We start from the raw sequence: 144,179 nt of genomic DNA, 5'->3' as shown, positions 1-144,179 counted from the left end.
CTGGGGTGTACACTGTATATACTTTGGTACACAGGAAAAGATCAAAATAGGAACATACTTACCATAAACGTAGACTGGCATTTACTATGGCTGAACCAAAAAAAAAAAGAAAAAAGTGCAAGACTACATTTCTGACAAGTTTTCTGTTGGAAAATGTGCAGTAAAAGTGTGCAAATATCAAAATTCTGAAGAAATCAACCCTATTTTGCTGGCTGAAACTTCTCTTAAAAAAGTTAAACAGAAAAATGTTTGTACTGTATGAAGTTTCCCAATCAACATTTAAGCTGAAAATCTACAGTGTTTAATAAGTGACTTTTCATTTCAAGTATTAAGTATGTATACAATATACCTTATATACATAATGCAATATAACAGTTGAAAAATTTACATTACTACAGGATGATTTTAAAATGTCTTAACCATTCCAACACTTCCCTCGAACACCTCCCTTTTCTCTCCAGGTCCTGGAATTTCTCCTGAAGAATTTTGAAGTTTTGGGTTGTTGGCCATACAAAGAAATAAAAAGTGAAAATCCTTCATAATACTTAATTCCTGGCACTGCTTAGTACTAGTGATGACTGCCGTATTGACAGAGCTTTGATGGTGATAATAGATTGGATGTAGCACTTTAAAGAAACTGGGAGAAACTGATTTGAGACACCACAATCTAGAAAATATGTTTTAGGGAACAAGCTAGCACAAGACTAGATGAACTAAAATGGCTTCCCTATCTTTTACTTTTCTGATTCTATGACCATGTACTATGTGCTGTTAACCCATTAAAATTTGTTCACCATCGATTTCGAGCCTTACAGTCAGTAACAGCAAAATGAGGTGTATTACTCATGCTCAGACCACTGCCTGGACTAGTGGGTGTGCTGTGATCTGACGCTGTCAGAAGATGATAAACCACCATTCTGAGCCTCATCTTCCCGTGTGCCAGGTAGGGCAATATTTTCCATGAAGAAAGAGGATGGAGACAACTGAAGATTTCAGTTAAATCAAATGCTGAATCACCTCAAGGCAAATGATAAGCCACACAACCGCTTCTAATTTGGCCAAATGCCAGGTGCTGCACTTGGGCCACAACAACCCCCAGCAGCACTACAGGCTTGGGGAGGAGTGGCTGGAGAGCTGCCAGTCAGAGAGGGACCTGGGGGTGTTGATTGACAGCCGGCTGAACAGGAGCCAGCAGTGTGCCCAGGTGGCCAAGAAGGCCAATGGCATCCTGGCTTGTATCAGCAATAGCGTGGCCAGCAGGGACAGGGAAGTGATCTTGCCCCTGTACTCGGCCCTGGTGAGGCCGCACCTCTATTCCTGTGTTCAGTTTTGGGCTCCTCACTACAAAAAGGGACATTGAATGACTCGAGCATGTCCAAAGAAGGGCAACGCAGCTGGTGAAGGGTCTGGAGCACAGGTCGTACGAGGAGCAGCTGAGGGAACTGGGGTTGTTTAGTCTGGAGAAGAGGAGGCTGAGGGGAGACCTCATCGCCCTCTACAACTCCTTGAAAGGAGGTTGCAGAGAGCTGGGGATGAGTCTCTTTGACCAAGTAACAAGCAATAGGACAAGAGGGAATGGCCTCAAGTTGCGCCAGGGAAGGTTTAGACTAGATATTAGGAAGCATTTCTTTACAGAATGGGTTGTTAGGCGTTGGAATGTGCTGCCCAGGGAGGTGGTGGAGTCCCCATCCCTGGAGGTGTTTAAGAGTAGGGTCAACATAGCGCTGAGGGATCTGGTGTAGTTGGGAACTGTCAGTGTTAGGTTAATGGTTGGACCAGATGATCTTCAAGGTCTTTTCCAACCTAGGTGATTCTGTGATTCTGTGATTCTGTAATTTCTGTGGCATTGTCACCTTTGTAGTGGGAAGAAAGGAGTACGGGTAGGAAGGTAGTGAATACAAGTATGCTGTCTAGAGTTTGGTCTCTTAAACTGGACTTTTGGCATCCTGAACAACTGGCACGCTCTAAGTGGGATATTTATTGCAGGACCTGCAATTTCAGTCTGAAAGATAGAAATCGAATAGAAAATGTATTATATGGAAAGGCTGCATCAGGAAGTTACCTGTGTACTTGTAACCAACACATACACACGTGTACTTGTAACCAACATACCCATGGATGAACGTGGCATTTTAAGAATGCAGAAGAGTTGCCCAGTTGGACAAATCTTTCAGTTTCCATTACAGGAAGGTTTAAACAGCAAGAGGAATGCTCAAATTTTGACTTGCAATATTTTCTTTGTAGGTTCTTGTTAGCATTTCATAAACAGACTGTGTGAGATGTAGCAACATTCAGGAAAGCCTGTTGTTCCTCAGTAACGGTTCAGTCATGCCTCCACTAGCAGAAGTCTGTCACTGTACTTTTGTGTACTTCTGCCTTTCCTTTTTGGTATAGGGGTCCAGGAATGCTGGGCACTCTTTAGGAAGGAAGTGTTAATGGCTCAGGAACAGGCAGTCCGCAGGTGCTGTAAGAGAAGCTGGCGACAGAGAAGACCCCCCTGGCTGAACAGGGAGCTTTGGTTGGAACTCAGGGAGAAAAGGAGAGTTTTGGTAGAAGGGGCTAGCCACTCACAGTGATTACAAAGAGGCTGTGAGGCTATGCAGGGCAGAAATCAGGAGGTCTAAAGCCCAGCTGGAAATTAATCTGGCTTCAGCAATGAAGGATAACAAGAAATCTTTCTATAAGTATGTCAACAGCAAAAGAAAGACCAGGGAGAGTATCCATCCCCTACTGGATGCGGGAGGAAACATGGTAATAAGTGATGAGGAGAAGGCTGAGGTCCTTAATGCCTTCTTTGCCTCAGTCTTTAATAACAAGACTAGTTGTATTGAGGGAATCCAGCCTCCTCAGCCAGAAGACAGAGACTGGGAGAACGACCCCCCCACATTCCAGGAGGAGGTAGTCAGTGACCTACTGCATCACACAGACACACACAAGTCTATGGGACCGGATGGGATACACCCAAGGGTGCTGAAGGAGCTGGCTGGGGTGCTCGCCAACCCGCTTTCCATCATTTACCAGCAGTCCTGGCTGACCGGGGAGGTCCCGACAGATTGGAAATTGGCCAATGTGACGCCCATCTATAAGAAGGGTCGGAAGGATGATCCAGGAAATTACAGGCCTGTCAGCTTGACGTTGGTGCCTGGGAAGCTGATGGAGCAGCTCATCCTGAGTACCATCACACAACACATGCGGGACAACCAGATGATCAGGCCCAGTCAGCATGGGTTTATGAAAGGCAGGTCCTGCTTGACAAACCTGATCTCCTTCTACGACAGAGTGACCTGCTTATTGGATGAGGGAAAGGCTGTGGATGTAGTTTACCTTGACTTTAGTAAGGCCTTTGACACTGTTTCCCACAGCATTCTCCTGGCAAAACTGGCTGCTCGAGGCTTGGATGATCACACGCTTTGCTGGGTAAAAAACTGGCTGGATGGCCAGGCCCAAAGAGTTGTGGTGAACGGAGTTAAATCCAGTTGGTGGGTGGTCACGAGTGGTGTCCCCCGGGGCTCGGTTTTGGGGCCACTCCTGTTTAACATCTTTATTGATGATCTAGACCAGGGGATCAAGTGCAGCCTCAGTAAGTTTGCAGATGACACCAAGTTGGGTGGGAGTGTTGATCTGCTCGAGGGTAGGGAGGCTCTGCAGAGAGATCTGGACAGGCTGGAGAGATGGGCTGAGGCCAGCTGTAGGAGTTTCAATAAGGCCAAATGCCCGGTGCTGCACTTGGGCCACAACAACCCCCAGCAGCGCTACAGGCTTGGGGAGCAGTGGCTGGAGAGCTGCCAGTCAGAGAGGGACCTGGGGGTGTTGATTGACAGCCGGCTGAACAGGAGCCAGCAGTGTGCCCAGGTGGCCAAGAAGGCCAATGGCATCCTGGCTTGTATCAGCAATAGCATGGCCAGCAGGGACAGGGAAGGGATCTTACCCCTGTACTCAGCCCTGGTGAGGCCGCACTTCTATTCCTGTGTTCAGTTTTGGGCCCCTCACTACAAAAACGACATTGAATGACTCGAGTGTGTCCAGAGAAGGGCAACGCAGCTGCTGAAGGGTCTGGAGCTGGAATGGGCTGCCCAGGGAGGTGGTGGAGTCCCCATCCTTGGAGGTGTTTAAGAGTTGGGTTGACATAGCGCTGAGGGATATGGTGTAGTTGGAAACTGCCAATGTTACGTTAACAGTTGGACTAGATGATCTTCAAGGTCCTGTCCAACCTAGATGATTCTGTGATTCTGTGATTCTGTGAATAGCTGATCATCATCCACCCCAGGAGCCATGCTGTTCTATGTAGAGCTGCTTTGAAAATTTTTGAGGATGCTAAAAATCTGTCACCTTTGCAAATTTGCTCGTTTGCTGTGGCATTTGACAGGAATGATGTGGCAGAAGTGGAAACAAGTGGAAAAAGACTTAAACATATAGAGAAGTTGCCAAGGACATGCCAAGGAGCTAATGGCATGAAATTAGGCAAAAGCTACACATTAAGAAAGGTTTTCTAATTTGGGAGCCATTAGGCTTGTGTTTTGCCAAGGAACTGGTGGAAGTCTTTATGCAACTTTTATAAAAGGACTTGAAAGTAGTGCTGAATATATGGCAGGGAATAAGACTAGAAGGATAGATGAGATAATAGATCTTTTCTATCTTTAATTTTTATGATATGTATTCCATCAGCCAGCACATGGTATAATGAGAGGAAAATGGGTGCCAGCCGAATTGGTGCAGTTTTACAGATGGGATTGTTTTCAGCAGTTGGTTCATGTCTGCCAAGTACCACTTGCATAAAGTCCTTAACCCATCAAACACGGGCACATTTTGACATGCAGAGCCTCATTGATACTAGGGAAAAAACAGTCTACCTTTTCAAGAACTCGTTGTCCTCGTTCCTGAAGGGCGGTGCTGCACTTTGTAAGAAAAATGGTTGTACATGTACAACCCTGTAGTGTTGACTCCTTGCACTCAAAAATCACAGGACCTCTAAACCGTTGTGCAATGGTAACATACTTCGGCTTCTTTGAATGTTTGTTCTAGCTTAAACTTTTAGTGTTCACAGTATTATTTTTTTTCTCTTCTTCAGGAACAACAAAGGCTAAACTCTTAGAAATAGCAAAGAACCCCATAATAAATGCACACACCGGGAACTAAATAGCCATTGTAAAATGGGACAATTATGGGTGTACAATTCACCTACCTGCATGCACAAAAATGATACTTGGAGGCCAAACTAGGCCCTGGTGTAGACTTGTACGTGATTTGGAAATGCAGAATAAGAGCTGAAGTTTTGAGCATGGCAACCAGCTCAGTCCTTGTATTTTAACCTGTGCTGATGTCAAGAAATAGTGTTATTTTGGATCACCAAAGATGATCTGGGGATGGGGAGGAAAGAAGTCACAAGATAGAATGAGAATCTGTGGGGGTGTGCAGAGTTGTCATTTGTACATCTGGCACCTACACTTAGAAGAATAGAAGCCATTGTCACCCCACAATAATCTGCATGATCCCTTATGGGATTGGGAGTCTAACCACAGCTCCCTAACGCCTGTTAGAAAGACTCCTTGGGGTCAGCTAGGGATGTGGTCCTGTAGTAATAGGCACTGTGTGACATGACTTGGGTCATGTCTGCCTGAGTGGCTAAATCCTAGGCCCAGCATCAACAGCTTGCTTCTCAGTCTATTAACATGAGATGCCAGACGGGCAGTGTTGTATCTTTGAGACAAAAGAAGACATGGATAAGTGCATTATAATAATTTATTGTCTCCTGTACGATGGCTCTCACTCATGTCCAGAAATTCTGATCTGTTAATATTCAGGAAATGTGTGTGTTTGAGCAGTGTTTACTTTCTTGGCTGGTCCAAGGTTCCTCTGTTTCAAAATAATCTTGCAATGACAGGGTGTCTAAATGGACAAAGCCATCTGGGTCACTAAGGTGGAGATGACTCCTGTCCTACCCTTCCATTAAGCTGCCAGCTTTTCAGGTTTTGAAATAAATCTGTTTACTGACTCTTCTGTAAACTCCAATATGCATAGATTATCTCTTCTATTCACCTCAGAGCAGATACATGTGTCAAAATTTTCCAGTTTCTATGCATACTGTTTCCCGGCTGAACTGCTGTGGATGTTAGCATACCTTCCAGGCATTTAAAATTATAATCTTGTCATTAAATTCATCTGGAGAAAGAGGATAATAGGCAATAGTCACATGAGGAAACTTTACTACACAGGGGACAAAATATCTCCTTAAATCACTAGGTAAGATCTGTGTTAATGTTATTTCTTTTTTTGCAAGGATGTGGATTTTTTTCCTTCCCCTTCTACCCTTCTTCTGTGGAAGGCAGTCCTTTTTGCATGTTACAGTGCTGGACATACTTCGTCCATAAGCAGAGTGGTCCAAGAGCTGAGGACACCAAGGCACTGGACAGTCATTTCCTGGGACGTGGCTCTGGAGTCGGGACACCTTAGCTTCTTGCTGTGTGTTGTCTCAGCCAAGTGCAAGGCATCAGCAGGAGAAAGGAAAATTCTTTTCCTGAAACCTTCTTCTCACAACTCTCAGGACTTAGAAACTTTCCACGGAAGAAGTAGAAGCCCTGGGAATGCTGTCTTTGGTTGAGCCCTCAGACTCTTGGTTAGCAGGTATAAATTTGGGGCTCTCAAACCTTTTAGACTGCTGATTCATCTACAGCTACCAGTATTTTTAAAAACCTGGCTCTTTTTTTACTCCTATAAGGCTGTCAGGAATACAGACTGACACCCACAGCTGTGAAGGTCCATAGGGTTTCTGCCTTCATTCTGTGCAGAATTCCTCTAAACAAAATGTTCTAGTTGTTTTGAAGCAACATTATAGAAGAGTGGATGTTTTTCTGCCACAGTAAAAAAAAAAACATTCTACTAACCTGCTGCTGGGGTTCCTCACACTGTTAGTGGAAGTTGAGTAGAAAGCATTTTTAAAATTGTAAGTGTAGTGGTTTGTATTCGGTTGTAGCTCCTGACTGATAGTGGTGCTAGGTCTGGCCCATCACCAGGGTATGACTGGGGGGAGCAGGGTGGTGCTACATGTGGGGCTTAGGTTTAGCTTAGTAACTGCAGAAGAGGATGACACAGCTACACAATGAGCAAGGGCAAGTGGAGCCACATGATGTCGCTTGACCTTTGAGGGATAAACACCAGAAAGTACTAATGGAGCTGTTGCAGGCTCAGAGAGCTATCAAGGCCATTTACTCTGTGAACTTTGCACAAAAGCAGTGGGGAGAAACTCAGGACTCCCATGGTGTAATGCTGGGCCAGTAGTGGTTAAATTGTGGACATCGTTTTCCAGCTCATGCTCTAGTTTCTTAGGATGGTGAAGTCACTGAAACAAGAGGGAACAGAAGATGATTAAAAAAATCCAAACATTCACTGAGCTGCAATATGTGATTCACCGGTGCCCTGTATGACAATATTCTCCACTAAATCCATTAGGGTGCACTGACTAGATTGGTACAAACACTTAACAGCAAGTACTGTGAGTCTGTCTGCAAACAGAGATGAGTAATCAGTATAGAAGATACAACACATTTATAATACTTTGGAAGAGTAATATCTCCATCCAATGCATACATACACAAACATACTATATCATGTTAACCTAGTTAATAGTTAGTCAAAACTTGTTTATGCCTTATCATATTCCTCCTGGAGCAGCCATCAAATTATCCTGCATTATAAATATTAACCTCTTATTTCTCTAATAATCATATCTCTTGAAATAACAATAACAAAGTTCCAGTCTTGTGATGAATGTTAATTTGCAATTTAAGTTGTTGAAGAACCAGTTCACTGTCCAAAGAGCTTCTTTTTTCATAGTTGGCTTTATTGCTTTTGCTGTACTAAAACTTCTGCAAGTTGCTATTTGGATATACTGAAATGAGATTTCATGACAAATTAGCAGTTCAAACAGAATAATGCCATTTTGGCATTTTTCTGGAAAAATCAAGCAATATTTTTATTTGGAGAAAATGCCATTTAATCTGGGAGGTTTTCAGCAGGAAATCTGGACCAGCTGTAAAAATGGCATTATTTTTTTCCTTCCTTTACAGTAAGGAATGGGCATCAGGGAGCATTTATTTCCTTCCAGTGATATACATAGCTATGAGAGTAAAGAAAAGAAGGCACTACCATAGCGGTAGGAGGGTTTGTGTGAAAAGGAGGTTTTGTACTAACTTTACTGTGCACTGAACACAAAAACTACTCTCACTTCAGCTGGCAATTAGGTACAGCCTTCATCCTCCTCCGGTTAAAATTTGGGTCATGATTTTGCCTGTATTAGTAAACATTTCCACTCATAATGGTGTAACAGGGGTGCCTTGAGATGTTCTAGTCTCAGGAAGCAGAGATCTGTCTCAGGTAGCTGGAACCAAATTAATTCAGCTTTTAACTTGGATTAGCTTCTGTGTTCAGTCATGAAGTGAGGCAGACATCAGCAGACTGATTGACTGACCTGTGCTTCAGCAGGAGCAGACCATGATGTGGGCTTAGAGCATTAGAGGAGTTTTAAGTAATTTGGCATGTTCATTACAGCTTACCTTTAGTATCGGGATGTGAAAAGTTTATTAATGCTGTGAAATAATTTTCTGTTTCTGCCCACTTCTAGTGTTTCCCTCCTTAAAATTCTTAATGAAGACACTTTAAAAAGAGAGAAAATATCTGTAGAGGAATGAATCTCATTGATGAGATGTTTGGGATTTTTTAGTTTTTTGCATTTATGCAGGGGAGTTTCACTGGGTACAGTGCTAATTTCTTTGTGGTTTTTGCTGAAGCACTCATTTCCAGCAACAAAGACATCGATGACAAGACAATAGAGCGACATGGGCAGAGAAGGCAAAGGAGGAGAGGAGAGATGCTGAGGGAGATAACCACCCTTCCAATTCCCCTTGTTTCTTTCCCCTTCAGTAGCTGTGAATTTGCAGGAAATAAGTAAACAAATGAGAAACCCCACAACAGCCTGTCCCAACCTCCTCTGCTTGTCTTACTCCTGGGCTGTACCAAATATCTGGTGCTTAAACATGAACCGAGGGGGATGTTCAGGGTTTTTCTCCAGGACTGTACCCACCTGTCACCCATGTGTTTCCCAGGGGTTAAGGGACAGGTCTTTTTGCTTGGCCGTCCCTGTGCCAGCCCTGGGTGGAAAGGTGCAGGAGAACATGGTGTTTTTTGATGGTGGTAAATAGGGCGTAACCTTTGCCACTTGCATCTGCCTCCAGCTCCAAAGTTTGACCAGTAGAAACCTGTATGGGGTTCGCAGGGTTCAAATAAACAAGTTTCAGCTCATGTACTGTATGTTAGTCAGCTGTCTGGAGGGAAGTTATTTACAGCTACTTCTGCCTACCTCTTGGCCTCTCTAGCCTTCTGCCCCCCCCATCCCCAAATTCTTGGTTGATTTCCAAGGTATGACTAATGCATTTCTATAAATGCTTTGGGCTTCACACCCCAATTCTTTGATGGTTTGTTTCATCATATTCCTGTTTACTAAAGTTTCAGTCAACAAGAGTTGTTTGCTGCCTGGGGGGGGAATGCAGGAGTACAATGGCTTAAATTATTCCTAATCACATTCCAACTCCTACCTGATGGGAAAGATGAGATATTTATTATTGTTAATTTAATCCTTGTGAGACATCAGATGCTTTGGTGATGGGCATCAAGATAAGAGCTCAACTACATAAACAGTGTATGAGATTAAAGAATGGTGGTATTCTGCCAGTGAATGCAAATCAGTTGTCAGAACAGTCACAAACACTTTCTGCTGTTTCATTTAGACTTGTCTAGGCCAGCATTTATCAAGAGATCTACCACTATTACAGGTTCATTACAATGAGACTCAAGCTTTACAGTGTAGGAGAAATGATGTTATTTCATCAGTCCTAGCCCTGGTTTAAATACCATTGAATTCAGTCTGGTAAACTGGGTGGCAGGCAGTGCAGGAAAGCTACCCCAAAGAGACACAGAAGAGAAGCTGTAAACACTGGAAAATGGCCAGCTGTGTGTTTCCCCTTGCATCCAACAGAAAAGGGAGGTTGGGATCTGGCAGGAGTTAGCTGGTAGGAGGCATCCTGGGAAGTGCAAAGGAGCATGTGAGCTCTCTCTAATCCTTGGAGAGGTTCCTATGTATATGGGGTGATGGGTATGACTACGAGTGTGATCTAAACTGGAGTTCAAGATCAGGGGCTGAAAAGGTCACTGGGACACTTTATATTCTTCCTCCTCTACTCTCGTACTTGGCTGAAGTAAGAATCTTTCTCCATCTAGGATGTGCATGAATATTTATATTCTTTCTGTGCTCTGTCACCTGAAAAGACACTGAGACCTTGCTGAGTTGTTCACAGAGACACGTGATTACATGGCAATATGGGCAAACCAAAAATTTGTGGAAAAATTAATTAATTTTAACACGAATAATGTGTTTAAAGTCATCTATCTAGCTGAAAAAGGAGGTGGGCATAGTCTACTAACATCACTTTTGCGTTGCCTCTCTTTAATCTCATGTTACAGGGACATGCAATACTCCAGGGAGTATCCGATGAACATGGGAGAGAAAGTGACTGAGTCTGGAACCTCATCTGGGAGTAAAAGATGTCATTTCCCATAGAGGAAAACAGAATAAGACCCTCACAGCCTCATGTATACAGGCTGATGATGACAACATGGGCGGTTATCAAGGAGGGTCCTAAGCCTTTGCTGGATTTCCAGGCACATAAATTGATTTTGTGCAAGAGCTGTTTGCACATGGTTTGCTAAGTCTAATCTGTTTTTAAAGACTACAACAGTCTATGTAATTAACAAAAAGCACACTTCTCCTCTTGCTGAGATCCAAAAATACCAGAAAGCAATTGCACCAAGAGTGTTTACCATTCCACCTCCTTTATTGCAGGTGCTGTTTTATCAGTTGTCCTTCCCAGATATGAGCAGGTAAATTCCTTCCAATTTTTACATTGCAATTGACAAGGTCCAATTGGCTAAACTTTTCAGTTGTTGCTTTGCAGACATCATAGAGCTGATAAGTAAAGTACACTGGTAATAGCAAGTGAAGCTTCAGTTAGTTTCTCAAAAAAACTTATTCAAAGCCAAACAGTGCTCACAAAAAAGGAACTATAGTGAAGTCTCTGCCACATCTAACCTAGCTTGGACCTCAGATGCTGATAGCAGTGTTACATCACTTTTTAAAAAAAGTAAACTAACTACTTTTCTTGATATTAATTAAGTGACATTTTATATTTGAAAGCCACCCCCCAGATATTTTCAATCCTGTCCACTGCTTTCAATACTCTTCTGTTTCAGATTAATTTGGAACTAGTTGTTTTTGTAGCATTTCCATTGCCAGGGAAAGACTTTTGCTGCTTGTTTGTGTGTTTCAACTGGCATTTAAAAATCTCATATTTTTTTAAGATTTCCTCCATTAAATTGCACATGTTTAACAGCAAAGGAAGTATATACTCTGCCATGTAATGTGCTAAAGTAAACCTAGTACTTGCTGCTGCTGAAGGCCTGTATGGTACTCAGATAAAGAACAAATTGTTCAGGGAAGTTTTGCAAGCAGTATTAAAAAAAAAAAAAAAAAAAAAGACAAAGAAAAAAAGGCTTAATCACTCACAGTGGCTTTTTAGGTTTGTGGCAAGGATAAGATGTACCTACACTGGACTCAATGTGCTCATCAGTTATAGAGTCTGTATCCTTATCCAGCGTATTCTTCCTCTGATAAGCACACATTTGCACATGGAAAGGTGAAGTTTTTCTCCTGCAAACAGCTCCCAAATCCCATCAAATATGAGTATGGACAAGTTGGAGTCATCCATGAGTAACTTTTTGCTGAACTCTTGAGTAAATCTATAGCCATATGTGTATGAGGAGTGAGTGACCCCCAGGTAGACAGGGAGTTCCCCATGGGACTCCCACACAATCCTTTCAGTATTTTCCAACTAAAGTTAAGAGCTGTGAGCTGCTCAGAAAAAAAAGGGTTATAAATGACATGATAGGAGGCACTAGGTGGGCACTGTAGTCTGCTCCAGAGTTCAGCTTGACCTCCTGCTGAGCATGTGGGGCCATTTCAGTCCAGCAGGCAGTAGCTGGGGAACTGGCAGGAGCAGGGGACACAAGCAGTAAAAGGATTCCTGTTCTTCTTAGGAGTAGGTTTCTAGGAAATTGCTCAGCTGGTGAGAAGCACTTGCTGGATTTCTTAAGAAGCTTGATTTGGTTTTAGAGAGTGGTGGTGTGGTGGAAGAGATCACCCGGATTTCAATCAAAGGTTTCTCAAACTACAGTCCAGTGACCTTTCCTTGAGCTCTACCACCTGTACTTGCAAGGTCATTGCCAGTAAGAATTTAAATGAAAAGAGGTGAGTGCAGATTTTTTATTGTTTGAGGATTCCCTTTTTCAAAATGTCTTGTCTCTCCTGGTTAAACTACTTAAGGTATGAGAAGCCAGAGGGAATTCATGGCTGGTTGCAAACCCCCAAAAGGAAAAGCAAATTGCACAGATATGCCAGCTAAGTAGACATGAGAATTAACCAAACAGACAAATTCAAAGACTGGGAGAGTCAGCAGCTTTCACATTTCCTGGTGTAGGGTCAAAAAGTTCAGATGCCTGAGCAGATTTACTCAGACACATAAAAAGGTTGACAGAGAAACAGTTGACTTTTCAATGAATTTCTTCTAAAGAGCATTCCTGTAGAAGAATAACATGGAGTGAAGGCATGGGGTTTTGGGATGTTACTGTTTGTTATTAGCAGAGGCTGTTCATACCAAGGATGATCCAAGTCATAAAATACAGAAAACTTTTTTGTCCCAAGGAAGCTGAGGGTCCACAACACCCTTCTAACCCCAAGCCAAAATTCTTCAGTAGTCACCTCTCACTGACATGCACCTACCCTGTTTCCACTAAAGAAAGTCACTGTTTTTTGGATCTTATTTGTGAATAAATCTGTATAAAATAAAAAATTAAAGATTAGAGCATGTCCCTATAGAACTGTTGATATTTCTTAGCACTCTTTCTGTTTGGATACTCTACAGTTAAAAGTGAAGTTTTAAAGGGTAAGGTCTTGATTTCAAGTGCAGGTGGTTATGATACTAAGATTTTTATTTGACTGTGACTGAACTTGTTACAAATGTAATTTGTCCTTTATAAGTGCACCCTGAAATGTTCTAGAGGATTGTCTGGTAAGACTCAGGTGACCACATGATTGTATAGATTTCAGGAAATAACTTGGCATGATATTGCATAGGGAATAAATTAAGATTTTTTTCCTACAGAAGTGACAATGACATGCTAGGTACTTTCCAAACACACCAGAAGAGTCTTTAGTACAAGGGGTCATTATCTAAGAGGAAGACAAAGTGACAGAGAGGAGGGAAGTAGAATAGTAAAAGCTAATTGAAACAGACAAGATTCTCCACAAGGAAAAAGAAAAAGAACAAAAGACCCCAAAGACCCCAGTAGTGTGTTTGTGGCGGGATTTGAAGACAGAATTAAAAGTGGAAATAATTATGGCTTCTGGATAAGTTCATGCATGGGCTGGGGGAGGGTGTCAACAAAGGCATAGAAGTGACTATGTGAGAAACTGACAGTCACAGAGACATGGGTGATTGCTCATTGGAGTGGTGTACCATGAAAGACAATGAATGTAGAGAGACACATTTACAGAACCTTGAAAATGAAAAAAAAAAAACACCTCAATCCCACAATTTCAGGAAGGGGAGTGAAACTGGACAAAGAAGAGCAAGGCAGATTGGAAAGATAAATAGCAAATAAAATCTAGCATGCAGAGTCTGCATGTTCGTTTCTTCTGTGACACATTTCTGTTTTGCAGTCCTGTCCCACGAGTAACAGCAAGAGTGAGAACACTAACACAAATAGTGCACACCCAAAATTGCCCCAAAATTCTTGCTTATTCTCAGAGGCAAATCACCTTCAGATAGGGTACCCAGACATGAGAAGAGGTAGATGGTATAGTGGGAGGACCCAGAGAGGCCCTGGAATAAAAAATGAGCCAGAAGTTAGAAATAAGCAGGACACTGGCCACATTGCCATTTCTATTCTAGATAAATCATCTTTATCTTCCTCACCTTTACAGGTGATTCTGTGAAGACTTTGCCCATTGAGGAAAGATGATCCACTCAAACAACTAGGGACAAGGACCATAATTTGTTCCAAAGGGTGAGGCTGTTAAATGTACTCTTAAGATGTCTCCAGTCTACTTTTTCCTCCTTTCATTTCGCAATCCTGCTTATTTCTCTTTGAAGTAGGTCATAGTTGATCTAAATGAGGTGCAGCCTGGATGGAGTATGAACCACTTCAGTGTTCATCTGCTTTGGGCCCCTACCCTGTGGCCTACATAGCTGCAGGAACAGAGTTTATTTCTGTCCTATTAGTCCTGGCACTGTAGTACACGTGCATTGTCATGACTTCTGTGGGAAGTGGGTACTCTTTGGAGTAAGCAGCAGCAGCAGCAGCAGCAGCAGCAGTCCCATTTGGCCCATAACCATGTGTCTGTGGAATAGTGAAGCAAGTGTATTACTTGAAGTTCCTTTGTCTTTGTAATCTTGGCAGCCCATTTTTCCTATGGCTTTATTCCTTCCCCTTTATACCGAATGGTGCCTAAACTTGGATTGCTAAAGCAGTGAAAGTGCAGGAAAAAATAATAAACCCAAACCCCCAAAGGAAAGAAAGTGCTGTAGTTAATCATCACTTGGCTTTCTTTGTAACTCTTTAAGGAGATCTCAGAAGATTACACAGACATAGTTACCAATTTACTTCTCACTGGTCAATGAACAGAGTTACCTGAAGAAAAAAAAGTGCTTACAGTTTCTGTAACTCCACATTACCATACCCACTGCCATAGCAGCTCTAGAAGATAAGGCTAATCTTGCAGCCTGTACGTTTCTATCTCCCTATGTTATCAAGACTGCATATGGCACTTTGACAAAGAAAATAGACAGGATGCATGGAAAGTAATTCCTCTGAGGTCTAAAACTTATCAATTGTATATGGGGCTTTTTTGTGTTTGGTTTTTGTTTTTTTTTTTTTTTTTTTTTAATTAAGGTCACAATCATGGATGTGAGTTGTGAAGAGAAATGCAAAGGCATAGAAGGTAAGCATGTGAATCAATTCAAGAAGCTGTTCAGCAGATGACTACCATGGATAAAGATTTTCTGTGAGATAAAGTGTTTTGTGCAGCCAGAAGGAGGAATAAGTACTTTCATAGTAGTAATCTCTTTCTGCAGGAGAGGAGATTAAGAAATGGGGAAAAGGGAACAGAAGGTGAGGGCTGCAAGTACTTGAACATCACACAGCAAAGCTGGAAAGTTTCAAACAAATGTAACACCAATATAAAAGTCCAGGGAAACAATTTTGCAGTGATGAAGCACAATGTGGGTGTAGGAGAAGCTTGAAACAGGTTTGTGTTCAGACTCAGCTAGAATAAAGTCAACAGTATAGTAGTCTGCCTTCCTCCCATAGCTCAAGACAATAGCTCAAAACACAGAAAAGGAAGTCTGGGTAGGACTAGCAGTCATGGGAGATCAGCAGAGAGATGGAAATGCAAATCTTGTCAGCAGGTGAGAAGCACTGACAGAAAAAGAAAACTGGAAACCCTTTGGTGCCTAAGTAAGAGTGGTAGAGAAAGGGGGAGGAGGACCTGCTGAAGAATCGTTGCAGTGACTTCACTGCATCTTACCACGGTGGACTTAGTTCCAGTTATTTAAAAAGTATTGCAGAAAGGGATGCCTGGATTAACTGATTGCATCTATGAATAGCCTCATGGTTTTATTTTTTTTATCATAGAGTCTGCTAGAAGTGTTAAGATATTCTTACACATATCTGCTGAATGGAATGACTCTTTTGGAACAAATAATTATGAAGTTGTTAATAGTGGGGGGAGAGAGAGAGAGAACAAGGGGAGAAAAATAAAAAAACCCTATTTCTAACTAATTGAGCCCTAATAAGAGTGTTACACGTGTGTGAAAATTTTAGTAGTGTTTTTGTGCACCCCATTATATCACTAAGCTATATATTCTAATGATCAACTCTGTTGCTTTCTGGACAAGAAAGGATTGTCAAATCAGTCATTTATTGACTATGGATAGACATATTTTAAGCTGTGTAAAGAACAGTAGTGTACCACAATTGTTTTAAGAATAAATGAGCTTAGACTGCAGTCTCCTCAGGGCAGGGATATTGTGGCTTATGCTGTGCTTGCCTAAAGAAGACTTTGTAGAGTAGCATGTTCACTTGTGGTGCTACTGAAATGCTTAGAAATAATCATCTCTTTGTAGCTTAGTGAACCTTTGTTCATCAAAGACTTCTGGCTTTTAAATGACTGAGGTACCTTATAAATCTATCCTACTCTGAGGAGGACCTTTTCTTTTCTGTAGTGAATTCAGTGTTCAGGATTCTCAGCCTTGAGGGCTGCAACTATTTTATCTCTGACAGAATAATGGATAATGGAAAACAATAACTGCTAACCATACCTCCCTGTATTTTTACATTGTTGTATTTTGTGGTGGTGCTCTGACCAGCTTTACTTGATAGTGAGTGACTCTCTGGAGGTGCCTGCTATATAATGTCCTCTTAATTTCAAGATGCTTGTTTAAGGACTTGGATAATTTATAAAGATCTGAAAGTAATGGGTTGATTTTATCAGGGAGGATCTTTCCTCTGTCAGTGCTTTCTCTTGATGTTTGTTGTAGGTAGAGTGCTTTGACCAGCACCTCCTGGGCTCCATGATCCGCAGAAGCTCTGGGTCATCTAAAATGGGGACTGACTACTTTTGAACGTTTCTCTGCCAGATGAGATTATCATTACGAGCTTTTTGCTGCCATCTGCCAAGCAGAGGTCACAACCCAAAAGCTTGTTCCAGTAGAAGGGATTCCATGAGCTGTGAGTTATCCACTCAGACCACCTGGCTGAATAAACCAGTTCTGAAATGGAGGAGTGCTCCTGTAATCCCTTTTCCAACACGGGTTATGGCTGGCAAAGGATGATAACAACTAATCATAGAATCATAGAATCATAGAATCACAGAAACACAGAAAGGTGTGGGTTGGAAGGGACCTTAAAGATCATCTAGTTCCAACCCTGCCCTGCCATGGGCAGGGACATCTTCCAGTAGATCAGGTTGCTCAAAGCCCCATCTCACCTGGCCTTGAACACTCCCAGGGAGGGGGCATCCACAACTTCTCTGGGCAACATGTTCCAGTGCCTCACCACCCTCATAGTGAAGAATTTCTTCTTTATAGCTAATCTAAATCTAGCCTCTTTCAGTTTAAAACTGTTACCCCTTGTCCTATTGCTACACTCCCTGATAAAGAGTCCCTCCCTTTCCTGTGGCCCACTTTAAGTCCTGGAAGGCTGCTATAAGGTCTCCCCAGAGCCTTTTCTTCTCCAGGCTGAACAACCCCAATGCTCTCAGGTTGTCTTCCTAAATGAGGTGCTCCAGCCCCTGATCATCTTCATGGCCCTCCTCTGGACCTGCTCAAACAGGTCTATATCATTCTTATATTGGGGGCCCCAGAGCTGGACACAGTACTCCAGGTGGGATCTCACGAGAGCAGAGTAGAGGGATAGAATGACCTCCTTCAACCTGCTAGCTGCACTTCTCTTGATACAGCCCAGGATATAATTGGTTTTCTGGGCAGTGACGGCACATTGCTGGCTCATATGCAGTTTTCCATCCACTAATCCCTCCAAGTGCTTCTCTGCAGGGCTACTCTCAATCCACTCATTGTTCAGCCTGTATTTGTGTTTAGGATTGCCTTGACCCATGTGCAGGACTTTGCACTTGGCCTTCTTGAACTTCATGAGGTTCACATGTGCCCACCTCTCAGGCCTGTCCAGGTCTCTCTGCATGGCATCCCTTCCCTCCAGCGTGTTGACCGCACCACACATCTTGGTGTCATTGGGTGTACTCAATCCTGCTGTCCATATACCAGTACCTACCCTTGAGGAACACCAGTCATCACTGCTCTCTGTTTGGACATCAAGCTGTTGACCACAACTCTTTGAGTGTGACCGCCCAGCCAATTTCTTCTCCACCAAGTGGTCCATCCATCAAATCCATGTCACTCCAATTTAGAGACAAGGATGTCATGCAGGACAGTGTCAAAAGCTCTGCACAAGTCCGGGTAGATGACATCACTTGCCCTACCCTTATCCACCAACACTGTAACCCTGTTGTAGAATGCCACCAAATTTGTCAGGCACGATTTGCCCTTAGTGAAGCCATGTTGGCTGTCACCAATCACCTCCTTATTTTCCATGTGCCCTAGCATAGTTTTTAGGAGGATCCACTCCATGATCTTGCCAGACACAGAGGTGAGACTGACTGGTCTGTAGTTTCCCTGGTCTTCTTTTTTTTCCTTTTTAAAAATGGAATGTATATTTCCCCTTTTCCAGCCAGTGGGAACTTCACTAGACTGCCACAGCTTCTCAAATATGGTGGATAGTGGTTTAACCACTTCATCTGCCAGTTTCCTCAGGACTTGCGGATGCATCTCAACAGGTCCTATGGTCTTATGCACCTTCAGGTTCCTTAGATGGTCTTGAACCTGATCTTCTCCTACAATGGGTGGCTCTTCATTCTCCCAGTCCCCACCTTTGCCTTCTGCGACTTGGGAGATGTGACTGGAGCACTTGCTGGTGAAGACTGAGACAAAAAAGCCATTGAGTACCTCAGCCTTCTCCATATCCCAGGTAACCAGGTCCCCTGTTTCCATATGGAGAGGGCCCACATTTTCCCTAGTCTTCCTTTTATCACTGACATCCCTATAGAAGCTTTTCTTGTTGCCCTTGATGTCCCTGGACAGATTTAATTCCATCAGGGCTTTGTCCTTCCTAACATGATTCCTGACTGCTCGGACAGTTTCTCTGTATTCCTCCCAGGCTAGCTGTCCTTGCTTCAATCCTCTGTAGGCTTCCTTTTTGTGCTTGACTTTTTACCTGACTTCCTCTTTGTTGAAATGTGTTGCTCCTGAGCTTGGAGGAGGTGATCCTTGAATATTAACCAGCTTTCTTGGGCCCCTCTTCCCTCCAGGGTTTTATCCCATTGGACTCTGCCAAGCAGATCCCTGAAGAGGCCAAAGTCTGCTCTCCTGCAGTCCAGGGTAGTGAGCTTCCTGTGCGTTCTCCTCACTGACCTAGGGATCTTGAACTCCACCATTTCATGGTCACTGCAGCCAAGGCTGCCCTTGACCTTCACACTCCCCAGCAGCCGCTCCTTGTTGGTGAGAACAAGATCCAGGATAGCATCTCTCCTTGTTGGCTCCTCTATCACCTGGAGAAGGAAGTTATCATCAACTCATTCCAGGAGTCTCCGGTATTGCTGGTGCCCTGCTGTGTTGTCCCTTCAACAGATATAGGGGTGATTGAATTCCCCCATGAAGACCAGGGCTTGTGAACATGAGGCTATTCCTGTCTGTCTATAGAGGATCTCATCCGCTTTGTGTTTCTGGTTGGATGGCCTGCAGCAGACCCCCAACCAGATCATCAGCCAGAACATCAATTTACCAGCTAAGCATTTGTCTAAACACACACCCCCCCCACCCCCCACCCCCATTTAGTTTATTTGGGGTTTTCTTCTTTCCCTAAGGGATCTATGAGTCAGCTATACCAAACAAGAGCCTTCCTTATATGAACTATCCCCACATGATGTACGTTTTCTGCAGTCTTCATGACAGCTTATTCATACTTAATTGCACTTGCCATATTCAGCCAAGCTGAGAATGAAACCTGAGGTAAAATGCTTAAATAACTCATGATGGATTTGGTTGCCAACACAATGCTTGCATAAATTAAATGCAGGCTAATAATTTGTGCCCTTCAAATCTTAGAAGAATGATGGAAAGAGTGATGTAAGAACTGAAGTCCACATGGAACTAAACATATTTTTATCAAGCAGCCACTTACCAGAAGGCCACACACTCGAGGCTGGGTTTGCTGAGAGCCCGGACAGGGCAACACATAGCAGAAGCAATAGTTTCAGTATGCACCCAAACCAGCCATTCTGTTTGACCTTGAGGCCCTTTCTATTATAATCACTTTTCTTGACAGTGTTAATAAGGAGATGCATTGTCCAACAACCCCGATAAATAGGCTATGATCAGAAGGAGCTGGTATCGAAAGTATGAGTAAAGACAAGGAAGATAAAGATGATTCATCTAGAACAGGAAGGGCAATGTGGCTGGTGACTGTCATCACTGCACCTCCACTGTACAGCATATTGCTCTGGGCAAAGCATGGCCTTTTGTTACCAATATTAGCCTGTTTCATTCTGCTTAGGTGTGTTGGGTTTTTTTTTTGCTTTGCTGCATATTTTTGTTATGAGTTTGAAATATTTCTTAAAATATTCTTAAAACTTTGAGGAAGAAAAAGTCCCATAATCATAACTGTCACAGTCCAGTACCACACAAAGACCTTACTTCATGGAGGAGAAAGAAGATATAGTTGTACATCTTTCTTTGTTCCATATTAACCTTCTCTCAGAAGTTTGTGTCTGAGAAGTCAAGCACCATAAGGGAGGTTTTTCTTGGAAGGACTTCTTTATTTGATGGTATCATGAGAAAAAATAAGTGTAAGGCACAAGGACGTTTTTAACTGATGTAGATGATTTCACTGGATGCCAGACAGTAGAAAAACAATTCATTTACATTGTTACATTTTCTGGGTTACCAGCTATAAGAAGCACCCATTTTCTCTGCCATATGACATTAGATTCAGTTTCTGAACAGTAAGATAGACAGTAATTGAGGTCAAACCCTCAATTTATAGTGCCAGTTTGTGTGGCTTTTTTCCTCTTTAAGGTGCTATTCATTGCTTTATTGCTTTCCTACTGTGATCCTCACCTTTTTCCTTTAACAGTTCTCTTTTCTGCAGAGTAAATAAATAATAGATCATCTGGAGACTGTGTTTTCCCTCTCTGTCCTATGTGTACTATTTAGAAGAAGCTTAAAAATCTCAATAACTTTACACTTTTTTTTCAACTTAAAAAACAATCTAGGTTTTCAGAGAGTCGTATCCTTGAAATCCTTGAGGATATTCAGTGTTGCCTCTTGGGAAAACATGTACACATTTTCAGAAGACATGCAGAACAATTTTAAAGGTTGTTGACTGGAACTGATTATAACTGCAGTTGTATTGTTGTTTGTAATCAGATTACATTTCAAGTTTTGTACTGATTTTTTTATACCACCTGTTAGAGACCCCAAGTAAACAATAGAAAAATTAATGTAGTTCTTTAGCCCGTTGATCATGACTGCATTTGCATAGCAAAAACTGTTCATAAATAGTCCTTGGATATTAGGATGAAACTATCATTTAATGAAAGGTAGTTTTCATAGGGAAATTCAAACCGTGACTTGATGAGCATTTCTTTTAAAAGTGATGCTTTTGTTAGAGTCTCTTACCCCTTGCATTTATTCTTATCCTGGTATATTTGAAAAACCTTAACTCTGCCCTTTGTTGTCACAAGTGAAATGACTATCCAACCCAAATGTGCCTTTATGAATGGATTTTGTTCAATATTGTTACATACACTTTCAGTTGTAAAGATGGAAACTGTCTGTGGGTTGGATTAGAGAGCTCATCTGGGACAAAAGCTTGAAGAAAGACAGAAAAAAAATATTTCACAGGCAGATCAGTTCCATGAGCTGTTACAACTGAAGAGCTGAAGCAATGATGTTTCAAAAGAAATTGTTATTTTTTCAAGGTCCTTCAGCAGGTTAATTTCCCCTGTGGCTGAATTTTGCCTCGATACTAGTAAGGGGGTTCAAGTACATTGCCAACCCATTTCATACAGTGGTTGGGATAATTTCTGCTTCCCTGACAAAGTATGGTAAGAGTATCCAATGGGTATCAGATACTACCTGGAGGCTCAGCATGCTTCTGTTGAAATAGTAATTGGCAATGTTTTGACATACATGGTCATGCAGACTCCATGCCATGTTTTTGCTTGTCTGCCCAGTGAAGGTAGTAGACAACACACACTTTACAAATTTTCAGCAGACCATTCTGATGTGAGCAGGTATGAATGGGACCTCCAAACCCTGTCCCAATGTGTCCCACTGCTTCCATGCTGTCTTTGGAAGGGAGTTGTCCTTCACAGGGGTCCGAGTACTTCTGTGTCCATGAGAACAGGATAGAGAGAGCACAGAGTCCTACCCGAATGGGAAGAGGGCAATCTTTCCCCTCTTGCAGGTTTGCTTGTGATTTATGTCTTCCTGAAGCTGATTTAGGCCAATAAAAATGGTGTTACTCCTTGGTGCCACAAGCATAGGCAAATAGTGTGCCAGGTTAGCATGATGGAGACAAAGGATATTATACTGATACACTTCAATTAATGTAATTATATATATCAATATACTAATTTTATTATTTGTTTTGTGATCCTTGGATGGAAGATACTAAAGAAATATGGAGAAAATGTAGCTATTCTCAATCTATTAATAAAGACTATTGATGCCAAGTAAACCTTAACATTCTGTAATGTGTCTCCATAACTTGATTTTCCCTTTTTCAAGGAAAAATAAAGCCTAAAAAGGTGACACCCACTGTAATATATGCTCAGCAAGCTACAAAACGAGACCTTCTCTGCCAGAAATCCTGTAGCACGTTCATTTTAAGCCATCCTCTTTGCCATTTCAGTCTGCCATGTAATATACTAAAAGAATGATTAACATAGCTGAGTAGTGCTGTTGTTGTCTCTGACATTTTCCCCCTTCCATGACTTAATGCCTTGTTCTAATAAACTTCTGAAGTAGCTTTGAAACCCTGCCAAGAATTCTTCTGTTCCATGATTAATAAGTCTATTTTGGCAGGCATACAATGTCATGCAGCATTACATTTAGACTGGATTTATTCAGATTTGATTGTGAGATCATTGCATATCACAGACACCGTGTACAACTCCTTGAGAATTTTTTTTTGCTCATTTCGCTGCATGCTGAGAGAGACACACAAATCTGTATCCTCATTTTTAATAATTGAGATTGCTAAATGATTCCAGCTGTTAAAACTAGAAGTCATTCTGAGGTCCAGAGAAAGTCCTGAGGGGGTCTACCAAGGGAAGTTGCCTCAGACTGCCATCTGAGAGTCATACTGCATTGACAGATGGTGAAACCTCCAAACAAAGCCCGAACTAAGGATTTGCTGAGTGAGATCTCCTAGGTTCAAATGAAAAGCCTCTTACTCTGCTTCCTGTCTGCCCATGCTCTACCTACCATGGCAACATGGACATCAGTTAACATCTCTGCAGCTGTTCAACACAGGTTTTGAAGAATTAATTGGAGAACAGTTTCATATTAATTTTCACCTTGACTGCTGTACAGAACTTACAGGGAGGAAGATGTGGGGTTGAGGTGCTGAAGCAGTTTGTAGCTCTGCCTTGGCTCGTGGTGCCTACCTCTTACCTCAGGTTGCAAATCTGACTATGGAGTTTCTCTTAGCTAAAACAGTCATGTAGTACATAACTGTTTGCAACTCAGTATGCAAAGTTAACCTAGACAGATTTCAGCCTGGATTGCAAAGGTCTGTCTTCTGCCCCTGGCTTTACTCTAGATTTTGAGCAGGATTCACGAAGTGTGGGAACTGGCTATACTAAAACCCCCAACCTGATGTCTGGGGGCTTTTGTGGACAAACCTGAATAAACAGGTTTTTGAGAGGGTTTTGGGATTTCTGGTAGCTAATATCCAGTCAATACTTAATATTCAGAAGTTGCAACTTTATCGTATAATAGTTCACTTGCTCCTGTGGTTTTCTTTCTATGGACAGTATTTATCAAATATTTCTGTTTCTACTTTAAATGATTTTTACTTCACCTCTCAGCAGATGTGTCTGATGAGAAAAAAATGAACCAGAAATGTGAAGTCTTGTGTTTCAAAACACACAAGTGAGACCACCTTTTGTAAGATGAAAGGTTGTAAATATCCAGCAATACAAGGGGTACAAGTAGTCTGAATCACAGTCTGTCTCCTTGTTCAGGAAACTGTGAACAGATTCTTACCCTCACAACCACGTAGCAACTCTAAAGCCTGTAGAGTAGTTGAAAACCATTTCACTGACTGAGCTGATCCTGTTCTTGAAACAAAAGCTTTCTAAAGGTATTCTTTCCAGAGCTATATTCACAAGAAGGCATTTCAGATGGCTCTTGACCATGAAAAATGGGAAATGTTCTGTGCTTTCTAATCCACAAGAATACCTTTTGTTCCTAGCTATTCTTCTGTGCTGGCCTAAAAGAGTAGCTAAGTGTATAGATCTTCATCCAGCACTGTTTTGCACTAAACAGTGGTTATGATCTGCTTCTTTTTCATCCTGTGTAAATTTCATTTTTTAAATGCAGTTAGGTAAAATGCATAGTTTTAGGTCCCATTTGGTGCAATTGCTTTGGCAATGGGACTATGACAGTGAAGAGATTAAGTGCTTTGATATTAAATAAGCATTCTGTGAGGGTGAGAAAGGCTTCCTTGCTTGTATTGTGAATTTGTGGCACAGTGAGTTGGAATTGTCATGCAGTATTCCTCAGGTGAGCTGCACAATCAGATAACAAAGATACAGTTTTGGTTTGTGATATCTGAGTCAGCAGTTGGAGTGGTTTTGTGTAGAGAACAACGATAACAGTTTTGGTCTGTGATATCTGAGTCAGTGGGTGGAGCAGTTTTGTGTATTGGTAGAATATTTTATTTAAGCATATGACACAAAAAAAGACAAAGTTTTTTGACTAACAGGAGGAATACTTTCCTCGGGAAGCTGATATGAGAGAAAGGAAAGCAGAACCCTAACTCTATGTACCAGTGGCAGGTTCTTACAAATTTGAAGCTGCAAAGTAGTGTAGCTTGATAATTTCCATATTTCCTTGCTTTTATTGAAAGGGAAGGAGGAGGACAGTGTGAGGTGAAACTCTTAATATCCTTTTTTACAGGCTCAGGAATGCCAATCACTGTTCTTACCGTCAGCCCTTCCCACACATCTGATGAGGGACAACTGGAAACTGAAGGATAAGGTGGATTCAGACCTATACAGGTCTCTAGGACATATCTGTGTACCCCTCATGCCTGTGCCTGAACACCACATGCCATTTTGTTATACTTTACCATATTGTTGAGATACTGTTGTGATGGGAAGGATATAAATTGCAAGGGTCTCGGTTTCCCCCACTTTTGGTTGTTTTTCTATCTAGTGTGTAGGTGGGGATTTCTTATATGTAACACTACAGTGTAAAATCTGCGCACTGTCTTCTGCCTAAGAACTAAGGGCTTTATCTCGGTGACAGCAGAAAGTATTTTAAGAATGCTATGAGGAGGCTTGCTTCAGGCAGATTTTTAACTGATGTTTTCTGTGCCCTCACATTGGGCACATTACAAACTATCCCTCCCTTATCTTACCAGAGAGAGTGCCTAAATCAGATAGCTGAAGATCTACTGAATATAACCAGAAACATATGGGCTCTTCAGACTTTATGAAAGTCACGTATTAAATGGCATCAGGCTTCCAGATCAAAATTGCTAGTCTAAAAAAGTCATACTGAACAGGACACAAGAACCAAAGGATGCATCAGATGACCGCAGAAGTATTAGCCATGTTCAGCTTTAATACTTAAAAAGGAGGGAACAGAAAACAGGCTTTTCACAGTGTAGACTTTTCAGTCACAGCTGTATTGAGATGGAGATCTAGTTCCTGAGCCCTGTCTGCCTGTGGTGTCCTGTCCTGCAGGACCAGGCTTAGTGGAATGAGTGACATATAACTGTACACACAGAATATTCAGCTCCTGCAAAATGACATAGTTTTGCTGAGTTCAGCTGACTTGTTTTTCAGCTCATCTAAATCACCCCAAGGTTATTGACTTCGGCAGAGCCCTCTTCATGTTCATGTCATGTAGTAGAGCATCTTAGTCTTTCCCAACTACTAATCAATAACCTGTTTTGGAGGGAGCTCTGCATGCATCATTAAGCTTTCCTTCCTGCTCACACCCTGACGCAAAGTCTTTACCTTACCCTGTCCAGCAGCACTGCCTCCTTTCAATGCTCCCAGAGTGCCTGCAGCCAGCGTACATAGTATAGAGGGGCAGGGAGGGATGACAGCAGTTACCATGCTTTTTCTCAAGTTAACATGGAGCTCAGCTTTTGTTCTTTACAGCATGAGAAAATGTATTTTGCTAGCAAAGACTTACTAGGTAACAAAAGACTGCAATGGCTCATGATTTTAGTGCTGTTCATCCAACCTGCAGATCTGGTTTTCTTGTTCAAATGAAGAATCCTCACATTGCCTTGATTGAAATCAGCAGAACTACACAGGTGTAAACCTGGTGTAATGGAAAGGAGAATCAGACCCACTCTTTAAAGAGGTATATAGATGCTTTGGTGAGGTGCACTGGCATATTGCTTTTGCAGTCATTTGTAAATAGGAATGCTTTGGCTGTTAGGCAATACATTTAAAGCCAGAGCAGCAGCATGGAAAGTAGGCATTTTGAGTGCCTGTCCACCATGTTTATTTAATATGCAGACTAATTGGGAGCATCACCTGATATCAGCTCTGTGGAAAGAGCTTGTTTGAAAATAGGTCAAGAGGAGACCTGACATTTCCTTGACTACCTGATTGCTGTGTTTGCCAGTTTGGGCAGCCTTACTTAGAATATCTTCTGGCAATGAGAAATAAAAAAGTGTCAAAGGACCTGGGAGTCCTTACTTTGCTAAATTCATTTACCGGTTTCAGCTTTCTGCTCTTTTTTTTCCCAAGAAAAAATGACTCTCAGGCTTTGCAGTCACAATGTTGTAAGCACCTGATTAATTTCTTGGGTAATCCAGAACAGAGAGGGGAAGAGGCTGGTCAGAGAGGACTGTTTCTTAGTGGCTGGGGAAATACTGTGAGGTGTGGCTGCAACGGCAGCTTCGGGGGTGACTCAGCAGATGGTCCTATTGTCATTGGTTGAAAAAGTTGTTCAAAACCAGCTGGTGCTTCTATTTTTGTTCACTTCATCCAACTGCACCAGTGAAAAACCCTGTAATAATATCAATGAGTCATTTCTTACATTGCTCAATATTTGTTTTGAAATTCTGACGCAGATTTGAGCACGGGGCTACTCCTTCTATGATGACAGAATTGTTGAACTCTTGAATTAAGGAGTTACAACAGGCAACAGCCCTGGTCAAACAGGAACACTCTTCTGTGTATTTGAGAGTAGGGTTAGTCTCTGGGACTCGAGGATTTTTTGTGCATGGTGCAGTATATGCTGGAGTGATGCTCTGGCTGGAGTCTCAAAAAGAAGAGTTTTGTGGCTTCCAGGCATACAGAGCTACAGCATCTGTTCATACAAACAGGCAGGGAACTTGTTTTTGTACATATACACATACCTACTTGTGCTGTTGCAACGAGTGCTTTCTTAAAATAGTTAAGCATCAGCAAGTGATTTTGGAAGAGTTGCAAAGTTTAAAATTCCAAGGGCTCAGGGCTATCCACCTACCTTCTACATAGCAGGAAAAGGAACAGAGTTCAATGTACTGTGTGCAAAGGCCAAAATAAAAATGGGGCTACACCCACCAAAAGGTGGTTTGAAAGTCTACAGATTAGGGCCAGCCTTTTTCTCCCTGTCTTCTGAGCTTTCTCTGAGCCAACTCCTCCATCTCAAATTACTTCCCCTCTCTCTCCCCCGTGCCTGCACTACAAGCAGGTGATAGGAGATGATGGATGTGAAAGTCACAGGATGCTAGCAGCTGACTTGTCCAGCTCAGGACAACCCTCGCAGCTGCTTGGCATCTGTGATGTACTGCCCTGTGTGGACCTGAGTAGGGAGCTGGGACAGCTGCCATCACCCTCTTTTCAGTGCTCTGCAGCAAGTCCTGGCAGCCCAAGGGAAGGGGATTAGAGGAAAGGCAAGTGTCTGTGTCCATTAATAGCAGAACAGGGTTTGTTGTGTTGTCAGACTGGCTGGGCCTACTTCCTTCTGCTGAAGGGTGGCTGTTCAGGACAGCTGAGGCAATCTCTGTGATTTCCTAAGACTGCCCCTGAAGGGCATGGAGGCTTATGCGGTAACACAGTTTCTGTCCCATCGGCAAAATCAAGAAGTAGTCGCTGGTGTGGCTTCACCTGTATTTGTCTTGCGGTGAATTGGTACTTTCTAATTACCCTAATCAGCAACTATAGCTTCCTTTAGGAAGTCAAACCAATCTGGTGCATGGCTTTGCTGCTCGAAGCTACTTTTATCATGGGTGGGTGAACGTGCTTAAAGGGCATAGGGACACTGTTTAAAACTGCACCATTCTGCTTTCTGCTTTCAGGACTGGGTCTTGAAAGGTTTCATGATCTGCAAACAGAGAGTGAGTAAATTTTCTGGAATACAGACCTGGAGTGAAGAATTCAGCTGTCCCATAGGGGTTGCCTAAGGCAAGTGATCACAGACATTCCCTGAGTGCACTGAGGAATTCTAGTGTCTCCTGCTTCTTTCCCCCAGTGAAGCCGTGACTGTTACACAGAACACACTGGCCAGGTGAACACAAAAGAGTGTCAAAGACTTGCTGGACTTGGAGGAGAGACATGTGCAGATCAGAGCTCTGTGACAGAGGAATTGCTTATTGCAACTTAAGGAAAGAAGAGATGAACTGAAGAGGGAAAAAAAACATGGAAAGGGTAGGTAAAGATTTAGCCATATGGTAGAGGGTAGTTGAAAAAGGGAAAGAGCCAAGACCAACAGGAGATGCAGGGTGATGCCATGTTTCAGTAACAGCTCTTTTGTAAGGACATTAATTTCCATCCCTGTGCTGCAGCATGCATAGCATGAACACTGCTATACCATAGTCAGGAGTGTTGGGATACAGCCCTGCAGGGGTGGGAGGTTCTCAGCCCCATCCCCATATGGTAAGTCCTAGCTGAGGACACCTGTCCAACTCCTTGGAGTCAACGGGACCACAAAATGCTTAGCTAGCCCTGAGCCTCTGTACCTGTGCCTCTGAGTCTCAGCCAGGGAGACTACCTAAAGTCAATAGAGAGGGGTGGGAGCAGAAGGGGAAGAAAATGTGTGGGACTGCAGACAGAGGCCCTGGCAGCAGGAGCTTTTCCAGTGTACACGGGGCATTAGAAGTGAGCTTTGAAAATCACATTGCCAGCACACATGAACATTGCTGTGTGAAGCAGATCACTTTAGTCATTTTTTTGGTGTGTAAAAAGCTAACCTCCCTCTCGCCCCTTGTAGAAGAAAAGAACATTGTTCATTAGGCTCAGTAGATGCTGGGGTTTTTGCTTCTCTTTTTAACAATCATTGAAAGAGAAAGTCAGTAAGGATGAATAAATAAACAAAAAACCAAACAAGAGCCAGCCTCTTAATTCCCAATGGCAATGTGTGGCTTTTGCTCTGGGAATGATGCTTGCCTCTGTACAGAGATCCCAAGGGTCCAAATTGTCCCTGCTTCACTTTTCAGTAGGCATCTCTGACTGTAACTTGTGGTGACTTATCCTAGTATTTCCCCACAGGATCTCACTGTTACTGCTCAGGAAAAAATTAGAGGTAGCTCCTTTCTCCTCATACCATGCTACTATGTCAGTGGATTCAGTCCCATCAAAGGTCTGGATTCAGTTTTTCTTCTACTGAAATGATTTTGTTGATTCATTGCCCAGCACACTAAATTAGCTCACATTGAATCTTCCAGAAATAAAACATTTGAAATTCTTTCACATCTATGCTGATGGCTATTATGTAGCTCTTACCAGTTCTACATGCAAATTAAATAAGACACTTACTTAGAAAATAATAGACTTTTGGAAAGCTAATGTTTGTGAAGAAGGCAGAAAACCACCCTGCCACTGAGCTCACTACGTAGCCACTCGATGACAAACCTTCAGCTGGCCTGTGCACAGCACGGCACGTGGCAAGACTTGGCGGAGGCCAGCCACTTCTGACATATCAGGCGGTTGTGGTTTGTCCTCAGGGTTCTATCAAATCATGAACGCAATGCATCAGGCAGGGTCATTCATTTGTGTTCTCTTGCAATATGAGTGCTGGAGAGAACAAAAGTGGGGTTGGATTTGGCATGAATAGTGGTGCGGGTTCATCAGTTTGATAGGGGTCAGGGTGTGAAAGGGTGCCAAAATAATGCATGGGCTGAGGGAAAAATCCATGGAAGAGAAGTCCTTTGAGGACTGGTTAATGCACAGGAACAATGTCAGCATCAGGAAGTCTGTGAACCAAAGAGGGTTAGAGGCTGTGAGGAGAGTACTAGAGGGAAGAGTCAGAGATACCCGTCTTCCATAGCTTGTGATTATGGCCACTCTTACAGGCAGGATGGACCTTTGGTTTGGTCCACAAAAGCTGTCCTTATTTATATACACGAAAAAGTACACAACCTATTTTGAAATAACAAACCATTAAAAGAGTAGAGTGTTTCTTTGAAAAATGACCTGGGAATATTTATGAAGATGACAAGAATGACAGACGATCTTGATTTTCCTGATGATTTTTAAAAATATTGTTCTTTTGCTCACTCTTCTAAAATGTTTCTAAAATATTCATATGTAGATGAGGAATAATGACATTGCTGAGGGGGTCTATCATGAATAGGGATTGGCCTTTGTAATGGGGAAACATTTAAACTCAGAATTTTTGTATAGGCTTTTAACATGTCATAAGTGTATAGTCATACATTTTTTAGGAATCCCATGAGTTAGAAGGAAATTACAATACAAAATGTAAGTGGAATTGTTTCCAGAGCCAGTCTCTGCCTTTGCAACAAGTGTTCCCACATACATTTTAGTACCTGTGACTCATGGTGGAGGCTGATATTAATTGTTAGTGCCAGTGCCTTCATGAGAGCCCGCTGATTTAGTATGGCTCAGTGTTTGGGTGCTCAAATGAAGATGTCATCAGGAACTGCCTCTAACTGACTAAGTCCAACTAGCTTCAGTGGGTGTTAAGTGCCCAACTACCTAAACATACTTTGTGAATCTCACTGGCTACTTTGCTGCATTTTAGTGAATATCTTCCTTTGTGCTCTGTGTTCTGTCCCGGAGACAAAAAAAGGTGTTTAGAGGACTTTATTTACCTTCAGACATGCCTCTGCTATGGAAACTGTCCTTAGAAAATCCCTATAAACTTTGGTCTCCAAAAATTGATTTAGCTGAGGTCTTTGGGACAACAGTGATAGTCCAGGACAATGTTTTCTTAGCTCATGAGGCAATGAGTAACCTAGCTGCACTTGGCTTTGTCTGCAAGAGTGGCACAACTCTCACATGACAGATCAGTGTGGTTAAAAACAGGAAGGACAACTTCCATTTTTAAATCATGGGTCGCTGTATAAACAGGAGCACATGTGAGCTTTTTATAGCTAGCACTGATCAGTGCAGTTAATTAATGTAACTGACATAAAGTCACAAGCTGGTAATTATCCTGAAGCACGTTTTATCATGGTTGTGCTCTTTATATTGACTCACAATAGATCAGCACAAATAATGAGACAGCCATGATATAAAATTCATAGTTTTTGTTGCATCAAAACAAGAATCATGTGCTGGACTCTTTGCTGTCTAAATCGTAAGAAACTGCAGACAGAGCACAAATGATAACCCCTAGTTACGGTTTTGTTCTGGGGCTTTCTGACAACTAGGAGGACCTTGCTTTTTCTTGAGCATGCCCTCTATAAAAGCAGCTGAGAGTTGGTATAATGTCATCACTGGCAATATTACTTTGTGCGTCCTGCACTGGTTTAATTAACTTACTGACAATAGTGATTTAATTACTCTGAAAGGCACAGAATCCAGGTACATACCCTTGCAAACAGTGTGTGTATATGAATAAGGATTTTTTTAATGGTTAGTGTAAAGCAAACTAATAGAGAAACAATCACCAATAGTTATATTAAATCTAACTAATTCAGAGAACACCAATTAGGCTTGTGCTTATGAAGGACCATGTCTGTTCTCTCTCCTTCAGAAAGAACCTAGGGAGGTAAACTGATCATGTTAGTTCAATAACACAGATACTGAAATTTGAATGAAATATATACCCACAGTATTTAAACAGTGTCATCCACAAAAAAGGACTGTGTGGATCCATTGGCCTGGCACCTCAGATCCACAGGAGTGTAAGGCTCTGGTAGATACCAGTGCACAGTGTACCCTAATGCCATCAAGCTATAAAGGGGTAGAACCCATTTGTATTTTTGGTGTGAGAAGGGGATCGCAACAACTAACCGTATTGGAGGCTGAAATAAGCCTAACTGAGACTGAGTGGCAAAAACACCCCATTGTGACTGGCCCAGAGAGTCTGTGCATCCTTGGCACAGACTATCTCAGGAGAGGGTATTTCAGGAACTCAGAAGGGTACTACTGGTGGCCCTTTGATATAGCTGCCTTGGAAATTGAAGAGGTGTCCACCTTGCCCAGTCTCTCAAAGGATCCTTCTGTTGTGGGGTTGCTGAGGGTTGAAGAACAATGGCTGCCAATTGTACCACAATAGTGCATGGGCAGCAATATCACACTGAGACTCCCTAATTCCCATCCATATGCCGATTTGTCAACTGGAGAGCCATAATCAGTAAGACTCTCTCACCCTTTAGCAGCCCCCTGTGGCCAGTGTGAAAATCTAATGGAGAATGGAGAGTAACAATAGTAACTGTGGCCTGAATGAAGTCATGCTGCTGACTGCTGTCATACTGGACATACTAGAACTCCAGTATGAAATGGAGTCAAAGGCAGCCAAGTGGTACACAACAATTGATACTACTAGTGCATTTTTCTCAATCCCTTTGGCAGCAGAGTGTCGGCCACAGTTTGCTTTCACCTGGAGGGGTGGCCAGTACACCTGAAATCAACTGCCCCAGGGATGGGAACACAGCCCCACCATTTGCCATGGACTGATCCAGACTGCACTGGAACAGAGTGAAGCTCCTGAACACCTGCAATACATTGATGACATCATCATATGAGGCAACACAGCAGAAGAAGTTTTTGAGAAAGGAAAGAAAATAATCCAAATTCTTGTGAAGGCCAGTTTTGCCATAAACCAAATTAAGGTTAAGCGACCTGCACTGGAGATCCAGGTTTTAGGAATAAAATATCAAGATGGATGTCATCACATCCCAATGGATGTGATCAATAAAATAGCATCTATGTCTCCACCAGCTAGTAAAAAAGAAACACAATCTTTCTTAGGTGTTGTGGGGTTTTGGAGAATGCATATTCCAAATTACAGTCTGACTGTAAGCCCTCTCTATCAAATGACTTGGAAGAAGAGCGATTTTAAGTGGGGCCGTGAGCAACAACAAGCTTTCGGACAAATTAAATGGGAGAGTGTTCATGTAGTAGCTCTTGGACTAGTCTGGGCAGGACAAGATGTTAAAAATGTGGTCTACACCACAGCTGGAGAGAATGGCCCTACCTGAAGGCTCTGGCAGAAACCATCTGGTGATATCCAAGGTTGGCCCCTAGAAATTTGGAGTTGGGGATATCGGGGATCCTAGACTTGCTATATTCCAACTGAAAAAGAGATACTAGCAGCATAAGAAGGAGTTTGAGCTGCCTCAGAAGTGGTTGGTAGTGAAACACAGCTCCTGTTATCACCTCGACTGCCGGTACTGGGCTGGATATTTAAAGGGAGGTTTCCCTCTAAACATCATGCAGTTGATGTCACATGGAGTAAGTGAATGGCACTGATCACACAACGGGCTCAAATAGGAAACCCAGTTGCCCAGGAATTTTGGAACTAATCACGGACTGGCCAGAAGGCGAAGATTTTGGAATGTCACCTGAGGAGAATATAATGTGTACTGAAGAGTCCTCAGTGTATAATAAACTGCCAGAAAATGAGGCAATATGGCCTGTTCACTGATGGGTCCTGTCACTGTAGGAAAACATCAGCAGTAGAAGGTGGCTGTATGGAGTCCACTGTGCCAAGTTGCAGAAACTGCAGGAGGAGAAGGTGAATCAAGTCAGTTTGCAGAGGTGAAAGCCGTCCAGCTGGCTTTAGACATTGCTGAATGAGAAAAATGGCTGGTGCTCTATCTCTATACTGACTCATGGATGGTGGCAAATGCCCCGTGGGGGTGGTTGAAGCAATGGGAGCAGAGTAATTTGCAACACAGGGGCAAACCCATCTGGGCTGCTGCAGCTAGAGAACCTGGTTGTGAAAGTACATCACATAGACGCTCATGTACCCAACAGTAGATGTACTCACTGAAGAACATCAGAACAACTAATCAGTGGATCAGGCTTCTAAGATTGAAGTGCCTTGGGTGGATTTGGACTGACAACATAAGGGTGAATTATTTAAGGGTCAGTGGGCCCATGATACCTCAGGTGATCAGGGAAGAGATGCAACATATAGATGGGCTCATGATCGAGGGGTGGACTTGACCATGCACATTATCACACAGGTTATCCATGAACGTGAAACATGTGCTTCAGTCAAGCCAGCCAAGCGGTTGAAGCCTCTGTGTTATGGAGGATGATGGCTGAAATAAATGTGGAGATACCTGGCAGATGGACTATAACACACTCCCAAAAACCCACCAAGGCAAATGCCATTTGCTTGCAATGATGGAAGCAGCCACTGGATGGCTGGAAACATATCCTGTGCCCCATGCCACCACCCAGAACACTATCCTGGGCCTTGAAAAGCAAGTCTTATGGCAACATGGCATCCCAGAAAGAATTGAGTCAGACCATGGTACTAATTTCTGAAACAAACTCATAGTAACTTGGGCCAAAGAGCATGTCATTGAGTGGGTATATCACATCCCGCATCATGCAGCAGCCTTCAGGAAAATTAAATGATACAATGGACTGTTAAAGACTACATTGAGAGCAATGGGTAGGGGCACCTTCAAACATTGGGATACACATTTAGCAAAGGCCACCTGGTTAGTCAGAACTAGAGAATCTGTCAATTGAGCTGGCTCTGCCCAATCAGAATTCTTATGTACTGTAGAAGCAGATAAATTTCCTGTGGTACACGTAAAAAAATATGCTAGGGAACAGTCTGGGTGATTTCTCCCTCAGGCAAAGGCAAACCCAGTCATGGGATTGCTGTAGCTCAAGGACCTGTGTGCACTTGGTGGGTGATGCAGAAGGATGGGGAAGTCTGACGTGTACCTCAAGTATTTGATTTTGTTTTTAGGTGAGAATTACAAATAAATTAAATTGTATAATGATAATTGCTATTTAACCCTGCCACTGTAGGTAATCATTACTATAATTTTTATATGCTATATCAAAGTATTACAGTAAGAATCACTTAGATTAACCAAGAATGAACTTTGATAAAACCGAGCAAAGTAGTGATGAAACTAGAACACTAGTGTAACACTCCAACACTACACACCATCCTTCTGCTGCACCTGCCACACTGCACTAAAGCCCAATCCTGCTCTGATAACTGAGCGGATTTTGCACCATCCCTCCTGCCCAGAGAGATTGTTATGACAGATGGAGCCCAAAATCATGGACTGAATGAACTCAACAGACATTTTATAGGGATGGCCTTCTGGACTGTGGGAATGATTTCTCTGTGCGTAGATATTAAGAAACAGGAAAGATGGTGGTGATTAATTACGATGTACTGGAAAGTGTGGGACCTGGGCATGATGTAAATGGTATAACACACTGACATCTTAGTAGTTGCTAAGTAGCCCTTATACTAATTTAGAGATTTTTCAGTTTCCTGTGCTCTACCAGTGAGCAGGTGCACAAGAAACTGGAAGGGAGCATGGCCAGGAGAGCTGACCCGAACTAGCCAATGCGGTATTCCATACCATGGGACATCATGCTCAGTAGATAAACTAGGGGGAGTTGTCTGATTGGGGCAGATTGCTGCTTGGGCATCAGTCAGTTGGTGGTGAGCAATTGCAATGTACATCACTTGTCTTTTCTTAGGTTTTATTTCTCTCCTTGTTATATTCCTTTTCATTATTATTATTATTATTACTACTACTACTACTACTACTAATTTTATTTTATTTATTAAACTGTTCTTATCTCAACCTGTGAATTTTACTTTTTTTTCCCCATTTTCCTCCCCATCCTACTGGGAGCAGAAAGGAGTGAGCAAGCCGCTGTGTGGGGCTTAGTTGCGTGCTGGAGTTAAACCATGACATCCATGAAAATGGGATTTTATATGACTTTTTTTTCTCTTCTGCATTATATAATTTGTCAATGAACTTTTGACTTTAAAAATGAAATCCAATGAAAAAGTAACCTATTAGTACAAAAGTAACTTTTGTATTAGTTTGGCTCAGTTTAAAATTCTAGTTGTGAAAGTCATCTGATATTCTTTTTTGATTATTTGTCTGCCCATGTCCATTGTCCTGCCTGAGTAAATCCAGTAGGCCTTATACATGAAACACAGCACTACAAATTTGCAAGATTCACCTGGTGCATTTTATGATTGAGGAGGGTCTACTGTGCAACTTCTTCAGATCTTTCAATAACAAAATCTGATGATATTTCATCTTACCAAAAATGAATCCTTTTGGTTGAAAATATGTGATCCATGTAGTATTTTTTAAAATTAAATTATGAAGGTGTGGTAGTTTAGTCCCTGCTGGGGTCTGAGACCACGCGGCCGCTGCCCCTCCCCCACAAAGGGAGTGAAATACAAACCCCTGGGCTGAGATAAGGAGAGGTTTAATCAACAGTGCGACAGCAACACAACAAACAACAACAATAACAACAACAGTAATAACAATGAACAGAGCAAGATATGTACCGATACAGCATTGAGAGCAGAGAGATGGCATAACACACGCGTTAACCGACTCTCCCACGCTCCTGCGCTTGGGCGCCAGGAGGTGACGTCAGCATGGTATATGAATAACCCGGCTAGAGCTTCCCCCCACTGCTGGGGAAACTTAACCCTATCCTAGCTGAACCAGGACAGAGGGCAAGAAAAAGGAGTGAAAACAAAAGGAGCAAAGGAGAGACTACTCTCTTGTAAGAGAATAAGCTGAAAAGAAAGTAAGAGAGAAATTTATATTAAGTTCATCATTAATTCTAACCAAGTAAAACATTAAGATAAGGAAAAATAATTCCCACAAAAGATTTTATATTTGCTCACTTCTGGATTATATACATCACTTTTATAGATTCAAAACTGGTTTTCAATGTAGTGCATGCCCAAAACCAGAATAATGAAATAATGAATTGCAACAGTGCCCTGCCATCTGTAGGAAGACTCCCACAGACCTCCACAGTCTGATTTGGGCACTCTTTGGAGCATGCGGTTGGGTTGATCTCTAGTCACTGATCTTGACATGGTCTGTTCTTTGTGCAGGGTTTGCCATTGGCTTTGCTGAGAAACAAACAGCTCATGCTTATGCCGTTTGGTAAGTAGGAGTAAGATTGGCTAATTGGCTAATGGCTAATTGTTTCCTGGATGAGACTGCTCACATGCTTCAAAGTAAGCATGTGCTTTGGTGTTCACCTGACCCAGGGTCTCCACTAGTCATCTGAGCAACTTCTACTGCAGTCTGCTGGACCTGGTCAACAGTGGCTCTTTGTAGACCATGAGAAGGTGGCTACACTTTCTGAAGGTCTCATTTCCTTCTTGCAGAGTCTCAGAAGAAAAAATTACATTACGTTATGGTTTGGTTAATTCCTAAAAATCACTGTGAAATAATACTAGAAGATGCAGAAGTAGAAATAAAAGACACAAAAGTATTGCAGTATTCTCCTACTCACCCTGCACCAGTGTAGCCAGGATGCAAATTCACCAGAGAAGGAATGCTGGCTGTAGCTTGTGAATTACAACCTTGTGAATTACAACCTAGCTTGTACAGATGCAGTTTTGTATCATTAGGTCTAAAGGTAGTGATATCCCCTTGTAGCAAATGAGGAAGCAAGACCACTGAGAGGTGAGATGTTCTGCCAAGCATTTTCATATTAGATCCAAGTCTCCCAAACAGTAGCAGTCCTTTCTCCATGCAGCAGGCCAGAGTTACTCTCAAATACATTCAGGGATCTGTATACACAAATAGATAATCTAGCAGAATTTCTGTCTGGATGAGAAAAAGAAGTGGCAAATGGTAAGAAGTTAAAAAAAAAGCAGAAGTGATAACTTAGACACATCTAGAATTCTGCGAAGCTCAGAATCTGATGCACTCTCAATTAAAAATAAGCATCGTCATCTTATTAATGCGTGCCAGCCACAACTGTTCTGAAATCAAGAGTCTAAGTAGCAACATCTAAAATGTTTACGTATACCTTCTAGCACTTGAAGTTTTCAGAACATATTTGTAGACTTATTATGAGGGCTATGTTTTTGAAAGAGAGGCTATGTTCAGATGACTGAAGACTGACGATTTTTAGAAGAAATACTGAATATTGTGAAACTTCAAAATAAGTTGCCAGTGTAGCAATGTTATTGTTTGCTACTAGTTAAAAAGTAGGGATGGAAGAAAGAAGAGGAATAAAATACAAAATAATTTGTGTCTATGCCAAAACTGAATCAAACATATATGTCTTTTATTTGCATTTTATTTGTATTCCTGATTTTGCCTGATCAGGATAAAGAAAAGCTAATATAGTAAAAGTGAGTCCACAATTTCTCTGGCCTGGCTTGAAGATTTGGCGATCTTATAAATTTATCTGTTCTTGTAACATTTAAGGTTTCTTTGCTGATGCAAGGGGTTTGTTTAGTAAAAAAAGGGCACCAGTTCAGGACTTTTGTCCTTCATATTACTGTTGAGTTTGAATAGTGAACCAAAGTGACTTAAAAATTTACAGATACTATGTCAACTTATAATACGAAGGATGTACAGTCTGAAAGACAACTGTTCCCCGGAGCTGTACTTGAGAACATGATCCCTTTTTCTACATCAGTTGTACAAGTGACTTCCACCATAGAGAGGGATAGGTGTGACACATTAATTCTGTAGGAAAAATGCGTATTTTCTGATAATTGCACTTTTTCACAGTGTTACAGGTCTTTAGGTTTGTGTGTAACGTTGAACATGTAGCCCCATTTACTGTGTCATTTAACGTATAACAAGGGAAAGACATTGGGACATCATAAAACACGACTGAAATTTTGGGTAGACATTGATGTTTTCATTTAAAGCCATTACTCTGTACACTCCAGTGACAGGCCAACCTCTGTCTGCTGGGGAACAAACTCTTTCCACAAGTGAACATGTGAAAGAGGTTGCCTCTGTGGTTTTAAGGTCAGCAAGGCAGAGTCTTTTTGCCATCTCCCTTCAGTCTGCAGTTCTGTTATGCAAAAAGGACAAGTGAAACTTGTGTCTTTTTAAATTTTCAAAACAACTTTTAAAGAACTAGTCCATGATTTGTTAGAAACAGAAATGTGCTGAAATTCCACAATGAAAAGGTTCTTTGTGATTTACGAGGAGAATATCCTTAAATAATAATTGATAAGTGAGTTGGAAGGGCCTACAACTGACCATGGCTGTTGCTAAGATGGCTGTGAAAAAGGTGGTGTTTGACAGACTGACTTGAATCAGCTGCATTTTGTGGTTACTGGTTGGTGTTAGTGTTTACATTAAAGGATCTGTGAGTGTCATCTGGGTTAAATGTGCTTTTGTTTACAGTATTGAAATTGAAGACTGCTTTGTATATGGGTGATACTGCAGAGAGCAGAACATGACCCATAAATATACATGCACATCCCCAAGGCAGACTTAAATGAAAATCCTGAATCCAAACATTATAAAAATTTTAGTGAGGCTCCAGTGTGGTAATTAACTTCATGTCTTTCCTTCTTATGACATAAGTCTGATCTCATTTGCACAGTTTACTAGAGTATGTTCTTTAGGGTATGTAGGGTTTACACCCGTGAAAATGAAATTAAGTTTCCTAGATCTAATACCTTGAAAGTATGAAAGATTTCTACCCTGTTTCAAACACAGACTCATTTAAATGACTTACATTCTACTCTGTGTTAGAAGGACAATTTAAGTCTGCTTTACTTGCAGAACCTTTCCAGAAAGCTCCAGAAAAAAGCTTTGTCTCCATACCACTGCTCAGCTTCTCCATCTTAAATTCATGTATTTTGTTTACATGAAGACATTGAAAAATATTCTTCATAATTAGAACAAGATGAAAATTTAAAGGAAATTCAAGACTTCAGCAAGACCTCATTATTAAAAAAAAAAAGTAATAAAAAGGACAAGACATGAAATGTTTTGTAAAGGACCTTATGGAAGAAACATACTTGACAGACTAACTGATCCCCTCCCCCATTTTTTTAATTAGCTGCTACATGAAGCACAAAATTAAAGAAATACTGGATTTTATGAACATTTTAGTGTCACTTTCTTCACTGAAGTTGTCAGAGCTCATTGGAAGGATTCGGTGAAGCCTGGGGCTGCTTCAGTGCTACCTCTCCACCTCCAGGTAGGTGTGTGGCTAGGCACTGCAGGCTGCATCTTCAGTACATCGCTTCTGCTCATTGAGCTATTTTGGTACAGCCAGACCACTGCTGCCCCAAGGGAGAAAAAAACATGGTCAACTGTAATTTTGAACTTGTTGTTGGTAAAAGAAAACCCTTTAAAGAAGCACTACAAAAAGCTGCATCCTGTCAGAAGACAAGAAGGATCTGTGCATTCAAAGCACAGCTATTCTCTGTTGGTTATTTTTTCTAAAACACTTTCCTCTGTTAACACCTACTCTGATTTGCACGTTGACTTTGTTTAACTGACTTTTGCACCTTGCTCAGTGGAGCAGTGAAACTTTGGTGATTCAGCGTAGAGGCCGCAAGGACCCTCCAGCAGCTTGGGGACCATGAAGGCCTCCAGGAACAGACTTGTATGGACTGGTATGGAGATGTCTTGTACCTGCACCTGCTTTTGCAACATCCCTAAGAGATTCAGATTTCCCTCTGCGTGTAAAAAGCAGTGCAGAGAAACCTGTAGGCATGTACAATAGCAGGTTTTATCTCTCCTTGACAATTCCAGGCAGAGTGCTATATATTCTTGAGTGCCACCTACTGGCACTTTCCCTACGTCATATATACAGTCACACTTTTCTTACAAGCATATTCATATTAGCTCCTTCATAATAGCTTTCACTGTGAGCTTTGGTGGTGGCAATACTTTGTCCAGGACTGTAGGGTAAGTTCTTCACTATGCATCCCAAACAGGACCTTTGTATCTCCTGCTGCATCTAGGACCCAGACCCCCACACATCTGCACCCAAACTGGTCCACAGGCGAACACAATATATATCTTGGCACCCTAGTTCTTCACTTGTAATGGTTCTTCCCTCTCCTTATCCTTTCTGCTGCTTTTGAAGGTGTATTGGGACAGATTCGCTTATGCCAGTGATGTGGCTCTGTGACTGGGCCAAAGCTTCTAGCTCCTCTTGCTTGTTCCTTACATATTTTTATATGCTTGAATATGTTATGGTGAGGATGGGAGTAATAGTCATAGATTTAGAGGGATGTTACAGGTAAATAAATTTATGTGACTGGTTATTAGAGGAAAACTGGACTTTATTTAAGAAGAGAGGACAGGTGAATGGCAAGGTCAGTATATTTGAAAATACTTATTTACACCTGTTCACCTGCTTGTCTCTGTATTTATGTCTGTCTTCTCTGTATCAGTTTGTTGGTATATATTGTTCCTGTAAGGACAGGTTCACAAAACTATTTGTAGATGTTTAAGTATTACAGCCACATTTAGGATTTTTATTCATGTGCCTTCTGAATACATGGAGATAGAGTTATGTTTCTAAACCCACTTTTCCTGCCAGTTGGAAGAAGAGATAGTATAAAATATATATATGTTTTTGCTCTTTTTTCTGGTTTGCATCATCAAGTAGTGCATTTTGTGCATGTCAGCATCCATTTATTCTTAGAAACAATAGCCAAAGAATTGAGGTTTGCGTGTAACGCCAGAAGTGGACTGTCTTCAGAGCCTTTATCTCCTGTAGTTAGCTGCAGTTTGGGTGTCATTCTGAAGTTGTTTTGCTTGAGCCATACAAACACCCTGAAACAGAAGAGAACATTGTTTATGTCACTGCCAAATTGACCAAGAATCGTATTTTATCTCTGCCATCCAAATGGTTGATCAATTTAAATCTAACAAGTCATGGAAAGCAGGGACATAACTGACATGGTGCAAGATTAATGTTGTTTAATTTCGTGCTCTCTCTCTTGCTGCTTCTAAGCAAAACCTCTGTTGGGTGGTCCTCTGATTTCTTAAGTAATGAGACTGTAACTTTTCTTTGCTGGTTTTGTTGTGAATGGAGCCCTTGCATTAAGGTGCGACTGACTCACATGCATTGCCATCTGCTGATAGCAGCTGAAACTGCAGCTTCTCAGGAGAGGTCTTCACGGCCTGGAGCTTCTTACATCAAATCATAATCCAAATAGATTAACAAAACATCTATCTATCTATCTATCTATCTATCTATCTATCTATCTATCTATCTATCTATCTAATCAGCTAGAGATATATCATTCATCAACACTGCCTATGTTTCTAGCTTTTCATAGTTTTACAGGGATAGGTTTTGAAGATATACAAAAGCTCTTTCCCAACACTTTTAATTGTGATAGAGAATGACAGAAATAATAAACTAATTATCTTTCTCTACTTCTGAAGAAGTTAGGAGTATTAAGTCAATTAATATAATTTGATGGATATACATGTACGTGGAAAGCTGAAATTAATGGCTGAGTGTTGCATCACATAATAAAAACAAGTACATGCTAGTAAAACTGTCATATTCTTCCCCAGAATTTGCCCCAGTGGCCTTGGCCAGGACTGTGTGACACAGCATGTTAGGCACATTCAGTGAATACTGAAACCTACGAGGCATTAAGAAACATTAAGAGGCAAAGAAAAGAAAGCTCTTTTCATGCCTTGTGCTCAGCAACCTTGCCTCCTCTTGGGGATGGCTAGAAGGCTGGCCCAGGGTTTGAGGCACCAGGAACATCACTAATATAAAACCTTTGATTGTGGCATCTTATCACAGCAATGCTGGAGTTGTCTCTGCTCAGGAATGCAAGGCTGTGTTTTTTCCAAGGATCTTCCTTTGATAAATGATGACACAACAGTGCTGTGTTCAGGAACAAGGACAAGGGTAGTCTGAAAAAGCTCTTGCAAAATTTCCTTTGTCTTTCAGCAACTACCAAAGCTTATGTGAAGAAAAGCTCATTTGCAGGTCATAATGGTGTAATTTTCTGTAATTTTTTCAGTAGCTGATGATCTGCATTTTGCCTAGATCATAGTAATTTTAAGCAAGCTTTAGTCTCTGCTACACTTACTGATGTTTTTTCAAAGGATCTTAGACGTTGCAAATCATTCATTCGAGGGTGTTTAACTTTATAGCTTTGGTTTTAATGAGAATTTGATTTTATGGTTTCAAACATATATTTCAAGCCTCAGTTTGTGTGTCCAGGGTTGGAGCATACTAGTATTTTTCCAGTCATTGTTGGCTTGTATGTATGTGTGTATTTTTGCAGGCCTTCATGGTTTTTTTTCAAAACATTTTATGTTTTACTTGGTTTATTCTGTCTTCTCTTGATACAAGCATATTTATTGCCCTCATCAGCTGAACTGCTGGATTTGTATCTCAAAAGATCAGTAATAGTCTAGGAAACCCTTAGCCTGCAGTTAACTTGTTAAAACTTCAACCTATTTTATGCGTTTGCCTGGGATTGCCAAATTATAAAAGTTATCGCTGTTCAGCAGCTGTTCAAGAGGTCAGTAAAGAATGAATTCATAGTTTCAAAATCTTTCCTAATGAAGGGATGCCTGTGTATCAAAGACTGATATCACTGACACTGACTGGCATCCATTCTGGCACATCAACTCACAAAACTAAGGCTGAATGTGTATGGAAGTTAAAAAATAACTTTTCACTCATATTCTCATAACAACCCTGAGGCAAATGGGTTTTATGAGAAGTTTGCCATATGAATAGTTGAAAGGACTCTAAATAGTATGGTTTTGTTTTGTTTTTTTTTTCCCTTCATGAAAATAATTTTCTTTTTATTCTTCTAGTACTAGGCTTTTCCCAGTATTACAATAAAGACTTCTGGTGTGCTTAGCTTGTTTGACCTTGTTTTCTGAGGATACTTATTAGCTCCTAGGAGCAGACACTAACGGGGTATATAGGAGGATTATAGGAAGTATTATTAATAATCTTTCATTCAGTGGCTGAAGAACTTGTCACTGAATCAGTTGCTTGTTGCATTGTTCTTCCATGGACTCCCGCCTTTCATTTGTATTCTATTCACTTGATTTTACAGGCAATATGAAACAGAGAGGTATGAATAGACTGGTTCCTCTGGTTAAAGGCATCATGTCCTTGGTCATTTTGCAGAATTTGCTCTTTTACCTCAGGGTTTTGTTATTTTGCTGAAGTGTCACATTTGGGATTTTGCTTTCTAACTCCTGACTGTGATGGAACATGCTTCTGGTGCTCTTTTCTCTATGATCTCCCTTGGAAAAAAAAAAAAAAAAGAGGTATCATTGTTGGTTTTATAGAATTTGCCACTTGCCATGACAGCAGAGCAACCAAAGTAGGGTACAGATGCTAGCTAGGGAATATGCGGAGATTGTTATGATCTTAGTGCCTTCATGAGATATAGACAGGTCTGCTCCAAGAACATGCAATGGTCAAAGTCCAAAGAGAGGAGTCCCTGAAGATGATTACAGCCTTTGAACTTCCTCTGACATGTGCAGTTGTGAGGAGAGTTTTGAGCTGTGCCACCTGTGCCTGCTAAGTCCTTTGCAAACAGGCTGCCTGAAAAATGCAATGAAACCTTAGAGTGAAAAGTAGTCACTGTTGAACATTACGTCCTCTGAGTGGTAATGTCTTGTGCAAGTGTTATCTGGTGTAGTAGAGTGGGTATGGTATTTAGGAGGACCTGATCTGTGATTTACGTGGGGCATCAACAGCTGTGGAGTCATAAAGTCGCAAGAGTTTAATACATCCTTCCTCAACCAGCCTATGCAGGCTAAGACTTCTGTTCACTCCTTTTTGGCTACTCCAGCTACACTTACTCTACAAATAAGTACTTCAAGAGATGTAACAACTAGTGTGTTTTTTTAAAATCACATTTTAGAACAAATAAGCAAAAAAGGGTTGCGCTAAGAAGTAAATCTGGAGTCCCTCCATTGAGTGCAGCCACAGCAAATGCAATTATCTGAGCAGTGTGACCATTCGTCAGCACAGCAGATGCTGAGAGTAGTCAGACATAGCTGTCAGTGTGTGATATTGGATGTTACTAAAGAAAGGAACTGTATTAACAACCATTCAGTCAGCCATTCGTTTTGGCTAGGATAAAGACAAGAATGTGATTCTAAGTAGAATTACCTAATTCTAAGTAACATTATCATTAGAGGAAATAGATATACATGTGTCTTCAGATGAACTTCCCAAATGCTTGTGGCTACAAATGTTCAGAAATGGTCTAAAGAACAGAACATATGGTTGTGCAGAAACTCTGCTAAATATTTCCCTTTCTAATAAAAAATGGATTTAGTAAAATTTTAATGAATGTTTAGGAATTTAAAGCCAGTTTTGAACTTTTAATAAAACATTCTGTTTAATGATGGAAGATAGATTCAGTGATCAAGAGCAATTTGGGTAAATTCCTCTAAATCATATATATCACCCTAATTTCTTGTGATCCACATTAATTGTTTAGAAAAATTTTAAAAATGTCTTCTTTATGAGACTTCTGATATTTTACCTCCGAACTTCATGATTCTGTATACCAGGAGAGTGTAAAGTACCTAAATATAATGAAAAATATATCCCACTGTACTTTTAGCTTAACTTCCATTTTTTCAGAGAAACTTGAACTGCATTATTTCAGAAATGTCAGAAAAGCTACATATGTCTTCATAAACAGTAATTGCAGAAGTCTGTTGGAATTTTGTGTAGTTTTGACTTAGCTGTTAGAATTTCTTTTCATGAGCTGCTTAGAAACCTCTACCCAAATAAGGTTTTTTCTGCAAGTAGATTTGAGCTGATGCTGTTTTCTCTGTGAATACCAGTGCAGCATCAGAACAAGATTACTCATGTTTCTGTTACACGGCATTCCCTAATCAGCGTTCAAGAGATGTACATGTTGACCTGGGAGTTAATATTCGAAAAGGATGCGAGCCAGATTTTGAGAGTTTCTTGCATGAAATTAATGAATCTGATGTGTTATCTGACTGTGCCTTCCCACCCTCACCAGTGTCCCCCCAGTACCAGTGTCACCACCCTGCTCTGCTTGCACTGCTGTGGGATGGTGCCCCTTGGGGACGTGTTGACCCCCGTCCCACCTCGGCCACTTCCTGGTGTAGTGTCCTGCCTCTCCCAGTCATGATTGGCATAATCATCCACTCAGCTATGAAAAGATATGAGATAACGAGGATGATAGACACAGACTTACCATTTAACACAGTTCAGGCTCATCTGACTCATTTGAATGCAGCATGTTAGGGAAAGATTGACCTAAGTAGTAAAAAGGCATTTTTACTGGCATAGCTACAGTGTCATGATTTCAGCTTGTTTTGGTATCTACTTCCAGAACTGCCTGATTTTAACATGTCCTTCAACAAGGCAGAATATATCTTTTCTGTGCCTCAAAACAAAATGGCATTTTACAATCCCATCCTGAAAAGATTCACCTTTAGCAAAAAAGTATGGCAGAAAATAATTTATTGCCCTAAGTTTTGCAGTATGTTTAGAAACTGATGGAAAATGCACCTTGAAACAGGGAAAAATCAACATTCAGGGCATTTGTTTGTGGTAGAAAGGGTTCACAGCTATATGTGCAGAAGTGGCAGGAAAGAAATTACAGTGGTTATTTTTTTGTGAATATGTTGTGGCACTGTAACTTAAGTGTTGACTACAAGCAAAATTGATGCTTGTAAATTTACTGAGGCACTAAGGTTTGTACCAAACATAGTTATGTCATCATTCTTTGAGGTCATCTTTATTTCTTTTGGATAGATGTATCTTGTTGGCAGATGTCTATCAAATGGGTTACCAATTTAACAGTATGAGGAAGGGTGTGCAGACCAATACTTCCTATTTCTCCTTCATTACAGGTTTTCCCATGAATTTCAGCTGTGGTAAAGGGATAATTGTGTATTTCCATGCTCATCTTTTATGTGCCATGCTGTTGCAGATGAAAGTATTAACACCGTGATGGTTTAGAGGGAAATCTAGATTTATTAATAACTAACAGCAATTTATCATTACAAAATAATGCAGAAATGTTGAAAGAAACAAAAGTGACTTATTCACAGATTCTAAAATGACAAGATTCACACTAACTTACTTAACGGTACCTTAATTTATACATATATACATGCGCATACACAAAACGTACAAACACACACACAGAGACAAAAGTATTTGGATCCAGTAGAATGAACACAAAACGTACAAACACACACACAGAAATGAAAGTATCTGGATCCAGTAGAATGAAGTACGTACCCACGCACCAATAAGCAGAGGAAGAACGGGTGAAAGAGAAACTAGCTCAAAGAAAAATTTCCCTCTCGAGTTTAGAGCAAATACTCACAATGCCTTGGCATTCCTCAACGGGTGATAATTGAGACTCGAGCGGGTGGACTTCGCCCTGGCCTTCCGTCAGCTCTGGCAGCAGACGACACCTGAAGGGTTTGGTACCTGAGAGGCATCCCAGCTCAGGGCAGGTGCTGGTCACAGGCCCGCTGCGATCCAGGAGAGCTCAAAGGGTCTCCCTGGTGGTCGCCATTTATAGGGTCCAAGATAACTGACTTTTGTCAGATACCTTCTGGTGCCTTCCAGCAGTTGCACAAGAACTTGATGAATGTGCAGCTCTGTTATTGTTCCCATTTGACCACATCCCAGGCACAGGTGGGCCAGGCCATTAGGAGATGATGGGTGGTTTTAACATTTCCCAGCAATCGGGAGGGGCAGGAGCCAGACTTGTTAAGGGGGCGCCTGAACGTTAGCAGTCCTTATCTCCACAGATTGGTGTATAGCTCGGGGGATGTGGGTGGAATCACACCTAGCACCAAGCAGCCCAACAAGGAGGGGCAGGGAGGGGTGAGAATTGCACCACCACACATGCATGCTTCAGCACTGTGAATATATAGTAAGTGTCTCTGACAGAGAGGTACAGATTTGAAGAAAGAAACAAAAATGTGTCATGTTTGCTAACAACAGAAGCTTTTGCAGTGTTTAACAAGCTCATTTAGGAATGAGCCCAGTTCTCTGAACCTGACTGCACTGAGGCCATTTTCATCATTTATTATATATTAAAACTACTCTGTATTGTTCTGATTTTATCGCTACTAAATAGAGCTAAATTAAATTAAAGGCCTTTTCTCTGCAAGACCTGTGTGCTGTAAAGAGAACCTTGTGTAAATGAAAACCGTCCATGCTCTCTATGAAGTCATTTATATTTGTGCTAGAGAAGCAGTAGGGTGCTATGAAGTTAAATCGGTAGTTTGACCTTAATCTCTGCTTAATATTTGGTCTCCCAGGGTAAACAGAAATATAAGATGCAGCTCTGTGCTATGTTAAATCCAGTGGCAAGTTTGTCTTCAGAGGTTTGCACCCTCTATATGCCTTCAGATCCTGGCTGCCCTTTCCCACATCATGTCACAATTTGACTTCCCCTTCTGTGCTAATACAATTGTTTGTGGGACTGTGCTGTGGATGGGATCACTGCACTAAGCTGACTTCAGAAAATGATTATTTGCTTTGATTAGTGACCCAGTTTACAGTGCATCCCCATGAAGAGTTTTAGTGGTACACCAACAAGGGCAGCAAGCAGTAAACTCTTGGAGAGAGTTAACTCCTACAGCCACAAAAGGTAATCACAAACCAGACTGGGTCTGGCTTGTCTACACTAAAAAGTTACACTGTGGTAAAAGTATTTAACTAAATCTGATCACTGTCTGAGTCAGAAGACCCTGAGAAACAAATAAAAGGGAGTGTACAATTCACCTATGTCATAGCAAATGTTCACCCAGAGATCACACTCAGACTCTGTATATGACATTAATGTTTTTATTTCTCTGTATTTTTGAATACTGCCTTTGCATCTTTGATATTCATGTAATGTTGTCTCATCTCACATGATGGGTTATGAGGAGGGTGAATCTTTTGAATTTCCTGAGAGCCTGCATACAGGTGGAAGAGCCGATCTCTGCTCAGCAGAGCCGCAGGGCAGGCCAGGTCACCACAATGACTCTGAGGAACAATTGTGCTGGTGACTTTATTAACTGACCACTTTAGTGAATGAATGGAGACAATCTGGCAACAATCAACTGATAACCGTCTGGGGAATGAATAAAGGCACTTTGCCATAAGACTATTCTCCTAATAACCTATTGCAATTCAACTCCTACAAAACTTATACACATGAATATATATAAGAAAGAGAGAGCAGAAAGAGAAAAGAGAGAAGGAGGGGATAGGAAAAGGAGAAGTCACCACCCTTGGACCCCGCATTGTACCAGAGTACCCAGCTTGGTCAATAGATGGTGGCTGGACAAAGACATATGTGGGGTGTTGCCTTGATGTAGTCTTTCTCATGCATGTGCAGTAGGTTGTTCCAGAAGGTTCTCACTTTCTCTGACTTGTACCTGTGCAGTTAGGCAAGTTCTGTCTCTGGGCAACAACAGGAGGGAGGGGGAGAGAAATGCCCCACTGCCCCACCTCCACAGATCTCGTTCTGCTTCTCCCCACAGGGCATCCCACTCGAGTTGTTTGAGACATCCTCTTTACAACATTTCTTGTTTACAAACAGTTTGTGACAAATGTCATTTTTGTTGGTAAGATTAATAAATCAACCCTCAATGTATGTCCCTTTCCTTTTCATATATCCAGTCAAATATGTCAAATATGGCTAATAAATGAAAGTGAGGTATTAACTTAAATTTTGGATGGAGACTTACACAGTTCCATAAAGGGTATGGTCCTGATTTGACTACAACTGTGAAGCATCTCGTTACAAATCTTTCCCTGCATCTTTTTGCAAGTACTTGCAGAATCATTAACTTGAATACCATGCCATACTCATCATTCCTCCCAAGATGTTCTTTTTTCCATTATTAAAGAAGTACAGAAGTATACCAACTGAATTTTCAGAATATGGTTATTATTTTTTCTGACTTCTTAAACCCATATTTTGCTAGACATGGTCTAACTATGGATTTTCAGAGATTATTTGAATGTTCTCTTGCATTTCTTTTTTTGCGCTAGAAGTCTTTCTCAAGTATATAAATGCACAAGAGTGAGGATATTATATAATGACTAATAAGAGAATGCAGTAAAGGAACTAATAGTTCAGAAAACATGTTTTATAGTCAAAGGCACAGCGACTCTTATAATTGTATATGTAGACTTAATCTCTTTGGGAATATTTGAAATATAAGATGTTAATGTTCTGACAGAAATTGAAAAGGTAAGGTAGCCAGCATCACTGGATAAACTTCCAGATAATCTTCCTTCAGACATCTGAATGACAGCTCCGAAGAAAAACAAATGGCTTTTATAGTCATGTGAGTAAGAGGATCCAGAAACCACTCAGGAGTGTCTGAGAATGTAATGTATTCTGCAGATGCTTACCCCTTTTTTCAAGCTGGGTCACACTGAAAGAATTCCAGATGAGGAATACTGAGGAAGCTATGAAGGAATTATCTAGTTAAATAGAGATCAAGAATTACATTTTATGCTGTTTTTTTTTTTTATAACGTGTTTTGTATGTAACAAGTTGTTTCAAATTTTTTACTTCTAAGCCTCACCTCTCTTGTTAATTAAATTTTTGCTTTGTTTCACCATTAAGTTTGTCTGGTGTTGTAGATATAAGGTGAATCAGGGTAAAACTGGTAACGTTAGGATGTAACATTTGCATAAAGGCAGAAATAAGGAGTCTTAACAGAACTGCAAGGAGATGCAAATATACACCAGCAGATATATCAGCAACCATCTCCTTTTGTTAAGATATTTTAAATCAGTGTCAAGCTGTTAAAGCTATACAATTTAAATATGTCTAACTTAAAAGCTGTCTTTCATGAGAAAACACAACATCAGAGTGTGCCTGTATGGACTATGCACAACATTCATGCTCAGTAAGTCACTTAAGCATTTAAACATTAGTGTTAGTCACAAGTGTGAGTACATTCCAGGAGAGTTTTTCTTTTTTCAGTAATAATAATAAATAAGGTGAACAATTTCTTCCATTCTTTTGACCCTAGCATGGCAACCCTAAATAGTAAACTAAACATTCATGAAAGATTAATCACTTAGGAAATTAGTATCTTCTTATATTTCAGTCAGTGAAACTTCACCAGCGCCATCCGTTCAGTGTCAGACAGGACAATGTTGATGTGGTATGCTTTGTCTTGAACCACACAACGTTCAGATAATCTCTTATATAGGTAGCAGCTGGAGCAGCCCTGTGAAATAGTCAATGATGCCTAAACATGAAAAGCCAACCGCCATTGAAAGAAATGGTAATTAAAATTACAATTACAATTATGCATCTTAAGTACATATTCATTTTCTGCATGTAGCTCAACAGTGTGCAAGTTTTGTTTTCTTCTTGTTTTCTTCTTGTTCTTTCTAAATCTCCTTTGTCACAATTCATTGTGTTCTGTTCAGAAATGTAGTTTACTTGGCTTTTGAAAGTAGCTTTGCTATGTAGATTGACTAGTTGTAGCATGGAAGTGTGGCTTTACACTGGTTAGTAAATCAAAAGAATGAAACTGCATCCCTGTTACTTGTCTTATGTTTATATATGGTTTATAGGGAAGATTAAGAAAACAAAGGCATTTTGTGGCTACTGTAAGCTGCACAAAGGCATTGCCTCCTTTTCTTATTGCTTTCAGTATTTGTTATGAAATGTCAAACATTCTTCATATTAAGATTAACAGTACTTGTATACTGATACTGCACTGTTCTGGATGGAAGAAATGTTTTTGTAGGATGATAATGCCTAATGGCTTGTTCTGGTAAAGTGCAAGGCAACTCTTTGATATGGGAAGTGCTTTCAGTTCTCAAGGGCAGTAAATCTTTTTCCAAAATATGGATCTTTTTTGTATGGAACAGGCATGAGATTTCTTATCTTCAGCATAGAATAAAATTGCCAGGGACCTTATTCTAGACTGGTTTCTGAATGAATTCTTTAGGCCTTGCTAAATACCAGTGCTGGTGTTACTAAAGAGTGCTTTCTATATTCTTAATTTACACTTATAATGTGCAATAATAATAAAATGGGTTCTGCTTCCATAGAAAATATCAGAAGTGACTGCTTAACATTTTGGCAGAATATAACAAGTAGTTCTTTTTAAGACTCCATCCTATTTCCTTTCCTTTTGTTGGCTGAGCACCTTCATTTCCGCTCCCCCCACCCCCCCCCCCCACCCCCCCACCCCCCATTTTTTTTGGTAAGTCTCTTTACTGACCAATTTAATTTTCAAGCAGTACATGTTAATGGAGCTCATTTTAACATGAGAGAAGCACAGAGTTTAATGTAGCATAAGCACAATACTCACCAGCTTCAGCAGACTTTTTATCTGAATAAGAAACAAAATGAACATGACTATAGAACATACACATTTTTATAAGTTTTGCTAATGAACAGATTCTTAGAATATCAAGGTTCTAAGTTTACCGTAAACATATGACTTCTACTTGCAGATATCTGACTGAATTGACTTACCTTCTGATTCAGTGACTTTATTATTAATTCAAAGTACAGAGGTTAGCATTCCCACAGTGAACAAAAACCACACATCTTTTAACTGAAGAAGGTTGAGATTTTTAGCTTGCAGAATCATAATCACTCTTTGACATATTTTGCTTGAAAATTTATCCTGTACATAATTTATAATAAAATCTATCTGCCTTAATGACAGTTATGAGAATATTTGGAGATGAGATTGTGTGAGTAATTTCAAACTCTGTCTTGATTTAAGAAATAATCTGGAGCTCCACTATAAGTAACTATGAGACATTTTCAGAATATGGTTCTCAGTTCACTTTTGACTTAAAAATGTTCCAAGGGCTGGAGTTAGTCAGCACAGAGCTCAGGCACTAATCTAGCTGCAATTTCTTTACATGAGAATTCGTCATTGCTGACAGTCCTGAGAAATATTCTTGTGAAAAATGGACCACCCCAACAGTTCAGAAATGCAGTCTAGGGTCATACATTTTTGCCTTTTGATATCTTTAACCCTAGTGAAGCCCTGGTTTGGCCATTCTTCTTGTTTCATAGCATGTCTTCTGCAAAATCTGTGATAGTAGAAGACATATGGTTCATTAGGCTAAGTTCATTAATGCGAATTCATTGTTCTAGGCTTCTCATACAGGAAAAGAACACTTAGGGCACAAATCTTCAGCATGGATGTTTAAGTGATCAGATGGAAAGTGTCTATTATCCTCTAAAAATAATAAGGAGAATATGTGGTGAGCTGGTCAGCTGTAGGTATCAACCTTAAAACAGCTGTCTTCTCATGAGGTGGTTGAAAATACAGATGACTTCAGAACCAGTAAGAATGTTATATTTGTAACTTGAACATAAACTGTTTTCTCCATATTAACATGCGTTCTACCCATGTTAACAGTACTATGAATGAATGACAGTAAGCTAAGTAAATCACATTTCAGAATCTGAAAAGGTCAGACTGATATAATTTACTGCAGCCTCACACTTCCAAGAATACACTGGACACTTAATATTCTGATCCTAATTCTTGCAGTAAAGACTGCAAGAAAAATGAAAAATTGCCCACTATCAAGCCAACTGTGCGATGAAGACACAATGCAAATGTGGCTTCTTGTTGTTTTACTGCAGTAACCAGAGGGTCCTGCAAGTTTGTCAGATCCCTAGTATTGGGTAGGACTACATGGTTAGGTCTTTGTCTGGCATAGGTAGAGAAATGTGGTCTGTATCCACAGAGATGGTGTAAGACACAGTGGCCTGGAAACTTTTATCCATGCTTTCCTGAGGGGGGTGAAATACCGAGGGGTTTATCACTGAACTATCTTCCTCCTTCAGGGATGGAGTCTATCGTGTTAAGGTCTCAAATCTTGGATGTTGAAGTCTGCACCAATTCACTCTTGCTATAGACTTTCTGTGAGATCTTGATACATAATTTCTAGTGTGTTTCACAGCTGTTACTTCTAGTGATATTTATCCTCACAGAAGTGTTGTGAGACACTCCCATATTTACATGATCAGAAAGAATATTATGGAAATGTATGTAAATATCTAGAATTTAATATTATATAACACTTCCTATTCTTTTTTACTAGTAGTTCACATGTATTTTTTGTTTAATATGATCTTGCATTGCTGACATTTCTACATGTCAGGCATGCAGTTTATTAGCTATTTAGGCTGATGTATTTCTGATACTGAAAAAAGTCCACATGATCCAGTCCAGAGGAAGACACAATAATTGCTTGCGAGGCTTTATCTGTATGTGATCCATTTAATCAGCTTGACAATTAATCAATAAAGTAGAATTTTATATTATAACATACACAAAAGGTCTGATAGCATTTTTTGAATTACAGATTTCTTTGCATACCACTGATTTTTTTTTTTTTTCTGGCACCAGCACACAGAATTGCTTAGCAGCAGTCAGTTTTACATAATAGTAATGTGAGCAGTAATATTACAACAGTGGGCCATATTTTACAGGGTAGTTCCAAGATTCATTATCCCTTTCACAGTGAAAAATCAAGGAAACTATGTCAGTATAAAACAAGTTTAAAAAAAATCCAAAATGGAATCTGAGTAGTACCCTCTGATAAGTTGTGTACGAGCAACTTGGGAAAATAAGGTAAGGTTACAACAGTCCCAACAATCTGCTAAATGGCCACCTCATATAAAAAAGACTCTGATGGTTTTATAATTTTTTTTTCTGTCCTTAATTTCCTCACCAACCAACATGTCAACATTTTGAGCTCTCTCCTGAGCTGTCTGATGTTCTTTCTTCATTGCAGTCTCTGACTTGCAGCTAAGCCTGAGCCCATATTCAGGACACCCCCCTTTAGTCTTGGCTCATTTGTGCCTATAGTCTAAAACATAAAGAAGACTTCAGGTAAAATGATAGCTTGCTCAGATTACACTTTCCCTGCCCTTAGTCTAGAAAGATGAGAAAGTTTCCCTTAAACTACTGTGGAAAAAAAAAAATCAGAAAGTGATTGGATTTCCTAGAGCATAAGGAGTTATGGACTATAGCTCCAAATATACCTAATGATATATGTATCATTAAGGCAGGATGCTGTATCCTAGAAGATGTAACAGCTGAGCAATAGTTTGCTCTGGGTCACATAAAACTCAAGTTAGCTGACTCAAAGTCTAATAACCTGATATTAGCCCTATGAATATTAATACCATGAAGAAATGAGGTCCTATCAACCATTTTCTGGAACAATGAGTAATTCTAGACAGTGCTTTAGTGAGACTTAATTGATTTTAGTGGAGGATTCACTGAACTTTTCATAAGTAGGATCACATGAAGATCTGTTTAAAAAAGCAGAAGACAAGTATATTGACCTGAAAGGATTACACATAGTGATGATTTTGTTCCTGCATCAAAGACTATACATTTTTATTTTAACAGACCATGGTTTTATTTTAACAAAATGCTCTTCTTTTTTTCCATAAGATGATAATACAGTGCCTGAGGAATGCACTCTACTGTTTCTCCATGTTTTAGTTTATAGAAGAACATTTAAATTTAGTGCTAAACTGTGTTTAGATTTAGTGTCACCATGAAATGTAATTTGTGTATTGTTGAAATACTTTTCCAATAATTCAGTAAGACATGGCACCTGAAGTGCTGAGTTATGAGCTGCCTAGCCTTTTAATTTCCTCTTTGAAAAGTATTACAGAGTTAGTGACCTGATTTAGCTTTTTAATAATAATAATGTCAAGCACATTACTTATCTCTCTTATTGCTCAAATACCCAACCAACTAGCAACATTGGTCTTTTAATGATATGTGCAAAACCCCCAAACACAAAAAGACAATTATTAATTCAGCTTGTCTGAATTACAAGTCTCTAGAGATAGCTGTAATGTGAGTGCAGTGTGGGGTGTTTATGTACATGAATGCATGCATATATGCTGTTCAGGACAGACTTCAGGGGTGTTAAAGCTCCTTCATCCCCTGTCCTCAGTGATTTTGTTCCTTCTAAACAGCACCAACTGCTATCACAGCTGACACAAGTGAGTAACTTTTAGTTCTACCCTGAGGATCAGCTTTTATGCTAGTTACACAGCTCATGACATAGAGTACAAGGAAACTGGAGGATTGAAGAGTCGTCCTTGGCTTCCAGCTTCTTTTAAAAATGAATTCTAGTACACCACTTTCTGCATCATACCCCAAGACCTGGGAGAGATATCTTATTCTGTGGATACACCAGAATGAGAAGTACAAACCTCTAACATTCTTCATATCAATATGTTTCATCTCTATATGAGCGTGGGGCTGTGGAGGCAGGAATGTTCTGAAGTTCAATTTGGAGCTATAATTTTAAATTTTTGCAGAAATAACTTTTGAAGGTGCACTTGTGATTGTTGGGTATGTCTGTAGTATCCACTACTCTTCTAGTTGCATGATTCCATGTAATCACTGGTCATGTTTTCTAGGCTTGTTTTGTGACAATATAGGCTTCTGTTCAGTTTTAAGCTTTCTCTTTATTTCTTTAAAAACTTCTTCTTTATCACTCATGTGCCTGAGCATTTAGATGAGAAAAAGACATAAACACACAGGAGTCACTATCAGATACACTCATGTCTAGTAGTGTTCCCAGTACTTTCCTCAAGCATCCTGAAATCTATTGATTAGTTTAACACTTTATTTTCCTGAAATGTTGGATTCAGACTAGTGCATTTCTTACCCTTATGCTATTAGAATTAAATGCCAGCGGCTAGCTTCTGCCCTGCTTAAGCCTCTGTGTTGCATAGTCCATTGTCACTTTCACTATTATGTCAATATGATGTCAACTCAAGCATGATACACTTTCACTGCTAATGCATGTTTCAGTATACATGATAAACCTCCACTTGTTTGCTTGTTTTATGGGCTCATCAGAATCTGCAGTGAGGCCAATCTTGAACCATTAAAATGTTTCCCTGGGAATTTCTGTTTGACTGGAGGAGATCAGCAAAAGCATTAGTTGCAATAAAAGACTATGCCCTATTGTTGCATGCAAAGTATCTCTTTAGAAGTGTCTGTCTTCATCTTTGCAAGCTTTCAATAGCAACTTAATGATCTTTGTCAAATGGAGATCCTGTTACTGTCAGCAGCAGAAGGCATATGTCCAGACAGAACAAAGAAGCACTTATTTTCACATTCCACTGATGATATTGAATGATAATATTTTTGTGTAGTCCTAAAAACTTATTGTGCAGTTACTGTGGAAATCATAGAAAATATAATTACAATGAAATGTTTTGTGAAGGGAAGTTAGACTCCCTAGATATATTGTAGTTTTGAAATGCCTGTCAAATTCTGAATAATAACCCTTTGCCCATTATTGCACACAGTGAAACAAGACAAGATTCCTTCTTGTCTTGCAGTTTGCTCTTCTTTGATACTCAGTAAAGCTAAGAAGTTGTGCTTGATAGTTAGCTACAGAAGTCCCTAGATAAATCAATCTTTGTATAGATTTTTGATGAATCACTAATGGCTTAATAAAATTTATAAAAGGAACTAGGAAACTAGGGAATGGGTGGAGAAAGAATATAAAGAAAAATTCAAAAGTATTACAGATAGCAAAGAAGGAAGGTAACTGTAATTTCTTCTTGCCTGAAAAATGCAACTATAGGGATCATGACATGTCACCTGTCCTGTCTGTAAGAGGGAAAATTAGACAGCGTACATCTGGAACATATATGAAACATACAGGAATGAAATTGCAGCTGCCTATTTCTATTCATGGTAATATTTCTTAGTTTTCTCATTAATCTCCTACTACCACGTATTTCTCTATATTCTGCTGATGTGTCTCAAGTGCTGTCCCACATGTGCAAACTCAAAGATACCTCAAGAGAGCCTATTAGCTCCTGGGTTCTCAAGTATTAGTTGGACTTCTTCTCGAGAAGCATTGCTGGTGAATACCACTAGCAGTTTCAGGAGTGACCCATTAAGTAATATGTTCATACCAATATTTGCAGAGAGCATATTGATTAAATATTATGATGGATATAATGCACATGAAAGAGAGAAGTGTTTTTCTTTCTTCTCTCTATATGTGTGATCCCAGTTTCAAAGTGTACCAGGCAAATGAATTGGATACTTTCCTGGTTATTGATAGGCAGTAGAGACAGCATTTCTTATTGAACTTACTGAGACTGAAAAATTTAAGCAAGAGATCCACCCAAACCCAAAGATATTTCTGAGCAGAAATACTGCTTGCTTCTGTAAATAAGCTCTCTCTCTCTAGAGTCTCCAATGTTTTTATCATCTCCTGAGTTGTATGACTGTGGTACAGCATATGAGCGAGCTGGATCAATTTTTGTCACTATGCTTAAAGATTTGTTTGCTGTAACTGAGAGTAAGTCTCCTCTTTGTTCTGGGACTGTGGTCTTCAGTCATGCTGCAGCTAAGAAGCTTCATGTCCTCCAGTCAGTCAATCAGAAAATTATTCTTTTAATTTTCTTTAATCTCAGCCAGTGATTACCTTTCATATGTTTAAGAAAATCTTTGAGAGTTGCCTGAGGAACATTTTAATCTTCCTTGTTCTTTTCCCCAAATTGTAGGATATTGCTATTGTGTTTCTTTTTGAGGGTCCTCCTGTCCTCCATATTTCTTCCATGAGAGGGAGTTCTTTATGGCATCACTTTGGGCCTTACTTATTTGAGTGCTGAAGGAAAGTGTAACTATTTTTTCTGTCTTCATCTTATTTCTTGAAAACTATTTACCATGTTCCAAAAAACTGTGTTTGTGAAAGTGTGTAAGGGAGTACAGTGCAGTAATTGCCAAGAATTTCTTAAAACCCATGCATTCCTAATGACTGACCCACACTTCACATGCGCTGGCCTTTGTTTTCATTCCACAGATGGCAGTGATGTTGACAATGAAGAAGGCAGTGCAACTGAGAATGAAGAAAATGTCAAAGGAACAGGTCAGTAGTGTAGATTAAGGCCACACTCAGATGTTTTCTGATTATCTGTATGATTAAAAGAGGAGGAAAGGTCTCCCTCTGACATACTGCCTTCTCTTATGTATTTTTTTTCCCTCCATGACAGATAAAGGGGGGAAGAGAGCCACACCAAGAACCAGAAGGGGACATGCCAGAGGGAGAGCCAGGCGTGGTTGTGAGGAGGATGAGGATGATGAAGATGGGACAAGAAGAGCTGGGCATCGCAGGCATAGAAACCGTAGAGGACGGGGACGAGGAGCTGGAAATGAGGGCAGTGATTCTGATGGGGACCCTGCAAAAACCAGGAAGAACCAGGCAAATCAGAAATCCAAGGAAGATGGTGAAGAAGAAGAAGATGAGAAAGGGGGTAAAAGTGGGAAAGGCAAAAATGAGAAGAAACAGGACAAAAAGTCTGATAAGAAAGGAAAAAAAGAGAAGGCCAACAAAAAGAAAAAAGACAAAAAGAAATCAGGATCTGGGTAATTCAGTAAAATAATTTTTTAAAATATAAACCCATAGTTATCTTACATAAAACCTGCTTTCATTTATAGCTGTAAAATACTGAGAGTCATTATCACTCCCTTACTCATTGCAGCCCAATTAGAGCTGCACAAATACTTTTTTTTGCTGCAGTGAGGAAATGCTGGCTGAGTGAAATGGAACCATTCCACAGAGTCATATCCACTTCAGTGGAACAAAGTCAGGGATTTGTCACAGGTCCAGGGTGGGACCTTGGGAAACGTCCAGCCAGGTCCTTCTGGGACTACCGATACTGTGAGGATTAGGTCAAATCTGGTCAGGCAGAACAGGAACTCAAGCCAGGGTTACCGTTACTGTAGTTAAATATCCTAGGTTTATGAACCATTCTCTGGAGAAAGGGAGTGAAAGTGACAGAGGAGGGGAGCAAATGACACAGAGAGTTGATAACAAGTGAGATCTATCCTGCTTTTTCCTTTCCCAAAACTAAAATCCCCCAAATACCAAGCTGATAACCCTCCAAAAACCCAAGGTCTAGTTTTATTTCCAGTGCAGAACTAAAATTTTGACACTTTTCACAAGATCAAGTTCTTGTTTCCCAGCCAGGTTTGAGCCAGGTTTGATCTTTTATAAAAGCAGTGCTAAAATTTCAAGAATGCAGAACCAAGGGCTGAGATGGGATTTTTCTGTCAGTCTCCCACTCACTCCCCCTGAAATATTACCATTTACTTTTCCAAAGCATTTAATGCAACCTGGGGTCTTTGGAAGACCCCACTGACATGAAGCATTTCAGAAAATGATTTTCTATTTTTTTTTCTGCCATCCTGGCATTCTCTTCCTCCCTGTCCCTTCTTGTGCTATTAAAAGGAAACACCCCCTGGGAATGTTGTATAATGGAGCAAATGGAGCTAGACATGCTTATCTCAGTAGAGAGGGAGAGAGTTTCCCCTTCCCCCATTCAGCACTTTCTACAGCTGTTTGTGTTCCCAAAGGCATCACTCGAGAGTACAACAGGAGTCAAAGGAAAGAAAAAAATAGTGAGACACGCTGTTGCATTAATTTGTCCATCATCCCATTTCAATATACTTCTACTTCATTTCCTTTCCCTACAAAAATGCCTAAAATCTTTCTTTGTGCTGGCTTTTAACTGTGGTGCAAATTATACTCCTCTGTGTAATTTCCTTTACTCATATAACAACAGTCCTGAATGTGTCAATCCATGTTCTTTGCTTATTATTGTCTTCCATTGTAAACATTTACTGAGTGATAACTAAAAAAAGACCACTGAAAACATAAAACTGAATGAGGGCACAATGTTTGTCATTGTCTTCCAAAGTACTTAACATTAAAATACATATGTTTGGGTGAAATAATTAGAAATTGCTGCCTGGATCAAGATGTTTTTCTTGAAGTAGTAAGCATAACATCTGAGGAAAAACTGAGGATGCTGTGGAAGATACCTCAAGAACCTTATATTTTTAGATTTTTAAGGGACCAGTTGACAAGATTACAGAGTAATAAATATAGTAATATTTTTAAAAGAAAAACAAAATTAATGTAAAACCAAAGGAAAATAGCCTGGTCATCAGTTTGGCTGTGATTCAGATAAAGGATTTACAAATCTTCAAGACAGAAGAGAAGGATGGCAGCATAGAAATATAGCCTGTCTACCAAGTCCATGAGGACCTATCACAATAAATGCTATGTACTGTTTAAACGTATATCTTGCTTATGTAGTTTTTTAATTGCCAAGACATTTCACCTTGAAAAAGCATGATAAGGGTAAAATAAGAAGTTGAGAAATTAAAAACAAAAAAAATCCCTGAGTTGAAAAGTAAAATTTAGTGTGATATTATTCCACAGGGAGTTAATATTGTATTTGCTGGTGTCATTGCATATTTTCCTAAACTCTTCAAACACTGCCCTTTTTGACTACATGAGTAGAATCTGCTGCTGTTACCCTCTTCCTCCTCCCTACTTTTCACCTAAATCAGGAAAACCTCTTTATGCCCTAATTGTTCTACATAAAGGACATAAGAGAATCTTAGATGAACTCTGTTGATTTTTAAATTTTTTTTAACCTGATTATTTTGATCTCTGCTAATTTTTGGAGTAAGTTTCACAGGGTGATTCTATGGTGAAAGGAGTGATTCCTGGGTGAGTTTTAAATCTTCTGCTTTTAGATGCTATTGGTTGTTGATGTGGCTGTTGATTGTTACCTGTTAATGAGGGTGTGAGGAAGGCCTGCTCTGTTCTGTTCATATTCATCATCCCAAAAATATTCATGATAAATTTCTCCTTATTTTCTCACTGTGAAGATCTATGATGTTCCTAGGTTGAAAAGATATGTTGTTCTTTACAGGCTTGTCTAATTGTGACTGATTGGTCTTAGAAACCTTATACAGTCACTTGAGCTACAAATCCTCAGGGAAGGAATTTTATATTCTGCCTAGATTGTGCAATTTCTGTTTTTACTGCATAGCTCTTTATGTGAGCAAATCAACTGATTTTTAGTAGGACTACTCAAGAATATAAAGCTTATGCAAAAGTCCAGATGTACATGGAAGATTAAGGCAGCACAGGCACTGCAACTTTTTGCTAGCAGGAAGACTGCTGAGGAGCACTAACTGTCATAGGATGTTGTGGGGATTATCAATAAACAATAGAATTTTCACAAAAAACCTAGGAAGAAATGTAGTCAAATTTATTCACTTGTCACTCTAGCCTCTAAAAGTCCTACCAGTATTTTTCCTGAAAACATCCAAGCTCCAAGAAAACATTTTCATCTTAATCTTTACAGCTATAAAATGGCTTTTACAAAAATCATGAGAAAAGTAGATTACATCCATAAAGAGGAGATGAAACTAAAACCAAAACACAGATGTATAATATGGGTGTAAAACCAAAACACAGATGAATAGTATGAGCAGGTTCCTTATGTGTGTGATTTAAGGAAGCATGATTAATTTCAAGAGCTCTACTGACTTAGGAAAAGATGCACTGTGTGCCTTGAATTGGAGCCAAGGAAGATGGGGGCTTGATGTGAAATTATTTAGAGAGTGAACCCATCTGGCCTTCAGATGTATGAATCCTCATAACCTTTCATGAAAGGCTAAGACTTTCAGTTGCAGAAGAGAGAATTCTGATTTCTTAGCTTGAATCTCATAGAGTACAACCACTCGTTAAAAGAAAAAGGTGCTGTAACTGCCTAAAATTTGACTGTGTAGTGTAAACACTCTTCAAAATACTGATTTCTTAACAGTGCTTAGAAATTTGAAATTTTTATTATTTTTCTGGTTCCAAAGGAAAGTGAAAAATGAAATATGAAACATGTTTGCAAAGGCAAATATAACAGTGGTGGGCAATGGGCACAAGAGCCAATATTATCCCTACTTCACCTCTTGTGCTCTGCACAGCTTCCTTTCCTCAGTAAGTTCATTGCACTAGCACCTGCCACTCATATTTCCTACCACTCTCACTGCAGTGTCATAAAACTTCATGTTTCTATTTTTGCAAAGCCCAACAATCTTCTGTCACAGGAAATCCTCAGTATTGGGCATGTTGCTGTCTGCTTTGTAAAATGCAAAGTAGCTGATTTTAACTACACATTTAAAGCTCTCTCAAAACTAGACTCCTTTAATCCTTCTGTTCCTCTTTTTACATTATAATGCCTCAAAATTATATGCATAAATCTTTTTATTGACCTTCATCCATTTGACTTAAGTTTTCATACAGTTCTTCACTTGCTTGTGGCAATACTGGAATAACAATAAATATGTCTGGTGTTCAGTAGCACTTTCTGTAGATTTATGTTTTCTTTGGCACTGCTTTTTATCACATGAAGTCTGAAATTTCATGACTGATGGGTTCAACTTTCTAATGTGACTGTCTTTTCAATAAATAGCATTTGAGTCTTTGATAGAAGAACATCTGAGAAGTATGAGAGTCTCTTTCTTTCCTTTGTTAAATTACTCCTCTGTGTCTGAAATTTTTAAACTGATCCTCTGTAGCTTTTAATATAATGATGTGTGTTTCATGAAAACTAAAGGTAGATGACCAGTGAGAAATTTGTATTTTGTTGTGTAGCAAAAAGAATTTTGCTTTTATTGTATTTGTTTGTTTTGAAACTCATATATGTTTTTGCTGATAAACCATTTTTTTTCTTTATGTCACACAAATCTTTAACTACAGTTCTATTATCTGTTTTGGTAGAGGAAAAAAATTATAATTCTTTAGTTATCCAGAGGATAGAAATTATACAATTAGATGACTTAGGTAGTGAAGCATTGAGCTCTGACGTCAGATTTTGAATATCAAACTCTCAGAAAGGTGAATCATAAGCAAAACAGTCTGAAAACTGCTTGCTTGATAAAGTCTGAATGTACTGTTCCCAAAACAAGCTAGAAAAATATTTAAAGAAACCCTGCAGTACATTTTCAAACATTCAAAACAGAAGAAAAAAAAGGCAAAAGAAAGCACAACGAGAAATGCATTAAGCTGCTTTTACTAAGTTCTCACTTACTGGTAGTCATCACTGTCAGCTTTTTAGGGCAGGAAGTCACAATCTAATAATTTGCTTTCTATCATTTTCCTCTTTGCTGACATAAGAAGAGGAAACACCTCTTCCTAATGAACTGCAATATGCCATTCTATGAGATGTAAGTTTGCTCACAGAAGAGGATATCTATGCAGGTTTTAGGAAAGTGGACATTGCCTTAATCAGCAATACTTTCCAAAGATACTACAAACCAGTGCATGGATAAGAAGTTTAGATTACAAACACAACGCATCTGGAGATGCCATTACTATTGCATCTGCTTACTCCAAGTGCTAAAACACATCACAGCCTTGCTGCAATGTGGCTTTGAATCTTTCCCATCTCTGAAATATTACTGCCTTGAGCATTGGACGGGCTGTCATCTGGTGTTTAAATTTGTCTTTGCTGTGGCTGTGGTGTCTCATTTTTGCTGTGGCACACTGAAATGGGGTGAACAAGTTAATTTGCATGGCTGCAGTTGTAGCATCCTCACTTACCCATTGTGACTTTGAGTTGGACTCTTAGGAGGTTGGTTACTCCTACAGGAACAATCTGCGTTTGTCAGATACTTCCCCGAGAACGATGCCCAGTCTCCATGGGATCCTCTGGGTGTAGTGCTGGTTCAGCTGCGGCTCAGCACTTCATGTGCAGGCTTTGCCTTTCATACTAGAATTAGTAATAAGTCCAAGTGAACTGTGTCCTCTCTTCTGTACAACAGTGAAGGCATTTATGTAGGTCTCAGAGTTAACAAGAATTAACACTGAGTATGTGCTTCAGTGAAAATTTCTGTCCTTTCTGAGTTTTGGTGATAGTTTTTTTTTCTGCTTTTGTTTGAAGGTCTGATTCTGACTCTGAGGAGGAGCCGATTACAGAGGAGGAATTGGCCAAACTGAAAGAAGAGGTAGAAGAAAAAAAGAAACTAATCGCCACACTACGAAACAAGCCATGGAAGATGAAAAAGAAGTTGTCTGTCCTGAAGTATGGTTTGATTTATGTGATTAATATCTGCCATCCTTCCTTGCACTTTGCACTGTTTTTCTGAACTTTCACTTTATTTCTAGACCTACTGACACAATTAATTTCAAACCATCTCTAATCTGTATTTCCCAGGATGTGCTTTCACAGAAAGTGGAGGTAAATGACATTGCACATCAGTGCTTTCTTGTCTCTGTAGACCTGAAATCAAATATGAAAAACTCAGATCTTTTTCTTTTTTAAGTTTCCATTACACCCCCCCTGAAAAATCTTTCATTTTCTTCAGTTAAGTTCATGCTGGTAAAACCTTCCATTGGTAAGTTTAATATCTCATTCAAGAAAAATGATGCCATTTCAGGAATACCTCAAGATTACTGGGGTGGAAAGACAAGATTTATCTTTCTATTCTAACTTTTTGGAAAGTAAAACTTTTTTTTTTTTAACTTACTGAAAAGCAAACTGATTGGAAACTGAGCTCATATTTTCCTGCATTTTTAGATATGCCACATATAAAACTGTATTTTGCCCTAGCAAACCTATCACTACATCTTCATTAAGACTAAAAATTAAGTTTTCATTTACAGTTAAATTTCCACCAAGCACAGGAAACTGGGTAAACACAGAGAACTTTATTCCTTTGCCAAAACTGCTATGCTCCTCTGTTTTGAATAAGTCATTCATGGCAGTACTGCCCAAATACGAACAAATGTATAGTCATGTTTCATTAGACACATCTAACAGAGAAAAGATAGTCTCTCCTGCAGATAGTTTTTGATATGGATAGAAAACACAGACATAATGGTAGGAGACAGCATATGAAATATGGTGTGGAAGGTCTACAGATTTTTCCTTCTAGAAGGTAAGGTCATTTTGGGAAGGATACAGTTGCAAAGAGGAAATGCAAGGTATGTTGTGAAAGTAGGTGACATGGAAGGGGGTAAAAGAGAACAAAGTACCTAGGAGATGCAGAGTGGAAGCATTGTGAGAGAAATTCAGAAAAAAAAGATGAGCAAATTTGATAATCAGATAGAAATTATTTTATTTTGCATAGGCTATAATTGAAGAATTCCCATGTACATAAAGTTAAAATTTTTTGTATTCTTACTATGAATGGAGTTTATATTTTTATAGCCATTCTTCTATCCCAGCATTCCTAGCAATTCCTTGCTCCTAGGAAACTTCTTAACCTGGTGTGGCAGTTAGACCATTACTTGTTATTGCTCTTCCATGTGGGTGGTGATGAAGCTGCAAATGTTGTCCAAGGGCAATCAAAAGAGACTTCCGGACTTGGGATGGTTAGTAAGGAAAGCCAGAGCAGAGGTAATTTTTCCCTCTATCCTTTGAGTTGCAGGCAGTGACACTGGAAGAAACAGATGGACCCAGTCTATTATTCATGGCTCTGGTCTATTAATACATGGCTTTGTGGCTGGTGTCACCAACAGAGTTTTGAATTTTTTAATAACAGGATGATTTACATTGTACCAGGCCTGCTGGTGTTGGATGAGATTTTATTCTCTCAAATGAGGAACAGGGTCTTTGCTCATGAGCTAGTGGGCCTGCCTGACAGAGCTTTAAACTAGACTTGAAGGAGGAAGGGGATAAAAGTAGGGTCTCCCATGACAAGCCCTGGGAAGATGCACCAAAGTTTGAGAGACAGGGTGCTGGTGAAGGCCCTCAGCCTGATGTGCTGGGTACACTGGACCACACTTGAAGTCTTACAGAGAGAAGCCAGAGGCTCCTGAGGTAATAGGATCCAATAGGCGAAACACAGGGGAAATACTTCAAAGGAATTAAGGTGTGTTCCTCTAAAAAGGAGGAACCTGTTGTTCCTCTAACACGGCCAACAGCCCTGCTGAGGTGCCTCTACACCAGTGCACACAGCATGGCAAAAACAGGAGGAGTTGGAGACCATTGTGCTGCTAGAAAGCTGAAAGCTTCAATTACTGACACTTAGTGGGATGAATTCCAGTGCTGCGATCAATGGCTACAAGCTGTTCAGAAGACACAGGTGAGGAAGGAGAGTTGAGGAGGTTGCCCTCTGTGTCAAGGATAGATTGTGAAGAACTGTCTCTGAAGAATGGCCATGAGCAGGTTGAAAGTTTATGGGTAAGAATTAGAGACCAAGTCAACAAAGGGAACCTTGTGGTAGGCATTTACTACGGGCTGCCCAATCAAGGGGAGCCTATTGACAAAGCCTTCTTACTCCAGCTGCAGAAGGCATTGCGCTTGCAGGTTCTCATCCTGCTGGGGGACTCCAACCACCCTGACATCTGTGGGAAAAGCAGCATGGAGAGCTGTAGGAAATTCAGGAGACTCCTGGAGTGCACTGAGGATAACTTCTTAGGCCAGGTAATAGACAGTCCTCTCAGAGGGGATGCAATACTGGACCTGTTGGTCACCAATGCAAGTGAGCTCATAAGAGGCGTCAAGACTGGAGGCAGCCTGGGCTGCAGTGATGATGTACTGGTGGAGTTTGTAGTCCTGAGGGATATGCGACTGGTGTTTATAGTCCTGAGGGATATGGGAAAGGCAAAGAGTGAAGTGAGGACCCTGAATCTTAGGAAAGCAAACATCCAGCTGTTCAAGGAGTTAGCCAATGGGATTCCCTGGGAAACAGCCCTCAGGGTCAAAGGAGCAGAACAGAGCTGGCAGATCTTTAAGGATGTTTTGTGTAGAGCACCAGGGCTCTCAATCCCCATGTGTAAGAAATCAGGGAAGGACTGCAAGAGACAGGCATGGATGAGTCAAGATCTGCTGGTCAAACTAAAGAACAAGAAGGAGATGGACAGGCAGTGGAAGCAGGGACAGGTATCCTGGGAAGAGTATAGGGACATTGCCTGGTTGTATAGAGATGGGGTCAGGAAGGCCAAGGCCAGCTGGAGCTGAACTTGGCAAATGATGTGAAGAATAATAAGGGCTTCTATAAGTATGTCAACCAGAAAAAGAAGATCAGAGAAAGTCTATGCCCTCAATGAGCTTGACTGGCAAACTGGTAACAACAGATGGAGAAAAGGCTGAGGTACTCAACAACTTTTTTGCCTCTTTAGCAACCTCTTTTCCCACACCTCTTGAATGGATGAACCTCAAGACAGGGACTGGAGAAGCAAAGTTCCTCCCACTGCAAGAGAAGATCACGTTTGATACCACTTGAGGAACCTGAACATACATAAATGTATGGAACCTGATGAGATGCATCCCAACTCCTGAGGGAATTGGCTGATGTAGCTGCCAAGCCACTGTCTGTGATATTTGAAAAGTCATGGCAGTCAGGTGAAGTCCACAGTGACTGGAAGAAGGGAAACATGGCACCTATTTTCAAAAAGGGTAGAAAGGAAGACCCTGGAACTATTAACCTTTCAGCCTCGCCTCTGTGCCTGGGAAGATCATGGAACAGATCCTTCTAGAGGCTATGTTAAGGCACATGGAAGTGATTCAAGACAGCCAGCATGACTTCACCAAGGGCAAGTCTTGCCTGACCAACTTAGTGGCCTTCTGTGATGGAGTGTCTACATCAGCAGACAAGGGAATAACTATGGATGTCATCTATCTGGACTTCTGTAAAGTCTTTGACATGGTCCCCCGTAACATCCTTCTCTCTAAATTGGAGAGATATGGATTTCACGGATGGGCTGTTTGGTGGATAAACAATTGACAGGATGGTTGCATCCAGAGAGTTAGTGGTCAATGGCTCAATGTCTGTATGGAGATCAGTGATGAGTGGTGTCCTTCAGGGGTCTGTATTGGGACCAATGCTGTTTAATATCTTCATCAGTGACACAGAGCATGGGATCAAGTGCACCTTCAGCAAATTTGCAGATGAAACCAAGCTGAGTGGTGTAGTTGACATGCTTGAGAGATGGGATGCCATTCAGAGGGATCTGGACGAGCTCAAATAGTGGATCCATATGAACTGCATAAGGTTTAGCAAGGCCAAGTGCAAGGCACTGCATCTGGGTAGAGGCAACCCCCAGAATCAATGCAGGCTGTGGGATGAAGGGATTTAGGATAGCCCTGTAGAGAAGGACTTGGGGATACTGGTGGATGAAAAACTGGACATGAGCTGTCAATGTGCACTTGCGGCATGGAAAGCCAACCGCATCCTGGGATGCATCAAAAGAAGTGTGGCCAAGAGGTCGAGGGAGGTGATTCCCTCCCTCTACTCCACTCTTGAGAGACCCCACCTGGAGTACTGTGTCCAGCTCTGGAGTCCTCAGTACAAGAAAGACATGGACCTGCTCGAGCAAGTCCAGAAGAGGGCCACAAAAATGATCAGAGGGCTGGAACACTTCTCCTATAAGGAAAAGCTGAGAGAGTTGAGGTTGTTTAGCCTGGAGAAGAGAAGGCTCCAGGGAGACCTTATTGCAGCCTTTCAATGCTTAAAGGGGGCTTATAAGAAAGATGGGGACAAACTTTTTAGTAGGACCTATAGTGATAAGACAAGGGGTAGTGGTTTTAAACTAAAAGAAGGTATATTCAGACTTGGTATAAGGAAGAAATTTTTTAAAATGAGGGTGCTGAAACACTGAAACAGGCTGCCCAGAGAGGTCGTAGATACGTCATCCCTGGAAACATTCAAGGTCAGGTTGGATGGAGCTGTCAGCAACCTAATCTAGTTGAAGATTTCTCTGCTCCTTGCAGGGGGGTTGGACTAGATGACCTTTAAAGATCCCTTCCAACCCAAACCATTCTGTGATTCTATGATTAACATCAGCTGGTTCTCTCAGTCTGCTTATATGACACTGTAAAAAAGATGTTTTTGATGACAACTAGGAAACATATTTGTAGTGAGGGTAAATGGCGATTAACTACAGGTAGAAGCTTCTAAATCAGATGTGCAGCTTTTCACATGATATATTTTAGCTCAGCCACTAGTTATGGGTTTGAATCAGAAGCCCCTCAATGAATGTCTGCAGCCTGTTATCATCCTTTTTGGGTCAGAGGGAGTGGAAATATCAGTCCTTTCCAGCCTTAAAAACATAAGTTACCATGAAATGTTTGTAATTGGATGAGTTCTTCTAGTCATCCTCAGTGAATGCTAAATTATTGTGCTGTTTTTATTCTCTGAGGGGGTGTCCTGGTTTGAGTGAGTGGTGGGGTTTTTTGGTAGCAGGGGAGAGGGCTACCGTGGTGGCCCCTGTGAGAAGCTTCTCAAAGCTCCCCTGGCTCCAAGTTGGACTTGTCTTTGCACCAAGGCTGGGCCAATTAGCTGCCCTTGTGCAGTAACATATTTAAGTAGGGGAACCTGGAAGGACTTGTGAGGAGGAGTTGTGAGGAGAACATCTGTGTGAACACCAAGGTCAGTGGAAGAAGAGAGGAGAAGGGGGGGAGGTGCGCCAGAGCAGACACTCCCCTGTATCCCGTGGTGAGATGGCAGGGCCTCCCCCCTGCCACCCATGGGGGTCTATGGTGGAGCAGATGCTGATTTAGGGCCTGTGGGGGGCCCCACACTGGAGCAGGTGACTACTCCTGGAGAAGGCCGGGACCCTGTGGGAAGAAGCCCCTGCTGTTGTAGTTCAGTGCTGGGAGGATTGCAACACGTGGGGGTGACCCACACGCCCGTGGGAGTGACTCATGTTGGAGTTGGTTTGTGGAGGACTGTCTCCTGTGAGGGGGGGACTGCGCTGGAACAGGGGAGGAATGCCAGGAGATTCCCTCCCCTGAGGTGGAAGAAGCAGCAGGACTGACTGCACCCCCCATTCCCTGCCCTCTGTGCTGCTGGTGGGGAGGAGGTAGAGATATGGGGAGAAAAGCTGAGCCCGGGAAGAAGGGAGGGGTGGGGGAAGGTGTTTTAAGAATGTGGTAATGCTTCCCATGGTCCTACTCTGTCTGTTGTTGTTAGTGTCTGTATTAAATTCATCTTCTTTTTAACTTCCCCCAACAAGTCCATTTTTTGCCAGTGCCTTAAAGGATTTGGTCATCCCTCCCTGTCCTTATCTCAGTCTTCTGGGTCCTTTGCTTCCCTCTTTCCCAGCGCTGGGGGGTAAGGAGATGAGCTCAAGCCATGGCAGGTGGGCTTTCTCAATTAAGCCAATAGTGAGTTTTCAAAATCCCACCCTGGTTATCTGCCTTTTTACCTTAACAATTTCCTTATTAACATTCAGGGTGAAGTGGTCCTTGTACATTCATCATGGGAAGCAATTCTACCTAAAAGTCCATTCATTTATCAACTTTCAACATTAATCAACAACCTAGACTGGGAGACTAGACATGCATTCAATTTTATTTGCTGATATCAGAAGGTTTATTTTAGTAAAAAAAAAATGCATCAATGTGCTCTTATGCCAGTTTGTGACAATGAGATTTTTTTTCTATGCTTTGCTACAGTCCTCTCTGAGGTAAGCTTGGAAGCATATTGTCAGCTAATTTACCCTAGAAAAATGTGTATTCCAAGAGCAGATGATTGTTCTTCAGATTAGCTTATTTATTTTGAGTCTACTTTTATTAACTGAGGAATTAACTTTTATTACTGTATTTCTCTGTCAAATATGATTCCAGAAATCGTCACTTTTCATTCCAGGCAATCCCAGATTGTTCTGTAGGGAGTCATGCATATCTTAGCAGACAAAACACATAAATCCAACAAACAGCTAAAACAAAAAATAAAAGCTAAAAACTAATATTTGGTCATGTTTTAAAATTTATGTGCTGAGAAATAGGCATTTAATTCTGTGTTTAGCATCTTAGATGAAAATTATGGAATTTGGAAGTACTCAGTCCCTTTGAAAAAATAAAACCCAATCATTTACATACCAAAATACAGTCATAGACTAAGTTTTCTAGAGTCCTGTTTATGTAATTTGTTCTTTGGAGCCTAAGTTAACTGAGGTGCTGCTTAAAATAAGAAATAATATATTATCAATGGACACTCTATTATGATTGTAGTTATAACAATAGAGGAGTTCCTATATCAGCACATTTTAGGGTATCTATGTATTAGTTTTGTATTTTAACAAGTTATTTAAGATTTATACCAGAAACTTCAGTCTGGTATATTGATATTATTCTTGTACATGTGGAAAATGGACACACACTGGCTTTAAGTGTCTTAAACTCATAAATCAATAATGTGACTTTTGAATACTCTTATATTGTCATCTCCTGCTGTTGAAACTTTTGGTCAACAATTATTATTTGTGAGTATTTCCCTGTCATCTGCTTCTTCACCTGTGCAGGTTTCAAAATATTATGGGATGTGCAGGGAAAAAAAAAGAAGCAGCCTATCTTCATAGATGTAAAAGAAGAAATTTCCCTATTCTTTGTCTTCCAGCTTCCACAACAGAGAGATACTTCATTGAATATTTCTTCTCAGCATTATCAGAAATGTTCTTTACTGTGTACCAAACTCCAGTTTCCTGTTTGTTCTTTATTAGCACCTATTTTTTTTCCAAGAATGAAAAAAAATGCTCCCCAGGAATGCTCAAGGATTTGTTACATATTTGTGACAAAATAAAACCAAAAAATATACTTTTTTTGTATTATTTTGAAAAGTGAATATTAGGGTTAATTAGGACTTTTCATTCTAAATATAATCATTTTTGAAAGAAGTGTTAATTTGGCAGAACAAACTACTTTTTGGGAAAGATTTAATTTCCACTAAATTCTGTCTTTTAAAAAAAGTGATAAGAACACTTAAATTGTTGAAACATTTTGCTAAAGCATTTTCAAAACTGGACAACCCCCTCACTTTGATGATTCAAAACCAGTTTCTCTGGTGGGAGGGTTTTTTCATAGCTTAAAAAATATAAGGTGCGAAAGATGATTTCTAGTTAGCTCTAGTGACTACTTTGTAAAATAGTTAATGTTTCCTTCATTCTTTTGTTCTGAAAATGCAGGAATAAACAATAATTTTAGAACACAGATGCAGAACTAGCTGCTCGGTAGAAAATGCCTCTGTCAAAACCTGACTGAGACACTCATTGCTGAAATGACGTTCTTAATAGAGCTGCAATGGTAAATTAGATCAGCTCTAATTTCTAATTTACATCCCTGTGTCTAGAAAGATGCATTTCAAACAGCCTCTGATTATTATCTGAAGAACTGTAACTAAGGATACTACTGTGCTGCAGAGTGTCTCTCTGTGGCTTGAAGTTGCTCTTCAGCCCTGTCAGACTCTAACCCCACCTGACATCATGGTCACTTCTTTACAGGTCTGGAGATGTGAAAAAATTGAGGAAGAATCCACAGAGAAAAATGAAAAGATGTTATGCAGGAAACAGCATCACCACTCTCCCAGGACCTTTGTAATAGACATGTTAGGCTGCAGGCTGGGGACATAGTGGTCCATGCTGTTGAGAGCATGAGTGTGGCTGGAGTCCAGACTTTTTCTTGTTTCCAAGACAAATATTCTCCTTGTTATTATTTTCATTTTCCTTCCACAGGTTTATGTGGTTTTTCTATGGGAGATGATAATTTGTACACTTTTCCTCTTGACACTGCCTGCACAAAATTTCCTTTTGACAGGCCAGCACAAGAAGAGCCATCAGATGATAATGACCACCAATCATTGCCTGCAAGACTGAGATTTAGAGTGCAGGCTGAACTACTGAAAAGGTTTTTGTATTAGAAAAACATACAAAAAACCCCCAACCTCATGGGCCACAGCTTCAGCTATTGCAAATTGGAAAACCTCCAGGGTTTCCCAATTTATTTTCTGAGGGTCTGATTTTGGGGACTGCATTCTCCTGGTTGGGTTTTGCACAGATATGAAGGAAAGGGGAAGTTTTAAAAGCTGTGCTACTGTGTTTGGCTCTGGTATACCAATTTTACTCCTCTTGTTAGTGCACATAACACTTTAGATAGCCAAAGTTTTGGGCTATAAAATAGCAAAAGACTATTAACAACTATGTAGTTTATATCCACCAGCAAAACCTATTGTGGTACCATATAATAAGAGAATTGAGCATGAGAATCCAGAAATGTGCCAACAGTGGTTTACAAAACAAGTGAAATGACAATATATTAAAAAAAAAAAAGACAGTCAAAAGTCAAGCTGAGGCTTTTTAAAGGACTTCCAGTTAAATACAGAACATAAAGAGATCCATGACAACTTTTTGTTTCTTCTAAGAAAAACAGAGCAGAGCAGAGCAGAGCAGTCTTCTCTTTGTCTGCCAGGGACAGAATATAATGTGGCGATTTTTCAGTATTTTTTTAGCATGATTTATTTTATTACAGGACTGAGATTACCCATCAACACAGATGAATTGGAAACAGAATATTTTATAACCATACAAAACTCCAAGATGTGTAAGGTGCATGTGTGGGATGGTAGAAATTTCTCATCTTTCGATGTGCTCTCTGTAGTCCAATGAATCAGTATTTCGTCTCTCTTACTGTGGACATACTGGCAGTCCTGGAGGCCAGCCTGGATATCCTGGAGGCCAGCTGGGTATTAAATAACACTATAATTTGCCCATTATTACTACTGAACTGCTTTTCAAGTGAGCTGTGCCTGACAACCATTGTTTTGCAGTCAGTTTTTAACCAGTCTTTTTAGGACTCAGAGAGGTCCTCAGTGATCAATATTAATATGACATTTCTTTTTGATGAGTTTTTCGATCTTGGAGATTGAAACCTTTCTGAACCATTACTGAAAAATGTGAGAAATCCACTTGAATCCTATTCATTAGTAACAACCTCTGAGAGCTGTAATTCATCCTCTTTCTGCAACACTGAAGTGCCCCAAGTACTGTACACCTAGCACTTTGGAAGCTGTAACTCCACACCTAGTATTAATAATTAACTCAGGCTTCTCTGGGACAATAATGCCTGGCCTGATGCAACATTTATTAGTTCCTTGTGTCTGTAATTCAATTAATAAGGTTTCACTGAAGCTTCTTTAAATTCACAGTTAGATAACAGGGCACACTTTGGCCTATCTTGTGATATAGGTAATTTACCTATAACACATGATACCAGTGATTACAAAGCTCAGTTTTGTCGCTCTGCGTTGTTTTTGACACGTCCTCATGTTAGTGAAGTTACATTACTTCCAAGTAGGCGTGCATATATATGTATGTGGGTTTGGTTGTTGTGGTTTCTAAAACAGTTCTATGGCTTTTGGACTACTTTTTATTGCTTAATTCCTGTCCTCACATTTTATTTTTAGCACAAAAGAAATGCAGAAAAGGACAAAGTGTGGCTAAAGTCTGCAGGGATGTACAAATAGAGGTCTTTTGGTGAGACAGTTTAGATATCAGTGTAGTAGAAACTTAAATAACATATTGGACTATATTTAACAAAAAAGAGTATGTGTCACGGACATGGAAAGGATGTTGCAAGCCTGTTCCTTGACTGAATGGTGCCAAGTCATTGCTGAACTTTTAAAGCCAGGAAGCTTAAGTAGAAGTCAGGGAAAGGTCTCCCTAACAAACTAATCACAGAGGTCATGAGTAACATGTTGGGGCTAATCTGCTGCAGAGCTGGTGAGGGAAGAAAAGCTGAGGAGGAGAAGGAGAATATATTCTGTCTGATGGCTCCAGCATCATCTGGTAGTTATGGTTTCTGTATTACTTCCTTGCATATTACTGCTCACATGTTTCTGCCTCATTACCCGTAGGCCCCTTTCAAACTGTGCCTCTGCACTGAATTTGCTTTTCAGATATTTCATTAAAACTGTGGTGGGAATTTTTCACAGAATCAAATTGTTATTGAGATTTGCATTTAACTACCAATTAAGATCTTTAAGTCATGCAAATATTAATGGATGCAGCTAACAGATAGGCTGCTGTGGGGCACTTAATAACTCCTCTGTACATTTGCATGTGGTGGGGTTCCCTTGTAAGACTTAGTCTCTAAATGAGGGGGTATGGAAATGTTATTTAGAATGTTATTGGTGAAATCCACCACACACCAAAAGGTAAAGACATGCTTGTAGAACATCAAAGGTAACTTGATTTCATTTATTCCAAGAGTAGAAAAAGACTTTCACTCTTTTCTTTAACAAAATAATTTTTTTTTTTTTTAAAAATTTCATTTCTTTCAACTGCATAATCATCATAAAGTCATAGAATAATTTAGGTTGGAAAGGACCCTTAAGATCATCGAGCCCAACTGTTAATTTAACACTGCCAAGTCCACCACTAAACCATGTCCCTAAGTGCACATCTACACATCTTTTAATACCTCCAGGGATGGTGACTCAACCACTTCCCTGGGCAGCCTGTTCCAATGCTTGTCAACCCTTTTGGTGAGGAAATTTTTCCCGATATCGAGTTTAAACCTCCCCTAGCACAACTTGAGGCTATTTCCTCTTGTCCTATTGTTTGTTACTTGGAGAAAAGACTGACACCCACCTTGCTACAACCTCCCTCCACACAGTTGTAGAGAGCAATAAGGTCTCCCCGAGCCTCCTTTTCTCCAGGTTAAACAATCCCAGTTCCCTCACTGCTCCACATAAGACTTGTGCTCTAGACTCTTCACCACTTTCATTGCTCTTCTTTGTATGTGTTCCAGTGCCTCAAGGTCTTTCTTGTAGTGAGGTACCCAAAAGTGAACACAGTATTCGACATGTGGCCTTGCTGAGTACAGGGAGATGATAACTTCTGTAGCCCTGCTGGCCACACTATTTCTGATACAAGCCAGGATGCTATTGGCCTTCTTGGCCACCTGGGCACTCTGCCGGCTCATGTTCTGCTGACTGTCAACCAATACCCCCAGGTCCTTTTCCGCTGGGCAGCTTTCCAGCCACTCTTCCCCAAGCCTCTAACGTGTGGGGTTGTTGTGACACAAGTGCAGGACCCGGCACTTAGCCTTGTTGAACCTCATACAACTGGCCTTAGCCCATCAATCCAGCCTGTCCAGATCCTTCTGTGGAGCCTTCCTACCCTCGAGCAGATCAACACTCCCGCTCAACTTGGTGTTGTCTGCAAACTTACTGAGGGTGCACTTGATCCCCTTGTCCAGATCATTGATAAAACTGTTAAACAGGACTGGCCCCAGTGCTGACCCCTGGGGAATACCACTTGCGACTGCCCACCAACTGGATTTAACTCCATTCACCACAACTTTTTGGGCCACACAACATGTGCTTCTTTTTTATTAACTGTGTAACAATTAGTAAATAGGTGATGATTTGTCTATTACTTCACAAGAATGGGAAATATTAATAGCCACAATTTTTAACGCATGTTTGAAACATCATGTCATGGTCAATGTGAAATATGCATTAATAACAAAAGTCCTATTAATTCCAAAAAACAGTGTATCATGACTAGACTAGAATGCAAATGTAAATGGACAACTAAAATAGTACTGTAAGTCCACCATTTAGACTTAGTTGATTTTTTTTCAAGATTTGTACAACAAATTTATAAGTACAGAAAAGCAATATATAACAGAAGGAAAGGAATTGCTTCATATTTCTTTCATGAAACATGAAAGTAGCTTTGCAAATATTGTGCATGCATGGATCTAACTGTTTCTGTGCTCCAGTCTTGCATGGGTAACTCAGTTGACTGCATGTATAATCACCCAGTAACTAGTATCAGATCATCATCTGGTTTGTTTCTGCTGCAATGATGAACCTTGTCCAATGTAGGCCAGTGGAGTGAAAATCTGAAAAAAGCAGATTATAAAGCAGTAACATTTAGGGTGGGTTATAGTGGTTCTGTAAGCAGCACACACTGGAGCAGTGCAGTTTTGGGGAAGAAGGGATGCAGGGGAAAGAAATCCTCAGTCACTGGCAAAGTAAAACCCAGGGAAGAAATCAGGAGAGTCAGCAGCATTAAACCTGGAGATCCAGACCTTCAAAAAGCAATGTTTTGATTTTTCCTGGATAAAAAGCTTAAATACTGCTAACATTCTTGAAAGATTGCTGATGGAGAGTCCAGGAGGCAGAGAGGGATAAGAAATACTTTTTTTTTTTTTTCTAGGAAACCTTGAAAAGAGACATTTCAACAAGTGTACAGAAGGAATGGATTAATGTGAGAAAGAAGCCACAGATTAAGAGTTTAAAATAAATCTTTTTATGGCTTTCATTGTTGAAAGATCCTTCATGTTTTGCCTTAGCTTAATTTTATAGCAGAACATGTTTATGAAAAAGTTCTGTGTTGAGCTACAGATGCAAAATGTGTTCATATCTGCTATGAGGGGTTTCTTTATGTGTTAGTGGTTGTTTTCATGTTATCCCTTAAATTTCTAACTTATTGTTTCACTATAAAAAAACCAACCTACAACTTGAAATCTTAATATTCTGCGCATAACTGCACGGAGTTAGTGACTGAAAGCACAGGTTTTTTACAACTCTGTAGGTTTTAATTTCAGTAATTTTTCATGAACAAGCTCCAATACTTGAATTACCTAGTGACAGAAGTGGTAGAAGATTTTTCTCTTAAATCCAGAATATGATACTCTGATATGGGAGATTGGTACATGTCCAGTTTATTGGATATAATAATAAATTATTATTTATTATTCTGGCTGCTTTTATGGTACTGGTCCACTGTTGACTGCTGAGTTTGTGATGGTTTAGCCCCTGCCGGGGTCTGAGACCACGCGGCTGCTGCCCCTCCCCCACAAAGGGAGTGAAATACAAAGCCCTGGGGCTGAGATAAGGAGAAGTTCAATACAGCAGTGCAACAGCAACACAACAACCAACAACAATAACAATAACAGTAATAGTGATAACAATGTACAGAGCAAAGTATATACTGATACAGCAGTGAGAGAACCGGCTGTGCCAACCCACGCGATCACTTATTCTTCCTGTGCTCGCGCCAGGATGCGATGATATATGAATAACCCGGCTAGAGCTTCCCCCCCACTGCTGGGGAAACTTAACCCTATCCTGGCTAAACCAGGACAGAGTTTAAGAGGAAGCTGCCATCTGGTGTTAGGACTGCCTTACATCTCCTGACAGTGAAACAATTTTAAAACCTGAGGACATGGATTTAAAAGGGAGTCTTGGACACTAGTTTTCTGAAGCTGAAAGAGTCTGTTTTCTCTGACTTATGAGATCACTGAAATTTAAGAGCAGAATTTTCTGATAATCAAAATGAAAGAATGTTGAGCAAAAAAATCTCTGAAGGTCTCAAAGTGGCTTGAAAAGTAATGAAGGCTCAATCAGAGTCAAAGTTAGCTAATGTACAGAAAGATCAGATTCCAAAATCCAGAATACAAATGTGATCCAGAGGTACAGAATTGATAATAAGGGATCTAGAGCCTTAAAAAGATACTGACTCAATCCCTGAGAAACACTTCGAAGTGGTGAATGGGTGGGATATGTGGCTGGGGTGGTGGCTGGGTATTTTATTGTTTTTTATCCAAATCTGTGCATGCCTTGTGCCACAGGGAAAAGAAAAAAAAAAAAAAGTGATTGGATTTGGATTCATGTCATTGTGTATAGCTTTTTGCTTCTGCTAGCATGCATCTCTGAAGGACCAAACAGGATCTCAGGTGGTGGGAAAAGACATGCTGAACTCCCGTGAAGGTCAGGTGAACTGGCAGTGGTCCTGATGCCTCAGCAACTGGGTTTAGGTGTGAGCACTTGAAATGTGACAGTGCTTAGAAGATTCTCAAAGAAGGGAAGCTCTCAAAGAGTGAAAGCTAAATTCAGTAGTTCAATTTTGCACCATCTTAGGAAGCGTAGAAACAAAAAGCTGTACAGAGCCTTGGTACTGTGAGTTAAAGAGACTGGCATAGTGGGTGTCTAGTGGGGAAATGTTTTGATAAGTCTTCAAATGATAGTATGAAAATCACCCTAACCATTTGCAGTTACTAAAAATACAGATTATTTTTAAAGATGTTGAGATTTTTAACCATGAGAAGAGAAATGATGACATGGCTAACAGCCTTCTTTACACATAATTTTAATTCTCCTTTATCACAGATACACCACTATTCTGCCAATGCCATTGTCAGATTTTCAGTTTAACACAATCTTTTTGCTTGCTTACATAAAATATGTGAGCAGAAGATATAAGCGTGATAATTAATTTCACTCAGTGAACTTATCTGTAGCGCTTCTGAAGAGATGTGCATCACAATTAACATTTTCCCAATAGTCTACCTCTTCCCAAGTACTTAGTGTAATATCTAATATAATATACAGTGCTTTGTACTCATCTAGTGTGATGACAAAATAGTTATAGTCTTGTGCATACACTGACAGCTAAGAAGTCTTACTCTATTTTCCAGTGTTTTAGATCAGGACATTTAGCCTTTAGGACACATTTTCTCAATAAAGACACCCATGAAAGTCATACTTATAAATGAAAATTAGACGAAATGGAGGAAAGTTTAGTATGCTCTTGATCTCATCTGTTTATTGTTTTAATGCATTGACACTATGCCTTTTTAAAACAATTTTAAAATCTTCCTTTCATATTTGTATCACCAGGTTATTATTTAACTTCCATATCTTTTTAATCAAAATTTTAGTCTTTTGGGGACCACTGAAACTACACTGCTAAAAAATGATTCCAAGAATGGTACAGTTAGAGATGTGCAGAAATTCTGAAGAGCTGGATTAAATCTAGTCTTGAGAAGGGTAGACACAGGGGAACCAAGGCTCTAGTGTATACATATCTCCAAAATAAAAAATGAAAATAAATTTCCCTTAGGTAGCTGGGCAACAATTTATATTAGGTGGAACCAGAAGGAATGGCACAAATGGGCAGCAGCTAAACACCAAAAGAAAGTCACTGCGACTGGAAATATTTGATAACATTATCTGGACATAGGCAGATATCAGAGTCCAAATGTATCTGGGTTAGAGCAGATGACTGATGTTGCTTGTTCTGTTTGCGCTACATACGATTAGTCTTCTATAAAATACATTATCTCAGAGCTTTTCTTTCTAAGCATTACTAAAGAACAAGATTATTCAAAACTCATAACTCATAAAACACATACAAAATTATGTTGTTATAGTAGAAACAATATCAGATTTACCGTAGCATCATCTATGTCTCTCTTTTGCCCTCATTTTCCAGGGAAGCCCAGCTTTTTGTTGAAAAGTTTGAAGGTGCTCTTGGAAAAGGAAAAGGAAAAAAATTCTATGCATACAAAGTGATGATGACCAAGGTAAAATTGTTATTCCACTAACTTAATGTAATGCAAAGGAGGAACCTTTTTCAGATTATTGCCATATGTACCCATCTTCCAAAAGAGTTCCTTGTCTGTCTTTGCATTTTAACAATTTTATTTCCACTGCTCTCACATGAAAAGATTTCTAATGCGAGCTCACAGTTTGATTGAGACTTCTCATCAAAACAAAAATCAACTGTTTTGTAAGAGTTTCCAAGAGTTTAATATCTTGTGAAAGGTAATTTCCCTTGGTGTAGGTTGGATTTTTCTGTGGACTGAATCCAAGCCTCAGTCTTCCCCTTAAGACAACCCTCTGTGAAGGATCAAAAAGTGTCTTTTAGTTCCACAGCAAAAATATTGTAGGCATCTCCACCGAGCCAAGGCTCTAGGGCTGCGTATATCCTAGGAAACAATATGGCTCCATAGGATTGTGACTGAAAGGTCAAAGAGTAGTTGCTGAGGACCCAGTGTCCACACAGCATGAGTTCTAGCAGGTCTTTCTTTGGGCTAATTCCTGTGTGGTCCCAAAGACTAAATACCCAGTAGCAGTGGATGTGGACTAGCACGCTCCTCAAGCACGCTCCTCAAGTACACCTTTTAACTTAGTTTTATGCTCTGACACTGCTTTACAGTGCAAATGTAAGTGTGGTAAATTAGGGTGGTTTGGGAGATTCACTTCAAAAGCACACTTTTGCCCTAAACTAAAATGCTGATGCAGAATGATGTTAAAAGTATTTCACAGGACTAATTACTATGGCCAGGTTTACCCTTAATTAGACTGGATTTTCTGCAAGCAACTGTGTAATCACATCTCATAAGCATTATTGTTCACAAAAAATAATTAGGCTTTCAAACTCAGATGAGCACAGGAAGCTCAATTACAGAAGCTATACTTATCCAATAGATAAACTACTGGGTAGAGTAATTATAATTAAATGACACAGCCTGAGTTCCAGATCTGAATTTTGAATAGCAGAGCAAATAACAAATTGAATTCTCAGAAACAATTCTAAAAAAAATGAATGGCATGAAGGGAAGGGATTATTTAATCATTCTTCCTGTGGAAGAAATATGTACTTCACACAAAGCTAGTAGGAGACATATTCAGAACAAACAAAAGGAGATGGTTCTTCATAAGCTAGTGCTTCTATTGCAGTGGGCTTTGTCAGAGGATACTGTGGATGATTAAGGGGTTACATTAGTTCAAGGGGAAACTAAGCATCTGGACACTGAGATGATGGTGGCTTTTTTTATCTGTGACCCTTTCAGAAATGGATGAAATTTCAAAGAGATTTTGAGAATTTTAAGACAGCCTGCATACCCTGGGAAATGAAAATTAAGGAGATTGAAAGTAAGTACTTATGAAAGGTAATAAAGAATAGTATCTAGTATCATATTCCTGATGTGTGCTAAAATGGTAAATTACTTTTCGATAATTAAGAAATACATGTCTGTATTCAATGTGTAGTATAAAATCAATGAGTATTTATTTTTCATTAATATTTGTTGAACTTGATATTGTAGCTAGTTAAAAATTTCCTTGAGAAAGTGTTAGTCACCTTACAGATAAAAATCCTCAATATAGAGCTAGCAGTTCAGGAACCAGTGTCAAAGTTAATCCTAGAAGAGAGGAATTGAGATATAGCTATTGCCTACCTTCACTTTATTTTGTCTGTAGTTATACTATAACTATTTCTGCGGTGTTTTTTCATCATCTTGAGCCTTACATAAGAGGTATTTTGGCATTATTTCTCTCATTTTCCACCATATAGTACAACACAGAGAAAATGATAGTGGGTTTGGATGTCCCCATATATTAGGCATAAATACAAACAGAACAGTGTAGTTAGTACTACAGCTATGTTTGAAAGTAGTGTTTTGACACTAGTCAGTTTTGTGTTTCAGTTCCAGTGATGAATTTAAACTGCAACCCTCTTTTTGAAGGAAACTGCATGGGTACCTGAGTGAGGCTTTGCCACTGATGAAAAGCAGATGAAAGTACAATGGAAACAGATTTTAGAGAAGTTGTCTTTGGAAGAAGCTATCGGTTGCATCAAAAAGGCAATAACCAGAACAGCAGAAGAACAGGAAAATGATAAATTGGGAAATCTGTGGAGTTTTGGACTACAAAATAACCCTTGAAGAGAATTTGTATAATGTCCTTAGACATATTGTCTACAGACTGCAGAACAAATTATCTACTTACTTGAGGTGGAGTTTAGAAAGAAGCTGCTGCATATGTGTAGTTAAAATCAAACTCAGCAGCAAGATGTATGTGGTCTCTTTCTGGTCTGGACACATAATAGACACCTTAAGGATCTGTAAGAACGACATTTTTACAAGTTTCTGTAAAGGAGTAGTACTGGCACAAGATGTTCTGCTAGTAATAACTTCCAACAGACATATTTCTTTCCTTGTAAAATCAGAATGCAAAAATAGAACAGGTTTTATTTAATTTTTCATTTAAAATGAGTAACAATTTTTGCTGTCATCTGGAAGGTCCCAAAATCACAGTGGGATAGTACCTTTTCATAATCTCAGGGGGTAACATTGTGAAATTTACTCCTTTTCTATTAATTTTTGTTCTGTTCAGCATATTGCTAAGGCAAGCTGCAACTGCTTTTACTTGCAGAAACAATCCTCTGTCTGAATATTAGTAATTTAAGAAGTACAGTTAAACCACAGTTTGGTCTAAAACTCTATGGTCTAGAATAGGCCTTGATTTCAAGAGAACAGCTCTGAACTATTGCTGAGAAAAAGAATTTTAAGTCACAATTTATTTCATTCAGGTTAATCCAAGTAGTAGTTCTCAGTGTGTGCCTCATGTTAGCAAATTTGTAGTACTAAGATCAAGGTCATCTTAATGATGATGCTGATAAAGCTGCCAAGTCCCAGAAAAAGAAGGGGGTTTAGATTATTAGAAGTGAGGGAAGTGAAATGGAAAAAAGCTAGTCTGTGTATAAGGGAAGAGTATAGATTAAGTTACATTGAGTCACAGAGAAAAAAACCCTGCTGTTTCAGCTTTTTCTAGAAATGTAATTGTCATCTGAATTTATATGTAGGTTGGATGTGTACTACAACGGTCATATTGTATCAAGTTTAGTAAAAGAGAAAGAGTTATCTATTTCTTAGCATTTCACAAACTGTTGGTGCTGAGTCAAGGACTACCCTGCATTCTCCAAATTTCAGGTTAGCAGAGACTGTATGAGATAATTTGTAAAATCATTTTTTATATCAAGCTCTGATGAAAATCTCCAGATTTGCTCAGACATCAAATACAGAAGATTTTGGAGGAGCAGCCAACTTTTCAACAGAGTCAGCTTCAAGTTTGTATGCATGAACTCCAGGGAATGAAATGTTCTTAACTTTTGCTGTCTTTGGATATATAGTTGTGTTAAGGAACCAGAAGAAGCAACTCCGCAAGGGGAAGCTTGTTTCCAGATGGCTCCAAACTGAGCAAGGATCTGATTCCCCTTTGACTTGAAGCACCAATGGTTTTGTCTTTTGGGGCTCAGTTCAGTCCTTTGTAAAATGACAATAACACTACTGGTTTAAACACATGACGTCAGACAATGAACAGAATGTGCCTGATGCTGCTCATAAAGAATTTGGCAGAAAAATATCTTTGGTTGCTTAAGACTTTACATAAGACTTGCTAAATGCAGCACATTGAACACCTTAGAGAATCTTTTTGGCACAGTCAACACCTGGCATGTAACCACTGGATCCTTTAGTCCACCCAAAATACTGAGGAGTGGTTGAAGAAAATGGCTGAACACTAGGCTTGGACACCAGGATCAATGTTTAAAAAGATACTGTTGTTGGACAGCATTGTTTGTGGTGAGTCCTTAGTCCTGTCAGTTCCCATGGCTGCAATCTCATGTGGCAAAATATGGTTGCATAAAAGAAATCAGAGGGAGCACTGTCTACAGGACAGCTCATTTTTGCAGTAGACAATACAGTGAAACAAGCAGCAAATAACATCAGACTTCGAGAGGTAAAGCAGGCTGCTTGGTCCACTGTTGGAAATCTGATAATGCAAAATGCACTGGCTCACTTCTATACCACAGACTTGCATCTGTACAACTGCTTTCCATGTCACTACACCGTTTAGCATTTTTAAACTAATGTTTCTTTTGTGATAATTTTTCCACTAGAATACATGTAGACACACAGGTAAGTATTATACTGTAGTGTTGTTGGGTGTTGGTCCATTCTCGAAAGTAACCAGGGTTGTAGACAGATTGCAAATAAAAAGTGAATTAAGGTTCTGTGTAGTGGCAAAAGATCAGTTAGGTACTACTAGGGAAGATTTCTTTGACTTAAAAAGAAATACTGAACTGGTAAAACAAAGTTAGATGACATGGAAAGTTTTCTCTCATGCACACTGAAGAGGCTAGGTAGCTGTGCTGCCCTACCACCGCCAAATGATGCAGAAAACTTAATGGGAAAAGCAATGTTGAGATAAACAGACTTTATGAGAACAAAAGAACTGCTAAATTCACATAAAGCCAATAGAAATAGTATAGCTTTAGGAAAAAAGAAGTCAAATAAAGAATTGTTGGACTGGGGCAAGTGGCAAATATGTGTCTGGCAGTGCTACTGAACTGAAAAGTTCCCTGGGCCATTACATATACACTAGAAAGGCCTGAGAAGAAAACACTTTATACTGAACAAACTCTGTATCTGGACTTGTGCTGGTATGCCTGGGAACTCCCAAGGTGTAAGACAATTTTTATCAAGCTTTTCTTGTTACCATAGCTTGATGAGAAAATTTAAACAGACTTCAAGAAGATACTTTTGATGAACAAAAGACTCCTTTAGGATAAGTCAGACTAATCTAAGAAGGACACCAGTTAGTGTTATAGGTAAATCTAAGTGCTCTAGTCTTCTTTGAGGAAATAATTCTGATTTTATTTCAAGGCTACTTGTAGATATCCAAGAACCACCCTGACTGCAAGTCAACAGTCACACTGCTGTGTCTTAAATGTACCACAGAAGAGTATAGGAAAAATAACTAAACGTTATTCACTAGTCATCTTTATTAATATTGTCATGAGAAGGCACACCCCTGTTTTAAACTTTTAATACTGTGTCTTAAACTTGCATCAACCACACATTTAAACTTTACACAGGGATTGTTTCTGGTGGACCTATGGCAGCAGGGGGATTGCATGTTTAGATACTAAAATTCTTGAAAGAGTTTTTCATTGTGTGATAATTATAATCAACAATGTAATTTAATAATAATAAATAAAAGAATAAAGAAATAAAGGGAGTAATAAAAAGAAGAAGAAAAAAAAGGAAAGTAACAACTACTTTTAAGCCCTAGCAAGAAAACTCATCTTTAACCTCTGCTTAGTTTCATAATGCTCCCCACCATAACAAATAGGATGCTTACCGCAGCCCTCTTCAGCTGGGTCTGACTCTTCCAGGGCACCAGCTATCTAGAAAGACCAGGTATCAGCATGAAGTGCTGGGCTATCTCAGGTATGCTACCTGCTCCATATGAGAGTCCTTTCTGGCACAGGGAGCCCAGCTTCAGAATAACAGGCATCAAGCCCTTTTGTGCTGCATCCTTGTGTTGGAAATAGGTGAATCTGCTGCTGGACTTCTGATGTTTGAGAAAGACAGAAGTTGATAAATATGTGAAGTATTTGTATTTAGAATAGAGACACTTCCTTACAGAATAGACATTCAATAATATCTGTGCAACAGGACTTTATGGGAAACATGCATTGCTGTGTTGGGACAGGGTGAGCCTCTCCATTCCATGGCTGAAATTTATACTATGCATGCCAATCTGCATGCCAGTGCATAGTATGGTGAGGCTGTGGATGTGGAAAAGGTGGCTAAAGTCCACTTTAAAGTGTTAGTCTTTTATTCATACCTGGAACATGTTGCACCACAGAGTGGATTCAAAACACTAGTGAAACTTGGACTGTTTTTTTTTATAGCTGGTGCAGGCTGTTTGTACCATTTTCCATGTTCCTTGTTGCCCTGTTTGGACCTGCCCACTTTGGAAATGTAGTTAAGGGCATCCATAGCTTATTTATCCTCATCCCCAGCTAAGATTTTCACTTGCCAGAAGTTGCTGTTCTTACCTCATTGGTGAAAAAGAATAAAGCCCATGTGCAGTCTGTGCATTATGACTTGCAGTAACTTTGCTGATGTATGTAATTCCAATGCAGTGCCTTAATGCAGATGTTCCAGACGGATGCATGGTAGTGATTTCATCAGGATAACTGATATAAGAACTGTAACTCAATGCATGAAAAGAAGCCATTCCCAAAAGAATGGGGATATTAGGATTTGAGCAAAAGAACTAATGAGTCATGGAGAGGTCTACAGTATCAAAAGTGTCTTGAAATAGAAATCCTTCTAATTTCCTGCACTTCATTTTTTTTTGAGTTCATAGTATCCTCAAAGGACATAGCTGGGTTGTAATTGGGTAATAAGCATATGACAGCCAGACTGACTAACTCAAAGTCTCTTGCTTTATGCCTCTATCCAAACTTCCCACTATGTAGGCCACTGCTAATATTGGCTACTTCTTCATGCAAAATTTCAAAATTGTGGTTTCATTCAAAAGTGTGAATAAAGCAGATTTTGCCATGCTGAAATCCTTGACAGAATGTCTTGTTCCTCCCTTTGCACAGCCCTGATAAATGCTTCTTACCAGTCAGTCTCTGTTTATCCTCTGGGGTTACACAAGTTTAAGTGTATTACATTTTCTACCGATTTTGTTGTAATAGTATAATGTGCATATATATGCCCCAAATAGCACCAGCCATGTTAACCTAATTTTACAGAATGGAAGAATCATTACAAGGCTTGCAAAACTGTGGAAATACCAATGTAAACTCCTCTGAACAGAGAGATTTTCTTATTCTTATTTGCCATCAGAGTGTATCAGGCTCCTCAACTACATTTTTTGTGAAAAACCTGTTAAAAGGTTGCTTTTATTCCTGTGAATGACTGGTAACGGAACTGAAATCTGGTATTTTGCTAACTCTGACAGACAGATGAGCATGGCTGCCAGCTTTTCTATATTCAGCAGAGCTGTGCTGCAACAAATAGTGTTTGAATTTGAACTGTTATTGCTATTTGGCCTGACTTGCAGAGTGTTGGTCAAACCAGGCCCTTAGTGCTCACTGCCTGCTTCCCCTGCAGCCTCTTCTTCTTTGCACAGGTCTGGGTCAGGGTTCTAGAGTGGATGGAGTGCAAAGCCTCATCTGTGCACCTGGTGATGGAACTGCCTCCACACCTGGGTGAAGGTGGAACACATAAATAGCAAAGTAAAAGAAAGAGTACAAACATTTTTATTCTTCCATGGTGAACAGCTCTGGTGAACACTCCAGTAACAGCACTTACAAGTATTTTGTGCCCTTGGAAAGACTATCCCCGCTGGCTAATTCTGCACTGCTTCTTATTAAAACTGGACTGGTGCTGGCTTAACGTGTCAAGAATGCTTACAATCCACATCAGACAGAAAAAAAAGGAAAAAAATCCCTGTGATTTGCTTTGAATCCTCCCGCTAGTTAGTAAATATTAGATATTAGTAAATATCACAGGTTTTACATGATCCCAAATACTCTGTATAAATAATACTTTTATATTTTTTGTTTCTCTTTTCTCTGCCCAGCCAGTGAATGCTAGTATGAAATCTGTAAAAAAGTTATGAGAAATATGGTGATAAAGAAAATAAAAAGCCTCCCCTGAATTTATTTATTTCAAATCAATTTTAAGCATCTTAAGGTAATATAACATAAGAGGACTAACGTATCTGCCCTTTTTCACATCTCATGTTTTCATAGGTCACTTTGGCTCATCAGTGGCATCTTACTTCATATTCTTGCGCTGGATGTATGGAATAAATATGATTCTCTTTGGACTGACCTTTGGACTTGTAATGGTGCCTGAGGTGGGAATCTTTTAAATTATCATTGAGAATTGTTATGTGAATTTCTGTCTTTTCAGTGAGATTTAATAGGACTGGACCTTTAAATAAATTTTTAATCTCTTTATGCTCTATTTAAAAGTATTAAGGTGTACTAAGGTTATAAAGATGTACTTTCTTTGTGGACAATTGTCTCTACAGAGGAATGTCTTGAAATAGACCCGACAGAAAAAAATATATAGGGTGAAAGTGTTTTCCCATAGTCTGTGATGGTGTTAAACTTTTTTTTTTTTTTTTTTCCTATGGAGAATTAAGGAGAGAAACTGAGACTAAGAAGCAGCCAAGGGGAGTAGCTTGACTAAAATGTGCATTGTGATAGAAAGATATATTCCAGTCCTCCAAGGCACCATGGATCCTTTTCAGTTGCCTAAATACTCACATGCTGATGAGGCCCAGCAGGGCTGCAAAGTCATAAGAGAGACCCCATATTTTTTGTGCTGTGTGCAGCAACACTGGTAACAGTGCTACTCAGAGCAGATGTAATTCAGGCAGAAATTGCTTGTGAAATGTAGTATTTTTCTAGTTCCTTTGAGGCACCATATTGTCTTCGTAAAAAGAGGGCTAACATGGAATTAAAAGTATCATGCCTCTCTCAGATTTCACTATTCCACATCCTCTTACTTATGTTCTAGTAAGCAGATGGGAAAGAGTCAGGTAGGAATTTCCAACAGTTTCCTAGTACAGCATTTCAATAGCATGACCCATTTTCCACGGAAGCTAAACCAGAGAAAATGCCCAATAGTTTTCAGGGTAAAGTCTGGAAAGGACCCTGTGAGGACGTATGCAGTGGCTGTGCAAGCATCTCACCAGGAACAGTGGGACTCTCAGAATCCAAAAACTGAATCCCTAGTATCGTATCTTCCCATACATTTCAGTTAAAAACCAATAAAATCCATAATGCAAGAAAAATTAATCTCTGGTCTTGTCTGTAAGACATACACCACTCATCAGAGGAATATGGACTTCAGTGTTGCCTTTGAATGTAAGAGGCACAGTTTGATAATCCACTGAGACTAGCAGAACATCACTTTAAATTTAGAAAACACCATTAATGGATACTTTAAGCATTGTATTAATCAATAATGTAAGGAACAATGAAAAGAATTGTAGAAGTAGGTCATTCTCACTAAGGAGTTTAGAAGCATAAGACAAGTCTTTTTAGGAAATGACACATCACTGTCCCTTCTCTTTGTTGGTATTTTGCTTTAAAATGTAAATTGCTCTCATTTTTTGGTTCCAGGCTTTGATGGGGAAGCCATATGGCTCTTTACCTAGAAAAACTGTCCCAAGAGCTGAAGAAGCAACTGCTATGAACTTTGCTACTCTCTGGGATTTTAGTGTAAGTGCATAAACTTGCAATACTGTATATTCACATACCCCTTTGAATATCATAGTCTTTTACTTCATCATTTAATGAAGAGATTTAATATGAAATATTTCAGCAGAAAATGGCAATAGAATTAATTTACTTTTTTTTCCCCCTCAAGATCTGAGTATAGATGTTTCCTTCAGACAAAACATATAACGGAGTTCAATGTCCGCGTGCACACTTCAGTGTATGTAGCAATCCAAAGAAACATAGGAAAAAGTCTCAAAGCTGGATTCACATCCCTGGGTACTGACTTTCAATTTCTTATGGGTGAATTTGGTCCTCTGTTTTTATATGATTAAGGTTCCAAATTTGAGGATGCAGTGTGAATTAGAAAAATGCATCGAAATTCCATTAATGTGCTCTGTAGGCTTTTTGCAAAACAAAGAGTGCAATTTTTAGTTTGTCTCAGTTTTATAGATTATGCAGATATTTTAGCTGAATTAAGAAGCATCACTTAATCCTTTACTGTTGATGTGATGCCCAGTCTAGCCTGTGGATCTATACCTCCCGTACTGACAAGCTAATGCTATATTCCTAAACATGCCATACTGTTTTTTCTTCTGGAAAACAACAGTTTTATCTAATTTTGCATGTGGCATGTCTCTGTAGTCGGCCTCTTTATATAAAGATGATACAACTTTACATAAGGCCAGCTGATGAAAAATTTGGTATTACAATATGTTGCTCAGGCTGCTAGGTTTCTCTATGGCATGCAGTCAATGTCATCAAAAATACTCTTCACCTGTGAAAGGTTGCAACCATCTAGTTAAGATTTGCATTCAGATTAATGGAAGCAGCAATCATTGAACTAAGTGTGATTTCTCCCTTAATCTGCTGCACTCTTTTGCTTCTGTAAGAAGTACCAAGATGTTTAAAGAGTTATGCATATACATATCTTTTAGCACTTGAATTGTTTTAGCAACAGCAAGCATTAATATGATGTTGGAATCAGACCCAATTCTTGGAAAAATAAACTCAGGCAGAGGTTCCTCAGTTTACAGCTCAGCCTATCCAGCTTTCTGCAGAACGACTCATCTAAAAGTGGCCTCTGCATATAGGTTTGGCCCATGTGAGGTCCCATTTCACCCACACTGGTGGGGAGAACTGTGCAGGTATCGAGCTCAACACAGGTAATCCCAGGAGGGGAACAGGCAAATTTTCATACCTGTCCCCTTTCTGACAGGATGCCAGCTCTATCTCTCATGAAAAAACATAAAAAGAGTATGGTGTCTATGCTTCTCATTAATATTGCCATTTTTTAGTATGGTTAAGGTGTGGAGAGATCCCTAATCTTGGGGCATGACGATCTCAAACATTAACCCTTGGCTTGTGGCTCAATACCTTCCTGTGGAGACTCAGATGATGCCAGATTTTGGTCCTTTATTTAGCTTCCTTGGCTCTATTTTAATTCTTCAGTTATCAGTGGAGGAAGGATCAGATTGTAAGATGACAGAACATCAGAAAAACTTGACTGGATATATCCATTTTCTCATCTACAAGCAAATCTTACAGGCTTATTAACTTTAGACATCTGAATTTAAAGAAAATAATATAAGTAGAAATTACTCAAATGTCCTTTGACTATAAAGATATGTAAAGTGAACAAATTACTTCAGCTTTATTTTGCCACATAAAGTGATGGACCCTCCTTGAATATAAAAGGACAGAAAGATCTTTCTAAAAAGCCATGTATGTAACAATTTGCAATGGCTGCTGCGTAAAACGACATTGCATCTGGTTCATCAGGTGTTGTATATTTGAGTGGCAGGAAGAATACATCTAGACATGTAGCTGGGAAGTTAGATAATGATGACAACATTAGAAAATGAGAAACTAAAACAGCGAAATACTGGAGGAAAAGGAATTGTAATAACTTGGAGATTTTGTAAAGACAATAAAGACTAGAAGACCTTTATACAGCAAATAGGAACAAAGTTTCTAAAAAAAATGTATTTGAGAAAAGACAAAGAAAGACAAATGGCAGAAATAGAAGGGAAGTTTATAGTAACTGTCAGAAACAGGATCTGACAGCTCCAAATAAGAAAGTATAGTAAACAACTTAGTAGCGGTTAATGCAAGGAGCAAATGTAAAGGTGGTAAACACAGAATAGGGTAGTGAAAGAAATAGATCCTCTGAAATATTGATGGGAAAAAAATAATTCCTGAGGCATGTCAGATTAACAAATTTCCCTGAAGACAATGACATTTTTAATTAGTCAGTACAGGAAATAATACCTTTCATCTGTTAGCAGTTCCTGTATGTTACCAAGTAAGTTACAAATAAATGAATCCACATCAGCAAACATTATTTGATCTTATAAAAACCTGAAAACCCCACCAATCTTTAAGACAGTAAAGAAAAGATGAGCTCAACATATCTTTTGTTTTTTTTTTTTTTTTTTTCACTTGAAATTGTACTCATTTTACTGACAAAGCAAACAGAAACAGTTTTGGATTTTGATATATTTTACTTGGAATTCAGTTTTAACATTGTATATTTTACAGTTCAGATAACAATCCAAACCTAAAAAAATCAGACTCTCAAGGCTCATTACAATAAAGCATTTGACCGATATTCTGATGTCACCTCTTTTTTAGGTTAGGCTCAGAAAGGAGTGAAAGAGATCTTCCACACGTGCCTACCTTTACACAGCTAAAGATAATTCAAGTCTCATGGTGAAAGGCAGTAGGCAAAGCCCATGTGACAACATACTGAATGACACGCAGTGGAGGAGTTATCTGACTTTGCAGAACACAGCAATTTAAAAAGCATTTTAATAATCTGAGGGATCCAAAAGGGTCTCTAGAGCTGTGATAGACTGTGTTGAAACCTGGGCTAAAATGGAATAATACGATGCTTTAATAAGCAAAATGATGCAAAAGATATACTGTTGAATTTGAATGTGTCCTGAATGGTATAGATGTTTTACAGGTAATTAGTAATAAATGTATTCTATAATAATATTTCCCTTATCAGAGAAGAACATATTATTATCTGTTCTGTGTAGGCAACATCTCTCAAAGCTACTCTGACATGAAGAAAAGTGAGATATGTTGATTACCAAATCAAGACATTTTGAATAATATTTCTGCTTATCATGTTAATATTTCATTTTCAGCTTAGAATTGCAAATTAGGTTTTCCAGGTAACACTGTGACTCATTTCATATATAGAAAGAGCTACAATAAATTAGATGCATGTTTTGCAATAATATATAAGAGAAAGGTGTTATTTATTTAAAGTAAAATGAGCAATTGAAAAGCAGAAGGGATGTAAATGGCTTTTTTAATTCACAAAACACTCATCTTACTGTATTAGTGTCAAAGTAATGCATGGTCTATCCACGAATTACATGGTCAAATACTCTGTATTTGACTTGAAATCATTATATCTAGCTGGAGGTCTGCCACTGCTGTACATGTGCTGAGCTGCCTTTGTAAAGGCTCTGAATACAGTGTTCTCTAGGAGGCGACTTCTTGCTCTAGCCTGAAGATTATCAGGAAGCTTTAGCTATTTGGAACATTTTATATACCAGCAATTGCTTACAGTTAATAAGGTACTAGTAAATTATTTTGAAAAATCAGCAATCCAACCCATAGAAGAGAGGATAATTCTCATTAAGATTTTCAGAAAAAGAGATACACCTTGAATTGCTGCAAGAGAAGGTAAACTTACAATTGCACTTGTTACAGCCTTGGAATCTAAGTGTCAAAAAACCCTTCATTCTGAATAATAATCTATAAAATGCAACTGACTATTGGTTAATGTATACTGAATGATCACCCAATGAACAGCAGAAAACATTGCTAGACAGAGAAGGCATATGAGAATCTAATATCAAATAAGCTATGCAGATAAATTTTAGAAATGTGAAAATTAAGTTAAAAATCTGTCATTTTTTCTGTGATTTGTAAAACAAAGTTTGTAAACGGAAATGTTTTTGTCTTTACCACAAAAAGTATGTGGATGAAAAAGTTTTGTCTCATTAAATTGTAGATGGAGTGCCCATGAAGAGTTTTAAAGATAAAAGATTTGAAAGTTGACATGAAATATGATAAGTTTTTCTAAATGCAAAGAGAGATTTTCCATCCTGTGAGATTTATTACAGTGATACTTACAACTGTTTTAAATGCATTGAAAGGAATATTTCAGTACATTGATATTGATAATAATTTCTGATTACGTGCATATTTATCAGATGTGACATTATAATTTTTTCTGACTTTTCAGGGCTTTGCACAGTATTCTGTACTCTTTTATGGCTATTACAATAACCAGAGGACAATTGGATGGCTCAAGTTCAGGATGCCTCTTTCATATTTCCTTGTTGGTGTTGGAACTATTGGCTACAGCTTTATGATTGTCATTCGAACGTAAGTTCTCCTTGGCTCTGGAATAAAGTACATTCAAAAAGGCAGATAATTCCACTGTTGACCACTGAGACTATGTTTTTAAAAATATGATAATTGTAAGGGCAGGACAATGCAAGATCAAGTGCAAGGTCAAAGTCATGTAAGATTCCTTAACCCTGTATTTATCTATTTTTCTGCACCAGCAGCTGTGCTGCAGTGTTGTGGAAGTGGGAAAAAATCTTTACTGAAATAGCATAACACTTCCCTCCTGCAACTTCAAAGTGAAAAAAGAATGCATAAAGAACAGATCTGTCAGCCCATCTTTTCAGAATACTCTGCATCTAGCAGAATGTCAGCTAACATCCAGTAAATTCAATTGTTCTACCTTTAATGATACCTTATGTGAGTTAAATTCTTTTACAAAGGAAGAAGACAAGAAAGAAACATATGGCAAATAATTCTGTGTGTAACTCACAGTCAGCAGTAAATGATTCTCAGCAAGACTGTAATAGGTCACATTTGCACAGTAGTATAGAAGAATTAATGCTACTGGATATAGTAAGGGTTTAATGTTCTGTGGAACACAAAATAATACCTAGCAGTGTGAAAACTATGCTTAATATAATATTAAGAACATAATGTTAAAACAGTAGGAAGCATAGGGGTAAGTGTAACAGGGCCTAGGCAGTACAACTGGTGATATATTAGTCTTTGGCTCTCAAATTTTGGACTTGGATTTTGTCTTAGGATCAGAATTTAAATGAAGTAAAATTATTATTTTATAGCCAAATTCATTATTGAAACAAACTGCTAATTCTGATAGTTTCTAAGCAGATAGGCTGCCAATGAATATAATCTTTAATACTCTTGATTCAAGCAAGGTGACCGCCTACCAAAATAATACAGTTAGCTATGGTGGTGGCTTTAAAAGATGCTTACAGTGGAAAAAAATCAGCATTGCAGGTCAAGATTCAAAACCACTTTTGAATATAGGAAAAACTGTAGTTAATTACTTCCATTGTTTTGTGGGGAAGTCAATATTTTTCACTTGCATGAGCACTAGAACAATTAATGTTCTTCTTTTCAAACATTATATGGTTTCCTGCATAGGGCAAGAAGCATTTCAGAAGAAAAAAAAAAAAAAGAATCTTCAGTTACATATATGTGTTTCTGGAGGAGAAACAAACTACTACAATAAGAAGTAATTGGTTTAGTTCAAACATATATTTAAAAATAATTCAGGATAATGCCGCTGCGAAAGTTAGAAAAGTCTTAGTCTCAGACAAATGTATTTCATCCAGATCAAAAAAAAAAAAATAATCCTTCTAGCAGAAAACCCCTGTGGCCCAAACAAGGGAATATCCTTGAGAATAAAATATATTGTACTTGCTAACTTCCTATCTGGCCATGCAACACTAATGCTGATCAATATTTAGGTAATACTATGAACAGTTCTTGCAGTCCTTCTGCTCTTTGCTGTTTCCCCAGAAAGCAACACAGTGGGCACAGAAACTAAAAGTAGTGTAACAGGAGGTGCTGCCATTTTTCTGCTATTGACTGAGATCTGGGAAAGGGAATGTCTGTGTGAAAGAGGTTGCAAGGATTATAAACACTATTATTCTATTTAGGGGAAATATTTAGATTTAGGACTCCTCTCCACAACTCTTCCAGTGCATAACATAAAATGGAAATATTTCTGGACTCAAAGAAATTATATTCCAACGACAAGACTGTTCACTATTTCATTAGGATCTCTTGAGAAATAATTATCTTTCTCCAGAAACCAGCAGTAGGGCAGATGCTATCAAAAAACTTTCATGATCTTTGTTCCTTCTGTACATGAACAGTAAAACAAAAACCCAACCCTGGTATTGGTTTATGACAGCTCAGAAGGATTTTCTGCACTATTTACTACTATGCTCTTTCTAGATTTGAGAGCATGTATTTTACTGGACTGTTAAAAATGTGGTATGTAGAACGTATTGATATTAATAACATAACTCTGCTGCATTAGTGAGCTTTAAAATAGGCTTTGCCTTTTCCTGACCAAGAAATCAATACAATACTGAAGGCTAAACGGTTTGTACCCAACTAGTATACTCCATCCTTGTGCTTAATGGTTTGAATTACGAGATAAAGTATGCAGAAACAAGAACACTATTATTACATGAATGACACCACTTTGAAATAGAGAAGTTAATAGTCAAGATTCAGTCAAATCACTGAAGAAATAATTTGATGTTTCTGTCTTATAAATCTTGTTGATAAGTGCATATGAGATGAAAGGGAACATAGACAACTGTAATAGTGATACTTTTGCATGTTATAACCAGGTTTTGTTCTGGCTTGTTATTTTAGAATTATTTTTTTCTCTCTGTGAAGTCTCTGGTAAAATCTATTGCAGTTCAGGATGCTCTGCAGCTTTCTATTTGAGAGATCTCCTTGATATTGTTTTCCTATTGAGTTCTTTATCTATCAGTTTGTCTGAGGTGTTAATGAAATAAATAAATTCTTTCTCACCAAAACATGTGTTGTGGACTCATGAATTGTCTAAATATGAAAATCTTCATCCTTCTCTCTTGTTTTGTGGTGAACTTTCCAGATTTATTATAACATGACTGACTGCAATAATAATATAGTTTTTTTTTCAAAACAATGATACAATTTAGGAACAATTAAAAAATCATACTCACACAGCAGAACTAGTTCTAACAAGGTCTTGTCTTTCTGGCTTTTGTAGAATGGCAAAGAATGCAAATGACGACGGTGGTGGGGATGATACCAGTTTTAATTTCAGCTGGAAAATGTTCACAAGCTGGGACTACCTGATTGGCAATCCTGAGACCGCAGATAATAAGTTTGCCTCCATCACAACAAGCTTTAAGGTAAAATAGAGCTCACTAAGGAGAGGTAACCTGATTTGTCTTTCGCACTGATGTGAATCAGATGGAGCTAAGGTCAAATATTATCTGTGCCTGGGTCCTAGAAGCTTAAACTAGAATTCACATCTCCATACCCTTCTGAGTCTGGGTCTTTGTGCCTGGCCGTCTTAATGTTTTCCTTTTGACTGCAGAAAAAAAAAGCATTAATGGCATTTTTGTGTCCTCTGTGACTGCAGTACTAGTTTTAGAAAAATTATTCTGCTGTAAAAATAATATTGTCCTTTATCTGATGTCTGATGTCTTCCAGTTTCTATGGTGAATGCCTGAAATTTTTTTTTTAAATGCTGCTGAAATTTTGCCAACCTCACATTATCATCTTCTCTTACTACACTGAAGAGATACCATAAGATAAAGCAACAGGATCATCTACAAAGGGCTATTCGTTATGTCAGAAGAATTGGCCTCAGAATTTTGAGTGTATACTGGCTTTTCAACATGAAAAAAAGATCACTTCCTTTGCAAAATATGAAGTTTTTATTTTCAAATTAATTATGAACTATAGCCCAGTTTCCAAGGCAATACAAGGTGTGCTTAGGTCTTTTTTCAGTTTATAGCTTATGTTGATTTCAAGTGTCATTGTGTGAGGAATCTGGGGCAGGATGCGATGTGCACTGCTGTGAAAACAGTAAAGGGAATATATTCCATCTGTTGAATGTTAAAGAATGTGTTTCTACACTGGGGTCACTGGCACACACCAACACAGCATTTAAAGGAAAATTTAATTTTCAATGTAATAATGTATAGGGAATATACTGGAAAGGTGTTGCCAGGTAATGAAAAAGATGCTAGACTTGCAGTCACAGTGACAACATACAACATGGGAGCTGGAGGACCAATCACTAGCTGCACTATCCAGTCACACACAACACGCTTCCTTTCTGCAGTAGTGATATAGCCAATATACCATCTCACCCTGCCCACTCTCCCAACTGCAAACATAAGAGCACTCAAAGTCAGTAGAAAGAAAATGTCCCAGGAAAACAAATATTGAAGTAGTACTAACTGAAAGCACTGAAGCTATGTGAGATTTCCCTGACTGCTACTAAGGTCAGTTGCTGAAACCTATTTGGAAAAGAATACAAATCAGTTGAGACAGAGTCTTAATTTTGAGAAACAAACTCACGAGGCTTTACTGTGATCTTTGCAAACAAGCAAAGTACCATAGAGAGAAAAGATGAAGTCTTGGCTTGGGTGAGGTCATGGGAGTTTTGCTCAAGAGCTGCTACAGTCTCATTTTATTTGTGTAATAAACACAAGTCATAAGAAAAGCAGAGCCATGCAGTGTAATTATTACAATGCAGGAGTTCAGCTTCCCCTCTGGGCAACTGATCTCTATACCAAAGTAAGAAGCTGAAACCAAACTCCCTTTTCACGAGGATGCTTCAGAGTAAAACCTCTTTCTGCTGGCAAAAGCAGGAACTGGAGATTGTGGTTGCACCAGAGTCTTCATAAGTGTCAGTCCTGGCCTAGGGTAAATGTGGGGCAAACACTTTATTCTGCAGTCTGAATTGTGCACTGCTTGCCTTTTTTTGGGATTCCTACATCTAAACTGTCTTTTCGTTCCTTTTGAATTGATTACTTTCAGAATAAAACTTTTGATCTTTTCTCACAAATGGACACCTTTAAAGTGTGACAGTTCTGGCAGCTAATCACACATTTATCCTGCTGGGTCACTCAGCCTCGTAGCACCTCACAAGCTGACAGAACATGCTGAGTTTTTTGTCACACGAGTGCATGTGCAGTGGGAACACACTCAACAGAAGCAAAGTGAACTCTGGGGAGCCAAAACCCCAGGGTCTGCCAGAGTCCAAACCAGATTTTATGAGACGATATAAGCTCATCCCAAAACATGATGCCTAAGTGTTCATTCTCATCTCTGTAATTTATTCAACTGACTTCTAAGAACTGGGGAAACAATGTGGGGTCTTGAACATTAAAATAGTCATAATATTCTTTTCTTCCTAACAACTGCAGGAAGCTATTGTAGAAGAGCAGGAGAGCCGAAAAGAGGAAAATATTCACTTGACTCGATTCCTGAGGGTTCTTGCTAACTTCTTGGCCCTATGCACGCTTGCTGGGAGTGGCTACCTCATCTTTTTTGTTGTCAGAAGATCTCAGAAATTTGCCCTGGAAGGTCTGGAGAACTACGGGTGGTGGGAAAGAAATGAAGTTCGTGCTAGCACATTTCTAAAATAGATGTGGTTTGAAACTGTGTTCCTCTACTCTGCATGTTGCCTTTTTTTCCTGAGAATTTAAATACTCTGAGTGTGGGTGGTAAATGTCTAACAAAATAATTGTTCTTGTCTTTCTGCTTCCTGCTTCATTAAAATTATTCCTTGGTTGGTTCTTTCAAATGTCCCTTTGTATTTAGTTTTCTTTTGAAGTTTTTACCTTTCCTCCTCTGTGGTCTTAAGATTGTTTTCCAGCCCTTCTATGGACACACAAGACCTCTTCAAGGAGCCCACTATCCTGTTGCTTTCCTCCTGAGACTGGCCCAAGCAAAGTGACTGGTGTGTGGACATATCCAAAGTTATCTGGGGCTTCATGTATACAACTCTGCAGTGTAGCAACAGAATGAAACTCATGCTTTCCAATTCCAGCTGCCCAGCCCAAGAGTTCAATACCACTTTTTCTGTGCTTAATCTGCTTTCTTCTTGAGCAGATGCAGCCCTGCCTGATAGAAGTGTATAGTGATAGTGTTTCTATAACAGTGTGCAGTAAGCACCTGAAGTCAGTGTTGCTATATGAAAACCTGGGCAGGTTTTAATTTCTTAGCAAAGACACTGGTGTGTATGTTGTAAAAGTAGCTGTTTGCTACTTAAAGCTCATCTTCTGAGCTGGAGTGTAGATACCTGAAATAAGGTAAGGCAAAAAGATGCTAGCCTCACAAAGATGCTGGGATGGGTGATGATGGAATGAGGAGAGTCAATTCTTAATTTTCAACACCAAAACCTGACTGCAAAGCTAACATAAAAAACTCTAGCAATCCACCTCTGGAATCCAGAGAAGTGGGGCTGTTGAGATTGTGTTTGGGTCAAGTTACTTGATAAAAGTTAATACATTTTGATACAATGAGTAAGAAAAGTAATCTACAAAATTTTAGCTTAAAGCAACACAAGCTCTGAGTGTGACAACAGACTAGCAGATGAAGACAGTTCAAGAGGAATTCAGTTTTCTCTCAGTTGAAGGATGTGGTAACAGATTTGTACTAACATGAACTGTGCTACCAAAAGCTGTTATGTTAGTTTATGCCGCAATCTGGAAAGTAGTTAAACATATGCATGTTTACATTCATTGTTTTACTTTTGTTTGCTTTACAAAAAAAATACTGCTAAGACTCTGTCACAGAACTAAGATCTGGAGCAGGTGTGTCTCTAAAAGAGAGTGGATAAGGCAACACTGCCATTATTTGGCTAGAGAATTTTTCTTAGTGACAGGTAATGTACATATTTGTGACGTACAAACTATTGCCCTTGATTTGATACCAATATTTCTTTACATAAATATATTTGGCTTCTATGTGACAGCCACTTAAACATTTTTTTTATTTTCTAGATCAAGCTCTCTTATGTTTGTATCATTAATAAATGAAGTGAGATTTTGATCAGGAAAAAACCTCCATAAACACTTAATGTGCTACTTAGAGCAAATGGAAGTGCAATTCTTACATACAATTTAAGCAACAATATGTAAAAATTGACATTCTTCATAAAAATATTAAGCTCCTTTTGTAAGAAATTTGTTTTCATCACACTGGATGTATTAAGGGACTAAAAAACACTTAGGTGTAATTATGGTGTCCTTGGAGCAATCCAGGGTGAATACATTTTGTATCATCTGTACCTGAAGCTCACAGCCTGATAAAGTGCCACTAGTGGTTCTGACTATCCTCTGTCATAATGTCGTAAATTTTTAAACTCCCTCTCTATATAGGCATTACCTAATTCTGTCAGATCATAGTTCAGATAAAATTGTCTAGTGTGTCATGGAGAGCAGGAAATTAGTGGAAACAGATAGACCGGGACTCTTAAGGGATTTCATCAGCCTTTACATTGCATGTCATAGCATGACTGTGGCCTGGTGGTTGGTCAAGGATGAATGATGATTCTGCACCATGTGACAATTTCCCCATGACTGTGGAAATTTGGTAAAAATGAGAATAATGCCAGTGATTCCCTTAGTATAGTGTCCTGAAATTGGATGAAATTGGTGAACAAAATTGACTTTTCTTATTTGATGGAAGTTTGCAGAGCCAGAAGGTAGTATGAGCATCTTTCTGATACTGAGGTACCCTGTTTTCTCAAATATATTCCTGTACTCTTTAAAATTAAAGCTACTTAAAAGCAGAGAAAACTTATGAGGAGACAGACTAGTTTCTGTGAATCAGAATTGTTAACATTTTGGCAAAGCGGAGATAAGTTTTACACTTCATTTTTTTTTTTTCCAGCAACAAAAATGTATGGTTTTAACACTTCAGGTCTTGCAAGCTGAAACAACCCCATAGATCTTTTGCAACAAATAACCTGCTATTTACTTTAATGTTCCCGGTAGTGGATATGGAGTATGTTTATATTGAAGTTATTAAGCCATGTTGTCAATGCTCTGTTTAATTCTAGAAATCATCAGGCAGCTTTTATTAGTATGAAATATAATTTCAATTTAATTTGTTGTTAGAAAATGAAACTGTATTTACTAGAAAAATAGGTCTTTATTAGTACTTTCTGCAGCAGATGCTAGACAAATCTATGACTACTGCAATCATTGTTAGTGGAAGATATGATTTATTTTAGCTAGAATACTTGCTCTTAATGAACTTATTATTTGACCAACAAGCAGTCAGTGTTCAATATTTAATGTTGTGTGTACACAGTTTAATATGCCAGGAGGACTACTGTTTAGATGTGATTTTTTACCAGAGTCATAGCAGCTGGAAAAGCTTGTGTAAGCAGTAATTTTCTAGCTTTCAGAGTGTAATGCAGGGACTTGGTATCTGGAGTAGTTAATGACACAGAAAGATAAAAAACTGTGTTTTGAACCAGAGTTTTAATAATTAGTGGATGCCTATTGGCTGTTGTTCCTTTCTTAGGGAAAAATCTATCTCAGTAGGGCAGAGAGGGCTTTTGAGATTCACTCAGCAGATAGTGAGTATAAGACCACATTGTCCATCAACCATAAATCTACCATGGATGCATGCTGGCATGCCCCTCTTCCGGCATATCATTCTGCAATTTTTAAGTCACACAGAGCAGCAAAACTGTCACTGATAAAAGCAGGGGAAGAAAATCAGGTGCTCGAGCACCTGAGCTTCAAGTTGACAAGCAGTCCAGAACATAAACCAACTCCTTTCTGGAATCAAACTAGATTAAGTGGCTAAAATTCAATGGTCGATTCAACGGATGATTTCTTTGCTCTTTGCTCTTTTCACAAGAAACTAAAAAGTATAATGACAATATATTTATGAAACTATAAAACAAATGTTTATGATTTTGAAATATAGAACCCATCATATATTTTGATTTTGAAAAATCACTGTGCTACATTTTGTCTTAGTAAAACGTTGCATTTTTAATTGTAATAATTTCTCACTTTTCAGCTTTGCAAATTTCTGTGCCACATTTCACCTCTTATCTTAATAATGTCTTTTCTCCAGAATTAGAAATGCTTTTGAGATGGGGAGCATGAGTAGTCAAGGCATGGAAAAATGCAGATAGAAAACAAAAGAGGAAGAATATGCTTGCTTCAGATAAGTGGTAAAAAAGGCAGAACATAATAAAAAGATAGAAAGCATTGAATGTTCAAGAAAAAGAAAAGCAGTGACTTCTGTCCTGCCTCTCCCATGCAATCACAAGGAAACATTCAATAAAGTTAGCAGATACTATTTTTAAAACTGCCCAAAGGACATACATTTTCTTCTAAAATACATATTCACTATGCCTTCAAGTATGAGAACTCAGGGAGATCAAATGAATTGAGTAGAAGCCAGGTTCAGAAAAAAACAAAAGGGAAAGCATGGTAGATGGTGGGTGCCAGTGCTGTGAATGCCAAAATTTACATCCATCTGAAGGAAGACTGATCTAATGCATGAAAGAGAAATCCTCTGGGGGTTACTAAATACATAAAGACTAAATACATAAGACTAAATACATAAATACATAAAGATCTGACTGAACAAGTACCCAAACTGAACATAGTTGGAGTCTAGGACTTATTCGTATATGTTTGCGCTGTTCTTGCTCATCTCTGGGCATCTATTGGGCCAGGTCAACATTTGGTGTGACACAGGACATCTCTTATGCATACATTTTCCCCTGGAACTTGTTGCTGCAGAAGGATATGAGACACCAGAGTCAATGAGGATTCTGATTTGAGATTCAGCAGTATCACAACAGGGCTGAACATTTCTATTGATAAACAGGATATACAGCCTCTTACAGTTAAGTCTGACTTTTAAGAATTCATGATTGGTCATGTTGGCTGTAGTTGACTCCTACAGCTTTGCCATCTTGGGCCATATTTGGCATAAAGTCTTTGGTTTAATGGTGACTGAGACAAAATGTGTTATAAAGTATGTTAGATACTTTGAAGACTTTAAGATAAAAAAGTTTACACAGTTCATTATGAATAAAAAATAACCAATATTTTGATCATCGATATCTCATCACCTTTTAGAAGTACCAAAACAAAGGAATATTCACAGTTCTCATAAGAGGAAATTTATTCAAAGCATTAATATATGAAAGCCAACACAGCTGTTATTATAAAGTAAAAAGTGGCAGGAGATTAAAATATAATTTCTACCTTTTTTGGTAATAAACCCAAGTGCTGCAAGAGATGTCAGCTACAAGCTTTTGGTTAGTTGTTTCTTTTATGATGTTATGAAGTAACAGTGACTTGTTATTTTAACAAGGTAATCTCAGTTACAGATAACACTATCTAAATACATAGGAAAAATCAGTGAATTCCTGTAATCATGAAAAAAAAATCTACATACTTCTTACAGGGTGCCACAAGCCATGCAGAGAATGCACTACTGATTGCCTACAAATGCAAAAATCCAGTAATTAGCTCTAGAACTCATTAAAACCCAAGAATAGAAAAACACAAAAAGAAAACCATTTATTTCTTTTAAAGAACACCAGTATCACGGATTAAACTTTTTCAGAGTGGGAATGTACATATTTGTAGATGAGTGAATTTATTTGTTGATAGAGTGCTTTTCTGCTGTCATATTATTTCTGAGAAGCAAGAGCAGTCCTAACTCTCTTGGTAGAAGGAAGTTAGAAATTTATTAAAATTTATAATAGCTCTAGCAAAATGGATCTCAACATGTCTGAGAAATACTAGTTTCAGAGCAATTGGAAAACTAGAGTTCTGTGAACAATTATGTTTTTTTGTAACGAAATCAATTATTTTTACTTAATGGTTTTAATATGATACATCTCAAACACACATTTTAGTTTTCCAGCAACTTTTGTGATAGATTGAGACAATATTTTCTGTTTCTTGTTTGTTGTTTTTAGTCCCTTAAAGACACACATTTTGTAATGCAATTTTATTTTAAATTGAAATTGAATAACTGCCCTCTTAAAGTTTTTCAATTATTTTCAGTTTTGGCTGACACAATGAATTAGAACTAAAAGGCTCAAGTAGACTTGAAATACTTTTCAGCAATCATTTAGGAATGTTACATTACTAGAATGCCTCACTTGTCTGTAGAATTTAGAAGCTATGTTGTCTTTCAAACTCCCTATAAAAGCTAGTTGTCTGTTTTTCTCAGTTTGTTTTCAGTAAACTTGTTCTGTTGCCATACTGCTAAGGTGATGAGTTAATTTTATTAGAGGTTTCTAAGAAAATTAGGCAGAAAGAAACAGGGTTGATTTGAATTTGCTTATGCAATGAAGACATGAGATCTGAGATGGACGAGAGAGCTTGGGCAATCACCAAATGTGTGAAATTTAACAAGGGAAAATGCCAGATTGTCCACCCGGGATGGGGTAAGCCTGGTTATACATACAAACTGGGGACTAGAGGCTGGAGAGCAACCTTGAAGAAAGAGATCTGGGAGTTTGGATTGATGACAAGTTGAATAAGAGTCAACAGTGTCCCCTGGCACCCAAAAGGGCCAACTATGTCCTGGAGGAGCAGCAAGCACAGCATAGCCAGCCAGTCAAGGGAGGTGATTGTCCCATTCTACACTGCACTGGTGTGGCCCCACCTCAAGTACTGTGTGCAGTTTTGAGTATATCAATATAAGACAGAGATCAATTAGAGTGTGTCCAGAGGAGAATGACAAAGATGGTGAAAGGCCTTGAGGGCAAGACTTAGGAAGAACAGCTGAGATCACTTGGTTTGTATAGCCTGGAGAAGAGAAGGCTGAGGGGTGACCTCATCACAGTCTACAACTTCCTCAAGGTGGGCAGCAGAAGGGGAGGTGCTGATCTCCTCTCTCTGGTGACCAGTGATAGGACACAAGGAAATGGAATGAAGCTGAGTCAGGGGTCAGACTGGACATTAGGAAAAGGTTCTTCACTGGGAGTGTAGTCAGTGACTGGATCAAACTCCCCAGGAAAGCAGACACAGCACCAAATCTGTCAGAGTTCAAGGAGCATCTGGACAAAAACTCTTAGTCATATGGTTTAGTTTTAGGTAGTCCTGTGAGGAGAAGGGTGTGGAACTCGATGATCCTTATGAGTGCCTTCCAACCTGAGATATTCTATGATTCTGTAACATCCAGAATTAACTTCGGTTGAGATTCAGAAAAATTTAATTTAGTGCAATATTTTTGTAGGGATGCTTTTTATCGAACATCTATGTGTCTGTTTGGAAGATGTGATAGAGATGTTGCAGAAAACAGTACTGGAAATAGGTTTTGCTAAGTTCTCTGATAGAAGAATTTTGGTTAAAATGTAGGTTCTGGTCAAAATAACTAACATTGTATTATTTTTAAGGTTTAAGTGAAATGTAAAATGAAAAAAAAGATCTCATGTATCCATCTGCAGTAGATTGTAACTGAATCTTCACCTCTTTCTTCCTTTGTGAAAACATCTTCTGACTCCCAGAGTGGATTTTGTTTTTCATTAAAGCAAAAACCAAATAAAAACTAGTAATGAAAATACACCCTCCACCCAAATCAATAATAATAAAAGAACTTGCCTCTAATATTTCACTGCAAACTTCTTTATTTTTTTTTTTCTTTTTCCCCCTCTCAGGTGAACATGGTTATGTCACTTTTAGGAATGTTCTGTCCAACTTTATTTGATGTAATCAGTTCTCTGGAAAACTACCACCCTCGAATAGCTCTAAGATGGCAGCTGGGACGAATCTTTGCTCTTTTTCTTGGCAATCTCTACACTTTCATTATCGCCCTAATGGATGAAATCAATCTCAAGGCAAGCTATTTACTTACCTTCACTATTTTCAACATGTAGCTGGCCAAGGATGAGGATTTGCAGCCAGTAACAGACAAAGTGAAAGATGTTCTTCTCTTTCTTCACTGTAAATCATGTCCATGCCTGAGCTGGTAATGGGAGTCTTGGAGTAGAAAAGGATGAGAGTTGGTAACAAGTTCATATTGTGTTTTTTTTCTCAATTTATTTCTTTACTTAGTTGGAAGAAGAAAAAATAGTCAAGTATAACATGACAATATGGGAAGCCAGTCTATACAATGGTACTATTCCAGAAAATTCGACTGCTCCTCCAATTGAGGTGGACCCTGCAGATGTCCCCAGAGGACCGTGCTGGGAAACAATGGTAGGACAGGTAATGTAACTGCTTTGATCTCATATTTGAAATAGATCATAGACTGTTATAAGATCTGATATCTAAACCCTCTACTAATAAGTGGGATTAAGTTGGGAAAATGTGAGAAAAAGAGATGTGGGACCTTTTACAGAGCTAAAAAGTTGAAAAAAAAAATCATTTGAGTTTCTTTGGAGTCTGTCTAGTAGGGAATTATTTTTCCTGGTAGTTGACAGCATAGAAAATGTTTCTTTTTTACCCCTTCCTTTTCACTATTGTCTTCATTTACCTTCCCCTTTCTCATCCCATATTTGTCTTGTAAAACCTGTTTAACAATTTTGAAAACTTTGATTTGTCACAACCACTAATAAATGTGGTAATTCTGATTAGAATTTTGATCAGGCAATACCAGTTCCTGACTAAAACAGACCTATAGAAAAGATAAAAGAAGGAGCTCATCAAGGAAATACAAGTAAGACAGATTTTACAGCAGTTTGCTTTTGAGAAGGCATCTGTATCTTTAGCCAAGTAACATAATGCAAAAGAGCAGTAGTGGTTGAATGGTAAATCTGCTCAGTCACTTTATTTGATTCAGTTGAACGTTTATTCTTATTGACCTATTAATATAAAATGTCATTTCCAAAGAATCTTCTAACATCCTCCTTTCCTGTATTTGATCATACCTCACTGTTGCTTTGTGCATGAGAATGAATTCACTACTGAATCAAGACTTTTGCTGTTGCTCCATCACTCTGACAATCTCACACCTGACTGAATAAATCACCAGCAGGGAGCAGACAGGCAGGAAAAACAGCCCCTCTATTTTTTTCACTGGTGCTGAATAATAAGCTAAGAACACCAAGAGCTCGTCACTGCACTAATTATCTCATTAATTTCAGATCAGGGAAAGTAATAGTCTTTTGGGCTATTGGAGTAAAGCCTGTTACGGTAGGATTTAGTGGGACTTAGTAAAATAAAAGTAGAGGAATGAGGATTTCTGTTAAGATTTTCTTCTTTCCTCTCCATAATCACTGGGAGTTGGTGGTCCCTGAGAAAGCAAGCCATTCGCTTTTTTTTTTTTTTTTTTTTTTTTTTAAATCTTCCCAAAGTCAAGGGGCTCAAAAGCAGTTTAAGATATCAGCTCAGGTTTCTGTTATAGCAGCAAGCTTGGCTGGAAGCCTTTCCCAGTCTAGTATCATCTGATAATATGAACACAAATTAGAGCAAAGGATACTTCTAGCAAGCGAGGGGCAGTTTTTCTCCTGGCATTTTTCAGAATTGGTGAATGTAGAGGAGGGGAAGAGTCTTTTCCAAGTTGAAGCAGGGTAGTTACAGTTAGGGATCTACTCCAATATTTCATTATTATTGTAATTACTAGTTGTTTAAATATACTCTTAAAGTAAAATTTGCTCTAACAGGAATTTGTGCGGCTGACAGTCTCTGACACAATGACAACATATGTCACGATTCTAATTGGTGATTTCTTGAGAGCTGTCTTCGTTAGGTTTTTCAATTACTGCTGGTGCTGGGACTTGGAGTATGGATTTGTAAGTATCTGATTTGATATTTCAAATGTCTTTGTCAGATTATCACTTCAGATTTTTGTAGTAAATTACATTTTCCTTTCAATCCTATAGAGTTAACAGTTGGCTAGACACATTACCTTCAAATTCCCTGAACAACATTGTGTTAGTTTTTCTCAGAATTTCCTTATGCCTTAACATTTGTCTTATTCTTTACACTTTGGTAACTTTAGGGAATATTTTGTTTTGTTTTGTTTTTTAAATCTGATTGATAAGAAAACTGGGTGCACATTTTCACACATTTCCAGTCTGAAAACTCATTCCCTGTTCTACAGAATACAATCTCATTGATTTGTACAGAATTTTGGATAGGATCTTCTAGCACACAGTGTTTGTGGAGAAAAATATGAAAGAACTTGCTCTAGAAATCTTATATATATTTTTTGCTAGAATTAGTTTAGCTGAAATGAAGTTAGAAAGTCCCATAACATAAGCAGGTGTAGAGGTCTACACTTGTGAGCTGAGATTTTTCATTCGTTTACACAGATCTGATCTAGATTAACTTAGCTAAAATACCTACACTGTAAGGTCTGATGTTGCTTTTTCACTTGTTAAGTAATAGTCAGGGTACTGGCAAAACTTGTGAAGCTCCTGACGACTCTTCTGTACTTACTGAGAGGTATGGAAAAGAGACAAGTCATTTAAAGCTATCTTGGGTATATCTGCATGAGCAGCTATCAGTCATAGCTGTTCTGTCATACATTACCTTAATAAATGTACAAATTTCTCGGTTTACTAACAGTAGCTTCTCAGGAAATGATAATTTTTCAGAGGATGAGAATGTTTTGGTGTTTTCTATAAAAAAAATCAATATTCTGGTACAGCAATCTCATTGCTACTGGCTGGCTCCCATGAAATTTCATCCTTTATAGCAAAACTCAGGTTTCTCCCTGTTAATTTCAGGGTATCTCAAACAGGACTGGTGTAGGGCTAGACACAAAGACTACCAGACAATCAGGTTGTGGACAAACAAGCTATAACCCTTGCAATATCAAAATAAAATGCAGGAATTTGAATACAGCATGGGCAGAGAGACAGCACAGCTTGTGGAACCATAGATTTTAATATACTTAAATTGCATCTGGAGCTTCCTCACATTTTCAGATGTTCCACAGCCATCCCAATAGCTAAGGCTGGATGTGGGGAATACATGAATCATCATAGCCAGTGCTACATCTGACAGGAAATAATAGCTCAGACATAGTATTTTCCAAAGATGCTGAAGTGATAGCCTGAATCTTTTCCATCTCAGGATATCCATGATCAATGAAAGAGCCTGAATAATGTAAGCCTGAAAGCCGTTCTGAAGACTGTAGGACAGACTTTACCTAGGATTATTCATCTTCCATTTGGGCTTCGTCTTCTGTCTTGCTATATACTCTGAATAAGCTGCTTTTTATTCAGGGACATTTTGTTGTGTGACCTGCCAAACCACAGGTGCCTAGTGTTATTTGAGATGACCTTGGGTATTCAGAACAGCTGGATGAGGCTACTAGATGTATTTTTTTGTGAGATGCCTGCAGTCTCCTGGTGTTGGGAGCCACACAGTGAACTGTAGGACAGCTTGGCTTGAACTGGGAGTGCCAGTTGTCAGGTGAAGACACATCCGTCCATCCATTAACACTTCAGACTTAATTTTTGCTCTTTGTTACCATTAGGGATGTTAATAGAATATAATACAGTAATGCAATCTATAGAACAGAACCTGTAAAGAAAAGAGCTTTAATTAAGGGTATGGATGAAAGAGCTGCACAGAAACAATCCTTCTTGCTAGACATTCCTTTACATACAAAATAAGGAACATAGACAGGTGATAAAGAATGACAGTGACTCTCATCCCACACACAAGGGTTTCAACACTGTTAATGGAAGCTGTGGCATATTTATCCAGCAATGAGGGGACACTTATTGTCATGATATATTATTGTTCTCAAAGTGTCAACAACACAAGTTCTTATAGGGAATACTGAAACCAATTTATTATTGACATTTTTCTTCGACAGTATATAAGAATGGCTATAACTATCTGGTCCATTATGGGCCTTAGGTCCAGTAAGCTGGTGATGATGTTCTATCTCTCTATACAGCTCTCCTTAGTCAACTGATTTCCAAGTTGAATACTAGTAATCTATTTAATCTTTCCTCATATGGAAGCAGATTCATAAATACATGCAACATAAATATAGCAGTTTGCTGTAAACTTATATATCTGTACATATACACAAAACCACACCGAAAGAGTGTAGGGGCTCAAAATATTCCAATAATATAACAGTACAATTCAAAATTGTGAATTTAATTTAGCTTTGTCTTGGTTCAGTCATAAGGGAATAGTTATTTTTGTATCTCATGCCCCTTCCTCCCTCTATCAGTCATCCTTGTAATGAATATCTGGAAGATACACATGATCTTTTTGCCCACCCACTATGGTGGATCATGCAAGTCACCAACTATGGTGTAGAAAAATCTCTTTTATGAGAAAACTGATTAAACAAAATCTTGTGACAAGGCAAAACTCTATGAATAACATGCTTGAATCAGATATTTAGGTGTAAACCAAAAGTTTACAGCCACAATTTCTTACCAGAAAGTTTTGTTCTGTTACATCCACAATACAAACTAATATGTATGTGTGTATTTCAATGGTGACTCAAATGTAGTGTTCAGTGTTTGTAGATGAAAGCGTTAATGAATTAGAGGCTAATAAATAGGGTAAAAGAAGAGATGTGGAAATGATTAAAGATTTGGAAAAAGAGAATGAAAAGGTCAGATGTATAGTTCAGAAATATAAGACTAAATAATTATGTGTCTATCATATTTATGTTATGTGTCTATTCTGGAAACAAACATTTATGATATAGTTCAGCAGACAAAGTGATAATGAGACCCCATGGCTGAATCTTGCAGTAAATATTAGAATCAAACACACTCAAATTAGAAATAAGATGTTCATATTAAGCAGGGTAGACAATGATCTGCAACATTTATCAATGCTTAAAAAGAATTCTTCAATAGTGAAACTGTCAAAATATGAAAGATAGTGTTATAGTTCAAATAGGAATTAAATCACAGCAGCCTCATGGCTAGTCGCTGTTGGAGATGACCACCACTAACCACTCCAATGGAAAATTTATGAATTGTTATTTTAAAATTTACCCAGTACCCAGAATGATTTTTAATTGTCCATTAACACCTTCCTCTGAAATAATCTCAAAAAGATTTTCAGTAAAATACTGCAAGCTGTATTAAAGTCTGACGGCCTTGAGTTGTATTAATTTGTTTCATGATTCACTGATAAGCTGCAACAAGAGACCTTACAACACAACACCAGTATGCTGCTGCTGTTGGAAGTGGCAGTTTTAGTCTACTGTAAATCATCTTATAACCCTTTGTGCAAGACTAATGAAAGCATCTGCATTATTTCTTTCAGCCATCGTATTCTGAGTTTGATATAAGTGGAAATGTGCTGGGACTGATCTTTAACCAAGGCATGATCTGGTAGGTGTGGCAAAGCATGTTGCATCTGCAGAACTGCAGGATTTAACTGTATCTGTGAAAGATTCTTCTGAAATGCTGACCCTGTCCCATTGCTCTAATTTGATGGAAGTGTAATACAATATATATCAAACTCTGGTACACTACAATCAGTGGGACCACTTCAAAACCAGTTCTGGACTAAGATTATGGGATTAGATGCATCAGAATTTTGCAAAGAGCTGGTAAGACCAACCAGTAAAAAGCTGCATAGATGCGTCTTATCTTGACTGACTTGTCTTGACTGACTGCTTGCGAGAGCAAGCATCTGGCCTGTACTGTCTTGCTTTGAATTTCAGCCTTTCAGAATACCTTACCACTCTTTTCCCATGTATCCTATGAAAAAAAGCATTAAAACAAATGTATGTATGCTTATCTGTGCAGGCATGTGAATGTGTTACTGCTGCAGTATTAGTCCTCCCATTTTTCGACTTACATGAGTGTTGAAGAATACTAGCATGTAGAGTCCTCATGCAAGATGCTTAGTCTTCCTTAGGAACTGTCCTCCCCAAGCTCTGTTGACTTCTCAGAGTTAATTCTTGCTATGGCCTAATTTTTCACCTTTAATATGACTTTGCTAATCAGACTTTTTGCTTGGTGAAAGCACTCGCTTCTGTAAAGTCCAAAGGTTATGTGTTGTGTGCATGTCAAATAAATGCTGCAGAAATACAGCAAAGAAGGAAGCTGCAAATATCTTGCAACTCCTGCAACCAAGTCCTGTTGGGGGGATGTACTGAGGGCCCTGACAGCAGCACCTCAGCAGCTTGATCAGAAGGAGGGTATATTGCTGGGGATGAGCACAGCACCACCTATGGCCTTGTAGTGATGGCATGCCATAAGAGTGTGTCTGGAGGGAGTCCAGTCCCAGAATGTGAGGCACCTACAGTGTGTCCTGCACCTTAGAAAAGCAGCTTAGCCTTGTAACTGGCATCTTGCTATTTGCCTTAGGACTGGCATTCTAATTTCAGACAGGAAACATTTTTCAGGCTGCTGTTCATCAAAATGATGAGGCTGCAGCACAAACTCTGCTTAAAATTTTATGCACAACTGATGGCACTGATATTTTCTATTGCTGTAATTAACACTTTGGAAAATAGGTTGGAAATCAAGCTCTACCTGAGAGAAGTTGAGGACTGGGTGAGAGAGTTGATTCCTGATTATTCTCTAACAAAACTTTTATACATACCTGTCATTTTTATACTTTATTACATATACAGACTCTGTGCACTTCTAAGCTGCCATGCCCCAATATACATGTTCTGGCACAGAAACTGTGGCTTGTGCTTTTGTGATGTTATTGATATACAGCATCCTTTGGTTTATTGCTTATTGCAGGGTTGGGACCACATCTACATGCTGATTTGCAGGGCCAAGTAAGGTACTAGAACTGTAGTGTTCTTCAAAATAGTGTCTGATGATTTAAACTGAACCAAATACACCAGATGAGTAAAAAAAGATTGACTGAATAATAATAAACATACACTGCCAAACCCATGTTTATCATTAATACATACATAGGGTAAATTGATTTTTATTTTATTTGAGCTTTCAAATTCTATTGCACATGCTTGTGCTCATCTGAAACAGAATAAAAAAGAGGCTCAGGTGCAGCTGGTGAGCTGGCACTATCACAGAGCTAGAAAGGATAGAAGAGGCATGTATATGTGCATTTATTTTTGTGTATGAGAGAGAGACCATGCACTTAGGAAAAGTCTCTTCTCTTTCCCTGTGTTTTCCCAAAGCAAGCAGGATGCAAATAATTTACAAGTCTTTTCCATATTAATAAGCTTTGGTAAGAATTTGTCTACTGTGTAATAAATATTATAATAATGACCATAAGTCATCCAGATTCTGAGCTTGTTGAAATTGAATATCTTGGAACTGATTTTCATAAGGGTAAGGAACAGGGCCATGAGATGTTCTCTCCCTTCAACTGTAAACTAGCAAACCCTTTATCTTTTCATGGAAGAAATATAAAAAGAGAAAGAGATATTAATATATAATAGAGTCTATAATAGTAGTTCTGTACTCAGAAGGTCTTTCCAATGATGTAGATCTATTTCTTACTTTTTAAATAGAAAAATTGAGGCACTCAGAGGCAAAGCAGCTCAGCCCTGGTCACCTGGACAATGGTTAAGGAAAAAGAAGATGCCTAATCTCTTACATTCTGTATCATTTGGCCAGGCAAATGAAAATAATTGCTCTTCAGTCAGCATGGCACAAGCGACAAGGCGTGTTAAAAATAAAATGGTCCCAACTGTTTCAGTGTCATAACCATGCAACCATACATAATAAGGAAAAAACTATTTATCAGAATCAATAGTTTGTTGGAATGAAGCACTAAATAGTCATGGTAATAGAAGCAAAATAAATGTCAACTAAGCAAAGGTATCCTTCCTAAAATGTTGATAGTATATTAAGAAAAATAATAAAGAATAAACTAGATTATTCTGGTAATACCTAGTTTTAGGGCTATCCTTTTTTATACCACACAAGTGAGATGCTACCTGAACTAAAGGGACAAAGTAAGAGTGGATAACATTTCATCAGGTGATCATTTAATTTACAGAGAAAGAAGGCTTTGTAACTTTGAAACAAAAAGTTCATATGGAAAATTCTCTCCATACACCTCTTGTCCTTAAGGCAAGACTGAAGAGACAAGACTGGTGAAAAACCTATAAAGATTAAGTTTCATTAACTTGATTTCTGAGTGCAGAGTGTGTATAGCTGCAGAACACATTGACATAGGGAATGGGTGGCATATGTAGGAAGACTAAAGTCCTTCAACAAAGTGTTTTTTTTTTTTTTCTTTCCTTCATTTCTAGGATGGGATCTTTTTATGCTCCATGTCTCCCAGCGATCAATGTGTTCCGCCTGCACACTTCGATGTACTTACAGTGCTGGGCAGTCATGTGCTGCAATGTCCCCCAAGAAAGGGTCTTCAAGGCTTCCAGATCCAATAACTTCTACATGGCCATGCTGCTTTTCATCCTCTTTCTCTCCACACTGCCTGCTGTGTACACCATTGTCTCCATCCCCCCATCTTTTGACTGTGGTCCTTTCAGGTTTTTTTGCATTTTGCATCCATCTTTTGTTAATGATGTAATGAACCACTTCATCACATCACAGTGAATGATGCAGTAATGAAAAAGTACTTCTATAATAAGTGTTGGCACCTGATAGGCTGAGTATTTAATTTTGTCACATTTCTCATTGTGGATAATTCCTGAAGCTAGAATCCTACAAAACTCTGTAATTCTTTAAAACGATTTACATGAAGTGTAGAACAGAATATCTTTTCTTTTACTTAGTTGTAATGTAAAAAATTGTCATTTCTGCTGAATGTAAATAAGCCAGAAATTATTCTTAAGGAGTAGATTAGTGACCTGTTATGCATCTCTGGTCTGCTGTCTTGGGAGTGATGGCTTTCAGGAAATGTCTGCATATGCCCTGTAGGAGGTGCATATCAGAATGTATAGTGGTGTGTTTAATGTATGGTGGCGCAGTCAGACTACTGTCACTCTCTCAAACTGATACAGTATTTCACGCATCCGTATTACCCATATGAAACTGATTCTGTTTCTGAAGTCTTCAGGACTTCCACGTTCATTAGCCCCTTCCAAAAATTTAGGCTTTCCTTGCCTGTGCAAACATGTGCCTTGCATTGAAGCTAAACTAGATGTTGCCACACTTTCTGCTTCTGTGCACACTACCTGGAAAGTCCAGGACCATTTTCATCATCTTTACTTGCCAGGTAACATGACATACAACTATAATGAGTACACAACAGCAGTCAATATATGAAATTAAAATTTTTAGAAGACTTTAGTCTTTGGTTTTGAGCAAAGTGTTAGCAAAGCAAGAGTAGGAGAATAGTAAAAGAGATATCTTAATTCCAATAAAAGGTTTGAATAATACATTAGTCTTGTGAATAAAATGATATCTGCATAATCCCCAGTGCACTCTCTAAAGGAGCAGAAGTCTTGCCACATTAACTTTGGCCAAAGGCAAGTACCTGGGAGATTTTTTTCTAACCACCTGCAATATTCACAGTCACCTAAGAGGGAGAACTGAATGACATGCCAAAAATTTTAATGAGACGGAAAATTGCTTGAATTTATGGAAACAATGATAACAAAGCAAGTGATAGAAAGTAAGATTTTTTTATTTGAGTCATAGCAAAGAAAGTACAGAGGGAGACATCTGGAGTCAGATCTGAGTAGCTGCAGTTATTCAATTGGATATTACTGAAATGGTAAGATTATTGTACAAAATGAGAAAGATAATAGTGCCTGCAACTTTTTCTCTGTCAAATGCAGATACTTTGTCCTTCATAAAAAATGTGAAATCTTTAATGTAACTTTTTATGGGGGAGGACTTGAAACCAATGAAGGTTCATTCAACCTGGGTATAGGTAATGCTACTGTTGAGCGACCAGTGGATAAGTACTGGTAGTGCATGGGTCTATATTAAAAAAAGAAAATATTTTCCTATTGGTAACTCAGTGTCTCATCTATCATGAATCTTCTGATTCTTTTGGGTATTTTTTTTTGTTTTGTTTTGGTTTTTTTTAATCCATCACTAAAAGCAACATATACAATTCAGCTGAGACCTGACAGGAGTAGGGAAGATGGGACAGAATTAACAAAGTTGCAACAGAAGAAGCTCTCTGTGTTCTGGGGAAAAGATAAGGAGAGCCCAGAGTGGAATTTCTCATTTACCGTGGGTGGGCTGGGCAAGTGGAGAGAAAGAACTGATCTGAAGAAGAATTCTACCTACAACCTTTTTACATTACTGGGAAGAGGATAAATGTTGAGAACAATGAGTTAACAAAAAGACCTGGTTGTCAGAAATGTTTTACAAGAACTGAAAAGATGTGACAGGAGACCTTAATGACTGGAATATCAGGTGGCAATTTGGTGACAATTCCTTTAACCAACTAAAACTAGCAGTTAGTATCAATACAGATAAAGACCCATTTTGCTGGTCTTGTTGAGGTAAAAAACTTCAAACTCTGTATTGTGAGGCAGAGCCAAAAGCAGAATAAACAGGAAGGGACTTTTAGAATATCTATTAAAATGCTACTGCAAGAAAAACTTAATGGTCTAGGGAGAAAATATTGTCTAGATAAGATCATCATGGAACAATTGTGCATAAAGGTTATTAGATTGCTGTAACAATAACAAAAATCTCCTAAAACCCAGCCACTGACTTCTATAGCATTGGTACACAGCAAAGAGAGAGGAAAATTAGGCTGAACGGTACTGAACAGAAATCAGTTGCAAGCAGACGATTTTTTGCTTATCAATCATACATACATGGGATTTGAATTTTTCACCAGGACTTCATAGAACACAAATTGCACTTCACTCTTTGGTGGGTGGTATGGACTTCATAACTTGATGCACTGATTCTTTGAGCCATAATCTTGCAGTAACTGCAGGCAAAATCTATTACCATACAATAAAAATATTGGTGTCTATTTTACCCCTTAAAATAAATAAATACTATTTTAAATAGTATTCCTTTCAGGGTGTCAAGTTTTAAATAATGTTAACGTATAGCTTATTGTCCTTTTCCCAGTTTTGATGTGATGTGATTAACCTATATATCCATACTACTACATTGACATTGCCATAATATTTGTATGTGATGTATTGTCAACTTTTCTGTTTAATAGTGGGAAAACTAGAATGTTTGAAGTCATATCAGAAACTCTGGAGCATGACTTCCCTTCCTGGTTTGGGAAGGTATTTGGTTATGCCTCTAACCCTGGACTCATCCTACCTTTTATATTGCTGATGGTGTACGTATAGAATATTAACTCAAAGCTTGCTTAATCTAAGGTCTGTTAAGTTTCTTTCACTCTAACTCTTCATTGCCTGAATATCTAATTAAATTCAGTGTTGATTGCCCTGTGATGAGGGATTTGAAGAATTCATGAGCCTTTTATTTGATCATAATTAATGTGCCTTTGCACAAAGGGTAATATATTTTTTAAATCACTAGCTTTCTTTTTGGTTTTGTTACTGCTTTTCAAAAGTGTTGTTGCCACAATGATGACAAAGCTATTAAAATGCAAAAGCCTACAGGAGATCTGAAGTGCTATTACTTCGATCAGCTTGTCCAGTAGGCAGAACAGCACATCATAAATCCTTAGCAAGTTCAATAGAAACGACCACCATGAAGCAGAGTTACTTCTCAATAACTTTCAGTGAGTCTGATCTTCAGTACCTTGGGCTTTCCTTGATAACAATGTACTCTATGCTTTTGGGACATGAGTGTGAGACAGGATGTTAGAGACTATGAAGTAGGGCTAGTAGATATTTTTTGTAAGTCAGTACCTGGTAAAGAATACTGACCTCAGTGTAGTCTTTCTCAGAGACTGTTTTGAGTCCTGCTTTATAAAGACATTTTAAACTGCTGTATACATATGTCAGATAATTTAGCATACTACTGAACTGAAAGTTAATTCTATGTAGAGATGAGCTGTGATGTAACCCTGCATTATAGAAGTGTCAATAAACATAGAGAAGATTACAGAATACAATAGAATTTACAGAAGGATTTTGCATGAACAAAATGATATACTGAGGTAAAATTTTGCCAAGGTTCACTTAGCATAATATTCTACTTTAACCCTTGGCTAGAAAAGCAAAGAATCCAGACTGTCCCCTGAAATACATGGTCAACTCTTACTGATTTTATTTTGAGTGCTATTCCTTTCTTGGAATGGTCCAAGGCAAAGATACTAAAAATAAATAAAGAAAAGGGAAAAAAAAGAAGAAAAATACAAGGCAAAATCAGGCAAAACAGAGAAAACAGCAAATATGCAAATTAATTATTTACTGCTTACATCAATAAAAGACCTCATATCAGAATTTCTCTAAATCAGAATGGTGAAAAACATTAATTTTACAGTTATCACAGAAGTAATACAATACACTGAAAAATGAAAATTGTATTATTCAGTTATGGTTTTGTTTAGCAGAAGGAGGAGGTCATAATTTAAAACAAAAGTTAAAACCCATGGTTTTGGCTGTTTTCTTGGCAGCACTTGAGTCTACCTATTGTATTAGTTCAAAAGCTTTTATAAATATAATTTACTCATTTCTAAGGTATGTCATACAAGTTAATTAACTTTTATAAGTTATTCTTTAGAACACACTTCATAGTGAGGCATACTTTTATGGAACATCTTCCTTAACTACTGTAAGATTGAATGTAGAGTATTAATAGAACAATTTCTTTCAGCTTTTTTTCCCCCTGAAATAACCGCCCCTTCTTAATACTGTAAGGAAGCACATTGTTCATTGTCAAAATACTACTACTGATTAGGCACGATAAATGAGGAAAAGATGCAGGCTTTATATTAGCACAACTGTAGTTGCTGCTATAGGAATGTTGCAAGAGTCTATATTTAAATCATTACCTAACAAGAAAATATTTTTTTTTAAATTTAGCTTGAGTATTTATTATCTCAATGCTACATCCAAATCCTACAAGGAAGCTAACCTGGAACTTAAAAAGAAGCTACAAAGTGTAAGGAATAGAGAATTATTGATTTTTGGTTTTACTAAATTTTAGAGAAGCCATTCAGGTCACTGAAAGATGCCCTTTCTTTCTCCCCATCATTAGCAAGCAGAAGAAAATAAAAGAAGAAATAAACAAAAGGCACAAAAATCAAATGAACAAGAGGAAAATCCATTTGAGACAGAACCACCACAGCCAAAGCAAAAAGGAGGCAAGCAAGACGAATCCACTCCAAACCAAGGTAATGACTGTTTTGAACTCCTCGGGATGAGGAATTCATGTATGCAAGACCACAGTCTTCCTCACTGCCTTGACTGCTTCCTTTCCCACAATCTCCTGAAAGATATTCACAATACTGAATCACAAGTATTAGCTTAATCTCCAGTCCATTTTTCTTTCTTTGGCTCATTTAAGAAATACTGTAACATTATTCTACACCAGGCAACACCAAAGTAAAACCACCTATAATAGAGCTATGAAGAATCACAAGATCCTAGCCCTGCAAAAAAACTCACTTAAAACCTGGTCTGAGTGTCAGTGATCCCTCTTACCTACCACAAACCAGTCAGATCTAAATCTTGCAACCTCCTATTGTATTTTTTTGAACCAGGACTGCTTAGAACAACATTTGTCCTCTGTGCCAGGTTCACTAGGTGGAAGTATAACGAGAACGCAGTATGGTATCAATCCTTATCAGAAAGTCTAGCTTGGTCAGGCAGGTCTTCAGTCTGTCTTGAAGGATTTTGTAGGCTGTTTCCTTTCCCCTGGACATTGCTAGACTTTCACCATCATGCATACAGCCAGTATAGGCTCAAACCTAGCAGAGAAACCCAGATTAGAGATGACTGTCTTTGGAAGAACCACATGCAAGGCATGTCTGCAGCCTCAAAACCTGACCACTTAACTTTGAAATTGCTACCTTCATTGTCAGTTATAGATGATATCTAAGTGCATCTAACTACTCGGGGAAAGCCTCCACTTTCCCCATTGGGGCCTTGCTGAAAGGACTGGAGGGAAAATACGGTGCAAAGACCATAAAGGTACATTACCCCAGATTTCAGGCTGTTGGCAGGGGAGGTCCCGGACTTTCCACCACACTCTGAAGTGGACAGGAAGGTGCAGTATTTCTCTCTCAGGGAATTTCTAGTTTGCAGGTTCATTTTTTAATTCTGTTCTCCAAACACGTTTCAGACAACAAGAAAGGACAGGGTGACAATGAAGCAAAGAAGACAGACCAGCCACAAGAAGCCAGCTCCTCTCAGGCATTCCAGCATCCAGGCCCTGCCCTGAATGGCCACTATCCCCTGCAAACCAGAGGAGGAAACCTTCCTCCTCCATCCATAGCTGTGACGAGGCCACCAGGGCCCAGGGGGTATGGAATGCCGGGCTATCCGCCTGGAAACCCACGCTTCCCGGGGGCCCAGCCAGGAATGCCTAGGGGCCCTCCCAACTACAGATAAGGAGTCTCAAGCACATTGTGATATGCTGGGTGTTGAAGGACAGAAGAGTGGTCCTAAACCCAAACACACTCACGCAAGCACAGAACTCCTCTCTGCTTGTTGTAAATCTTCATGTGCATAGAAGTTACCCATGTGCTTCAGTTTTCACAGGATGGGAGGCTTCAGAAGAAAACATTGCATAAGTATTCTTGCATTTGAAGGCATTGTAAAATTGCATTATTTGTGTCAGTAGGTTACTAAACTTGGGGATATTTATTGTAAGATGTTTATTAGAAGACTGAAAAACATTTTGTATTTAGTTGTTTATTTTCTTAAAAGCCTGACAGTGCATCCCTAACATCTCTTCCTTTTTCTCAGAACTACAGTTCACTGAAAACAGCTTTGTACAAAGAGAATGAGAGTCAGTTACACTTAAACACTGCACATAGCTTGTCTTCTGCAGGTCAGATATGCTTACCCAGAGATTTCAGATTGTACATGGGAAAACTAGGATCTTTTCAAAAGCTGGATGATTACCTCTAAAGTCTTTGGGAAAGTATTAAAAAGGTGAAAAACCCCCAATATTCTGTCTGTTGCTATGAAGAAAATTTAACTCCTATTATAGTACTACTTTTAGCTAATACTAGTTTTATCACATTCTGAAAGACTAAAAATAAATTTAAAAAAGCAAAGTGGTGAAGAAATATCTCCTGCACAGAAACATATTTGAGGAATAGAGGTAAGAAAGTTATGCAGTAATTTTCCTCAAATACTCACCAGGATTGTGTTATGGCAGAGAGACATTTATTATTGCATATGTGCTGTATAACCTGCTCTGTGGATTTATCATTGTGTATTTGTATTGATTGCTGTAGAGTCCAGGGTGGAATAGGTCCTTAGTCTGTTAGGTCTTGCGGAAACACAGGATAGATGGAAGCCCATATGTGAGCTGATGTTACTTATTCAAACAAGACAGTTTTATTTTTTATTTTCTGATTATATTTCCTTGTCCAGAATTTGGGCCTTGTTAATTATTTTAAGACTCACAAGATTAGTAACAACAAAATTAAGCAACTGACTTTCTTCTAGAAAAATAAATGTAATTCCATTGGGGGCCTTCTGTATAATAGAGGTCAATTTTGTACAGTAGAAAAACTTTATATCTCAATATAAAATAAGTCCATGATATCATGGAACAACCTCCATATAATTAAATTGTGGCACTTATTGAAAAAGTTTTACAAAAAAACCCCAGAATAGACTATGTAGCACCATAAAACACAATGATCCAGATGCAATTTCCAGCTCAAGCAGTCTTTAAAGCCAGAAACTGGGAGGATAAACCAAGGGAAAATTCACTTTATACTTGACCTGACTCTTGTGCTGCTCCCATAAGCATCTGCTATCAGCTGGAAATAAGATATTAGATCAATCAGATTAGTGGGCACCAGCATGGCTCATATTCTGCATGTAAACACTAAGCACTGATAACCAAATCAAGAGATAAGTGTATTGCAGTAACTACAAGGGAGGGTCTTTTCTAGCAAACAGACTGGGAATGTGTTGTTAATAAGGAAGAGGACAAACAAGTTTAGACTGGATCCCAAGACATGTCTGCATCTAGGGTACAGCAAATGTATTTTAGATTAGAGAAAGTACAGCTAAATGAAGTGTAAGTTGTTTCATCTTTCTCAGATAAGATTTCTAATCTATGGTCTTCAGACGTGGAAAAAGTACAGTAATTCAGACTGTCTATTAAGTTGAAATCTTCTTCTAATGTGATTAATTTTTAAACTGCATACATTTTTAGCCCAGAAACTTGTATGATTGTCACTAGTCTGAAGTTAAACATGGGCCCCAGTGCTCTAGTGTTTCTATGCTTTTAAGACAAACTTTTTCCTACAAGCTGGGATTGATACATCATGAGACACTGATTTGCATAGTGGTTTTAGCTTATTGTTTGTTAACATTTCATAATACGAAAACACTGGATGCTCCTTAGAAAAAGAAAGATTTTTTATAGAACAAGTGAAGAAACTGATTTTAAAGATGCTTTATGGCTTCGTGATCTGTCTGAATTTTACAAGGGGTGTTGGAATAAATTGGAGTTGTAAACTGGTTTTGATGCAGTCTGGTTCCCTGAAATGTAGAGGGAGGTTTATGCTACATACACAGAACTTAATTATGATTCCTTACTCTGTTAGGAGTGAAAATATTCTGTCGCTAATAAAGGTTTTCTCATATTAGCAGGCTTAGTATTTCATTCTGGGGATTGCTTTAAATCATGAATGGGAGAGACACAGCAAAGAATCCACCATCTGAAATTATTCTGAGGAACTGTCTGTTAGATTTGTATGCTGTATTGAGTTTTCAACAATAAATACATTCTCAGAATGTACCTGTATATGCAGTGATGAGCATGTAATAGCCAATGTGAATAACAAGACTAGATGTTGCTCATGCCCCATGATCAGCATCAGACTGCTGTGACTGAAAATTAAATATTTATTCTTATTCATTGGTACTCCTAAGTAAAGGTCTTTTAACACTGTGCGCCATGAAGCTGTGCTTTTTATGCTTCCTAGCTTAGTTCTTTTTAATTGTCTGCCTTCTTACTGATAACATAACATTGACGTAGCAGACAGGATGTTATATTATACATTTCAATGTTCTATACTAAGTCCACCTTTAAGAAAACATGGTGTTTACTTTATAAAAGTAATCTTGAGATTGTTACAGTAATTTTGCATGATCAGATTTCAAGTCACATTTCCTTTCTGTACAACCTTTCTCTAATCCTCCTATACTTTGAGTTTTTCAGTTCAAATTTTTTAACTCTGTTTTTTTTTTTTTTTGAAAAAGCACCTCAAATAACCTTCATGCACTTACCCACAGAGCTACTCCTCTGTTTGAGTCTTGTACTCTGCTAAACAGGTAACAAGTACTCTTGACAGTGGGAGGTAATACCTACTGTAATTCAAACCATGGCAAATGATCTTGGTTATAGAAACAGAATATATTTTGTATTCATTGGTAACACATACGCTATTTTATTTCTTCTATGCTATTAGACCTGCAAATTGTGTTAGGAATACCTCAGAGCTCTAGTATCCAAGTACTTGCAGTGAAATCAGGACTCAGTGCATCTTACCATGTCCCACACCTTTCTTTGCAAAATTTACATGCTGTCTTCATAGCATTTGGCTGAGCATTTCCTGTAATTTTCTGGTAATAAAAGTGCACTTCACTATATGAGTGTACCAGTACAGAGGGACCCTCAAAATATTTTGAAGTCCCTGCCGAAGATTTAATTTCTCACTGATCTGTGAAAATTATAATTACTGTAAAATGATGATTATGGAATACATGTCCCTTTCGCTACTCCTCTTTTCTGCTGTTGAATGACATATTTTTACTCAATTACAAAGTCCTACCCTGGGACTGTGCAATGCTCTTAGATGAACAGGAAGCAAAAGGATGAAAATAAAGTCCAGACGTGACTGAATTCACAGCAAGTGAGAGACAAGACTCTTTATAACATATTGTTTTCAACACTAGATTTGTGGTACCTGGGAACTGAAAATAACAAGTATAATGCATGCAAATAATATCCATGGAGATCTGCAGAAATTTAGAGCTGTTATAGAGTTGACAGAGGTATAAATACAAAGAATAACTTTATTATCCAAAAATTAAAAAAAAACACCACAAAATGCTCACTGGAAAATTAGGTACAGTTTTCAGCTGTGCTGAATCCTTTGCTTCATTTTCTAGTCCTCTGTGAAAAAACAGGCTGTTAAACTCATTATGGCTAGAGATTAATTTCAGAAGCAGGTAAATTTGCTGTTTGTGCTTTGTTGAAAAATGAGTAGTATGAGTTCACTATGAGGTTTATGCTGTTCATACCACATAACCAGTCTATATTAATTAATTGAAATCACCAAATGGACAAAAAAAGTAACAATTTAATGATATGGTGACAACAACAATATTCCCCTAGCTCCTGTAGAAAAGGTCATTATGATCGGAAAAGCACCCATGCCCTGTTGTTGTAAAAAAGTTATGAAGAACGACATCTGCCTAAACTAAAGATTGACCTGAGGGTCGTGACAGAAAGTTCTGTATGGATGTGACAAACTCTGCTTTGCCTACACTTTATGTTATAGATTAAAAGTAATTTAGCAGGAAATAACCACTTCTCAATTTTTAGTGATCAATAATAAATTTATTAGCAAGCAGCGAGTGAGCAAAACAGCGCTGGGTGTGCCGGCAGTCTCTGCTCTACCAGGACACACACCTGACCCGGCAGAACCGAGTTCCTTTATAGTGTAGGCTTCATCCATATTCATGATGGGCGTACCCTGAGGGGTCTGCAAAGTTGTAAACAAGTTTTCCCGGGCTTTTCTCAGGTTTTCGCGGGCTTTTCTCAGGTTTCGGCGGGCTTGTCTCAGGTTTCCGTCACAGAAGCGGGGGATAACTCAGCACAAGTGTTTTAGTAGTGGCTTGAAGATGGGCGCCATTTTAGCTCCCTTCTAACAACTGATTTTAACAATAGAAACTATATACATATATCTTATTTCTTATTTACATAAGAGAATTACAAAACTGTTCGGCCACAACATCCTGACTACAACTTCTTTTTCCCCTTGAGATTTGAATAACAAATACCATATATGTTTTATTACACTTTACAGTCTATAAAGACTGGCCTATAAAAACATCTGTGTGTTATTCTGCTGTGTAACTGATGTTACCTACCAGGCTATAAGCATACTCATTGGTAGCTATGCTTCAAATTATTAAAGTCAGGCTAGTAACGGAATCTATACTTTCTGGGAGTTCTCTCTTTTTTCCATCTATTTCAGATCAGCTAGTGTCTCTAATGCATTCATGAGCCTAATTATAACCCCATAATTGGGAAGCAGCATTCACCATTGAGGTCTGTGGTTACATTATGGATATGGGACTTAATTATAGCAGAGTTTGGAGAGACAAAACACATAAGCAACCACTGCCTATCTTGTAAGTGTGGGGGAGAGTCTGCAGTCCTCATGCCCTGGCACAGGGAGGCTGTGGTAGTCCACTGAGACACTGCTACACCCCTTTAGTGCATCAGCTACCTCTGGAGAAACTTTTTCACTTTTTATTGCTCTGTTTTGTGGGTGGAAATAAAGGTGATTCCAGGGAGTTGTGTCTGAGGAAGCATCAAGGTGGAAGAGTGACACTCCCAGATAGTCTGGCTGTGGCTCAGCCTGCTGGCTCAAGAACATGGGGGTGATTTCAACACCAGACTTGTTCCAGAGGGGTATGGTGCAGCGAGCTTTGCAAGCCATAGCAGGAGATTCAGAGAGCTTCCTCTGACAGCTCAGTGATGCTGCCCTGGAGCACTGGGGTTGGATACTCTGCTCCTTGGGCACAGCTGTGTGGAGATGAGCTCTGTCACACATGGCTGATTCATGAAGTGACACTAAGGTTGAGCACAAGAGAAAATCACTAGGATGCCATGGTAATGGTTTGTGAGATTCAAATGCCAGCATGGTTTCTTGTCAGATACTCACTGAAATATTTCCCTGGGTGAAACTGGGCTGTGTGAAACTGCAGGGATTTCGTTGCTGCAGTAATTTCTTTGGAAGGGAGCACAGGGTCTCTGAACAAGAGCTGCCACATCTTGGTCTGAGCCAGCTGTTCTCCCTTGGTCTCCACAAAGGAAACAAGTCACAGCCTTGTCCACCTTTTTCCTGTACCCTTTCAATTTAGCTTCTTTCACTCAGTACCACAAGCTAGAAGCTGTCTCTCCATGACCATACTCCATCACATGCAGCCACCAAGACCTACGTACAGCTCCTGTGTACATACTGTATAAGATGTGTGGTCATTTTCCTAAACAGCAAGGTTACCCAGGGAATTCACATATGTCTGTGTTAACAAAAGCCACAGAACCAAGATATTTTTATCACAGTAAGTCTTTGTCTTATTGCCTAAACACTGTGGTAGGAGACTGTGGCATAAATTACAGATCCTACTGACAGCTTGCAAGTAGAAATGTTGCTAAGGTTAGGACCCAAATGTACCACCAATATCATATTTGGGTATAACATTTTCAGTGAAGTATTTGCTTGTATTTACACTATTAGAAAATTTTAGGTTACTGTAAAGAGCTGAAATATGTTTGGCATTAATAATTCAAGGTAGCAATAAATATTGTCTCCCTGCATGTCTGGGGAACACCTGAATATACTGACCTGCGCTTCAGGGGTCTGATTCTTTTATCCTGCTTATCATGAAGGTCTCAAGAAAGGAGCTTGTATACCAAATCAGAATTTTTTTCTTTCCTTTGAGACATAACATCTCAGCTGCAGTGAATAGTAATAGAAAGCTGTGAAACACATCTGCTGAAGTGTTAGTAAAATAATAATAAATAAAGAGTATTGCACACTTTATCTGAGGCTTTTTTTTGTCCTTAACTTTTTGTTGGAAGATGTTTTGTGTCTTTGCACATATTTGTAATCTGTGCAGCTGTCACAGTTATGTACATTTGGATTAATATTTATATTTAATTTAATTCCAAATATAATTTGTATTCAGAAAAATATTTAATTTTGAAATTACACAAGAAAGAAGAATTTCCAAAACTTGTTGTTGATTTTCTGCTTAAATCCATTCTTATCATGTGTGCATTGCTATCATACAATAACTAGTGAGTTTTGTGGTAAATTGTTTATCACTTACCATTTGACTCTTTGTTGGTGTCCTTGCCAGCTCTCCATGGCTGTGGGGAGAGCTTTTAATATTTCAAACTTTTAATCCATTGTGAAGAACTTCCTAAAAAATAGAACCAGAACATATTTTCCCTCTCTTTCTTGGAATTAGATTTAAAAAAATTTCCAATATATAATCTGTAGTCAATAATAGTTATAATCCATTATCTCAAAATACTGGAGCAGGAAACAAAATAGTTATATTGGAGATATTTAAATTGCATAATTCTTAGGGCAAATAGTTTTCAATCAATATAAATTCTACTCTTGAAAGCTATTAATTTAAAATTTTGAACTTTCTGACTGAAAAACTGTATCTGTGCTTATCCCAAGTGATTGACTCTACAAACTAAAAGCTACTTTTGTTTAACAAGCTAACCCAAGAAGACTCAAAAAGCTAACAGACTATTAAAATCATTAGTTTGCATCTCTGATAAGAGATGAGTCTTGTTTTTTCCACTAGATGAAACCTTTTTTAAGACCTGGAAAAATAAATAGAAGAAAGCGAAAAAGTGTTATGTCATAACTGTAGGGAAAAAAAAATCTAAAATACTTTCAGAGGTTCCAAAGTACAAAAGCCAAATCTTCAGCAAAATACCAATATCCACGTGTAAGTTGACATCAATCTAATACATATTTTATATAAAGTAACAATTTCATCTTTTAGTGTAACAGTATGAAGCACAACTTCTTTGTAATCAGCATGGGATTTGTTTCTTGCTAGCTGAAGGTAAATGTGATATTTCAGAAACTTTACCTTTCTTGCTCTTTGTTTCTGCTAGAAGGGTGAAACAAATGTATTCTCAGCGTTTTTTGTCAAGAAAATTCCCTTTTTTTCCCTTCTTTTTTTTTTTTTTTAATCACTCAATGACTGCTCTGCAGACAGAGGCAGTGCTCCAGATATCTTGCATAAAGGATCTTATTAGAAAGTCTGCAAGCTACATTTGTTTAAAGGAATCATGTTTAAAAAATTGAGGACATTTTTCCAAACACCTTGTAAGCCTTGTCATTGCTTGTAAACCACTAAAGCTGAAAGCCTCTAAAATCTTTTATACCACTCTAAACGCACGTTCTTTTCACCAGTGTATAGCACCAGCCTGGTACCTTCATGTATCTCTGATGACCACACATAGCAACGATGCTGGGGTACCATAAATCTATTCATGTTCCAGCTGCAACTAGATTAAAAATATGGAAGTGCATTTTTTTTAATAAGTAGTTTCTTTTCATCCCAATCAATGTCAGTCCTACCTACCATGCAAAAACAGACTGACAGCTCTGTCTGTGCTACTGCTGCTCTCATGTGCTGGATTAACATCATGCAGATGGATATTCTCAGGTTGTGAACTGTGCTCCTACTAATATTGTCTGCTAAATTAAGCTCCTGGGAACTTGGTATTATCTCACCAAATGAACTTTGCTGCACAGTGGAAAGCAAGTTTTTTGTCATTTCCACACACAAAGTGGCATAACATGCATTGGAAGTGAGATACTCTGGGAACTTGGTGCAAATTACTAATAGCAGTTTTTAGAGAAACTGAGTGTCCACTGACTGCCTGTATAATATGAGGTTACTTTCATCACCAGCCAAGACTAGGAGTAAATCTATCTAACTATTGTAATATAGATAGATATATCTAACTATCTACCTACATATAAACAATCTGTGTCCTAGGTTCTGTGACAGTTTAGGAAATGGGACATCAGCTGTAATAATTAACCAAAGCACATTACATGCTAACATCTGATTTTCTCTTCTGCTTCAGTATTGTCTCCCAGGGGTTTTCTGAATCACCGTGATTAAGGCAGGTTGTAAAGGCAGCTGCCCTCTACCCCAGCCATCCCCTCTAGATCAGGGTGCAGATGGCACTGGGAATCCTGGTCATCAGTTTCCAGGACCCTGTCTTGTAAATATTGCCTTAAATCAGAGAGGGAGCCCGATCTGATCCAGCAAACTGAGCACAAGGATAGGAAATATCTCTCTCTCCTGATTTGTTCACTAATCAGTGGAAGAATGAGGTAAATTAAAAGAAACTGAGACACCAGGAAGTCATAAAGAACATTCTTTTGTTTATTGCTGGGCTGTGCCCTGACAGATTATTTCAGTGAAAATGCAAATGCATCACTGTTAGTACAGAGCTGCCTCTAACCTTTGTTTAGTCTCTGATTTGGTTTTGCTTTGCACCAGGCTTTTAATGATAATTTAGTGGAAGAATGAAGCAGGCACAATTAAGAACGGACAGATACTAACAAGAACAGGGGAGTAACTGGCTGTCCCTTCTCTGTGAAACGTTGTGGTGGTGCAGCCCTAGCAACAGCCCTGGCTGTAGTCCCACTGCCCTAAGGACAGGGTAGTCTGGTCATGCACTGTGGGACCACCCTGCAGCTGCTACTCCCTTATACCACGATTCAGCCCCATACCTGGGATAGGGAAGGCACATTCATGTTTCCTCTCTGTTCATGTTACATATCCATCTACTGTCTGTGAAACATGAGCCTGGCAATGCTTGCTTGTTAGGACATGCATATTACACTAGTGGAACCATGCTGGAATGGTCATGCCATGGCTCTGGCAGGAGGGGAGATGCCCTGTGTTTAACATCCTCCTTCTTCTACACATGGAATCAGCTCTCAGAGCTCAGTGTCTTGGTTACATGATTTCATGCAGGTCTCTTTTTTTTTTTTGTATGCAATGTGTATAATTTAATTAACAAAAGTTTCTTCTGGACTGCATTTTGATGAAGAAAACCTGACAATTCAAAATTGCTTTTTTCTTTTTTTTCCCCCACATCTAGATAGTGGTTTCTTTGCCTGCAATCTTTTCCAAGTCATTGCTACATGGAAGAATACAGCATTTCATTCCTGTTTTGATGAACATCTGAGGGAAGCCCCAGTACTCTTGCTTTTTTTCTACTGTTTCACGCTACAGTTCACAGCAGAATTTAATTGAGTCAGAGGCTAAAATTATATTTGCTTACTTACTGTGTGTTTACCTCACTGCCTTAAACTTCCCATACTGACTTTCATGCTGCAGTTTTGCAGAATATCATTAGAAATGGTTATACATAGGGTTATTTAGACCTTTCCCTGAGCAAGACCAGGCTGGATAGATTTACCTTTAAAGATTATATGATATCTCTGACATGACTCTAACGTTTTCTAAAAGGCAGTCATTAACACTTTGAATCCCATTTTTAGCCTGTTTCTTTATTAGAAGGTGCCCCTAAACCAAATTAAATTAGGCTGATAAAATCCTTTTTTTATTTTTATATTCCAGAGTGTTTGAACTAGGACATAGTTTATCTCAGTAGTTCATCAGCTTTAGCTGAAAAAAGACAAATATGTCACATTTTTGCTGTCAATGTCTGAACTTAATGAAATTCTGTTCCTGGATTCTTCCGTGTCTTTCTCTCAACCTTCAACCCCCTCCTGAAATCCTGCTCTTTGCCTTTCCTCCTTGCTAACTGTGGACCTCACTTGTAGTTTAGCTTCTAGTGTTCACTTTATCACTATAGATACAGAGATCATAATCCAGTATTTAAGTATGAATGTAATAAATAGTTCACTGACTGCAGAAGGATGCCTTGTGTACTCATTTTAATAACTGCTGTTAAAGTTAACTCATGAAAATAAAAAATTGCTATTACCTTCCTCTGCCTAGCCACTTGATTTTCACCTCTTTTTCTTTGTCAAACTTACTGACTGCATCATGGCCTAATCTATATGTAAACTCTTTGGGGTAGTTTAGCCTTTTTATCTGTTTGTGAGGCTCTGATTGCAGAGCTGCTCCACATCCAACTAGAATCTTTGAGTGCTACTAATAAAGTGAAAATCTAGGTGTGTGAGTACTTAACCATGATTTTCACATTGATATATGTCACCAAATATGAATTAATCTATTACGTTAATGCATAGAACTTGCAGTGAAGTAAAAAGTGCCTTTTTCCTTTCCAGTTGCCTAAAAAAAAAATAATTACATGTGCCTCGGCCTTTTCTCCAGCAGAGGTCACAACAACATAAGATATTGCCCTGCAGCCATGTGAGGAACTGCACTGGGAAAGGATAAATCTTTACTATTTGATCCCATAAAAGTTGACAGAATTAAGGCTGCTAGTGGAGTTTCAGATCAGCTGGGAATTTGTGAGAACACCAGAAGTCTTCTGATGTGACGTTGCTACGCTGTGGTTATCTAAAAGGAACAAAAAATTTAATAGGCTATGTGAAATAGTGCATGGGAAAATTCAGTGCCAAAAATCCTTCCAACATTTTTGTGTTTTTCAGACATAATAGTTGGTAGTATAGCTTCTTGGGAATAAGTCTGTTTCTGTTTTTGAAAGCAACATTGCTGAATCATATAGTCTGACCCATAAGTATTTTGCAGGTCAGAATAGTCCATCTATTCTCTCATTTCAAGCATGACAACATGTAATGCTTGTTTAAAAAGCCATCTGTAAACATTATTTATAAGTACATAGAAAAGGCAAACTGCAAACTCATCAAAGTGAGTTTTCATTTCAGGAGCGTCTATTTGGGAAGGAAAAATAATACTCTCTGTCTTAATGTGTCTTGTTTAACTGAGTAATGATTTTTGTTTTGCTGGATAAATGCACAGGTATGTGGTAATATTCAGACAGAATAGCCTTATCCAGAATAAATTGAGAAATGTTTTTGCAACGCAAAGATGTTTGGACGAACTGTAAATTGTTATTCCCTCAGTGCAGATAACAAACAGCTCTGAAAAGAATCCAGCAGTAGTCCATATTGTGGAGCATCTGTAACAGCCCAAACACCTCAATAATGAGAGATCACATGCAGGGATATGATTAAAGAGAAAGCCACAGCCTTTATAAGCTATAACAGAATTGTGCAAAGGGAGAAATGGTCCTGCCTCTCACAAACTGCCCATGTAGGTAAGTACAACACAGCTTCAAAAGCTGAGACATCTGTCACAGGAGGTTACAGGTACCTATCCCTTCTTTTCCACATCATGTGTGAACAGCATCAAGAATACCTCAGACTACACCTTTCTGTTCCCTAACACAAAGCCAGTATTAAGATGTGGGAAAGATCTTATTTCCAGCAGTGTAACTTTTATGCTATTTTGTCAACCTCCTCGTAGTTCACAGGTGTGTTCTAGGGATTTCAGGAATTTAAAAAAAAAAAAAATTTTTTTTTTTAAAAATGTTTAAACTCAATTTTACTGTAGCTCTCCACATAATTTATATGGGATTGTGGCATAAACAGTATGATTTTCTCCATTTCAATTCTAGGTTAAAATAGGATCTTTCCTGGTTCTGAAGTAACTATATCGTTCTTTCATGTGTTTCTTATTTCATTGACAGATGAGGCAAGTTAAAGTAATGTTGTACCATCACGTCCTTGAAACTAGGAACATTTCTTTATACAAATCCTTTTGCACATATTCTTTTGACAGATGATTTTTCTTCATATATATATATTTTTTTTGTCGAGGAAGTGTTTGTATTGCATTATGGCAAAGGAAAAATGTATTTACTGTGAAAACAAGACCCATCTGTCACAAATGTCACAGCAGTAGAATCAGATTTCACAGATAAGCCATTGTTCAAAGTGTTCTTGAGATCCACATTAATAACTACATCAAAGATTGTGCTGAATGGCATCCTATGCATTAGTAGGTTATCTGAGGATGATTCTGTTCTTTCATACAGCTATGTCTTAAATATTAATGAGAGAAAATATAAAAAGCTGAAACATAAGTTATATTAAATATCTTAGTTCCTCTAACCTGTCTACATAGGTTCTCAAATGCCTTCTTCTCCTTTGCTAACTACAGTGTCACTGTAAATATTACTGATGTCTGTGCGCCACGTTACAACTTTTCTGCCTTATACATTTACATTTGTTTTAAGGCTAATTTTAACTACGAATTCTCTGAAACTGTCCATTATGCTGAACTTGTTCTATGTGGTTTTTTTTCCTCAATTCCAAATTCTTCATATATATGCTGATCTCTAGCCTTCTGGGATATGTATTCCTTCAGGAAATATATAAAGAATAGCTATAATGCTTAAGAGTTGGACTTTTTAGAAGATGATACAAAAATGTCATGAGGTGGAATGTTTAATTTCGAATGTTGTAACCAAAAGTTAATTCTTACAAATGCTAAAATATCATAATTGCCTTAAATTTTCCAGGTTATTACATAATATGAAATATTTTCTTTCTGTCTCTGCAAAATGTTCAGTGTGTTCTTCTGCATCAAATGCCTGCTGACTTTTCTGCTAGCATATCCTTTCTGTGGGCATATATATTTTCTCCCTTCTCAGTAAGGATACTTAATTTACTTTACAACTTTGCTCCTGATTTTTTTTTCGAGCTTTATTTTTTAAGCCCATAAACATATGGGGAGATAAAATCTTGTCTACCTTATTCACTGGAGTCCCTCTGCCTTCATCTGGTTATTATGAACAAGATTCAACCTTGGCATTATGGATTTTGCTAGGTGGTTGTAGTCCACTGTCATGCACACTCACAGATTTGTACATCAGTAATTTAGAGCAGCAAGGTTTCTCACAAGGAGCACAACGACTAAAAAGTAAACAGATATTTTCTGTTTAATCATGTAATGTCTTATTTATACAATGAAAATTTTAGTTTTAAATATTTAACTTGTCTCTGGATTGTCTCAGCTGGTGTGCTCTTCTTTCTGTCCTCACATTTGTTATACATTTCCCTGGTTGAATGTTGTTTTTAAAAGTCTCACCTTCGAAATAATTTATTCTGTGCAGCATTCAAGAGAAACACTAGTTTTAAAGATATCCATTTAATTTGTTTAAAAATTAAAGAAATAAAGTGCATCTTTCAGATAAAACATGCTTTTGGAAGTTAAAGCAGTAACGTCACGCAAGCAACCCTGAGGCAGTGAAGCACCAGACCACGATGAATAAGTGGTTCTTCTATTCAGAGCATAACAATGCTCACAGGAGATGTTTACCTGAATCACATGGATATCTGGAGCTGTCAAAATTAATGCTAGTGACAGCTGACACCCCTAGAAATCTTCAGTTTATAAAGTTCTCCTCATGGATGAGACTGAAATTTCTGTATAGGCTATAGGGTGTTCAGGCTGGCCTCTGTTATCAACAAGTCAGTGCCAGTGTGGACAGAGCTAATTGCTTGATTTAACAGTCAAAAATTATGTCAGACTCTGCTAGATTTGGTGGTTATGGAAAGTTTCAGTCTGTTAGGAATCGATCACTTTAATACACATCTTCTCCTATATAGCTCTTCATACTATATGAAGGAACGCCTAACGAGCTGTGAATCTCTTCTTTCCAGCTGCAACAGTGACATAAAACCACACAAAAATCTGAGTCAAACTCACTCCACTCTTCTCCCAGGCAGCTGCTTGTGTGCTAGGGAAGTAGGCATAGAAAGAGACAGTGAAACTGCTATGACCTTGATCTGGACAGGTATGTTTCATGTGAAAAGGAGAAGGCATAAGTATTTTTCCTCCTACATTTCCAGTATGTCAAAGTATTTAATGAAATAAAATGAAATAAAATGAAATAAAATTCTGCCATGTTCTATTCTTATAAATACACTCCATAATACAATAACTTACATATAAGCTCATATTTGTATGTTGGTTGCACAGAATTAGTACTTAATTGTAGTTTTTTGTAAGCAAAGAACTTACAGAGAAACATAAGAATGAAGCAAATAGGCAGTAAACATGTAGAACAAATACATCTCATTAAAAATTAGTCATCTGGCTAAATAAAGTTTAAAAAGTGTCTTCCAGTGTCCATAAGGCCACATAATTAAGTGATCCAATTTCTAGCAATGAATAAGCCAGTGAAGGTTAACTATTCAGCCTACATATTCATGGAGGCAGGGAAAAGTGACGGATAAAGTGCTGAAGGCTTTGCAAGGGCTACCTTAGTTTAGTGGTGGTTAGTATATCACATACGGAAGAGAAAACAATAGTAGGTGATTCCTGAGATAGCGACAGACATACCAGTAGTCAGACAAGATCTGTCTTGTATTGGTGAATAATGTAATACATGGATATTTTTCCTTTTGTTAATTTTAATTAAGACCTCTCTGAAGCAGAGTACAGTGACACAATGCAGGTTGAGGAAACACCTTGTGAATGAGGCACGCACCTTTCTTTGCTGAGGTTTAGGTTCCTAGGATACTTTCTCATGGAGAGTGACCTCTCTTTAGTGTTAATGGCACCATTTTGTTTCTCTTTGTTTGCTGAAGTCTAGGGAGAAACATAATGAAACCTAACCTTTCCATGAACAAATTGTCAAAATGAAAGGTATAAAACATGCTCTGTATTAGGCTGTGAACTTTCTTTATGTCTATAGAGAAGACTGGGATTTTTACCCATTTCTGCAATACTATGATTAATTGTCCATGTAAATAACTCCACAATTGTCTTTCTCAATCATATTGAAATTATTTATTATGGCATTCAACATGGGAAGCTAATTTCATATTAAACAACTCCTTTATATAGGTGTTAACAGAGAGGTAAGCCACCGAGCATAAGGGAGTATGTGCATCAAGAGAAGGAGGCTGAAGTAGTAGACACCTTACTGCTTTTCCCGTTGCATATTAGATGCCATAAGGGGAGACTAACAAAGAAGCAATATTGGTTTCTTTTTTCTGAGATAGAATTTGGATATGTTAGATGGGAGCTAGCTCCTTACTTGTGGGGACGGATTCCCGCTCAGGCCACAGGAGACAAGACCACAGACAATCAATGTGATTGGAAGTCAAGCTCAAACTTTATTAGCAAGCAAGCCCTTATATACTCTTGTGCCTTCTAAAAATAGCATCAAGCCCTTATACACTATTGTGCATGTTTATTTCTAAAAATAGCTCCCCTCGGTACTTTCCACAAACACTGCTACCCGCACACAGCCAGTAGATAAGTTCCTGATTTTGCAATTCCAAAAGGTCCCTTCTTTATCAGTTTCTTCCTTAACGAGCACATTCTTTTCTTCTGGTTTTCTTGTAACTGTTTCATGTTTTCAGACATCGTTAATCTTCCGACTGAAGTGTTGGTTGTACTTTTCCATTGTCAGTGTGGGCAGAAATTCAGTAAAGCAGCATGTACACCCACACTTACTGTTAATTTGGCTGTGACGGTTCCCCCTCATTTGTGATCAAACCTGAGAACAGGCAGCCAGCAGGTGGCATGGAGAAGGCATTTTGCACCCAAGAGCTTAGTTGTTCTGCTGTTTAACTTGGTCTTGTAAAAGTTTTCACCTCTTTCTAATCATGTTGTTTTGCCTTTAGACTCCTATAGCCACAACAACATTAATTGCGAGTGCTTGTATTTCCTTCCTCCTTCAGAGTGAATCTCCCTCCCTCACACATGTGGAGCTGTGGCTTCAGATTTTTTCTGCTAGCTTTAGTTAACCTGTGCCCAAGGTCTCCCATATTCAACAAACAGAACCCCTTTATTGTTCAGAATGTTAAAAAATAAGTACTTAGACTTATTTTCTTTTAGAGAATTTCGACTTAGTACACACAGAAGGAGACTGGTTTTTCAATGGAAATTCCCTATTAGGAGAAAACAATAGGTTAAGAATATTGAATAATTTATTACTATATTTATAATAAGTAATTTGCAATGAGTGTTAACTGTATATATTCGTCACACTCCTCTACTGGATAAATATCTGTAGTCAGATTATGATTTCCTTGTGTTCATTCATTGTCTAAATGTACATATTGGCATTTTTCCCTGTAGTTTGAGCTTGACCAATGTGCTGTATGAGGGCCCATGCACTGGGCTGAAAATAAGTGCTCTGTTGATTACTGATAACTTGCATGGATTTTTTCCCTTGAGGATTTCTGGAAATGAAGAAGACCACAGAATCTTAAGTATTTTAAAGTTTGCCATCAACACAGTGGGTAAGCAGGGTCAATGATTCCTTAAGTAAGATTCAGCTCTCTGATAGGCACTGTACTTAGCAATACATATTCTTCGTCCATAATAAGACTTCTAAAACATGTGTTGATGGTCATGGGACATATTTATAGTCCACAATGTTCACATGACACAGTTCTTTCACACTCATAACAAGTTTTTCTTGATTCTTGAATAAGTTAATTGTGGACGGTGTTGCTTGTTCTCACTTGGTTCACTTATATGTCTACCAGACATTCTTTGTCAAGGGCAGTAAATCTCTAATCTAGCTCAAATTTTGCCAGTGTCATTCTTGGTGTCACTACACTGTGTGGTTCTCAGTCCTAAGCATGGTCACTATGTGTAATAAGGAGCTATATTCAAAACGAATGTAGAATCCATATTAATGGAGTCACCTACCTGCAAGGAGCCTATAGGTAAGGCTTTGACAGCTTGTACCATTTGGCAAGGTATGATGATACAAAGGCATTATTGTTTGCCACAGCTGGGTTTGTGCTGTATAGCTCATGCTATATTTTCAAAGTTTCTTAACAGTCTATGAAAGAAGTACTGGTGGCTAAGGGATTTTTCTGCACTGAGTGAGAGGATGGTACCCAATTGCAGTGGTTTGTTTAATAACCTAAAATGCTTGTCAGATTGCCAAATTGCTCTTTATGTCCAGACCCGTCTTGGATTGGGGTGTATTGAGCATTTGTAACTGTCAAGTTATTATTTAGCCAAAATCTTATACTCCATGTAGAATTATAAGCAATATGAGGACATAAACTAAAATAATAAAACAAACCCTCTCCTTGAAGCTGCCTCTTCTAGCTTGCCTGATTCCGAATAACCCTCAGTACTTATAATTTTTCTTGGAAACATTAGCTCCTTCTACTCTGATCCCATTGAGGCCAACCGTACTGTATTTTGGTTAATACTTCTCCCAGAGCTCTCTGCAATGCCTGATAGTAATGTGTAAAAGCAGCTGTGGTCTCTTCCTCTTGCATGGCCAGTTTATTATACTGTGTATGAATCCTCTTTGTTGTTGCCCTTTGAGTACTATTTCACAAGTTGGGTTTTCAACTGTCAAACCACCCAATAATCAGTTCTGTTTATTGGATCTTTATGCCTGTCCAATTTTTCATGCAACAAGTGGTTTATGACCTTCCTACAGGACTATGCATCATTTTACTTGACTGAGTTAGTTTACGTTGTGCTTCCAGATCTTTAACTTCTGTTTCCAGAGCAGTATATTCATCAAACCACTGTTTTTCTCTCAGCATAGCAAAGGTCCTTAGGGCCAGCCACTAAATTCACAGGGAACTATTAATTTCAAATTTTCAGAGACTCTTTTTTTGCTACTTTATTTTAAAATGGACTTTTCCTAGTAAGGATTTGTTTAAATCTCACTTTTCAGTAGGGGAATAGATGCAAGACAACATTAACATCAAGAGAACTGGAGCATGACTTGAATGAGAAGAGGGAGAGCAGAAGGATCAGTCAGGACAAATACATTCTGACAGCAGACATGATGATGGAGGGACTGGGGAAGGACACTTCATCTATTAAAGCCCTTCATGTTAACTCTTACAGAATTATAATGAGATCTTACAGTGAGATCTTTCAGAATCTCAAGGTGATCCTTAGCTTTGCTTTCATTCCTCATCAGACTCCTTATATTTCTGCTATTGCCCCCTTCCTTTCTCCTACTTTTTCTTGCACTTGTCTTTTTCTGCACTTATCTTTTGTGTCCCACATGGAATAGCCCACAAGTTTTTTTGCCTGCCAAAATCTCACATCTTTCAAATTCCTCCCTAAAACCGACTTCATCAGGGAATTTTCACTCCTTATCCAAGCCAGATGCTTTTCTTGCTCTGAATATTTTTTCCATATCTTCTCTTGTCTGTCTTAAGACCTGGATATCTGGCAGTCAAGGATTATCAGTAATTTTCTTTCTTGAGACAGATGAGAATTCCTTACAACTTCACTATTTTGACTGAAATAGCCTGAGGGTCCCTCTATCCTGCTGTTGCCATTCAGCAGCTTTCCCCCTCTTAAAAAAGTAGTGTGTCAGGGACAGGGGAGGGTGCAGGAATGGCCTAGGGGATGGCAAGACAATGGTTTTAAGGACCTCAAGTTTTTAGAACTTGTGTTCCTATATGGTATAAAATCGTCTGAAACAGATAACTTTCCAAGATGACTGCAAAGGCATAGACCTGGTCATACTTTCATGACAGTTAAAGGTATGTATTCAACAGTGTTAAGGGGATAGAAAGGTAGTTCTCTCAAAAAAGAAATAGTCCCATTCAAATCTGTGTGGACTTTGCTGTACATTATTTACTCAGGCACCCACTACTTTGGAGAACTATATAAAAAATACCACCATTTCAATTCAAACATAAATATAAGTTTAATAATTTCTGCTGACTATAGCAGTCAGTTTTCAGGGGTTTTTAAAGTAAGTGCAGCAAGTTCACTTCTCTCGTTAATTTTTACTCTCTGTGAAATGCTGACTACAACTTCACTAACATTATAAGTAATACTTACATAGAGGTCAACTATTTCTCTTCTCATGTTTCATCCTATTAAATTTCAATGGTGTTGCTTTAGCATGTAAGAGGAGTAACACGATAGTGATTCAAGCCCAGAAAGAAAGGGCCTTCTTAATTACCTGTGTAATATTTGCAGAGTTTAAGTCCTCCTTTATTCCTGCCCAGACTGGGTGATCACAAGCCACTGTACCCATGTGCAGAAATAATCCGAAGACCAAGATATTTTACTGTCAGATGGAATCTTTAATATTAGGTGCACAGTTACAAACACTCTTAATTGTGAAAGGATATTTCTTGTACAGAGAGATTGAATTAGTACTAATAGTGTGTGTAGTGTGGAGAGAAATCCACTCCTGACCTTGACTCTGAGTTAGTAACTGGGCAGTTGAGGAACAAATGGGACCATATTCCAAGATTATTCTGGGTTGGACATTTTGCCGTGCATTGTGAACTAATGTATTCTTACAAGGTAAACCATACTATGCAATTTATTGAGCCCTTTTTTGCCTCCTTCAAACACATCTCAAGTGCTTTAGGCAAACACACACATATTGAGTTCCGTAACTTAGTAGATGCCAAAAGGTGTATCTCTTTACATTGGCATGTCTTGGGAACAACTTCTGTGTGTCATCAGATTAACCAAAGCTATGCTTGGCTCTGATGAAAAAGTTGGGTGTTTCACCTTGGCTGAATGATAGTCTTTGACTTCTTTTGCTCTTCTGCCTCTCTCTCTCATTCTGTCTCATGCCTAATATACACATGGAAACACTTCTCTCACTCAAAGTTTTTGAAAAAAATGAGAACTTGAAGTCACTACTGGATGCTACATTTTGATCACAGTGAAACATTTAAATGGACTGAAATATTTTAGGCATTGTAAAGAAGAATACATATACATGTGCAAAGTTCAAGTTGATCTTTCTCCTATACCCTTCTATTTATGTTGAGTTTTACCTTTCCTTGGGTTATATTTCAAAGTAATTATTGTGCTTGTAGTTGCAGGCAGCATAGACTGGTAAGAATGGATTTGCAGTCCTGTGTTGCCAAAGGACACTGTGAAGAGATGAGAACCAACTACCAACATAGTACACGTTCAGAGGAGAGTTGCTTCAGACTAGTCTCAGTCTGCTTCTAAGAGCTGAATGGTTATTAGTGGTTGGGTCATACCAGACACAGGCCAAGTTTGTGTCTTCTGGCTTAGTGTCATTGAAAAGGCACCCAGTTTTTCTCCCCTGTATCACTCTTCCACGTGAACCAAAGGAGGTAAATGGGGATGATCAGGAATATAATTTCAGAAGTGCACTCCTGTTCCAAACCAAAATGCAAATGTAGACTTGCTGTCATTTGGCTTATAACACTTCTACAATTGACTTCAGCAAAACCAGAATTTTGACAGTAGAGATTTATGAAGACCCATACCGGCTCTACATAGCACTTTTCATCTCTTTTTAAATATTTAATCTTTCACTGTATCCAGGTTTTCTCTGATACTATGTTCATTACTACTTTTAAAAGTCTTTTGAAGTGTTTTGCCATTCTTTCCTTCTCTGCAACTTGGTTTGTTTTTTGTTTTTTGTTTTTTTTTTTTTTTTTCTTTTCCCTTAATTTGGCATTTAATTTAATTTCTATGTTTTCTTTTGTACACTTTCCTCTGCTGAACAATCTCTGCTAGCTATTGCCACAGTACATTTTTACTTTTGATTTACTCTTCCTTCTTTTCCTTATTCTATTATTTTGTTACTTGTTTCTTGATGTGGGGCCAGAATTGGGTTTATTTGACAGCTATGGCTAATGAAATGATTTCAGAGTCATAGGTATGGGATTTAGAACTGACACCTTTCAAGAACAGATTGTGTAGAGGTCTGTGGAGAGCTATACTTGTGCCATACATCTTACATCCAGTTCTTAACTTCATGAAAAAAAGGCATCCAGAGAAAAGTCATAGGGTAAAATCATGATCCGGGTTTTGTTGTAACCATCTTATAAAAAAAAATTAAAAAATTTGACAAGCATATCCAAATGAGCAAAACTCTTTCCTTTTAATACTGTGCAAACTCTCTGTATTTGTTGCTTAAAAATTTGTGGTGTGCTATGTACTGATGGGTGGAGTTTGTACGTAAGGTTGCATGTAAGGCTGACCCTCTCTAACAAGAGATGAATTGTGGGTCTGGATTCAGTCCAGAGAAAATATGACCCTGTCAGTAGCAGGCTATGTAATTACTGTACTTGGTGTCTGTAGATCACTCTCCCAGAGCTTATCTGGTGGCTGATGATGGTGAGCAGCTGTTCAAGGGTGCTGATAGCTGCACTGGCAAAGATTTGTGAAACACCAAAGCTGCACAGACCGAGACTGTAGAGGTTATGATCAGCTTGGGACACATATGTCTGTGGAGGACCTTTATGAGAATAAGCAGCTATATGAGAAAGAGAGGATGAGGTAAAAGGATGAAGGGAAACAATCAACTAGAGAAGGAAAGAGGACGGAGGAGAACATGCAAATTATCTGCAGGCATATGAGTATCAGAAAAATGGAGCAGGTATAGATCACAAAGGAGATTGCCTTCCCTCACCTCCCCTTCTCTTCTTTCCCTTCAATATTTCTTGACTGTTATCTGTTAAAACTCTTTCATATACTTATCACTACAAAGCCAAGTGCTGGCTTTTTGCAAATTATCCAGTGTTCTGTGTGTTCATATTTTTTCTGTTTATAATACTGTCAAAGAATTAAGGACTTTATTCTCCATATAGCCAAGACAGTATACTTCTGATGACCTAAACACACCATTAAGACAGTAATGCCTCTTAAAGGATACAAAACATGTGATACATTGTGCCCAGTGGTAAACCAGAAAAGACTAATGAAAGGAGCAATATTAGGTTTTGAAGGTGGATTTTAATACTGTTTAATATTATCCAGATTATGTTTGTGTAGTATGATGAACAAATTCAGTAGTCTAAGAAATATATCTAGAAGTCTATTATTCTTGAATAACACAAGAAGTATCTATCTGCTAATTATTCATAAGTGCTTTTGTTAAGGCCACAAAGAAAAATACATGCAGGGAGCTTGCCATCTAACATTTAAAAGAGAACATAAATTCAAACTGTACCTGTAACATATATTGAAAAAGGAACATTTTCATAGCACTACAGAGACTTTCCACTGAAAACAAAAAATAGTTCTTTCTGAACATGAATTTCAAAATTAGTTATCTATGTACCAGACATTAAAGTTTCCTTTTCTGTTAGTCACATTAAAATTTTCTACATTATTTATTATATTGTTAATGCTAGCAACTATCTCTTATACAATCAGAAAGCAAAAATGTTAATGAATAATTTGGGACATAAAACTTTTCAGAATTCAGATAGCTTTTTCAAATTCATTTGAAGATGATAAATTCTTCACCTCAAGAAGCATTATGAGTTCTTCTGTGGGATTTTGA

At 38.8% G+C, this 144,179-nt stretch overlaps 2 protein-coding genes across 2 annotated transcripts in view; one reads left to right on the top strand and one right to left on the bottom strand.

Moving 5' to 3' along the window:
• Positions 1–51,356: 51,356 nt before the first annotated feature.
• TMC1 (transmembrane channel like 1) lies at positions 51,357–121,534 on the top strand. Its single transcript, XM_074855822.1, has 20 exons — positions 51,357–51,396; positions 58,964–59,029; positions 59,154–59,526; positions 64,899–65,039; positions 80,966–81,056; positions 82,329–82,410; positions 88,877–88,983; positions 90,260–90,358; positions 94,623–94,765; positions 97,485–97,629; positions 99,661–99,855; positions 106,896–107,075; positions 107,293–107,445; positions 108,843–108,971; positions 112,438–112,505; positions 115,367–115,606; positions 118,222–118,347; positions 120,005–120,083; positions 120,180–120,315; positions 121,266–121,534. Exons 1-20 carry the CDS (start codon positions 51,357–51,359, stop codon positions 121,532–121,534), a joined length of 2,862 nt encoding a protein of 953 aa, XP_074711923.1.
• Positions 121,535–143,606: 22,072 nt separating this feature from the next.
• The window catches only part of ALDH1A1 (aldehyde dehydrogenase 1 family member A1), a 39,784-nt gene continuing 39,211 nt past the window's right edge, over positions 143,607–144,179 (bottom strand). The window contains exon 14 of the mRNA XM_074856544.1: positions 143,607–144,179. This exon is cut by the window's right edge and continues 47 nt beyond it. Within this exon, the coding sequence (XP_074712645.1) occupies positions 144,154–144,179 (26 nt within the window). The 3' untranslated portion in view covers positions 143,607–144,153.

Source organism: Strix uralensis, chromosome Z (genome assembly GCF_047716275.1).
Source record: "Strix uralensis isolate ZFMK-TIS-50842 chromosome Z, bStrUra1, whole genome shotgun sequence".
Taxonomy (NCBI): Eukaryota; Metazoa; Chordata; class Aves; order Strigiformes; family Strigidae; genus Strix; species Strix uralensis.
The sequence above is the reverse complement of the archived record's forward strand: the minus strand, read 5'-3'. Positions and strand labels throughout refer to the sequence as shown.

Excerpts from the sequence above, each read along its gene's own strand:
- TMC1 (XM_074855822.1), top strand. The coding sequence starts at position 51,357 with ATGCCTAAACATGAAAAGCCAACCGCCATTGAAAGAAATG. Across the intron at positions 97,630-99,660 it reads CCATCACAACAAGCTTTAAG|GAAGCTATTGTAGAAGAGCA; the intron begins GTAAAATAGAGC and ends TAACAACTGCAG. Across the intron at positions 115,607-118,221 it reads TTTGACTGTGGTCCTTTCAG|TGGGAAAACTAGAATGTTTG; the intron begins GTTTTTTTGCAT and ends TCTGTTTAATAG.